Source organism: Tachypleus tridentatus, chromosome 4 (genome assembly GCF_004210375.1).
Source record: "Tachypleus tridentatus isolate NWPU-2018 chromosome 4, ASM421037v1, whole genome shotgun sequence".
In the NCBI taxonomy this organism is placed as follows: domain Eukaryota; kingdom Metazoa; phylum Arthropoda; class Merostomata; order Xiphosura; family Limulidae; genus Tachypleus; species Tachypleus tridentatus.
Genome location: NC_134828.1, coordinates 80795289 through 80916949, shown reverse-complemented (window position 1 = coordinate 80916949; position 121661 = coordinate 80795289). Strand labels below are relative to the sequence as shown.

The window sequence follows — 121661 nt, the reverse complement described above, 5'->3', positions numbered from 1 at the left end:
ATTTTGGAAACAGTTTTATTGTACAGTTTGTAAGTTTTTTATTTTTAAGTTATGAATTACATTAATCAATCATTAAGCTTACTAAATCACCAAAATATTTTGATAAAATTAGAAAGAGTCTCTAAATATATACACCATGTGTCAATATAATTTTATAATCATAAAGAAAGAAGAATTCTCTGGGTTAAGAAAAGTAAACCATTTATATACATTATGAAAAGTCAAGAACTTATAGCATAATCCAAGCTTATGTGAAAAACTTTAAAAAGTGTTATTAAGCCTGAATTAAGCTAAACGATTGCTGAATATGTTAGAGACACAATAATACAAGGATAAATTTGAAAACTATTGAATTAATAATGAGATTGCGAGTTCTTTTTGCTTCAGAAAAATTGGAAGGAGAACTTGAAGAGTTTTTATGATGTTCTTCTCTTTTCTTTATAATAATAACAATTTTCGTTACTACAGTGTGGCTAAATATTAAGAAAGACAAACGAAGAAAGTGAGCGACATTTTTCAAAATTCAAATTATTATTTTTATTCAGTAATGGGGTATTTTAATCTCGGAAAGCATTAAAAGAAATATTGGTAGGAGAGATTACTTGTTTGTTTTTAAATTGCGCGCAAAGTTACAAGAGGGATATCTGCGCTAGCAGTCCCCAATTTAGCAGTGCAAGGCAAGAGGAAAGGCAGCTAGTTATCACCACCCACCGCCAACTCTTGGGCTACTATTTTACCAACGAATAGTGGAATTGACCGTCACATTATAACGCCCACACGGTTGAAAGAGTGGGCATGTTTGGTGCGATGGGGATTCAAATCCGCAACCCTCAGATTATGAGACGAATGTCCTAACCACCTGGGCATACCGGGCAAGGAGAGATTACCTCTCAAGGAAACTAAAGACCCATTCATTGTAATTATAAAACACAAGGAGAGAAAGGATAGTGGTATTGTTATATATTGTCATCTACATTAAATCTGATAAAGTTATTTGAACACTTTCTCAAACAACTTACAAATTTGTATATAACTAACAAGGGCTTTAAGTAAATAGTAAATTAGTTTGTTGTGGCCATCATTAGGTTATTGCTATTGTAATTAATGATAGGCATATTTCGTTCATTTTTTTTTATTTATTTTTTAATGTCAGAAATATTTACTGGGAAAGAGCAAAATTAACTATTTGATTTCAATCACAACAAAAAGTAGTGTAGGTAGTGTACGTGAATTAAGTTTTTAATGTCGATTGTTTAGTTTGAATGTGAAAACAAGTTAAATACTAGAGTTATTTTACATTATGTAAAACATACTGTTTCTTTTTCTATTAGTTTAGACTGGTGGACACCTAGAATTAAAACATTTTTCACATACACACACACACACACACACACATATATATATATATGGCAGTTTATTAGCATGCTAACCTAAGCAGATATCAGTTTTTTTTTATAAGGTTACCTCGCTTACTTAATTGCTATAAGTTATTCTCCTTGCTGTCACTTAAAATTTTCTCATGGAAAAGGTGGTTGCAGAAGTATGTATTGTTTGTGTAGCTATGTGGCAAATTTCGGAAACACTGAAGATCTATCTTCTGTAGTTTTGTTGGTGTAATAACCAATGATATGAGAGACAATGTTATTGAATTTTCAATGTAATCATTGTATTTTCCAAATAGTATTCAGATGTTAATATAAAATCCTTGAAAACAGAGAACAAAACTGGTTTGTTGTTTTACGTTATCACCAGACTATATTGTATCTGTTCTAAATAAAGATTCACTTTTACTTTTTTTTACAGTGTATTTGGTATCTTTTTTTTTTTCTTCTCTCTCTGAGTCAGAAATTTAGACTCAGTTATGGATAACATTTTCTAATTATCCTCCTGTTGCGCTTACTATCTTTACTTGTAGGTAATCACCGTACACAAGAATAGCATGGTTTTATACTTTATAAAGCTCAGAAGTGTGTTTGCAGTAGTTTAGACAGTATATGACTGTTATGGAAGAGACTTAGGGATTCTGTGAATTAGTAATGGCTTTAAAGATGTCAGTGGAATACTCTTCATTGTCACTGATGGGGTAAGCATGGAATGAAAGTTTATCGACAGAAGGCCTAACTGTCAAGAATTGCACTCGATAATTTTTTAATATTGGCAGCAAGTTATTAGTATTGTCTAACTGGAATTCAAGTATAAGCAAAACTATTTTTTATAGCAAAGAACAACAATAAAAGATTTGAACAATCTAAGATTTATGAACGTTTTTTTCTTTGTTGTTGTTGTCAAGTGTTATCTTAACGTTGTATGAGTGGTGAAGATTCATTTGGCTATATTTAATATTAAACTATTATACAAACTACAGGTCGATTTGCAATAGAGTTAAGTTTTACTCCACAATCTTGAGTATTATCATTTGATTCAATATAAGAACTGGCATGGGTAAGATACCAAAATTAATTTACATAAGTTGAAACAGAGAACATTATTTTTAGATACCAAAAAATTTGTTTTTCTGAATCGTGAATTTTTTTATCGTATGCTGATCACGCTGACGTAACGTTCAGTAGTTTTGGTTCATAAGTCAGCAGTATGAATACACATGGTGTTAGAGAAATGTAACTTTTGTGATCTGAATACTTATTTCTACATACTTCTTTCTACATACTTCTTTCCTTGATACTTCCCAATGTTGAATTGTATGCGAGTTTTATTTTATAACATACTCAGTTTGATAGTTGTACTAGACTAGAACAGGTCTGAGTTTAATAAAATTCGGGCATCCGTAACTTAGAAATGATCAAAGTAAATGTTATGCTGACCAGTGAGATAGAGACAAGTCACTATCACCCTCTGACTAATATGTAGCTGATTGTAACTGAATAGAGGATTGACTGTCACAACTATAACGACTTTACAGCTTAAAATCCTAATCGATTTAATATATATATATATATATTAGGTTGTCCAGAAATAAATGTCGGAATTTTCACGATGACTCTTAGAAGCTGAATATTGAGTAACTTATCGTTGGTTGATTTAATCAAACGTTTGTCTCTTACGAGGTGTCTTAATTTTCTGTTGTTTTACTTTTACTTAGAGTAAGTCTCGGAACCCCTAAGGCAGCATGGACAAAAAGGACTTTCGTCTAATTTTTCTCTACGACTTCAAACTTGGACGAAAAGCAACTGAAATTACACGAAACATCAACCAGGCATTCGGCCATGGATCTGTTACAGAACGTATAGGTTTCGACATGGAGATGAAAGTCTTGAAGATCACGAAGGTCGTGGAACCGTGGAAGGAAGTCATCGTTAGATGAAAACACATTAAGGGAAGCAGTTGAGACAGACGCACAACAGTACGTGAGCTTGCAGAAAAGCTAGGCACAAGCAAATCAAGCATTGCCAACCACCTGAGTGCAATTGGAAAGATGAAAAAATTGAATAAGTGTTCCACATGAACTAATTGAAGATCAACAAAATTGGTGTTATGAGACCTGACAAGGATGACGCTTCAAAATTAAACGAATTTGGAATCGAGGCTCTGCCTCCTCCACCTTATTCCCCAGACCTTTCCCCTACAGCTTTTCATTTTTTCAAGCACTTTGACAACTTTTTGAACAACAAACGCTTTCAAAACCAGGCAACTGCAGAAGAAGCTTTCAGGGAATTCGTTTGTTTTCGTTTGTTTGTTTTGAATTTCACACAGCTACTGAGGGCTATCTGTCCTAGCCGTCCCGAATTTTGCAGTGTAAGACTAGAAGGAAGGCAGCTAGTCATCACCACCCACCGCCAACTCTTGGGCTACTATTTAACCAACGAATAGTGGGATTGACCGTCACATTATAACGCCCCCACGGCTGGGAGGGCAAGCATGTTTGGCGCGACGTGGGCGCGAACCCGCGGATTACGAGTCGCACGCCTTACGCGCTTGGCCATGCCGGGCCTTCAGGGAATTCATTGACCAGAGAAATTTTGAGTTCTACAACAGGGGCATAAACAGCATCGTTACACGTTGACAAAAGTGCGTTGAAGCAAATAGTGCTCAGTTTGATAAAAGCATGTTTTACAACTCTGGATTATACGATTATACTTTTCCAAACATCGCATTTCAAAAACGACATTTATTTCTGGAAAATCTAATATTAATGTAGATTAAACATTGTCATGTTCTACTGGCTTCCCTTTGTTTGATTTGCAATAAGAAATATATATATTGTAGAAAACTTTTTATTGCTTGTTTATTGATAGGTTGATTCACTAGATCAAGAAAATTTCTGATTATTTCACCATTTATGCTTAAGTTAGATTGTTTGATTTTAAAGTAGATACTCTGTTTTTTGGTTGTTTTTCTGCGCACTGTGTAGGTTAGGAGGTATTCATGCATATGAGAAATAACATCTATACAAAAAGGTAGTTCAAATTCATTTTATTTGCGAGACGAATCAGATATAATTAAATATCAATGACTTTTCCTTTTCATCTTTATATATATATTTATAAAAATGTTCGCAAATAATGTAACGGCGAAAAACAAAGAATATTAGGCGTTAAATAATAGCTAAATAAAGTATTAAATGATAAATGAAAATCTTTCAAAACGCTAGAATCAAATTATAACATAGTAAACTATGTTACTTTCTTTAGCAGGCTTTAGAATCCCCACCTCCATCAGTTGCCTGGCAGTAAGCCTGCAGGCTTAAAACTCTAAAATTTGAGGTTGATACCCATGGTGGACAGAAGACATACGAGGTCTGTTCAAAAAATACGCGGACTGTTTGAATTGCGCGGCTCCAGTGGATTCCAGGGGATTCCGCTTGGTGTCGCTAGGTTCGCACAGATCAGCTGATTACGACGCCATTTCCCGATTGCAGATATCTTTATTTGTGTATTAGCTACGCGGTTTTAAGTGAAGTGCGATTTTTTTCGTTTGGCGGATTTCAGAATGAATGACCTGAAGGAGCAACGACTTGCTGTGAAATTTTGTGTTAAACTTGGAAAATCTGCGACTGAAACTTTGCTATGCTTAACACTGCTTACGGTGATATTGCTATGAATCGTACGGCATGTTTCAAGTGGCATGAACGTTTTAGGGATGGTCGACAGTCCATTGAAGATGATGAGCGTCCTGGACGTCCTTCCACGTCAACTGACGACCTACACGTCGACAAAATCAACACCCTGGTGCAGGCAAATCGACGTCTGACTGTCAAGGAGCTTGCTGAAGAGTGTGGGATATCAGTTGGATCTTGTTACGAGATTTTGACCGAAAAATTGAAGATGCACCGCGTTGCTGCGAAATTTGTGCCTCAGAACTCGTGAGTTTTTGGCCAAACACTCGATCACTGTTCTTCCCCCCCCTACTCACCTGACCTTGCTCCTTGCGATTTTTTCTTGTTCCCCAAACTCAAAAGACACTTGAAAGGAAGAAGATTTGAGACGATTCCCGAGATTAAGGCAAATGCGACGAAGGAGCTGGAGGACATTACAAAAGAAGCGTACCAGGACTGTTTCAACAAGTGGAAACACCGTTGGGATAAATGTGTGCGTCGGGGAGGAGAGTACTTTGAAGGGGTCCCAGACCTGTAACTTCTAAATAAAGTACATTTTGTTTTATGACGTCAGTCCGCGTATTTTTTGAACAGCCCTCGTATAGTTTGTCGTGTAATTTTGCATTTAGCAACAATGAAAATAAAATTTACAATGATGTAAAGCTACCTAACTTGTAGTTAGAAAACTCTGCCATAATAAAGGCTCACATTACCTAAACTTGAATTCGTTTGTACTTTTGAAATAAGTATAACTGGAACCAAATCATCCTCGAAGTTTCGAGTTATTTCCCTGGATTTCCTAGTCAGCTCCCTGATCCATTTTCTTCTTTCCAGCAACTAACAAAGTTTTTATACTTCCGTTTAATATCACACTTTAAACTAGGAAGCTCAGAATTTGGTTAACCCCTTTACTGTGGTACAGTCTATTTTCTGTGTGAGTTTTTTTTTTTTTTTTAATATACAATTATGGTTCAATGATGCGGTTTTTACAACATTATTTCACAGTTGCTAGGCCCGGCATGGCCAAGCGGGTATAGGCGTGTGACTCGTAATCTGAGGTTCGCAGGTTCGCATCCCCGTCGCGCCAAATATGCTCGCCCTTTCAGCCGTGGGTGAGTTATAATGTGACGGTCAATCCCACTATTCGTTGGTAAAAGAGTAGCCTAAGATTTGGCGGTGGGTGGTGATGACTAGCTGCCTTCCCTCTAGTCTTACACTGGCAAATTAGGGACGGCTAGCACAGATAGCCCACGGGTAGCTTTGTGCGAAATTCAAAAACAAACAAACAATCACAGTTGCTAAAACATATTTATGACTCGTAACGTTATATTCATTCAACTTTCAAGCATCCAGTATCAAAAGCTTTGGGTTTCTCTGAAATTCATTTCTTTGATTTTTCTGCGTTAGCTTTGGTTTGGTTTTTTGGAAATTCGCACAAAGCTACTCAAGAGCTATCTGTGCTAGCCGTCACTAATTTAGGAGTGTAAGATTAGAGGGAAGGCAGCTAGTCATCACCACCCACCGCCAACTCTTGGGCTACTCTTTTACCAACGAATAGTGGGATTGATCGTCACATTATAACGCACCCACAGCTGGGAGGGCGAGCATGTTTGGCGCGACGCAGGCGCGAACCCGCGACCCTCAGGTTACGAGTCACACGCCTTACGCGCTTGGCCATGTCAGGCCTCTGCGTTAGCAAGAAGGGAACTTATTCGTGATGACGAAAAACCCACTTGCAGTAAAACTGTATTCTCAAGACGGCTGGCATGGGTATTAAAACATTAATTAATTTTTTTTTTTAATTTCGCGCAAAGCTAATCGAGGGCTTTCTGCGCTCGCCGTCCCTAATTTAGCAGTGTAAGACTAGAGGGAAGGCAGCTAGTCATCACGACCCACCGCCAACTCTTGGGCTACTCTTTTACCAACGAATAGTGGGATTGACCGTCACATTATAACGCACCCACAGCTGGGAGGGCGAGCATGTTTGGCGCGACGCAGGCGCGAACCCGCGACCCTCAGGTTACGAGTCACACGCCTTACGCGCTTGGCCATGTCAGGCCTCTGCGTTAGCAAGAAGGGAACTTATTCGTGATGACGAAAAACCCACTTGAAGTAAAACTGTATTCTCAAGACGGCTGGCATGGGTATTAAAACATTAATTAATTTTTTTTGAATTTCGCGCAAAGCTAATCGAGGGCTTTCTGCGCTCGCCGTCTCTAATTTAGCAGTGTAAGACTAGAGAGAAGGCAGCTAGTCATCACCACCCACCGCCAACTCTTGGGCTACTCTTTTACCAACGAATAGTGGGATTGATCGTCACATTATAACGCACCCACAGCTGGGAGGGCGAGCATGTTTGGCGCGACGCAGGCGCGAACCCGCGACCCTCAGGTTACGAGTCACACGCCTTACGCGCTTGGCCATGTCAGGCCTCTGCGTTAGCAAGAAGGGAACTTATTCGTGATGACGAAAAACCCACTTGCAGTAAAACTGTATTCTCAAGACGGCTGGCATGGGTATTAAAACATTAATTAATTTTTTTTTTAATTTCGCGCAAAGCTAATCGAGGGCTTTCTGCGCTCGCCGTCCCTAATTTAGCAGTGTAAGACTAGAGGGAAGGCAGCTAGTCATCACGACCCACCGCCAACTCTTGGGCTACTCTTTTACCAACGAATAGTGGGATTGACCGTCACATTATAACGCACCCACAGCTGGGAGGGCGAGCATGTTTGGCGCGACGCAGGCGCGAACCCGCGACCCTCAGGTTACGAGTCACACGCCTTACGCGCTTGGCCATGTCAGGCCTCTGCGTTAGCAAGAAGGGAACTTATTCGTGATGACGAAAAACCCACTTGAAGTAAAACTGTATTCTCAAGACGGCTGGCATGGGTATTAAAACATTAATTAATTTTTTTTGAATTTCGCGCAAAGCTAATCGAGGGCTTTCTGCGCTCGCCGTCTCTAATTTAGCAGTGTAAGACTAGAGAGAAGGCAGCTAGTCATCACCACCCACCGCCAACTCTTGGGCTACTCTTTTACAAACGAATAGTGGGATTGATCGATACATTATAACACCTCCATGGCTGAAAAGGCGAGCATGTTTGGTGCGACAGGGATTCGAGCCCGCGACCCTCAGATTACGAGTCGAACGCTTTAACCCACCTGGCCATGCCGGGCCTTAATTAAAATAAAGTACGGAATAACGTTTCGATCTTCCTAGGTCATCTTTAGGTTAAGAGAGTTTGCAAATCACTATTGCAGGGCACACATATTAGTGAAAAGAGTGTAAACAGGTACGGGATTGTAGAGGGCGTCGCTATTAGATGTCAGGCTATTAATTAAATAAAGCTGTTCCTTTATATTGATTTAATTTTGGTTTGAGTTACCGTATAAGTAGGGCTTCTTTGATTTTATATTTGTTTCCATACTTAGTATCTGGGTGTTTTCTATGGTTACGTTGTATTTATTTGATTTTGCAGTGCTCAGAAACGTGTAACGTTTTTGTTTTTTTTTGTTCTTTGAATCTAGTTTCCATTTTTCTACTTATTTCTCCAATATAGAAGTAGTTGCATTGTATTTTATAAATATTGTTGGTGTTGTGTTTCTTAACGTAGTTTTTACGCAGTATGAACTTTTGTTTCATACCTGTTTTTTGAATAAATTTGGTGTTTTTTATAATTTTTTTTTCCAAATGTGGGTTAATTTTTCGCTGGTATAGGGAATATATGGGTGTAGCAGTGTAAGGTTTTGTAGTTGGTTTTTTCTTGGAATTTGTTATTTGTTGTTTACTATTGCTGAACTGGGTGTATGTGCGTGTATAATTTTTTCAACGGTTTTTGAAGGAAATTTGTTGATGATGATGAAGTGTTGTTTTATCGGGTGAGCATAGTTTTGTGGCTGTTTATTTGGTTTCTTAATGTGTTAAGTTTTTGTTTTGTTTCATGTGCTGAGTTACAGGGAATGTATGGTGTAATATGGGTGATTTTGTTGTGGATTTCTGTTTTTGAACATAAAGTTAGTTTTGGTGGTAGTGAATTCTATAACGGTTGCTAATTGTTTGCTGGGGATGTGTATCAATGGGTTGGGGTCTTGGATATAAAGTTCTAAAGCTATCTTGCAGGCTTCGATAGTTGTAACTTCTGTGAAGAGGGAGATTACATCGAAACTGTCCATTCAGTCTTTATGATCTAGTTGATGAAAATTAGGTTTAAAGTTAAAAAAATTTGAGAAAAAAGAACCGGCTGATATTACATATTTAGAAAATGTCTTCGCTATGTATTTACCGAGATTGTAGTTGAATGATTCATAGGTCAACATTATGGGTTGTATTGAACAATCGCGTTTGTGAGGTTAGGAGGTGCCGTATAGTTGTGTTGTGCGCGAGTTGGTCTTGGTTAGGTAAGAAAAAAGGTTTTCAGAAATTGTGTTTGTTTGTTTTTAATTTGTAGTAGTAATTTGTTTAGTTAGTTTTCATGTGTTTTCGTGAGAGTTGTGTGTACTGGTTTAAATTTGTTTCTATCTATATGATATAATTCATTTTTTGAATGTATTCATTTTTGTTCATTGTAACTATAACATTGCCTTTATCTGCTTTTAGAATTTTGATGTTTTGTCTTGTTTGTAGAATTAATATCTTACCACATGAGGTTCTTTAGTTTTCTGTGAATTTATGTTTATAGTTTTGTGTGAAAGTTCTTTGAAAAACTTGGTTGTCGACAGAATTGTTATAGAAATTGTATTCTTTTTGGTTGTTGCTTTCCGTTTATATGCAAGAAGTGATAAAAATAACTAAACCTTTAATTTGTCACAGGACAGGTTTGATCATTTTCTTGGAATTTTGATTATCATCAGATAACATTTTGTTATATCAACAGAGAAATTAACGAAGTAATTAATCCAAGTTGCAGGCTTCTTTTGTCTCATAACATATGAGCAGAGACAAGTTTTTTTTTCTTCTACAGCTGGGAAGCAGATCCTTGAAAAAGGAAACAAATTATCCCAAGTGTCATTTTTCTAACAGACTCAATGAAAATATTGTTCCGTGGAGAATACTTCATGGAAGGCTTAGCAATGATAAATCAGTACTACCATATTTTGGAATACAGTGCCAAAATGTTCAACAAATGCAAGCCAGTACATATTTGCCACAAGTTTTGAACACTATGTGGAGAGGACGGTTATCAATACAAATTAAAAATTTACACCAGAAAAGTTCAAAGTGCAAAAACTAAACTGTTTGCACAAAGAGTTGTTGCCAAACTATTGGGATAGGGGAAACATTCTTCACCAAAATGTCATAAAGCACACTTTGACAACTTCTTTACAAGCACAAAATTTTTCTCAGCTGCTTTGCAGACAAAGGGTATAAACCAATTGGAACTATTTGTGAAAGTAGAACAGAAGTAGAAATAAAAGTCCTGAGTTCTAATAAGGAACTAAAGAAAGATCATAGCAGTTTTGACTTGGGATGCTGTGCAGAAATTTATGCATGTAAGTGGAGTGACAATTTCATTTTAAATATCACAAGTAATTCTTTCACACACAAACCACTTCATACTGCACAAAGACAAGCTAGAGGAGAAAGCATGTTAAAAATAAAACTGCCTAATTTAATCCTTTATAATAAGGGAACAGAAAGGGTGTATTTGGTGGACCACCTTCTAGCTACATATAGGCTACTGCAGAAGCAGGGTATGGTGTTTCTTCTACTTATGCATGTCACTCTGGATGTGCTTTGTTGGGTTCACAGGTTTAATATACTGTTATTACCCACAAAACTGACCCTCTTTGCACAATTTAAAGGGTGTTATGGGCAAAGAGTTTTCCTGTTGATAAGTATGCACCTTAGATCCATTATTTTTATAAGGTTAGTCTCTTTGACCCATCTCCCTTGAATTCAGTTCTCTAAATAATTTGCTGGTTTTGAATCCTATTCCAACTATGCTTGGGTGCATATTTTTAATCTTAATTATTATCTTCCTGTCTTGTAGCTTGTAGTTGTATATCTTTGATCTCATGTTCATTGGGTCCCACCACTATTCAGTGTGAGTACTCCAGTTTTAATTATTTTTAGGTAAGTCTGTATGATTGTAATTTCAAAATTTTGTAATTAAAATCGATTTTAAACAGGTACTTTCTTTTGAAATACTATTCCTCACAACTTTCCACAACAGAATTCTTATCTAATTTATGTCGGGGAAACAGAGATTATATGTTAGGTCACTGATGCTTGCATAATAAGTTGTGCAAGGTGGGAGATTTATGGGTAAGTGAATGAAATATTTAAAGGGTACACAAAAATTTTTAGTCTCATTGACTGAAACTCAATAAGGAAAGGCTTGTTTCAAATTGATTTTAATCCTAAAAATGTAAAATGTAGTTTGGATGTTTTGGTGGGTGGAGAGATGTTCTTATAGGTTCAAGTGACCTTTCTGTACCATGATCTTTTAATGTTTATAGTAAGTACTGATATGTGGTTTTACTTGTAATAAACATCTTTGAGTCGCTTGATGTAGTGAAGGTTTGTAAAATAAATTTAGGATTATTTATGCTTATAACTGAATGAGAAACTAGGTTATTAGTAAAAATTTACTATCAGTAGTAACATACTCATGCAGGTGTAAGTACAGCTAAATACTGTATTTCAGAGGCTAACCAAGTCCATCTGGGAGTAAACTAAGTTCTATGTCATAATCATCATCCCAACACTTAGAGTGTGAGTGTGTGGTTTCTTATAGCAAAGCCACACCTGGCTATCTGCTGATTCCACCGATGGGAATTGAAACCTCTGGTTTTGGCATTGTAAATCCATAGACCTACTGCTGTACTAGCAGGGGGGCCATTTAAAGTGAATAACTGAATGAAGAATGGTTTATTTAGAGGAGTTTCCATCTACTACTGCCAAAAGCACTTGCATTAAAATCAGAAAGCACAAAACTAGTTATGATTACACAACAGTTACAAGGTGCTACTCACAAGTATCATAACACGCATGAACTCTGAGTGAAACTATGCTCTTACAATTGGTAAACATTCTATACATAAGATAGCACATACTTTGAACACTATTATAAAACTAAAATTTTATTTAATTATTCTTTTCAGTTTTCCTCACAGTGCAGCTCGCTTGGATCACACATGATGTTTTTCTTGCCATTGTTGCTTTATTTGAATCCTCATATATTGTTATCACTTTAAGAGACTACCTTTTGTTAAAGCAATCTGTCCAAACATGTTCACTGATGCACTTTTCAGGGTGGGCCCATCTTATTATCCATTTTTTCATTTTTTGATATTTTCTGGAAGATCTAATACTTGCAATTAGAGTAGAACATGGATGGCAAGTCTATTTGTACTGCTAGTAGACACCTGTAATGGAAATTGCACATATTTGTACATTCATATGTCTAGAGGTACACATTTTCACGTGAGACCAGTCTTTGAGTGATAGTCCACAATTGTGAGTTACCTATACCAGTGGCCATTCTTATTATACAATGGAAAAGGGAAAAATTAACTCCAATCTTATGCTCACTTCTACAAGCTTATGTCTGTTACTTCAACATGACCCATACCTCAAGGAAGAAGGGATAGATGCAGAAACCGTGCTAATCAAATACAGTTTATCTGGAATGATCCTTACAGTATGTAGCCATAGTTTGAGGTAACAGTTAAAATAAATGTAGAACTGCTTACATTCTTCTTACAAGATATTAACTAAATGCAGAAATCCTGCACGATAAAAGTTTGAAAATGTTTCTGAATATATTTAACTGGTTATTTTATACTTACAGAAGGATGAGAACTGCCACATTACAGACAAGTTTCCAATCCTTGTATGGAATAATGCATACTACCCCAGCAAATAAAAAAGTGCCCCTCCCCACTTCATATTTTGTCCCAGTAAATGTATATCAGAATTAGGAATACTACTCTCAGAAGAAGCAGGAGGATGCAATCTAGAACCTATGAGTTTCCAGGGTCTTCAGGTGAACTCCAGATCCCAGTTGTAATAGCACACGTTTTCTTGATTTCCTCTGTCAATTAACCCTTGGGTTATACACTTGAATTTTTCTTTTTCAACCAATAAAGGGAAAACAGTAGCTTTATATACTGAAAATCTTTCAATATCTTCAGATTTATACATGAATATATGCACATTTTGAAAAGTATTTGGATGGAATTTATACTTTTAGCAATTCAATCCTGTTATTCACAATTTATACATTAATAAATTCTAAATAAAATAAATAGCTTAGAGGTTAACTTGTAAAGCAAAATGTTGAAACTTGTAATAAAAATAATAATACATTGGATAAATCACTAATATTTTCAATTTCAATAAAAACATTAAACATAATTATTTAATTGACTAATTTTTTAACTAATTAAAATACACCAAGCAGTTGGTCAATATATTGTTTCTTGATTTGTTAAATGGAGATAAATACTTTTATCCTAAAAATAAAACTTTTTTTCTAATAAAAAATGAAAATTGAGATAGATTAGGTAAATTTCAAACCTGTGACTAACCAGGCAGCTCTTATCCATCGAAACTACAAACCTTAAAGAATTTTCCTTTATTGGTTATCAAATTACATGAAAATAGAGGATAGCAGCATTCATTGAAAATGTGGTTGATTAGTTGGCCAAAGGTTAAATAAATGATTAGCATGAATGTGAGGTACATCTCACCCAATTTCGTTTTCTCATAAAAGTGTTGACCTCATAGGACAAACTACCATACTAAAACTTTCCATAGTTCAATCATCAAAGATACTATTTAGTGGACCTGCATGTGTAATGCTACTTTACAATTTAACTCAGTAATGTTTTGTTCGTTTTGTATTACATTTGATACAAATGCTAACTTGATGTTTGTGTGCTTGGTTTTTGTATATTCATGTAAACTACTCATTCAAGAACTATCTATGCTAGATGCCCTAAAGTTAGAATTGCCAACAACTGCCAACCCTAATCAGATAATAGGATAAGATCATTATTTTTACAATGCACACACAATCCTAAGCAAGAAATGTGTTTCAACAGCAACAGTAAGCAAACAATGAATGTTAAGATTCATAGCCGAGAGATGTGAACTATTGGGTTATGCCTGGCCCTATAAATAAAGAAAAATTTATAATAAAGCACAATCCTTTAACTTATCGTGCAAAATTAATAAGTCTACTCATTTCATTACTTCCATAATGACATAAATAACATAAAAGGCAAGCCATATATTTCCTGTGTCTACTGATTAAATACAAAAAATCAAAATACAAAATTTATTTACAGTGGAGAATAATAAGGTTAATTATACAGTATAAATCAGTAACAATGATAATAATAACTACTAAGCTATGCCAGGCCTTATTCAAGTTGTCTCACAAAACTGTTGATTAGAGGTTACAGTTGCTTGCTAACATTGGGCTCAAGTTTGTGAGATTAAATCCTGTTGAGTTACTGCTATGATGTAACTACCGTATAATACTAGTGAAAAATATATAAAAACCTAATCATTACACCTCCCCTTTTCAGTTTTGAATGTGCTCAGTTTCATGACTTCAACATTTATGTTTTTGGAGGTGAAACAAACATTAGGACTACCATTTATCAAAGATCAAGGATTAATTTCTCTGAGCTATATTTACTTACTAGATTGCACTTATATAAACAGTTGAAACCTGAATGTGTTTTATTGAATGATAACAGTGAAAAGTCTGAAAATAAACAAAAGCACCATACAGTTACAACCACTAATATATGCATGATATAAACAGAAACAGGTGATAAGTTATAACTTGTCATAAATAATATGTGAAAGTTAATTATTGAACTATTCATTTGTATGAGACAATGTCTATTAAATCAGAAATTAATTGAAATAATTTTCATAATAAATATTCTCATTCTGTTTGGTTACTATATATAAAACTAACTGTTTACTCAATGGTGTTTTTTTATTAAAAAAACAAGAAATAGGAATATTAATTTTAAATATTTTAATGTTAACAGTATAATAAATTCTTCATTGATCATGATATGAGGACTGTAATGTATTTTACTTCCATATTATATAGAGGCAATAGATCAAACTTCAATCTACACAAATTGGTAAGTATTTAGACATTAGAAAATCCATATTCCTGTTCTTTAACTATCACTTTTTTCTTAACTCATTTGTTTACCGCAGTGGTTCTTAACCTGGGTTCAATCAAACCCCAGGGGTTCAGTGAGTCAGTCTCAGGGGTTCGGCAGAGGTCCAGACACACACACACTGTGTGTGTGTCCATTCCATTCACCCCACTCGTATGATTCGTGACATCATGCTCCACTTGGCCATCATTGGCTGTGGATGATCATGTTACATCACTTGGCCAAAATATCTGTGTTGCAGGGAATTTCGTGTGCTTAGCAGTCGACTTGTGACTGTAGTAATCGCTAGTCATTTGTGATTTTTTTCCTAATCTTTCAATCCCTTCATACTAACAATGTTGAGCAAAAACAGAAAGTGGTCGGACAAATACGTACAATATAGATTCATGTGTATAACAGAACATGATGGGAGTCAGCATTCTCAATGCATGATTTGCAATGCCAAGTTGAGCAATTCTAGTCTAGCACCAGCAAAACTAAGAAAACACTCCCTAAAGCTGCATGGAGATGGGAAATACAAGAACACAATGCTTGCTGAATTCAAGGTAAAGAGAGCTAGGTTCGATGAAGAGGCTACTTTGCCTGTTCTCGGCTTTGTACCCATCGACAAACTGCTCCTCACAGCATCGCACGGTTGCATACTTGATCGCAGCAGGGTAAACCATACACCATTGGTGAAGCACTCGTAAAACCATCTGTGTTGAAGATGGCGAATATCATGCTGGGAAAAGCTGCTGAAAATAAGTTATCCCAAATTCCTCTTTCAAATGATACCAGCAGCAGCAGAATAGACAACATGAGCAATGACATCTTGGCTCAAGTAGTTGCAGGTCTGATTTCAAGCCCAGCAAAATTCAGGCTTCAACTCGACGAGACCACTGACATTTCCAATCTAAGCCAGCTTGTTGTACTCGTGCAGTATGAGAAGAACGACGAGATAAATGAAGAATTTTATTATGTAAGCCTTTACAACAACTAAGGCAGCTGATGTGAAGAAACTTGTGGATGACTTCTTCAGAGACAACAATCTTTCGTGGGATATGGTTTCTGCAATTTGTTCGCATGGAGCTCCAGTCATGCTGGGACTAAACACTGGTTTTGGTGCGCTGGTGAAAGCTGATGCACCACACATCATTGTAATGTACTGTGTTCTGCACAGGCAACAAAAACCTTGCCTTCAAAACTGACAGAGGTATTAAAAATTGTAGTGGAATGTGTAAACTTTGTGCGAAATAGTGCCCTGAAGCACTGCATCTTGAAAGATCTGTGTAAAGAAATGGGCTCTGAATTTGAGGTATTTCTGTTCATTCTAACATTTGGTGGTTATCCCGGGAAAAGGTGCTGAATCATGTTTTTGCCATGCGTATGGAATTAGCCCTGTTTTTGGGAGAGCACCAACATTGTCATGCAGATTGCTTAGAAAAATCTTGAGTTCATTCTCATTTTGGTGTACATGGCTGATATCTTCAATGCTCTCAATCATCTCAATCAACAGATGCAGGGCGGTGGAGTCAACATCATCGAAGAGGAAGAAAACCTGAAGGCTTTTCAAAAAAAGCTACCGCTATGGAAATGACGAACAGAAAATGATAACTTCACAAACTTTCCTCTGCTGGATGACTGTGTAAGTAAGATCGAAGATGTGTCTGAAATTGGAGACATTTCTGTACCCGGGGAACTGAAGCAAGCTATTGCCATGCACTTAGATGAGCTTACAAAGTCTCTTGACAGATACTTCCCCACCAGAGAGTCATATCCAGCATGGTTGAGACAGCTGTTCACGTTTAGTGTTGCGACAGCAGATGCCAATGATGAATACCTCGATGAAATTATTGAACTTCAGTAGAGCCAGGTTCAACAGCAACTTTTCAGAACAACAATACTCTCAACGTTTTAGTGTCACTTAATCATAGCGTACCCTCTTATTGCTAAGAAAGTCCTTGAGATACTCATACCGTTTGTTACAACGTATCTTTGCGAGCAATCCTTTTCGAGGATGGTAAACATAAAAACGAAGAAAAGGAACAGACTTTGTTGCGAGAATGATATGAGAGTGGCACTTGCCAAGGTGAAGCTGCACATTTCTGAACTTGTCTCTGAAAGGCAACAGCAAAAGTCATATTGATTTGCAGTAAATATTCATTGAGTTATGTTTTTGTTTTTGTGTGAAATTCATGTTTTGTTGGTTTTGTTTTTTGAACACAGTGCAGCAAATATTCATTGAGTTATGTTTTTGTTTTTGTGTGAAATTCATGTTTTGTTGGTTTTGTTTTTTGAACACTGATATTGTGTGCAACTGATGCAGGATTCATTTTGTGCACTAAAAATATCTACTCATGTTTTGAATTTGAAAAAATCATATTTTGTATTTCCAATTACCAAGGGTTCAGTGAATGTAAGTACGAAACTTCCGGGGTTCAGTACCTCCAACAAGGTTAAGAACCACTGGTTTTCAGCTTAGAAGAGAGAGTGCAAAAAATAATTTTTATTGTCTACACATATTAATTAGTCAGTTGATAACTGATAAATTTGTAAAATATCTATATTCACCTAGTTATATTATACTCTTGTATGCATTAAATTTTCTCTTTATCCAATTTGACTATGTATTGGGATATATAAAAAGAATTTGTTTATATTTAAATTTGTTATAAATACAGTCTTATCCCTATATTACACAATAGTTTAATCAGTGACTTATTGAATAAGTGAACAATCATCCAAATAAACCAAGATTTAAATTTTAAAAATTTAGCATGGCCAGGTGGTTAAGGTGCTCGACTCATACTATGAGGGTCATGGATTTGAATCCTCGTCACACCAAACTTGCTTGCCCTTTCAGCTATGGGGGCATTATAATGTGATGGTCAATCCCACTATTCGTTGGTAAAAGAGTAGCCCAAGTGTTGCCAGTGAGTGGTGATGACTAGCTGCCTTCCCTCTAGTCTTACACTGCAAAATTAGCAACAGCCAGCACATGCAATTCTCACGTAGCTTTGTGCAACATTTAAAACAAACCAAAAATTTAGGTACACTGATTTTTGAAGTCATCTACAAGGGAAAAAACTGTGATGTTTAGAAAACCTACCATAGCTTTTAAGGTTAGTATAGAAAATTTGAACTTTGGTTTAAAGTTTATTAGTAATTTTTCTTTTATTTCTTGTTGCAAATACTTAGAATGTATCATTATGAGTTTGTACATGCCATTTTTGTTACAAGTTTCATGCAAAGTAAACATGTACCATGGAGCTCAAATGTTATGTTATGGATGTTTATTATAAAATAAATCAAATTACAATTTCTTACATAAAACAACAGTCATTCTAAATGAGTACCAAACTGGCTACTTTTTGCTTATTAAATTTTTGTAAACGTTTAAATACTTGGCTTCTTTATCCTAAAATATCCTAGCATAATAAACCTTTCAAATTACCCTCATTTTAAAATTCAGTTTTTTAAATTGATAAAAAATATTTTCTACAATACAAACAACAGAAAAACAACTAAAATTTGTATTTTAAAATAAAGTTTAACAAACTTTATGGAATACAACTTTTCTTAATTCTTAACAAAATTTGGGTATTATCAAACTAAATTAAAATATTTTATACAAATAATGTTCAGTTTTTGAGAAACTGAAAGAACTTTATATTATTAAACATAACAATGTTAAATCAAAGTGTCTCAATATTGTGACAGTACTTTTCTAAAATTCAAATTTGAACTTAAACCTGTCAGAATTGTGTGTTAACTTTATAAAACAAATGTCTTGGTAATTCCACACATTATCACTGAAGTAACACTAATTATCAAAGTAAGAAATATTTTTTTTTTGTTTATGAGAAAGACATATACTTTGTGTGATAAAGTAATTCCCCTCAAAAAAACTACTGGAGTACAGAAACAACAGTGAAAGGTTATATTCATCTCTAAGTTATTATACACACAAATAAAACATTAAATACCAGTACAGACTTTCTAATAAACAAGAATTCTACTATATTTCTATATATAACAAAATAATGTATGTACAGAAGCATGCAAACGTATGGCTTTACAAGAAACATCTTCTTGAAACACAAAAAACAAAACTGACAAATTTCAAATGAGCTTCTAGCATGTTTATAATGTTCATATTCATTGAACTTAAATTTTTTTTTTGGGGGGGCATATTCACACCTTTTGAAGTTTTTCAAACAAAGTTAACAATGCTTAGCAATTTCCAAAAAAAAAAAAAAATACAGTTTCTGTATTTGACATCAAACACTGGGCTGCTTCAATGAGTTGGTACCACTAATTCACAAATATAACTTAAAATCTATGATTATTTCAAAACATTTGTCTTATCAACTTTTTATATACACTTGGGCAAAATTTTAAAACATCTGGCTCTTGGGTAAAGACCTACCTCAAAATTCCAATATAACTGACTTTAACATGCTTTATCTTAGAACAGATGAAAAAAAGAGTAAAATGAAGGTGTAAAAAATATATGTGTTATATATATATAATTAGAAAATAAAACCTCTTGTCAATACTAAATATAAAACTTAAACATGTATATATACAAAAAAACAACACAAAGTGTTAATAACCATCTCTACATTTTGTAGGTAATTTGCCCAAGGCCAGCTATTAAACTATTTGGTCAAACATGTACATACAGACACTGATAAAGCTGCTCACATTAATAAACACCATTATAATTTGAGCCCCTGGTGATAATTATTTCTCCATATGGCCCATCTTGCTCTAATTCTACAGCCTGTTGTTTCTTGAGCACCAGAAATGTGTAGAATTTCTGTGCAACCTTGACAAAAAGAAAAAAGTATCATTACTCTTATGCTTAAAAGAATTTAGATTTATGTGTATATAACTTTAAATTTGTAAACAACATTCCACTTATAAACTTCCTATCTTATAGTGATATGGAACTAATGCATGTAAGAACACAACAACAAAAGAAATCAGCTTCTACCACTATTTTATATTCACTTGCCAGTATTTCATAGTTCGTTCAAACTGCTGTCTGATCTCACAAGTAGAAAATATGTATTCAAATTATCTACTGCTGTGTGTCTATCTATCAAGAAAGTGATAAATGTTAATTTTCTTTAAGGACATGTCACCTGCTTAATTAGGTCTATTTCCTTCATACATTCATAGCTATTTGCATTGATATGTTTCAAGTGATATTTAATTTTGGGTAGGCCTATAAGCTCAGTTTGAGAGGTTAATTTATATTATAATACTAAATACTCTATAAAACAAAAGAAGTTGAAGACTGGTGATCATTTATGAAAATTATTTTTGATTATGAAAAAAAGTAATAATTTTCCCACACTGAAAATATATCTCTGACAGGTACTTTTCTCACATACACTTCTATTCTCATTCAGTGCTACCCTCTAACTGAAAAATGTTTTTCACAAGCTATTCCATTACCATATACCTCTGAGTTCACAAGGCTTAATTGATGCATACATACAGATACGACAGAAAGTGTTCGCACCCCTGCGTCCTGAGTGGTTTTGTGCTCATAACTTAAAAAAGTATCATGAGTAGGTTAATAGAAGTATCATATATTATAAATATTATAGTAACACACATCTACATAAAGTTTTATGTATATTAAACTCTTTATAAACAAATAACCAAAAATAGGAGGAGCAGAAAGTGTTCCTACAGTTCAGAACGTGTGAAAAAAACTGATATTCCCATTAAAATTTTGTTTAGTTTAGCGAATAAACTACATTATACCATTCCAGAACTAGACACTGGGTTCATAATTATTGGAATTTAGCCAGCAAAAAATGTACTTCCGGCAATTTAGTGCCGTCTCTGTCATTATCTGCTTGGTCATCATGGCGAACAGGAAACAACTGTCCAGTGATTTAGAAAACCGAATTATTGTAAAATACAAGTCTCATGTGTCACTTTCTGGTATTGCTACACAACTTAATGTGCTGAAATCTACTATTCAAAGCATAATTTCCAAATTTAAGCTACAGGATCAACTGCTAACCTCCCTCGTTCCGGATGCCCCACCAAAGAGAGAACCAAGAGGAAGGTTCTCAGAGATGTTAGTAGGAACCCTCGTTTAACACATAATGACATACAGAAACTAGTAAGGGAAAATGGGGTGAAGTAAGCACCTCTACAGTTATGAACATGTTAGCTGTCCTCGTAGAACTCCATATTTAAAGCCTGTTCATTTAGAAGCACGATTGAGGTACGTAAGAAAGCATGTAGATAAACCCTCTACCTATTGGAAGAGTATTCTTTAGTCAAACGAGACTAAAATCGAGCTTTTCGGCCACAATGATGTTCCCTATATTTTCCGTAAGAAGGGGGAAAAAATCTTCCAAAGAACACTGTCCCTACAGTTAAACATGGAGGTGGCTTGATCATGCTATGGGGTTCCTTCAGCTCTTCTGGTGTAGGCAGCCTTCACCGCGTCAACAGAATCATGAAAAAAGAAGAGTACGTTGATATATTAGACACTTATATCAAGAATGATGCTTGGAACTTGTGGCTTGGGCATCATTGGATCTTTCAGCACGACAATGACCCTAAGCACACATTTAAATATGTGCAATCCTGGTTGCAGAGGAACCATATAAGCATTTTGGAGTTGCCATTGCAGTCACCCGATTTCAACCCAATTGAACACGTTTGGCATGTGTTGAAGACCGGGGTTCATCAGTGTCATCCAAAAACTTGCAAGAGTTGGAGGCCTTCTGTAAAGAAGGATGGAAGAAAATACCAGTCGAGTACTGTCAAACGATCATGGAGGGCTATGAGGAGTAATTCACCCGAAAGGCTATACAACTGACCACTAAAGTAGATGCATGAACACTTTCTGCCCCTCCTGTGTTTAATTATTTGTTTATAAACAGTTTATTTGTCGTTCAATTTACATGAAAATGTATGTTAGTATAACATTTATAATACACTCTACTTTCATTATCCTAATTGTGATACTTTTTAAGTTATGAGGAAGAAAACTACTCACAACGCAGGGGTACGAACACTTTCTGTCGTAACTGTACAAGTTGTCATGCAACAAACCTTCTCCAATAGACATACCTGATACACCAATGTGACTCCCTCTATGTTATTCTTTCTAACTATCACTTCAAGTTTAGGCAGAAATACCTGTGGACAGTGATGAGGAAGGATAGTAAATGTAAGCAGAAGTAACCTGTTGGAAATATACTTTTAGTGTAAGAAAATTATAACTTCTGATAAGGTACCTTATTTCTGCTCACATACATGGCTAGAGGGACCAGTGCAAGAAAGCAAGCAAAATATCTGAAGGACACCCTCACAAAGAAACCCCTTCTAATAAGAGGTGGATACACTGGATACTGTATCATTTCTGTACCAGGTATTCTCTTTGCTCAGTTGTTAAAAAGTAAGACAAATCTGGGTGGACAAATCTGAGGAGTACATTCTAATGGGAGTTAAAACTGCCAGTTATTCTAACTAAAATTTTTAATGATTTCAATCTCCTTGATGAATACATTGTGGGTAAAAGAAGGGATGTGCTCAAAGGTGTACAATGGATAGGGTATGACAGACTTCACTGCATGTCAATTGCATCCAATTCAACATCCATGCAGGGGTATGACAAAGATCATAACATTGGTGAGTTAACTACAATCCAAAACTAAATTGTTAGGAACTAACATCCGTGAATGGGTTAAAAAAAAGGATCACATCATCTTCACCTCAAGTTCAGCTAACCAGAGAAATTCCCACCACTGATGGGAGAACAGGGCACATGTGATCACAGCAAAATACATAGCTATCCCACTCAAACTTAACAGACCAGACCAACTCCAGCACAGTATCATCAACTGCATAAAGACATCAAGAGTTAGCACAAAAGGAAGAAGCAGAGCAACCATCAAGTTCACCCAATGTGACCCACAACATCAAAGCAGTATATCCAAGGCAAAATTAATGAGGCACCAGGTGCTCCCTGAATACATGTGCAGATATGGTGACTGGTTTAGCTCTACATCCAAAACTCAACTGTGGGAGTAGGATTAGGGATACTACTCAAAGGGGTGAACTGCATATATACTAACACAGCACATGTGAATATATCAGGCCAATTGGTTCAGCTCTAAATCCAAAACTAAACAGATGGAAACCAACATCCATGTAGAGGTAGAATGAGGGATCCCCATTTCACTGCATGTTTGAGGGCATGATGTTGATAGGTTCAGCTCTGAATTCAAAACTTAACTGCTAGAACCAACTTTTGTGCAGGGGTAGAATGAAGGATACCTTCTGAGATGAAGTGCCTTTTTGGAGGATTTCCATCCACTACACTAGTAGAACATCATCATCATGCTCTCAGCTGAATGGATACATCATTGTTTATACTGCATATCTCACATTCAGGAGGATACCTCCATGGTCAACCACATCAGTGGCTTGTAACTGAAAAAGTATGTGAAGACTCTATTACTACACTAGAAGAAATGGGGGCAGGGATGTGGCAGAGACTTCAGAGAAATGAACCCACTGGAGACAATGCATTGGGTGATCCCAAACCCAATTTATTCAATCTATGGAATGGCAGGAATGGTTAACAATCCCTTTCTGCTTTACCCATGAAGTCCATAGGTCAGTATGGTCTGGAATGGGCTTATATAAGATAAATAGTTCACAAGGAATAATCTACAAGTAATAGTAAAGAAAAGTGTGCATTTAGTAGCAATGGAAATTATGAAAGTAAAAACGATATGGCCTTACAGTGCTAATTTGAGTACAAATCTAAGTGACTGAAGTATACCTGGACAGGCACCACTTACTATAGAATGGGATCCAGATTGAGACATGAGACAAGCCCCTGAAATATAAAATATGAGGAACAGTGGTATGAGCAGGGACAATCCATGACCGAAAGACCAACAGAAGAAAACATTTAACTTATGTTGATAAACCTCCATGGAAGAAGGTTAAACAGAAAGCACAAACAATGAACAATGTGATAAACAAGAACTGGATAAAAACCAGATGTGAAGACAAAGGCAGGATGAATCACCTGAGGCCAAGGCTGCCATATAAAGTGGTGTAGACTGGATCTAGAGCAGCTGGAGAAACCACAGTTGGGCCTGCCACTAAGGGACAATCAGAAGGACCTGACATAGAGTGAAGGATGATAAAAATTACCCTGGGAAGAAGTTAGATAGGATGATACACATAAAAGAAATTTTCTTTTCAATTCTGACTGAACACATTGACATTTAGAGCAAGTGGATGAGGCACCAGAAACCAAAATGGAGGATTATGACAAATGCATTCAGGTGTGGAGTGCCTATCTGAGTACATGAATGCTGGAAAAGCAGATGATCTAGAGACCACACCATCAGGTAAATTTTGTCTGTGTGGGATAGAAGATCCATGACAAGGTTGAAAGCATCCAGAATATGACATGCAAGTAAATTAAAACTGTGTGTGTGTGAGTCTAACAAGGAAGATTGAATTTCAATAACAAAGGAAATGAAAACGTGGAGTGCCTCCTTGGTGATTGATATACATCACAACAGGAGAACTATGGACAAGAAGCAGAAAATGATCCAAAGCTCGATGGACAGAATGAAGTTCCAGTAAGACTGTTCAGTGGCAGAATATTGATCCACCCCATCCCATTATGAAATGTCCATGAAAATATGTAAATCTGGACAAAAGTGAAACCCCTACTGAAGTGTGAGCCATGTTCAACCACCAATGTAGATCATTTACAAGGAAAAGAGGAATATTCAAGGGATCTGGTGCACAGTTCTACTGGGCCATAGAAGGGATCTCATATAAGGACAAACATATCTCCAAAAGAGACAGAACCTTGCAAGCATTAATAAAAGGAATAGTGAGGGCATTGATGATAGCCAGCTCCATCAAACAAAATGAAAAAGATGGTTGAACAAGACTAACATGAAAGTAGAACAAAACATCCAAATAGATAATATACTGGGTAAGAAGAAGGAAGGAACCCTGGTTTCAAATGATATGTTACTTCATATTATTTATAATACTTAGAAATTACATACAGCTGTTTCAAGTATATAATTTCTATGAGCATGCTGAAGTAAGATCCATTATACAATGGTAATAATTTCAAATTACCAATGGGAACTTGTGTAAAGTGAAAAGAAATTGTCAAAATAATAATATTAAAAAAATCAAGAAATAAGCAAGGTAAAATAATAAGACTGGTTTGTTTCCCTTAACTGTCACATATAAAACCCAAACCATATTGTAACTGTATAGTTCAGAAGTATGTGTCATGAAGGCTTTTGATTGTACTTACCACAAGTTCACAAATTCATATAAGGAAGTTCTATGTTAAAAGATTGAGAGAAAAAAAACATTCCTAATTTTCAAATGATATATTTTTTATTTCATTAGCTTTGAAAGCTCCTTGGATTTTACAATTTTTGATACTATTAACTTCAAACCTTCATTGTTTAAAACTTTGTGTTAGGAATAAGGAACAAACATGTTCAAAATGTAGCTTAAATACTTGTAGTGCAAAAATAAAAATTACAATGAAAGATAAAGAATAACTTAAAAGTAAAAATTTAAATTCTTCTTTGATCTGAAGCAAATGTCAATAAGATTTATATCAAAGTTATATAGTTTTACTTTGCAGAGGATGTGATTTAGAAAGCAATATCAGACAAAAGCTTTTAATACTTAACATTATCACATGTCCTTGTCAAATACAAGACTAGAAAAGTTAATAATTTTATATGCACAAATAATTGGTAATTACAGTAAGTAGTTCATTATGAAAGAATTTTTTTTGTAAGTAAGAATTTACTTCCCATTTAAAGTACAATAAGTTTAACAGTTTTACTTTGTAAATAAAATACAAACAATTTATATTTTTTTATATTTGTCATAAGATAAAAGTATTAGTCTTAATGTTTCTTTTAACACTAATTTCTTTATTCACTCCCTTTTGTGATGTTCTGAGAAGAACAGTGTATAATAGTACTTCAACCACACAGTGCACACCATCTCAATAAGTCTTATGATAAATATAGCTGATTAGAATCATGTTTCACCAGTGATCATACCATATCAGTTTTAACTTTTAATTCTGTTGACTAATCTTCTTTGTTACCCAACATTTTATACATTACTTATTATACAAACTTAAATTATTACATAAAGTTACATAGATGTTATGATGCAAAAACAGCTTTTATATTAGCTGTAATCACAAAAGTAGGTAACCAGAAGGATTCTTTTACAATAAGCAACTACTTGATTAACATATTGTTTGATGGTGAAAAAACAAACGAATACACACAGACATTCTGTGTTCCAAGATTACCCGTATATCTTATTTTACTGGATGTTAAAATTGAATAATCTACAGTTTTATATTTAAAGGCAATTTAAACTTACAGATTAGTTACACTCAAGTTAGCAACAACATTTCAATACTAATATGAATAAAACAAAATACAAATAGTTTCTCTTTAATAAACAGCATCACTGTCTTGAAACTTTGGGTCTAACATGCTTTAGTCCATAAACGAGTGTTTAAAATGTTTATTTCATTGTATATTATCTTATTTAAGACTTAAAGTATTCTGTTTAACTAAAATAGTTCAACTCCAACATTGTTAATAGGCAAATATCATGATATCAGGTTTAATTTGTTGCTTGCTAGACCTGCTGAGCCCTCAAAGTGCATTTTTTTTAGAATATAACTCGCATTATTTTTAATATTAACTGGACCCATCTTTTACTTTCACATAGATATCTTACTTTAAGAAAAGCTGTTCTAACTTAAATAGAAAAAGACTCACTTGTTTGCGCATGTTGTTTCTCACTAGGTCAGAGAATCGCATCTTTTTGCCCGCTTTTAGTCCATGTTGTATTATATGAAGCATGTGAACTGTTCTTTTATTGAGAATTCGTTCTTCAAACTGTTCATATGTTTCATCTGCTAATTGCTCCTCAGGCTATATATTTTAAAAAAGGAAAGATTATGAAAGTTATTATCTTACATTTATTTTACAGACGCTGTATCAGTTACTGTTAAATTATTCACAGACAAGACAGACAAACACAACAAAGGTTCAAATTAAAATTTAATGGTATGTAAAATAATTTTCATCAATGTCAGCAAGTCACTATAAAAAAGAACACCAGTAATAACAATAACTATCAAAAGTTACAGCTTATAAGTTGATAAAAAAAACAATGCAAAGAAAGAAAATCAAAATTTGAAGCTTATAGCTAATAAAAAATCAATACACACAATGAAGACAGAAAGTGTAAATATTTTATCAAATTGTTATTAAACATTTAAACATACACACAATATGAATTTTAACATTTATAATTACTGTGCTTGCAAAGCTTACCAAATATATGCCAGATGTGGATTGAAACTGCAGTGCATTTAAGGTGAAATGTTTATACATCAGGTTAATTTGGAATTAAAAAACATAATCACCTGAATGGTTAACCTGGAATTCCAAAATACAATAATTATTAACCTATAGTTAGATTATATATAAACTTACAGGTCCAACACTAGGTGGAGCAGCATAGTCTTCCTCTTCTTCAACCAACTGCTCTTTATGGTTTACAACTGGTGGTTGTAACAGCTCCTCTTGCTGCTGTTGTAGTGGTGTTTCTTGAACTTGCTCTATTTCAGATTCCAGTGGTTGAGGCTGTTGCTGTTGTAGAAGGGGTTCATCATGCAGTGTGGCAATTGCTGTTGCTAAAATATCAGTGGTTTGATGTCCCTCTAATACAGGAAGTGGATGCCCCTCTAAAGTATGAAGTGAATGTTCCTTGATTGGGATAAGTGGATGTTCTTCAACAGGAGGAACTGGGTTAAGAGTTTCAGCCTCCGTTTGTGGACCAAGCTGCATAACATGCCAAAATAATATTAAAACAAATAAAATGTCATAAATAAGCTATTATGCTAAGAATACATAAAATTATAATATCTCACATCTTAACTACAAAATGTAAGTACAGTTTTTCATTACATAATTTTACTGAGATGTCATTCTTAATCTTTTTAACATCAGATTAATATTTTTTTCATTTTCTATTCACAATAATAATATGTTTCTTAGTGACTTTTGTTTGTATAATGTATAGTTAATCATTATCACACAGAATGAACTTACAGACTACAACCTGTAATCTTACCATTGCTGTTTCATGTACAGGTAAAGGAGGCAACTGTTCTGATGCTAATGGTACTTCTCTAGAAATATCAAGAGGAAAGTGTGGTACAGACTGATCTATAGGAGGAATAGGTTGTGCTGGGACAGAAGTTTCTAGTTGAGGTTGTTCTATCCTAGATATTTCTTCTGGAATAACTTCCCTCCTTCTTTTGTGTGATGGCACTACATAAAGTGTATCATACATATATAGGCATGGAGTACTTTTACACGTATGAAGAATAATCCAAAAGAATAAATTAGTAGCATTAATGTGACACACTTTTCAAAACTTGTATAAATAGAGATTCCATGTATTAGGTAAAAGACAACTAAAAACACCATATACATAATGTTTAACAAATTTCAATAATAACACAAAGTAACAAATCTTGAGTACTGAACTTTATATACTTCTAAACATATCTTTACTACAATGGCAACATATCATGATATAATAAATATGCCATGTGTAATAGGATTATAATGTTCTTATACAACCAAGCTACATCTTGCAATATTTTAGTCTAAAATTCCAACAGAACATTTTTATACACAAAAAATCTTAAAAACATACTATTCAAAAAGCAAACAAACATCAAAATGAAGAGATTATTTGCATAACTGTTATTTAACAATATCATAAATAAAGTTTTCAGGCTTTTGACGTTTTTTCCCCAATGAAAACATACTTATATGCATAAACCAAGCCTCAACAAATATTCTGAGATCTAGGAACCAGTCTAAAAACTCAGGAGCCAGGTATGCCTAACCTAACTTCACAACAGTTTTTACAGGGAAATGGGGAAAACACTATTGCCTTGATTATTCGTGCATTTTTTATCGATTTTCCTCGATTATCCGTGTGTTTATCTTTTCCTTAATTTTCTTAAAACAATTGTGTTATTACAATTCTATATAATAATTTACATGGAGAAATTGTCGTTAAAAATTAATTTTGACTAGAAAATGTTCAGGTGTTACACAATATCCAGGATTTTTTGCGTGCAGGATCATGCACATGTTTAAATCGTAAGTTGGCCATTACAACCTTACCCTTGCCTCTTTTTGTTTTAGCTATTAAAACAGGTATACAAAATATTTGTAGCTTGGTTAATTTTATTTGATTAGTAATTTAAAATACAGTATATAAAAACACAGAAAATATGCATTAAGATTTCTTAAGTATTTCACTCAACATCAGTTGTCATCCACTATTTTATGCTGCACAGTGAGTGTCCTTTAATCACAGATGTTCAGGTAGTGTTGGGTATTGCCCAGTTATGCATTGTCCTCTTCCCTACAGATAAATGGTACAGTCACTCTATTTTAACAAAGGCTTTTTCCTTAGTAATTCCCAACCATAGATTTGTGCTAATTTTTGACATGTGTTGATAGAGTGCAATTATACTTTTATGTCTATAGCAGAAAAAGTGCCAAAATTTAGGAGCTATTTATGCCTATGTTAGTGTTTAAATTCAACTAAAATAGAAACAAGCAATCAAAAGAGGAGGTATTACAGGAGAAAAAGGGAAATTGGTTTCGCTTAATTCATGAAATTTAGAGAAAGCAAGTGTGACCAACTGACTGACACTTGACTTTTGTAATATTTTATGATAATATGAATAAATAAATAAATGAATTTAAAATAAGGATCTTAAATATATTGACAATTGTTTTATTTAGATTAAACAATGGGCTAATTGTCAAGATACATTAGCACCTCGATACTCCACTGTTTCTGTTATCTCAAATTTCATGCTTTCCCCGGACCAATCCAGATAATTGAGGAACTTTCACAGTAATGATTGCATGGTAACAACCACATGACATCAACAACCAATTAATAATACTGTCTGAACTAACTTTGGTCCTGTATAAGTCTAAGCACATGCACTAACTGGTCGAATTGAGAGAAAGATGAAAAACAAAATGGTGTGAGTTAGTAATGTGTTACAGAACTGCAGCACTTCATTCATGAAAAAAACATGAATATGTGCTGAATCTGCCATTAAAATCATAAAAACAAAGTCTGATTTAGGATTTAAAGAATATAAAAATAGTTACAGACTTCCAAGAGTCCAGAACTATTCTAGATTCAAGTTCTATTTAGCACAGCCACATGCACTATAAAGTACTAGGCACCACGATGAAATTTGTAATTTCCAAGGTGAGCTTGTGCCTGAGTTAAATTTTTCTTGTCTTCAAATTAAACATTTGAAAGCTGTAAAGAAAAACTGATCCAGATACTTGCACATTGGCCTTAAAGCACACAGAATAGTGCTTGGTGCACTATAAGAGAAATCCTACCTTCCTCTTCTCGGGGTTGTTCTGGTTGTCCATCTAAATCAATTTTATCTTCTTCAAGACCAAACTCTTCATTGTCAACATGCCTGCTTGTCAGATGCCTTTGGTAAAGCTGAGATTGTAATTAATAAAAGACTCATGAAATATTATACTTTTATATGGTGTTAGTAGCATATTCAGTGTTCTACTTCTAACAGCATCAGTCACATTACAAGAAAGCTTTATTTTTAGTGAAATAATTTATATTTTTGTTTTTTATTTTATTAATGTTTAAAGGAACATAAATGAAAAAGTTTTATGCATCAAAGACATTTTAAGCTTTACTAATTACTGGTATGTTTACCAGAAGTTAGTAATATGTAAAATATTGTAACTAAGGAAATCAAGAAAAATTAATAGAACTCTATTCCAAGCAAATAATATGCAATATAAAGATACCTTTGATAAGCTTCTTGAGAGAATGGGTCGGCTTGGAAGGGCAAAAAGCTTCTCAACTCCTCCACTTTCTTTCCAGTGCATGAGTCGTTTAGTTGGAGGAGCCAAATCAAGGGTAGTAACAATGTCTGTTGTGTCAGAGAGCTGGGACTTCATCTCTTCGCCAGATATGTTTTTCACTTCATCCACAACCAGTTTTCGTTTACGTTTACCTTTGGCTTTTTCTGCTCCTGAAAGGTGATAAAACAACATCATGTTTATTTTACCAATGTGGTAAGAAATAAAAGATATCAAACTACATTCATTTGTAAAAATCTTTAAGATTGCAAACAATTTGTAATGACAATTAAAATATTGGCTCTTACACTCTGATATATCTTTGGTTTATTGCCTTGAGATTTCTGAGAACAGTGAAAAATTGGAAAGCCCTGCTGGGTTGCTGATAATCAATTCAAAGAAATTCTCAATATTGAATGTAACACCCGATAATGAATTTTTTTTTTAAATCACATATCAGATGGTTTATTATACCAAGCAATATATGATGCTTTTAAACTAAAAACAGATCCAGCATTTAAAAAAAAATACCATGTTCTTAGTAAAATTAAAACATGACTACAGTAGTTAATTATAAATAATAATCAATCTTTTAAACTAAAAACTCAGTATTGACCTAAATACTTAATTTGTGACAAAGCTTTTAAATTACGAACATATACATTACAATTAAAAAATACTCAATAAAAAAGTTCTTAACTTATAATCTTACCATGTACTAGAGTAGCATCAAGTGGAGCAAGAGCAAAGGTTTCTTCTTCATTATGGATTAATGTTGTCTGGTCTTGTGGCATGACTTCAGGCTGGGGCAGGACACTTTGATCTGCTTCTGGTGGCGGAGGCATGCCTCTATCATCCCCTCCTCCAGTATCATCAGCCTGCATTGGTTGAACAGCTTCTTCTGTTGGAGGAACTGAACCGGGAGTAGAAGGAGCCGATATTCTTCCCATGGAAGGAGGACCCACATCTATTAAATACAAAAGCTCTTTTACAAAAAGTTTGTTTGCTTGTTTTTTGAATTACATGTAAAGATACACAATAGTTATCTGCACTAGCCATGCTTAATTTAGTAATGCAAGCCTAGAGGGTAGACAGCTAATCATAACCACCCACCACCAACTCTTGGGCTACTTTTTTACCACTGAATAGTGGGATTGATCATAACATTACAATGCCTCCATGGCTGAAAGGATGAGCATAGGTTGGTGTAATGAGAATTCAAACTCACAACCTCCAGATTATGAGTTGAGTGCTATAACCACCTGACCATTCTGGGCCTGTGTACAAAAAGTATAATCTAAAACTGGTATTGCTCTTATACATGTTTTCAAGTTCCCTGACTGAGTTAATAAAAGTTTTTTTTTTAAATATTAATACATGATAATCACAATAGCTTACAAACATTTAACTACTACCATCATAAAACTGATAACAATCATACTGTATTTCTGATATTATATTGGATGATCATAGCTTTATGGCATTGTAATGATGTACATATCATTCTGTTGATAGTTCTACAGAAAAATTTATTCTTATTTCACAACAAATAACCAGTGAATGTAATAACAGGTTTTAATCTAGGCTTAATCTGAATGAAATATTACCTGAAAAATACATCAATACATTTAAAACTGTTTCACATATGTAATAAAAAATTTTTTTACCTTTGAAATTAAGAGTTGTGGTTTCTAGAGGGGATTGAAATCCAGCACTCAGAATAATTATATATGTAAAAAAAATCACACCAAACAAGTTCTTAAATTAAACAAACCAAGACCCATTTGAATGATTCTTATATATTAGCCTATACAGAAATGGGCATCTGCAGGGGGACACACATTTCTTTATTTATTCATCCCAAAGTTATAATTTTCTTACAGCAAAAATGTATTTTCAATAGGCACCTATCTCCCATCACATAAATAACTATTCTTGTTCAGTGGTGCCCTCTATATGCATATTTTTATGCTTGCCATAAGCCTTTTGTTCCCCCCCTCCCATCAGGAGCAGACTGATTCCAATGCATCTGTCATGTAACTCATCATGTGTCAACCCTGCACCAATAAGGGTAAACGGTATGATATACTCTTATGTAGCATGTAACTCACTTTGTTCAATCCTGCCAAAATATTACTTTGAGTTTTGACAGGAGATGGAAACACTGGGTTTCAGAGGAAAGGTGAGAATTGTGAAAGGAGGTAAATACTTATGAGAAATAGATTTTCAATAAAGGAAAACTATAAGTTCCAACACAGTAAATTACTCCCACTAACATAAATAGATAGAATCCCACAGTGAATTGGTGAAGGGACTGGTATGAGTGAGAGAAAGAGGCATCCTTCAAAAGCTTCTGAAGGACACTTTGTTCCAGAAAATATAGAAATGGGTAAAATGAAAAAGATGTATCTGTCCTAGTTGTACAATGGCTTGGGTGTGATGAACTGTACACAGAAAGTCATATACATCCAAAATCTATGCTGCTAGGAACTAAAACAAGGTGGGGGTAGGATAAGGATCATGCTAGCATTCAGTCAACTTCAATATAAAACATGGCCACTGGGTACCAACATCCATATTGGGGTAGGAAAGAGAATCAGACTAGTGGTTAGTTAATTACAATCCCAAATCCAGTCATCTGGTGGGTTAAAAAAGAGGACTATAACATCTTCACCTCAAGTTCATGAAGCTGGAGAAAATCATGAACCCCCAGGCCCACAAACAGGGAACATATTAATATAAGAAAATGATAGATCATTCCAGGAACCAAAAATCCTGTTTCAAAAAGATGTCTCCATAAAGTAAACCATCGCCCTCAAAAGTGAAACAAACTGGAATCACCCCAATCACAGTAACATCCTTAAATTAATAAGCATTAAAAGATAGCAGAAGGGAAAGAACTGTAATAATTTGCAACTACTTCTACTAGGACTCACAACACAGATGGAGTAAACTGAGGGTGGAATATAGACATTTGTAATACATATGGGAGGCCTTATGTTCCTTGGTGCAATTCCAAATCCAACACCCAGCCACTGGGAGTCAACTTCCATGTGAAGGTAGGAAAGATCATGAATAGAGGATGGCTGCCATGGGAGAAAGAGGCAGTAATGGGCACTTACAGAACAAATAGTGCAGGTAATGTAACAAAGAAGGGCATGTATAGACATAGAAATCTATCCATTACAGGACAAGAATGAAGGTGGGAAATAGAAGGAAAGGATAAATGGCTAAATGGTGGAATTATCCTCACAAGCTGCAAAGAGTCAGGGAGGAAAAACAAACCACAGAAAAGAGCAGATACATAGAAGGATAACAAATACATGAAATAGCAATGACAAATAAACATACTACCAACATCCATGGCAAAGGAAGGAAGACGTAAGGGAAAGGTAAAAAAACAAGGAGCACTGGAGCAGTGATTTGAACGTAGACAAATTGAGGCAGTGCAGGACCACATTACAATCCCAATTCAGAACAGTAGACAATGAATCTGGATGGAAGACATCCACAGGCAAAGTATAAAAAGAGGTAAACACCTGTAATATCAGGGAAAAAAAAGTGTGGAATAGGATTGCCCCAAAAATTAGAAATCAAGTAGAGAGAAGAACTCTGATCTAAGAGTCAAGTGAAAAAATCTGCAAAATAAGGAACAGTGGGGTAATCAGGGGAAAGGTCTATATCCAGAAACCAATGATAAAAAATGTTCCATTGGCAATGAGAAACTTCCATGGAGGAAGCGCAAATGAAACAAGCCAGAAAAGAAGCTAACCATTGGGAAAAGCCAGATCTCCTCAACAATGAATAGAGAAAAACTAATGTGAAGATGAATGAAAAGAAGGCATGAATGATATACCAGTGATGAAGAAAGATGGAGTCAATAGAATAGGATGTTGGAACTGGAGAAGCCACAAAATCTACAGTGTAATAATATTCTGAGTGTTTTTGCTCATGTTGTGGATCATCTTTGCATCCAGACAAAATCTATCTGACATAGTGGTCTCTTGATTCTTCATTTTCCAATGGCTTTAACTTTAGTGAACTACTCCTTATACTAAAGCTTTGGCTAAATCTCTAAACCACAAATTTCATTTTGTTTGGTTTCTGGTTCTTTGTCTTATTGCTCTGGCTATCAATGTTTTCAGCCAAGACTGGACTAACATGTTTATCTATCCTCCCATTCTCCTTTTTCTCCAGGTGATTTTGAACAGCCTTGACAATCGGTGTTCTGTTTTTCCAACAGCTCCTTACTGGATGTTAGTTAAATTTTGTCTGGATGGGAAGCTGACCTGCAACAAGAGAAAAACAGAATATGACATGCATGGATATGAATATCGAGCATGTCAGCTCAAAAAAATATCCAATGGATGAATACAGAGAAATCAAGAGTGTGTGCTGCCTTGGTAACTGAGATAAGCAATAATTGGAGTAAAGTTTGATTGGATAATTACCAGATGATTTCTGGCAGAAAGAAGTAAATGAACCAAAGCATGACTTACAGTGAAAAGCTCCAGGATACTGACATGAGAAGACCAAAACCCCAAATCTGCCTGTTGATAAACCCAGGCAACCCATACCTGAATGGATCCATCCATAAAATGCACAAATCCTGACAAGGAGGAAGAAGTAGGACACCTGCCAATGTGTGAGTTGTGTTAATCACTTCTGCAGATTGTTGACAATGGTAGGAGAAAGGATAATAAACACTGACAAAGGATCTCTTGCAAGATTCCATTGGTTATGAACAGCCCATGAAAGAGCCCACATATGAGTTTAACCAAAGGGGATAAGGGCTGCCATAGAAGATTTCATCCCCCAAAGTCTTAAAACCTTTAAAGCTGTAATAGAACTGAAAACTTAAAAAAACAAAACAAGAAATGAGTCTAATTTATGAGAGGAATTAGACTTATGCATGTTATGAAGAAATAATTTTAGAATTAGAAGCCTGGTCTGATTTTTGTCAGTTTCTTGTGTTTTGTAAATGTGTATGTTATTTGATCAATATTTTCATATATGCAAAACATTTAGGTAATTCTGACACAGTTAGAAGTAACAGTAACTTACTAGAATCTATCAACTTTTATACGACTACTAACCCTGCTTAAACCTGCATGAAATGATTTGAGAGGATTATGTTTTGTACAAATTTTGGGAACTTCTTTAGACTATTTTATGTACTATAATTCTTAACTTAAATCTCTTTTAAACAGTAGGACTATTCAAAATACAGTACTCTGACTAAAAGGTAAAGCAAGTCTGCATGCATACTAGTAAAATAGTAAACCATGTACTACTATTTAATAACTTACTCACAACACACACTGTTCATTTTATTTTAGTATCCTCTGTTTGTTAGACACTTGAAATGTATTTAAATGTACGTAAATGAAACTATTATAATTGATATGCTTCCTATTTAACATTAAAAAAGAAACAAGAAATGGATAAAAAAAACAACTTTTAACTTACCATACATGTCATCATCATCATCAGATTCTGCAGGTCTGTTTTCTGTTTGTGGTGCAGAAGAAGGACCTTCCTGAACCTCGGAAAGATTTTCAGCATTGCTAGTATCCATGGGTACATGCCCTAGTGGGGCATCATCAAAAAGTCCAGCAGGCTCAAATAATCCTGATGCATCTCCTTCTAAAGTTAACACAACATATAATCTTAAAATCAGGAGTATCACGTGTTAGCTTCTTTATCTATCTATCTATATATAAAGCACAAAAATCTGTGTGTCTGTTACTTAACTACAGCTAGGCTGTAGGGCCAATCTCAACCAAATTTTGTGGGATGATAATTCAGAACAAGGGACATGTTAATGGGGGGTTCACTACCCCCTACAATCCATTATTGCTGTTATTGGGTATTAATAATATTTGATGTAAGGTAACATTAACTACATTCATAAATGGTGCCTCTTCCTTACATAAAAGAAACAAAAACTTTAATTTTCTATAACACAACATTCATACAGTATAAGATGATTTAGCAAATCCTAGAGCACTCTCTAAGAATAAGTATGATGTAAAATAACAGCTATCACTACTGTAATATTACACAAATTCAGTTGAAGTTTCTACTCCAATAGCTACAATAAGATATTTGAAGAGCCTTTCCTTGAAGCACACCTACTTTGTACTTTTACTTATAACTTTTGCTTGTAAAACACTTCTACAGCTAATAACTATCAATTAATTAATCATGTGAAACACTGTGGGATAATATGAAGAGGTGAGTGTTGAAAGCAGGTAACAGAAAGCTCCCCTACCACCACTACTTTGGCTGCTACTTGTTTGTACAAAGCCACCTTAATCCTCACACAGTATATACCATGTTTTAAATATGTGCAAATCGTGTTCTTAAAGATTATACAAAACGTTTAGTGAGGTAATAATGAATACTATAAAGTGTTATAGATAAATTGTAGTCAGGAGTTTTGTGTTATTTATCATAGCATTCATCCACACATTTTTTTAAAGTTCATAACACAGATAAAGGATGGGTACCTTTGTTTCACATAAGAAGCCTTGATAAGGTGAATATAAAATTCTTAGGGAACAGGCCTTTTTTTCATAACTTTATGACACACAGAAACAAATTCCAAATGTACAGCCTTTTTAAGGCTGATATATAAATACTTTTAAAGCACACTTAAGCTTTGCTTCTTTTTTATTATATAGCTCCTGTAGCATATATAGTCAACTGTATCAGACAAGTCTTTCCCAGTTGTTCTACTGCTGATATTCATATTAAGGTACAATGCAATAAATGAATCACACCTAGAAACTTCATTTTCTCTATCATCACAATCATACAAAGCTCTTTTTTACAGTTTTTCCACATCAATACTTAATGGTGCATATTCTGTTACATTAGAAAAGCTATGACCCCTAAGCCTTCTTTTGTAGAGGATATTAATGTACACTAATTGAACCCTACTGGATAAAATATTTTCTAATGGTTCTTTGAAACTATTATGTATTGTATTTCTTATTAATAAACTTTATGATAAGTAAATCCTTCTTAATAAATTACTTCTTATAGTTTCTTCAAACCTAATATATATTTTGTGAGTTATATGCTCAATGTTATAATTTAGTTGTTTGCTTGATGTAACTACAAACCAGTATGATGATGCTAGATCTAGAAAATTCATAAAAGCAGTCCTAGAATGTAGAAGCCTTCTGTATTTGGTAAAAGTGAGAATTCAATATAAATACCAGAATGGATGATTGACAAGTTGATGATCAAGGAAAGATTGAGTAAGGTTATTCAGATCACAGAATTAATTCATCTCTTGTGGTTTTATATTTGAAATTAGACTTACAAGTCAACACGGTTATAGCAAATGTTTAATGAAGAAATAAATTAATTATGTGAATTGTACTTAGCATTATTTTTACCAAATAATCTAAAAGAACTCACCCCAAAACAGAACATGTCACACAACTAATATCAGAAGTAGGATTATTTTATAAAGTAAAAACAGAAACTTGACTAAATATTGATTTCAATATAATGACAACACAGATAAGAATCAAGACTGAAACTACTGGAAAAGATGAAACAATTAGAAAAAAAAATCAAGAATAGGAAGAGGTTTGGTTTGTTTTGAATTTCACACAAAGCTACACAAGGGCTACCTGTGCTAGCCATCCATAATATAACAGTATAAGAGTACAGGGAAGGCAGCAAGTGATTACCACCAACTCTTGGACTACTCTTTTACCAACAAATAGTGGGATTGACCATCACATTGTAATGTCCCAGTGGTTGATAGGGAGAGTATGTCTGGTGTGATGGAGATTTGAACTTGAGACCCTAAGATTATGAGTTGAGTTTTAATCACCTGGACATGCCGGGCCACGAATAGGAAGAGGGAAAATCAAAAGAGTGTCAAAAACAAAAATAAAGATTGTTTTATTGTTTGTTATTAAGTAAAAAGCTACACAATGGACTATATGTGATCTGCCTATCATGGGTATTGAAACCCAGTTTCTAGCAGTGTATGTCTGCAGGCATACCACTGTGTCACTGGAGGGTAGGAAGAAAGAAACAAAAAATTAAAAGAAGAAGAAATATAAAGGAATTTTTTTTTAAAATGTAAGTATTAAAAACAAAAACAAAATCTGATAGAAAACAAACTGACAAAGCAGTTAGAGATGTATGGAGAGATAACAGCAATAATAAAAGAGAAGTACAGAAAAAGAACCATCAACAAAGGATGGTTGGTTGGTTGGTTGGGCGATTTGGTGTTTTTCGGCACAAAGCAGCTAGGCTATCTGTGCTAAACATCTGGTAAAAAGTTAAAATTAAAGTAAATTTAGTAAAATTTGTAAAAGAAAATTAAGTTAAAACAAAACACAGTTTTAAAAAACATAAATAGCATAAAACCAATGTTTACATCTAGTCTACAATGTTAAGAGAAAAACTATAGTAATACAAGTTGTAAAAGACTTTCTGTAGCATAATTGTAATTATCATAACTTGCCAGGAAGACCAACAGGTAAGTACAAAAACCACCATCAGTCACCTGAAGTTGACCTTTCCCGTCCTGGTTCAGAGTTATTTGACTTTATGGCCATTTTCATAAAATAAAGTAATAAAAGTTTTAAAAGACTTGTAGCAAAATTTTAATAATAACTTGCCAGGATGACCAATGGGTAGTTCAAACAGCAGTGTTAGTCACCTAAAGTTGGTCTTTCCAGTCCTAGTTTCGAGTTATTTTACGTTACGACCATTTTCTAATTTCAAATCAAACAAACTAGATGGACTAATATATAATATTAATATATAATAAATTAAAAAACTTAAATGGCATTAAAAAGATTAATGGCCTTTAAAAAATCTAAAAACATTATCAAGATGGACAGTGTCACCATCACCAATAACACTGTCTAATGTTATGGTCAAACCTTGGGACAGAACATGTTTAAAATGGTGCTGTCATTGAGAGTTGTAACAATGGCAAGAAAGTAAAATGTGGCTTATTGTGACCTGAGTGTTACACAGACTACACACTGGTGCATCAGTTCCAGATAAGAGAAAATGATGAGTTAAAAAACTGTGACCAATGCACAGTCCAGTCAGAACAACTTCCTCTTTATGATCCTTACAGAAGCAAGACAGACAAAGTCCAATATAGGGTTTTATTTGGAAAAGCTTGTTTCCACGTTGCTCACTCCAAGTCGACTGCCAGCTGGCATGGAGCCAAGCTTTGAATACAGGACCATAGTCCATGTATGGAATAGGCACAGTGGTAACAGTACGAGAGCATATAGATTTAGCTGTGGTGTCAGTGAGCTCGTTCCTGTGAATACCAACGTGACCCAGTATTCGGAAAATCTGGATAGAAGTAGATGTTAAAGAAAAATGGGCCAGTTGGTTTTGAATATCGGCAAGAACAGGGTGTGAACTAAAGTGAAGCGATTCCAGGGACAGTAGAGAACTAAGCGAGTCAGTATAAATAGTGCAGTTTGAGTACTGCTTAGCTTCTATGTGATCCAGGGCAAGAGAAATGGCGTACAGTTCAGCAGCGAACACAGAAGCTGTAGAGGGGATTCTTGTGCAACCATTGAACCACAACAAACCATAGCAAAGCCCACACAGACACCTGATTTTGAACCATCTGTATAAATTGGAATGGAAGGATGGTTTGAAAGATGTTCAGCAAATAGCAGACAATATTTCCAATCGGAAGTATCTGCTTTTCTCAGATAACTTAACACTCCTACGAAAAGTGGGGCCTAATAGGCCCCAGAGCAACTTGAAAGGTTATTAATATTAGGCTAATAATTTTGTATTTAAATGAAATTGCCATTTAAATCCATTAATGAATGGATTAACGAGATTCCCACTGTCCCTATCTACTATCTAGCGAAACCACAGCCAGGGGAACGGGCTTGGAGAAATCAGGACTAGAAACGTCTTTTCGTAGGAGTGTTAAAGATAGGTCACATTTGGGGACTGTAAGAAGCCATGGTGGGATGGGCTGACCAGTGGATACAGCAATGTTATCCAAGGAGAGACCCAATACATCCAACTGTGCCTGGATATGAAGGCCAAGAGGAGCAATGGCAGATCGTTTGTTCTGAAAAAGTATGGCCCACCAAGGAAGGAAAACACAACCCCAGGTGGGATGCTTTGGTGAGGAATGAAGTTTTGAAGCATATAGTAGAGACAGTTGCAAATGGCAGAGGAGCAAAGAAAATTCAAGAGACTATATGTATAAGCTCTGAACTGGGGAAGTGCAGAAAGACCCAGTGCAGAGCCGAAGTCCTTGATGATGAATGGGGTCCAGCATCTTTAAGGCCGAGGTTCTGGCAGAGCCATAGACCAGTGATCCACAGTCGAGTTTTGATCGAATAAGAGCATGATATATCTTTAAGCATAGAACATCGATCCTCTCTTCCACCACTTGGGGAACGTAAGCTGACCTTTATACCACACATCAAGCAGCTATGGGTCAAAGATAAGAGATAGCTCGTGAAAGCAATTGGATGGAAGTTTGGAGGAATCTTGGGATCCTTCCCAAATTAGAGAAAGGTAGGATAATAGCCTGACACCAGGCACCAGGAAAAACATTCTCCTGCTAGATCCAGTTAAAAACAATCAGAAGAACAGCAAGAGAAGCAAAAAATAGATAGCAGAGCATTTTATAGTGTACATCATCAGGTCCAACTGATGTACTGCCTGACCAATGAAGGGCCAGTTTCAGTTCCACCAGTGTAAAGGGACGATTACAGTCATAGAGACAATCAGCTTGGAAGGAAAGAGGTGATTGCTCTGCACGAGTCTTGATGGCTAAGAAGGTGGAGGAAGAAGCAGAAGTGCTCAATACCTGGCAAAAGCCTTCACCTAGAGTATCAGCAATGCTCCAGGTATCAGCTACTTCCTGGCCATTAGAGAGCAAGATCGAGAGGGGGTATAATTTTATTGCCCACTGACCTTTCGAATCTTTTCTCATATGACTTTGGAACTGGTGGTAAAAGATATGCTGGCTGTGAACTTAATCCAAGATTCCTTCTGGCTTTGATGTCTTACTCACTAAGAATGTGCAGGGGCCTGCTGGAAAGCAATGCAGTTCAAGAGTGTGGGATATCTACAAAAAGTACACCTGGCCTGTTTTTGGGCCTTCTGTGCCATGTAGCAGGCAGGATTTCTCCACAGACGAGGATATAGTGGAAAATGTGTCGAGGTATTAGGAATACATTAAGCAGCTGCTTGTATAATACATTCAGTTACTGCTGCCACACAGTCGACTATAGACAGCTTACAAACGAAGGCAGGATCAAGTTCTGCGAGAGCAGAGAAAAAGGACCAATTTACATGATCCAGCTTTCACCGGGGCATGCAGGTCTGGTGGCATCGACCACAGCCAGTCTCTCTCAAGATTATAGGAAAATGATCACTGCTTTGTGGATTATTGTCAACCCTCCATGAAAAATGGTAAAATAATGAAGGGGAGCAAATTGAGAGATCAATAGCAGTAAAATACTAACTAGGTGCACGAAAATAAGTAGAAGAACCAGTATTGAAAAGAGAAGGGTTGTGATCAGAGAGCAAACCCTCCTATCAGTATTAGAACTTCCCCAGATGGGAAGACGTCCATTAAAGTCCCTCAGGATTAAAAAGGGAGACAGCAACTGCTCAATGACAACATCAAGGTTTGATTGATCATATGTCTCTCCAGGTGACATGTAAATAAAACAAACAATGATGGTATGACCCAAGGAAACACAGATGGCTACGGCCTCCAAACATGTGTCGAGTGGCAAAGACAGGGTGAGCACATGCTGATCAACCAACAGTGCCACCCCTCCATCACACAGCCAAAAAGTGACTGTATTGGCAGGTTTCAGAAATGTTTCCTGTAAGGAAATTGGCAGGATGGTAGGAAGCAATCAGTGTTTTGATGTCATCCAGATCAGAATGTAAACCTCGACAGTTCCATTTATCAAGGTGACCATTTTTATTTACGTATAGGCGAATTGGGTGGAGAAACCTTCTGTTTACAACCACATCCTTTTTCCTTAGTGTCCTTATTCGAGCAAGATCTATCGACCTCCATGGATCCTGCCCTAGGTCGATTGGGCAGGTCTTTGCTGTTCAAAGGGGATTACAGTAACTGAGGACATGAATGAATAATCCTTTTGCATCTTGGGGTGGGAGAAGAAGATGTATCAGAGGAAATGCCTGTACCTGGAACTAAAGGAAGTGGATCTTGGGATTTGTTTGAATGCATGTAAGGGACAGAAATGGGTGTTGAAGTTGATTCATCAACTTTTTAATTATGGAGGTCAAAAGACTTTTCATTTGTTTTGAGAATGATTCTTTTGAAGGCACAGAAAGATCTGTCTGCACTCCCACTGTAGCTGTGAAATGAAGTGCAGCAGCATATGTCCGATATGAAGTGGTGGACAGCAACTTTTGATTCTCAGGATAAGTAACGGTATGAATTAATTTCAAATGCTACACCTCTGTTTCTTCCAGCTATTTAGGATAAGAATGAAAGTAGGATGGGTGAGAGCCATTGCAATTGATGCAATTAGGGTCCATTTCACACTTATAGGCGTCACGGTCCTTTCCACTGCAACGAGCACACGTCAAGGAACCACAATATGACATCTTTGAGTGACTGAACCACTGGCACTGGAAACATCGGAGAGTGTTTGGAATGTATGGCCATACCCTGCAATTAAGATAACCTGCCTTGATGCTGGCAGATGGATGTGGTGATGTAAATGTCAGAACAAGGATATTGGTCGGCTTCGTAATTCCATCTTTGTGAGTGGAGAAACCAGGGAGAATATCTGACTTGGGGATGTTCTTCAAATCCTTCTCAACAATAACTCCTCGTGATGAATTCAAAGTAGTATGAGGTGTAACCTCAGTAGATATATCCCCTCTTTTAATGCAAGAGGAGTTCACTGTGTTGAGATGTTGATGTTTCCACCAATATGTCACCAGATCGAAGCATCTTTACAGACTTTGGAGAGCCAGCAAGTCCCCCCTAGTCCCTTCTGAATGAAAAAGGGAGACATCTGCCCTAAAGGTTTGTCTGAAAGAGAATGTAGAATAACAAAATGAGGTACAACAGGTGTTACAGATGTTGAAGATTGCTGCTCAGAATTTTCAAGACGTGGTTGTTTACATATGGTCTTTTTTTTGACTATTTTATTTAAGTTTTTATTTGGAGGATCCATAATAAATAATGGGAAATTTTGGAGCCCACTGACCCCACCCACCATGGAGCCCTAGGAGAGGATGCACACAGGGTTTTTTGAGTATTATACCCAAACACCAACATCAGATACAATGTCTACAACACCTGTTGAAAACATCCAATACTGGTACTTGGTTGACCCTAACCCAAGTGGACTAGCTGATTGACCCAAGGGGGCCACCCCAAGGCTGCCTGTCTACAGGAATTCAAGGCCAAAGTGGTGTGTTAGGGTTGGACCTCTCAACCACCAGGATCCTTTCCTCCTCTTCATGGATCGCCACGCACAGCAAACACGTGGGTGGATGTTGAGATCCCAGAGGAGGTAAACTAAAAGAACAGAACCTTCCCTGGAAGGTCCCCTCACCACGTACAGGAATCCACACTGAGAGGCAACAAAGGATGAAAAACTGTAATGAAAAAATCAAATTAGTACAAAAAAGAGATGTTAAAAATGATTTAGTAAATGCAAAGATTAAACCAGCCACACCATTTTCTGCATCTGCCGAAAAATTCAAACCTAAAACACCATCTACTACAAAATGTAAAATAGGAAACTTAACTGGTGTACACCTATACCACTACTGCTGTGAAATCTGTTACTGTATGAGTTTGTTGGACAATTCTAGCCATGTAACTTCCAAATCAAGTTTGAGAATTTAGCTGGTCAATTCAATAACTATGTTTATTTGAGAAAACCAATGGATTATGAGGGAAAGGTACCATGGGAAATATATCAGATTCAGTTAAATATAATTTCTGGAGTAAACAAGTGGAATAGTGAACAAAAAGCTATTCATTATGTTGCACATTTAAAATGACCAGCTGAAATGAACCTAAGTAATTTTCCAGCTGAGAGGCATAAAAACTATCAAGCATTAGTAGCTACCTGATATTATAGAAGTAACAAGACTAAAATTCAGGAACAACTGAACCTGTAGAAGATTTGGAAAGGATTGCCCAGTTATTTTACTTGAATACTCTATGCAATATGATGGATTCCATTGGCACATGACCAATTTACAGATGCTATAACAGATGATGATGTAACAATTAGCCTGAAGCAAAGTAGGTTCAGAAAGAACTTACATTTATTAAAGTTGCAGATCAACAATGAAATGTAACATCTAAAAGTTACAGGATCTTAAATCAAGTAGTGATGAAATATCAACTGCCTTTATCAACAGTTTATGAAAACTCTGAGGATTAGTTAGACAGTTAGTTACAAAATAAACGATGGAAGAAAACCACAAGAAAATAGATGTTTCAAGTGTAACTTGAAAAAATATATTGCTAGGAAGTGCAGATGAAGGATTAAGAATTCCTCTAAAAGAATACAACAAAGAAGGAACTGTTAAAAGTTATGAAAAACTTGACCTATGGTGAATCGACAACTGTTAATACACCACAAACAAAATACCATAAGAATGAGTCTTTGGGCTCAATCAATTCAAAAGAACAACAAAGCCAATCATAAATAAAAACAAACAAACAGAAATTAGCTAGATTTATGAACCAAAGTTTTGTTGAGAATACTCCATGTGCCCCAAACAAGGCTGAAAAGTTCATTATTTAAAGAAACCAATCCATGGGAAGTTTTAGAGTATGTTATTAAATGTTGGTTTTAGAGCTGTTGTAGTTCAACCAGATTGGATAATAAAAAGTAAGAAACTGTCTCCACTGACAAAGGAAGAAGATGGATTGATGAGAACAACAAGTGGGCATAGAAAGTTACCATTTCTGTGGAAAACTTTACTGTGTCTCACACTGTATGGGTAACTATAACAAAGAAGAGTGAATATTGGAAACTTGCTTCATGTGTAGACATGATGCAAGGTTAGGTTAGCTTCAAATAGGAAGTCCCATTGTACTACAAGATAATTACTTCACCAAGGGTGAAGTTCTAGCATCAACATGAAAGGCAATCACTGTAACACCAAGAAATGAAATATTCATACTAGGTGTTATTCGGAATAAATAGATGACTAATGACAAGGTCATAATGGAACCAAACACTCCAGCATATCTTGAGAGATTTACAGTTGGAAAAGCTCTCATGGATCTAAGAAATAAAAATTGAGACAGATTTAGTGTCAAGTTCTCATTTTTTAATGACAGTGTTTATTTAAATGTAATATATATTTAGACACTTACATAACCTATGCTGTGGTTATACTGAATCTATATTTCAAATTTCATGTTTATTCCATAATAATTTTGAAAATTCTAGAATTTATGAATCATCAATATTTCTATGTTTGCAAACATATTTTAATTGTTATGTGGTACAGAAGATAATAAGAAAAGTAGTTTCATATTAAATGAATTAAAAAAATAATTATTCAAAGAGCCTAATATTCAATAACATTTTCATGTCAAATTATGGTATAGGGTAGACAACAGTCAACCAGAAGTGTTATCAATCATTATTAAGTTTATTCTGTTGTTACATGATAATATTAAAGAACATAAGACTTTGAATGTCTGATATACCCTTAGAAATATAAGATAAGTCAGGTATTCTACCAGTGAAGAATAAGATGCTACTCAAATATAGCTTCATAATATTATTATGTTTAGCAACGTCAGAAGCTACACTTTCAACTGAAATAACACTTATCAATCAGTTACTTTGGATACATAACCAGGAATGTTCACAAGTTTTGAATACTGGAGGCCATTGAAATTCAGAGGATTTAATTTGGGCATTTGTGCTTTCTATGAAAACATTTTATGACTCTTGCTTAATGTGAAAACATTTTAGGACTCTGGATATCACTACCTACAATCACTTGGAATTTATCTGATCATTGTGTATATTTGACAAGATACTGAAGAATTTTCGGGTCAGATAAAGGACTGAATAGTGTTTGTGAGTTTGTGAAAGTTTTATGTGTATCATCATTTATAGTAACCTTTGTTGTTTCTTGTGTCCTTGTGTGTATATTAAAATATATATGAAAAACAAAATATGACGTAGATCAAGATTGATGGCAAATGCCATAAACCTGCTACATATCACTATTTATCTAATTCTATATTCAAATCTTTAGATATCCTTATTAGTTTGAATATCATATAATTCTGTTTCTATATATTTGAAATTTTAACATGTGACAAGATGTTATACATAACTGTACATGGGAAAAACTTAAATCAACCAGTGATAACATCAAAAGTTGAGGTAATGCTGATTAGATTGTATTTCATCAAGGTAATATAGAATGTCTGAACAATCTCTACTGTACTGAAAACAGACAATTTACAGAATCCAAAAAAAGGCAGTCCAAGTCAAAGGCTGTCTACTGTGATCATCTTTGTAAGTACAACAGTGAGAGAAGGAGAAGAAAATAAAACTTATTTTGGCTGGTTCTATGCTGATTCAACACCAAATAACCTGGGAACTGACATCCAGCCAGCAAATGATCAACAATATGAGTGCAACCAACAACATACCCTCCTTGTGCTGTTGACACTCTCTATACTGTAGAGCATAACTATAACCTCGAGATTAATGGAAATATCTATCGGAAATGCATTTTGCAGTGTAGTAAAATGTTACCTTCTGACCCAATACCTTACCTCCGCTAACATAATACCAAGAATCTCACATTGAGAAAGTCAAAGAACTTGTGCAAAAGTTATCTAAACGAACACTTTTTTAGAAGTTGACCAAAAAAACTCCAAGGAGTGAAATACCCTAAGGTACAGCATCACACTCTTGGAAGACAACACCCTATCTGTCCCAGGCATACATTTTTGCCTATTATAAAGATAATGTGTTGCAAAATCAGGCAAAACATATTCCAGTACAATCAGTTATAGGATGGTGTAGTCTGGCTAGACTGCATCAGATCATAATCAGTAGATCAACGCCATTTCAAAACCAAGACACATTGGGTACTGTTGCCCAATCCACAGTATAAGGAAGAACCCATCCATCTTCATTTCACGTCCAAGAACATCATAGGAACAAGGAATCAATCCATAGGTAGTGTAGTGGCAAGTCTCAAGAGATGATCCACGACATCACTCGGAGCACCCACAAAAAAACAACAACAGGCTACTAGATATTCTTATATAGAATAGGCCCAGTAAAGGAGGACAATAGTGGGTAAACAGGAAGAGTGAGACAAAGTATCCCCTGGTGTCTGATAAAGGAAACAACAACAGAGTTTACTGTATTTATTATCTACGAGTCATCCTTATAAAAGAAAAGTCCAAAGTTTGATATATTACAAAAACGTTCTAAGAGACAAATTGGAAAAATTGATATATCATGAACTAGTGACCCAAATTAATATGAGGGTCAAGACATAGCCCCCCTCTCGTCCAGGTAGCAAATAGAAACAGAAGGAGACCTGGATGAGTTGAGAAGGAATACTTACTATAGGAGTAGTTTTATTAAGTCACCAGGTGAAGTATTTAAGCAAGGAAGAAAGAAAGAGAATGGTTAAGAACAAGGGATCCCAAGCAAAAATCCAGAGAATGTGCAGCCTACTGTACACATTACAAATAAGCATGGCCCAAGGGAATAGGGGATTCCTTGGAAGCTGAAGTCTCCAAAAGAAATAGCATATCCCATACAGTGAGAGAAGGTAAAGATTTGGCATGAAAAACCAATCACTCCATCTCCCTCCAAAGAAGGGAAGAAGGTTGGATCCCATAGACATATGATTGAAAAGAATCCCTCAAATGAATGTGAAATGAAATGGGTATAAGGTGCAACTTCTTCAAGATGAATCAACTGACTTTCATGCACTAATTCCAAAAAGAGAAGAAGAGGATGGTTGTAGGAAGCTTGTTGGAACAGAATCAAATGAGAAAAGAAGCATCTAAGATGTCCAACTGAATCATTCCAATGTCTGGGGTAAAAGAACATTGTAAGATAAGAAATTTTTCCATGGAAAAATAAGGGAATATAAGAAACTGACTGAAACATGAAAGATGTAAGGCTCAACATTCATGTTCAGATTCCCACAGAACCGCAAAAAGATGGAAAAATAAACCTGGAAAAGAATGAGAAAACCATCTAATAGCTACTGAAGTCATTAAGACCAACTCTAGCAAGAGACAAGACCCCTTGGAAGATGTACAACAATGACACCAGGAGACATTGAAGAAGAAGCAGAAAAAACAAAGGCAAATACACTCTGGTAGAAACCCTAGTACTCAACAATTAACCACAAACAGAAGGAAAAGGATCATAAACCCAACAAAGCAGGCATTACTGACCCTTAGCCTATAAAACAGTCATTGCAAAGATTGACAATGATGAAATCTACCAGTGGTGAAAGGACAGATGGGAAGAGGAATGGGAAGTTGAGAGAGAGAGAGAAGAGGAAGGAGAGGAGTGGGGAGATGGTAAACCAGTAAGGATAAGGCTAAACAATGGCATGCAGCTCCAACAAATGACACCACAGATACAAGCATACCAGTAAAATCATATAGACATACAAAAGAAACCAGAAGAAGGCATATGAGATATTAGAGAGGCAAAAGCAACTGAGTAATAAGGATATCATTCCCCAACCAACTGTAGCAAATGATTAACCAAATAAGAAGTGAAAATGCTGAGATGATCAAAATGCGACTGAAAAAAAAAAAGATAAGCCAATGAGCATTTGTCAAAAAATCCAAAGGGATATAGCAGATTACTTTGGTAAAGGGTTGTGAGTAAGACAAAAGTAGAAGAGCGTAAACCTAAGAAAAATAAACAAATGACAGAGGATCTGACTCCCAGATCTGAACAAAAAGCTTTAACAGTTTTGAAATCATGAAAAAAGGATAAGGTAGAATTAAGACAGCATTAGTATAAAATGTAGCAAAGGTAAATGGGGAGAAAATGTGGAAAAATCTATTTCGTCACAAATTAGGAACAGGTGGAGGTATGCCAGGGACAAAAGAAAGCCCAAGCTGCATGAAAGATTCTACCACCTGTCACACAAAAACCCTCATCTCTTCCAAGAGACAAAGATAAACCCAACACCAACATACTTGAGTAAGTTGGTGTAAATAAAGTTATGATATTTGAGTCAGACAAACTGATAGCTGTTGACACTTGTGATACAATGCCTTTGTAGTTACTTCCACTGAAAAACGCCTACATCTAAAAAGCTCATGAGCTAAAAAAACATGTTATTACACAAGAATGTCAAATTGAGAACTGATGATTGTGCTTTACAGTACAAAGGGTGTCAGCTGCACTAGAAGTTTGTGTCACACTCATATTGGTGGAGGGCTGTTGTGTGCTACAATGCAGCTATACAATATGTAAACACCTGATGTTAGATGGGAGCTTCAATGCTAGTGAAGAGTAAAAATTGAGCATATGGAGGGAAACACAAATCAAGGACGAATATCATGTGAGAGGAAACAAAGTACTGGATCATAGTTTTTGTTAAATATCATTAATGTAGTAGACCTACAGTAGTTTTGGAGTTTCTTTGGTTGAGTTTTATATTTGAAATCAGGCCTTCAAACAAACATGGCAGTAAGAAAATTTTCTGAATAAATAATGTAATTCATTATTGTTATGTGGATTGAACTTGAAGTTATTTTTACTGAATAATTCAAAAGAACCTCCCCAACAATTGAACATGTTACAACAATATTACATCCCTTATTAATGAACTGTATAATAATCAATTCCTTCTCAACAAGTCTTTTTCCAATATTTTTTCCATACATTGTACACATTCACATACACAGTGGTACTATAAATAAACCTATTTTAAAAGCAACTGATAATTTCTTTACCAATTCTTTCAAACGATATTCTAAGTTATTACAATAAAAAAAATGCTCTTCAGTAAACTTTCTCCATTTCTTCTTTTTTTCCCAAAACAATAATCTTAATACAGTGTTTCTGTACTTTATAAATAAAAACCTTACCAAGCAATCCTTCTCCAACTGTTCCTCCAAATCCATCGTCTTTCAGAGGAGCATCAATGGAAAAATTGGACTTAGAATTAGAAGGACCTTGCTGGCTAACTTCATGAGATTCGTGTATTGTTTCTTCAGGTTTATCTTTGTTTCTGTCTTCTCCTAATAGCAGACTAGCATGATCAAAACCTTCATCAATGTTTGTTGCATCTCGAGCCAATTCAGGATCATCGAAACCCATATCACCTGGTGAATAAGAACAAAATAATCTGGAGGTAATCATATTCTGGCTCATTAAAAATATTATTATTTCCTTTCTTTTTTTCTTTCTGTATGAAATGTTACTTCTGCAATGTTAACTTAAACAGTAAACAAAAGAGTATGACTAACTATTAATGACATTTTATTAATGACTTGAGGAAAACTCAAGTTATTGTCTTAAAAGTAATATTTTTTTTCTGAAAATAGAATGACAGAAAGAAGACTTTGGATGTACAAGTTGATGAAAATGAAAGCAAAAAAAAGGGGCTACAGGCCTGTAAATGACACTAGACTTCTGTTTTCAGGTGTTCATTCTATTAAATAAAAATATATACACTATACGTACAGAGCCACAAAATGAGTTTATGCATCTATTACTACATACCTGTAGTGAATAACTTATGCTACTAAACTATAATATGTCATATAACATATAACTTGACCCAACATATTTCTTACACACACAGAACAACCTACTAAACAAGAATTTAGTTATGCTGTTATTGGAAAATGGTCAAATGTGATAAAGTAAAGTAATGTTCATACCAAACTCACCAAATCCATCATCAGCCATGAGATTAAGAGTCCCATAATCTTCCTTAAGTGTTATGTCTTCTGCTCGGCTTTGATTTAAAGTCACTGGTGTTTCCATGCCTAAATTGCTGTAAAAAGAATAACATTATATTTATATTTAACAAATAGTTCAGAAACCTAAACACGATATATAATTTTGTATTTCAAATAAGATCCGTTTATTCAAGATGTTGGTTAGATGTAAATTAACAAATGTTTAACACACTGTTGTGTCATTTCTCAGTTTAATTACATAAGTTCTAAGATGCATAAAAAAATTACTTGATATCTGGAACTGTGTCAAAGTCATGAAAAACTTCTGGCAAAGTGATGGTAGCCACAGCTGCTTCTCTATTTTCCTCTGGTAGATCTACTATTCCTGGTCGGAAAGCCATTTTTATCTTGATGAAAGCCTCATTGCAGTCAGCTAGAAGGTATTTAGCTTTTCTCGAGTAAATTCGAACAATTCCCAACAGAAGATGGCCTGATGTTCGTAAAGCCATTTTGACCTGATGAGTTAAAAGCATAATCTTAAAGCAATGCTTGCACAAAGAAAATGTTGCCAAACCAATAAGAAGCCACAAAAAAAAAGGTAACTCATAGACAGATTTTGTCAACATTTAAACCAATAAAACATTCAAATCAGTAACTGCTAAAATAACAGCTATCAAACTACATCACATGTTAAATTAGTTGTATTAAAAACACAAAATTACATTAAACAGAACAAACTAAAAGTAGTAGAAAAGATGGGCTTTTTGGCTAGTTTCTTTCCTAATTGTAGTCTGTGGGCAGGAACTATATCACTAGGTAAAATACATCCAGAATACCTGCTTAATTTAGCTGTTAATCCAGATCTTACTTTTAAGAGATGGTTGGCATCACTACCCAGAATTGACCGATGTTTCATATGAAAATTACTGAGCTATCTTATATCTCCAATGAAACATGCAATCTTGAGATGGTGCCATATCTACTAGCAACCAGTGGTGCCACTGTTGAAGTTCAATGAGATCGTATTAACACTTTCAAGGCAAGAACTTCCCCTAAGTTAAATAAAATTGTCTTAGCAGAATAAAATATTAAAAGACCCAATACGAGATAAATGAGTTATATTAATGATATATTTTTCTTTTTTGTACAGCGTATTCTGATTCAATTTTATAGTTTTAGAAAAATATTAATATTCTAAAATTTCCTCGTGGCACCTAAAGGCTTCGCGGAGCATAGTTTGAAAAAAACATGGTCCAGAGTGAACATTGAAACACACACATGTATCACCACAGTGGTCTTGCTGAAAACCTCATCTCAACATTGGACACTTTTGAATTTAGTGTTTTTCATTACTTCTAATTTTATGCAGATTTAAAAAAGTAAGTATACCCTATCAGTTAACACAGTCCATCAGGTAGGTTTTGGAAAAAGAAATGGAAGTATATTACAAACAGATAAGGAAAGAAAAATGATACCTTTACTCATCAAAAATGATGAGTAAACTGGACAATGGCAAATGGAGGGAAATGAAGCTGGCAGATGGCAGAAATAATGGAAATGAGGAATAGGGCATAATCCTTATTCCACTTCGAAGGATCTTGTCCAAGAGTCTTCAAAATTATGAGGTCAGAGATGAGTTAAGTGGAAGGTTTGATGTGGTGAAATGTTATATAGCCTGGGAGTATTTTCATCCATGGAAGAATAAATGATATCTGGATGAGCTGATGAATCCATAAGGTAAGTGTAAAGGAAGAGATATCCCTGGAAAAAGAGGGTTCTAATGGGAAAAATAAATGACTGCTAGAACCCAAAATACAGCAATATGTACCAAGTAACAACGATCACTGGAAATGGACACAAAAGGTGATCAGGGTTAGTACAATTTGCAGAGGGCAAAGATAAATCTAAGAAATATTGGAGACAATATATTATCTCCAAACCACCTAAGTCTTATGAAAAAACAAGTGGTCAAGGAATATCTGTGGAACAAAGTATGGGAGGCATTCAATACATAAAGATCACATCTGCATAGAGCACAAGCAAGAATACAAAGAAATAGATCTTAAGAGAAAAACTGCATAAGGAGCAAATGGCCAAGGGTTCAAATGGGGTCTATATAGAGCATGCAGAACCATAATATGGTTGTAGTCAGGGAAAGAGAAGGATGAGGGTTCAATGAATGAGAAAAGACTAGAACAAAGTGAAAGAACATGAAAAGCAAAAATGGAGCCATAGCAAAAACTGCAAAAGGTAGTTATGAGATTGTCTGGTATGTTGTGATGTTAAAAACAAACAAGCCTTGCTCAAACAACTGGGTAAAGAAGGACAAGCAACAGTAAGGTATGGAACAATAGAATGCTCTGGTGGTAGAGAGTAGCAGTTAAGCCAGCAGCAAACAACATGCTGCTTTTACTTACAGAAAGAAAGATAAGAAAGGCAACAAGAATAGTATAATATAAGGGCTACAAATTCAGAAATCTAACCAGCAAGCAAGGGATTGAACAAATCCTATGTGTGAAGATAAAGGAACAACACTCCAAGGTGAAAAAGCATTTGGAGCAAAAATAACCAAAATGATGGCAGAGGTAACTGTGTTCTGGATGCCAATCAATGAGAAGAGGAAACCAAAATTAAGTCAGCCAAAAAGATGCTACCAACAGGATCTGACAAGGAGTTTTGTAAATCACAACCAAGACAGGTGAGAGAACACAAAGAAAAGGGTAAACATACAAAAATAGGTTATACCAGTTCTGGTTAAGAGCACCCACAGTCAAAGCTGATGAGTGAGGTACTGGGAACCAGAATATGGGGAGTTTGATAGTAAGAGTAGTGATAAAGGTATTTATCACTGATGTACTCATCTGTGAAAAAATTAAGTGAAAAACCTGAGAATGTAGTGACCATCCCAAAGGATAAATTCTATCCAGTAAAGAGAGCTGAACTGCCACCAAATTGACAGTTACTGGAACATGACATGTTGTCAGATGAACATAATGAGAGACTAAAACAAAAAGTCCAACATACAACTGCAATATCCCTGGAGCGAGTTCTACCTTGATAATTATTAGAATGGATCATAACCAAATGATCTACAGAATAAGATAGGAAATAGTAACATGCCCAAAAGGTGGCAATACAGAACATTAACAGGGAAGGTATAATCCACAGAAGACCAAATCCATGAGGCTGTGGAGTTGTTCAGAGGTGTGGCCCAACCCATAAGAGATGTGTTAGTGAAGAGCAAGAAATATGGATTGGGAGGGGGGTAATGGGATGCTGGCCATAGTACTGGCAAGATCCAGCCACCAAAACAGGTCCTTAAAAACAGAAGGTTGCAGCATCACACTAGAGTACAAAAAACCATGAGAAATATTCCACTGGGTGCACAAATTCAACTGAATATGCTTCATATGAGCCAAGCCTAGAGGAGCAAGATGTTCCAAGGATGCAAGAGTCCCAAAAATAGAATCTCATGCAGAAGTATAGAATAACAGAGAATTGACAAAGGACCCAAGGTGGACAAGTATTGAATCAGAATCAGAAATGACTTGGCAAATTAAACCAGTCAATCCAGATGAGCTGTCTCTTGAAGGAAAAGTGATGTGGCTGAAAATGAGAGCTCCTGAAAGGGGCAAGGAAGATGTAGTCATTTATATAACAATTGAAAGGAAGTTGTGACTGTATATATAACAGGCAAATACTCCTACATCTCTGTTGAAGGAAGGTATTACCAAAGGAGAAAGCTCAAAGATGGTATACTAAATCCCAGTGAACAAAACTAAGGAAATGATGTGCAGACAAGGCAATCAAACAGGAAAAGAGGACACATGAGAAACAGATAAGAAGAGAAGAGAAAAACTTGAGTCAAAACTTGAATAACCTATCAGTTGGCTGTAAATGTCTATGTACAGAAAAGAAGTACCCCTACACAGCCTGAGCTGACTGGATATGAAAAGAGGGAGTTATTGATAGAACATAAGAAAACTTACACAATAAATCATTGTACATTTTTAAATGTTGAATGTTGTTACTTATTTCATGAACTTGTACTTGGAGGAGGTGAAAAGTCCAAATAAACCTCAATATGAAAGTCATGTAGGAAGAATCAAAAGACATGGGAGATAGAGAAAGTAACAAATAAACCTGAGAAAGTCAAATCCACAAATACGTTTAGAAAAGGAACACTGTCCTCAACATACATTTATTACTTAGAAAGTTTGTAAATGCCACATGTAATAGGCATGTTATAAAAACACAATAGTCTGACCTCCCTTCAGATAGCACTTTAGCACTTGGGTTACTTGACTGTAATAAAATGAATTATAATATTTAACAAGTATCAGTGTATGCTACATTTTAAACATCATGCGACATTTTAAACCAATAATACAGGAATATACTATATTGAATTAAACAAAATATGTTATTCAGTAAAACTATATTTAATAACCATACAGAAAAATACAACAGTATCCCATTCAAATATAGCCATGAGGCAAATTTGTTCAACACTAAAAATTTTTTACATAGTATTAGCATATTATTAATGTATAAAAAAGGTGGTTTTGCATGAGCATATTATAATTTACTTCTTTAACTATTTACCAACTTACCTTAGGCTGCAAAATACCTTCAACACTGCTCTCTATATTAGTTTCGAAAACATGGGCTTTGGTTAACTTTTTGTCCCAATGAGCAGCCAACCAGATACGGGCTAAAGGGCCCTTTTTTGCCAATACAAAGTGTGCATAAAACATTTTTTTATGAAGTAGCTGCTATACTAAGCCAACGCTGAAAGAAAATAAAAAAACAATATGCTTGTTTATTAAATGACTCATGTTTTCTTAAAACAATAAAATAGTCATTGATACACAAAGCTTAAAATTGTAATAATTTGTATACATTCTTTAAAAAATTAAATTATACAATTAGTGCATACCTACAAAATTATAATAAAGTTAAATGTTACATTAATAGGTTGATACTGCTGTTCATAATACTTCAAAAATATGTTTATACCTTCTTAACTTATCAATAATTCCCTTTTTCATTTAAAATAATTGTGAAAAAAATATTTTAGATGAAGAAGAATGTTAAATCAGAACAATATAAACAAAGAACTATTATAATGCCTTTAACAAATAAGACATCATAAAAAAGTAGTTTTTAATTCTGTATTTACAATATGAACCAATTTCAAAGTGCATTGGTATGATGCTATGTGTTAAAAGTTCAGGACATTTTGCTGGTGCATGAAGTAACTAAATAAAATATTGATAATATTTTCATAACATTAACAGCACAGATATTTTGTGAAGTAACATTTTGTGTGCCTGAAGTTAATACATTTTTTATGATACTTGTTGCTGATCTTTTAAAATTATGGCTTTAACAAAACTGCACTCAAAACATTTTTCCACATAAGGTTCAGGAAGCAAGTGAAAAGGAATACTTGAAAGTAGATATTCCTGAGTTTACAAACAGGATGGAATTTAAAATAATTTACACCACATAATTCTATCTTGTTAATAGACTTTGTAGGTATGCCTTCTTATGGAAAGAATAACAATTTTCAAATAAACCCCAAAGGTGTATGAAACTATGGTTTCATAATGATTGTTTGTTGCTACATTATTTGAGTATAAATTAAAAACAAAACAAAAAGAAATATAGAAATTTGCAAGCCTTTCAGTTATGCTTAAATTATGCATATGTACAACAGAATGTATAAAACAACCTAATAAAAGTAAACACAACAGTAGTGTCTGAATACAAATGATTATACAAACTTAGGTATACAGAAGTTTGAATAATGTAAGAAAAAAACCATGGTAACAGTCATTTTACCTATTAATGTTTCATTTTATTCACAAAAGTGCAGCTAATAATGCCGTCCCAATCAAAAAGTGGAGCTTTTATGTTAATGTAAGAATATAAAAGTAAGCAATATGACTGAAGGTAATTCAGACCATCAGGGTTGCGACTTTAGACCAAAAATGACCAAATCAAAGTATATGTACTCTTACTTATCACAATATAGAACCAAGAAAGAACAGATAAATTTAATATACTAACAGCACACACTAAATCAACAGGCAAGTTACTGCACAAAGAAATAAATCTTTGTCAAAGAACAAGGCTAGATTAGAATTTCAAAAAACTTATTCTCAACACTCATTAATATTCATGTTTGCAATAATAATTTTTCCATTCCAATATTCACAGTGAAATTATTGAGGCTTCTATAAACTGTAACCATTTTTCTTTAAATACCTAATTTTTGTACGATGGGAAAACAAGTCAGTTTTTATTTCTCAAATATCTTAGAATCCATTATCAGTCTTTTAACCCATCTTTGTATTCTTTCCATATTGCCATAATCATTCCTATAATATGGAAAACTACAAAGAAAACATGAAGTTGCTGAAGATACTATTACATTAATTTAAAAAAATATTCACATTTCATTCTAATTTTTAATCCTATGATTTTAGCATTTTTAATTTGAAATAAAAATTAAAAAATGAAACACTTAAAGTAAGAATATTTTGTTTGATATATTGAAAATCATGTAAACAATTTAGCATAACTAAAAATACACAATTTCTTACATAAGCAGTTTATAAAAGCTGTAAACCATTGAGTTGAAAAATATCAAACATATATATAGTGGCAAATACTTCCCTACATTGAAAAATAAATGTGACAACCTACCAAATAGATGAACTGTCTTACTTATTCAGTATTCTTTTCTTTGTAATACATGGCATGTTTTACATGAATGTCACAGAATGTATATTGTTGTGCAAGTTGTAAAACAGTCCCACACAAATGAAAGAGTTCTAAATTATGAGTGGATATTTCTTAGAACTTTTAAGTGTGTGCTTTAGTAAAAATTTAAGCACATGTATAGCTAATTTTGCACATTACTATAATGGCATATTGGATGCCAAGTGCATTTGAATTATAAGTTGTTTTTTTTAATATTAATAAAGGATTCAAAACCAAAAAATTGTATCAATTACTTGCTACACTACATTCATGGTATCTGGTTTGCTAAAGATATCTACAATAAAGAAGTCTGCATTATGTTTTATATATGTATTATTAACTAATATTAATTTCAGGCCAGAATATGTTCTCTGCTTAGAGCAATAATAATAAATTAATATGGTAAAATAACACAGATATTTAAATATACTTTTCTCATTTTCTTACTTACAAAGATTATAATATACTGTTTCATCAACTGGGTGCCCTTATTCTTAACACTTTTGGTCATAATGACTTACTAAATCAAGGTATTATCAACTATCTATTAGATTGTTTCTGAAAGGTGACTGACACATTTTTAGTAGATCACATAAGTTTTATCATTTATTGACTATACTGATTTAATGATATTTTGCTTGTTGAAGATATCAGAACAATAGTTGCATTCCATCCTTTTTTTATTAATAATGATTTACCAAATTATATCATTGCTCATGTTTTACTTTTTAAAATTAAATACTGGTTTCCTTTTTTATTATTGATTCATCACAGGTAAATAACTGATAAATAAAAAATATAATTTTTTTCTCCTTCCTTCAAAATGTGATCTTCAAAAAATGTATTTACTGATTCAAAGTTTTGCAGGGGCATTTTTTTTTATTTTCCTTCCCTCTCTTCCCAGTACTTACTCAAGTTTTTCTGGATATGAACAACATTATACTATAATATCAAGCAAAATGATATAAGATCACTTGACCCACTGATGTGCTTAATGGAAAAAAAGCTCTACTAAAGCTACAGAAGTAGGTGGAAGTAACTGTTTAAAACAAACTTTAATCCCTAACCACTGATGAAAGTCAAGAGAGAAATGTTCCTGAATGGTTTTCAGTAGGATATTCTCTAAATATACTGAAAGATTTATTTATAAACTGTTTGAGAAAACAAGAGTTAGCCCTGGATTTAAGCATCTCATAAGCCAGTGTGGGTAGTATAGAGTAAGTAGTGGGAACTAAGGGAAATCCTCTGTTTGTATTTTGAAGCTAATGGCAAATCTGAGAAATTATTAATCTCAGACAAAGAGCTACCTTGAACTTACAATAAATATATCAGTTGGAGATTATTCCATAAAATCAGGTGCAAATAACAGAGTAAAAGGATAAAATTATGACACATATTCCAAAGCATGTACGATGTAGAAAAGAAACCTAATAATACAAGCACTTTTGAAAAGTGTTCTATCCTTCTAAAAGTTATTCTTAACTTGATGATAACCTAAGGAGCTCAAAACGATGTTACATATGCTTTAAATAAAAGTCATCTCTACGATATATAAATATTTACTTTAAGTGGGTTTCTTTACATCATGAATTATGTCATCCTGTAAGAAAAATGAAATTATTTTAACTGTACTGGAACATATCTTTTACTAATCTTGTGTAAATTCTCCCCCCCCTCTTGTCATAAAAGTATAACACAAAGAAATTAGTCCTTTATCCTATCAATTTATGGATAACCTTGTAAACTTCAATACATTCTTAACCTAAATCTTCCATCTCTAGGAATATTAGTCCTCCTTTGAACTATTTATAATAAATCAATATTCTTGCTTAAATGTGGCTGTTCACATGTTACATGTCACTAATACTACTTAGTCTTAAGCAAACAGATATTTCAGAATTTTGGAGGACTATTCTAATACAAGAGGGTGTGGGAAAAGTTTGTTAGAAGTGAGCTGAAAGCTCATGAGTGGGGCGATGTTTCAGTTATTGAAAAATGTGGCATGTGTTTGAATTGAAGTTCTTAAATGAAAAGAAATGCTTACAAGCTTTTTCTGTAGACTCTCTAATTAAAATGTTGGTAACTCCAGATAAATTATGCTGCCAATAGGAAGAGGGTTATCATTATGGGAACTGAAGAGGGTTAGTCTGTCACTATTGATGAAGTTGATGTATTTATGCACCTTAAGTTATTGTTTTCTAACTCAGCATGTGAAATATGAAAAATAATAAGTAACATTATTTAGACCTTGTAAGGATATAATTAGAAGTTTGGTTGTTCAAGAACACTAGAAACTATAACATCACTGCCTTTAATGTTTTTATTAAACCATTTGTAGAGTTAATAAGAGTCATGTCTGAGATTTTAGAAAATTTATATTCAGAGATCACAAAATATTTTAAGAAAGAAATATTAAATAGCTAATCTGAATACAAACATTAAAAAAATTTATAATGTTTTTGATAGTATCATCAAGCAATTTGACAAATAATGTATCTTTATCATTGCAACTAAAATCCTTTATGAAATGAATAAACAAAATTACACTTGCATATGAAAGATACAGATAATAAAAACATCTTTCAAAAGAGGAAAAATACAGCTATAATGTATGTCTATGATTACTTTATTCCCTACCGTACATGACTATCAGATAGAATATACATGTGATAAACATAAAACATCTTTCTGGGCAACCTATACACACATAATTGACTTCATGATGAAGTCACCCACTTTTTCTGCCACAATAAGCCACATTATTAGCTAAGTTTACCATATGATCATATTATCATACTAAACTTTACATCTGACATGCCAAAAACAACAGACTATTATATATCTCTAACATTTAACCAGCTAACAACTTACAAACTTTTTTTTCTTGTGATTTAAGTTTTATAAGTGTCTGGACAATACAAAATTTCGTGGATGTTATTCTAACATATCTTTTATTTCCATCCCATTGCTTATTGTGTCTAACATAACTGTAAAACAGAGCTCTTAGTGACCAGTATTATCCACTCATGCCAGTATCAAATAATAAACTTAAATACTGCTAATTATACAGGCCACTTCTAACATTCTGAGGACTAATGTGCCATAGAGCATATAAACCAGTAATAATAGTGTTCCTATACATAATACAGCATTTACAATACACAAAAGGCAGTTAGTTTCAATATTAGAAGAGTTTATCTAAAAAGTGAAAATGTTTCCTGTCTAATTATTGTAAGCATAATTTTCTTTTTTTCAAATCAAAGATTTGATTTAGTATAAATACTAAACATTGTTATTTATTAATGTACAAGCCATTCTTATAGAAAGGAGTGTGTGTGTTCTACTTTTAAGAGATTCTCAACCCACACAAAATAGCACATTTTGGAAAAATTCAAAACCAGTAAAATATTGCACAACATATTCTAAAATTTTACACACCTGTTTTAAATGATAATTCTACAGTAGTGGGTCAGCTGATGGTTAGAATCAATTACAAATTGAGAAGAGTTTGATAATTGATAATGTAAAGCCTGGAATTAATGAACAGAATCCTGTAGTGTCAGTTTTTGAAAGTTTGTTATAAAATGAACCAATTTAGTTTTCATGTATTTGATACTTTTAAAACTATGTTTATAATTATATGATAAGTTTTAATTCATATAGAGGATTTTGGTTTAAACCATTATTAATAATTATTTTAAGGGTTTCCCCATAAACAGAAATTAATTAATTCACGGAAGGTTTTGTTTCAGTGGTTGAATTATATTGTTAGAAATGAAATATAAAAAAAAATTAAAAATTGATCATAAACTACAAGCATTAGAAAACCAGTCTTGTTTTCTGGTAAAATTATTTGCCAGATGGTTTGCTGAAAGATATAGTGAGTGTTTTTATTATAAATATGCTTAAAATATTTTTATACAGAAAATACAAATTAAAGTCTGCTCAAATTTTACAGTTGGATGCTATTTCTTGGCACATTTAGAGGTAATCTCAGTTCGACAATACAGAAAACGTTTCCTTTACTTCCAACATTACAATATAGAAGATTAGAACTATAAATAGTTATATCACCTACATGTTAACTGTTGATTCTTTATATATTTTAGGTTTTAAAAAATGTTATTGTTAATTTCAAATGTCAACTAATAAAATAAACATTTAACTTTGAGTAATTTTTATTGTTGAATAAGATTATAAGCTATATTTAATCAACGTTAAACAAACATGTTAAAAACATTCCACACCAAAAATTTAACTTTAAACTAGCGTACTATTTAGTTTCCAATGCCCACAGGTTAAAAATCTATTCTACTATGTTTTCAGGTAAACTTTTGGTATTTCCCAATATTCCATAAAATTTAAAAAGTTCGTGTTTACTATTACTAGTGTTAGTTTTACACATTGATACATTGACAAACAGTCTGAGTACAGCTTATCCATATGAATATTACTTTATTTTCAGTCAAGTACAAAAGACGAGGACAATGATCTTAAGCGACATAACTACAAATATTTGTTATAACTTATACAAGTGAAGAATTGTCAAACTTTCGATCCGATATGAACAGCCATTTGCTCTGTCTGAATAACTCAGTACCGATAATACAATACAACCCACGTAACTTTAACGTTAAACTTACGGTAGAACTCTAATAGCAGCCGACTCAGGCATTGTAGTATCGCCTTCAGACCATAGATGTCATGAGAAGCACTATCCTACTTGTAAGTTGTAGTTTGCACTAGTCGACATTTTCCAAACACTTAATTTCAGGCATCTTGCCGCACCTACCTTTACTTTTTAGATAGTTTGTGTTCAGATCCACTAACGGTATAATCCGTAAGCTTTTATCACAGCTTAATATGAGCTTAATGGAAAAATTAGCTTTCAAATAATCAGATACGACATTTTCCGTCAATTTTTCAAATCCAAAATGGCGTCTGGAACAATTTCCCGCTCAAAGTCAAATTTGAAAAGAGGAATAGAACGACAGTTGTTAAGGTGTATGACAAAATAGTTCAAGTTAGACACACTAGTTTTCTCACAAAAACAAAAGTTTGAAAAACAAATCGTAAGTCAGAAGTACCCTATTTTTATTATTCGGCATAGTTGTTAGAAAACATTGTAATATTTTCCTGTTTTTTATTAACTTTCAAGCATGTATGACGCTTTCGGGCTTTAATCATTGATACGTGGAGCAATTTAAGGGAGCGTTTCTAAACACCTTGTTGGTAGGTGCATATATATGTATCCCATGGAGAGGAACGGCTATGCAATACTTTTAACTCTTACAGAAACATTATTGTGTGGTTACATTATGTGGTCATGGTTAGTTTTCGTTGTATCGTTATGAATTGACGCAACATTATTACAAATTACACGTGTGAAGTTTAACTCTAAAAATGCGCCCTTGCCAATATCAGGTGTTACCTAAAGCATACACAAAGACAAGCTGGGACTAGTTATTTCTCATACCGTTTCTGAAGATGATAAGACCTACGTTCTGATGTGTTATTACTAAAGTATTGATCTTGCGTAATAACAAATTGATTTTTTCAAATTTTGAACATTTTCATAGAAATATCGGTTACTGTTTCTGTCAATTCTCCGAGCAACCGTAAATTCTAATCGTAAAAGTAAGTTGTATTTATAACTAAACTTATTAAGTCTAAAGCCGACACTTACTTGTACTGGTTCTGATAATCAGTAACACTTAAACTAGTTCAAATGTGGCTACTTAAATTTGCTACCCATTTTGATTTTGTGTATTCTGATTATGAGACTCTCAAAACAACACTAAATCATGACAAGCTCAACTGAACAATTAAAATTTCGACAATGCCTTTGATGGTGACATCTCTGAGCGACAGTGACATGGATGACGAGGATGATCAGATAAATGTTCCAAAGTGTGAAATTCAACATTTGTTGTAAAGCAGCAGCTGTTATTGTTAATAGTTTTGGTTCAAAGTATACATTTTAATTAAGGATATTCAAGAATTGCCTATTAGGTCCTTGAGTAGTAGCATAAGTAGTATTTTCAAAAAATGAGAGGTTAAACTTAGGTTCAGACACCGAAACTGAAAAAGAAAATTTTAGAAAAAACAAGCAAAATATTAAAATGGCAGATACTTCAACATCAAGTTTTGATGGAACAACAGAAACTCACAGAAACACATATTCAGGTGAGGAAGTTTTGTAAGTTTATTGAATAATTTGTTTTATTGTTTAAGAAAGATGTCGGGTAGTTCTTCATTTTTGTGCAAAGAATACATTTCTCAACTTTAACTGGAAAACCATGCAACTTAGAGTTTTAAGTTTATCACGTAATTGATACATATTCAACTTTCTGATAGAAAAGTCAAGTTTATAAAGTCTCGCGTGTTGGGTTTGCTTTATGATCCACAAAAATCATCCTTTGTGTAAGTATCAAACATTTCTGACCACATGAAGGAAGCTGTCTCTAGTGGTCTGCAGAATACAGATAAGGAATTTCTTATCTAGATTATCTAAACACGTGTGGAAAATTAACAGAAGTAATTGAACATAAGAAAAGGAAATGTAACACACAACCCTTTGTTTTGAAAAAGGTCACCACTTTGTTAGAAAATATAATTTCTGTTGTAATTTCAATGAAGTATAATACAGCTCTTTCATTCACACACCTATTCAGTAAAAATTAAAAACAAACTAACTATACAAATCACATGAGCAAGGTATTTCACAAGTTTGTAATTAGCTTAGAAAAGTTCTGATGAGTAAATCTGCATCTAGGCTAAAGCTTCCAAAACCTTATTATACCATTCACATTTCTCTTTTAAAACTTTCTTATTCTACCATTCAGACAGACAGACCATAAGAAGACTATTTTACCCCCTCCTGTCTATACACACACAAATGAACACCTAACTCAATTTCCCACTTATTTTTTTATGATCTATAGCATTAGTTAAGAGTACACCAGGTGTAAATTGTTTTCATTACTTTAGGTTCCAATAAATATTTTACATGGGATGAAGTTTTGAGAGCTTAACTATATGTAACTGCAAGTTAAACTTTTATTATTTTCTAATATTCCATAAGGTTTAAAACCTTTTGTATTCACTATTTTCCTCAAGTAATATAGTTCACTTAATAAACAACAGTCTGAGCATTTTACTGTTACTATTCAATTCAATTTACTTAGAATAATGAGCATGGGAGGTTTTAAAAAGTTAGAAATGAAATCTCAAAAATAACAGGTGATGGTCGTAAGCTATAAGCATTAGAAAAACAAATGAGTTTTGCTTTCTAGTAAAATTATTTGTCATATAGTTTTCTTTATGGATATCATTGTTTATACTGGTGGTTCCCAACCAGGGATGCTCGCATCCTAGGGGTGCGAGATAGCATTCCAGGGGTTGAGAGATAACATTTGTTTTGACCACCTTCACCTTTATTCTTAAATAAATAATTACTGTGAGGGATGCAAGAACATATTAAAATTTTTTAGGGGTGCAGGGCATAAATGGGAACCACTGGTTTATGCTGATCAGAGTAATGGTATGAACTGGGTGTTCTTCGAGCACCTAACTCAATTTCTCACTCTGACAGTTTTTCATCTGAGGACCAGGTAGTTCTTATTGCAAATTTTTGCAGACTGCTTCATTCAATATTGACCTTTTTGAAGTAATTTTAAATTACATTGTAAAACAATATACTTTAGTAGTTTTAAACTTTTTTTTTTAATTGTCTGGTGGGCTGGAGGTAAAAAAAATATAGTTGAGCTCTTAAAACTTCTCGATCCATGTGGAATATTATTATTAGAACTTAAAGTACAAGAAACATTTTACAGCTGGTGAAGTTGTAAGTAATGCACAAGAAATGTATTTATATAGAAGTGTATCTAGTGGGATTTCTCTTTGATATAAAAATATAAATAACTAACCTATATAAAAGTGTGTGTGTCACGTCATCCTTGATTTCTTGAAATAGAAGTCATAAAAGTAAAAATGTATTTATTCAGATAGCACTGTCTGATTACTGTCTGCTCATTATGAATTTAGTGACTGGGGACTGTGAGGGTGTGTGTATGTGCTGTGAAATCTTTTAAGTATAGTGAGTATTGGTATAAAAAGTGTAAACTAAAAATGTAGTGTGGTATCACCTAGCTTAGAACCAAGTCAATAAAATTTATTAAGTAAAAATATTGATTCAATTTTAAATTCAAATAGTTTTTGTTATATGGAGCACTTGGAGGATTATAAAAGACCAAGAGAACTGTTTTTTTAGTACATTAAAGGTAAGCATAATAATTTGAGTGATATTGAAGGAAGGATTATTATAGATTATGAGATGGTTGAATTTTTTGTTCAATTTGTGAATGTATAAAAGATGTAAATTAATTTAATTTCACAAGTTCTTAAAGAAAAATTATAGAATTTATAAAATGAATAGATTCTTGGGATAGGTAAGATTCATCTAAGGATATTAAAGAAGTTTAAAGATTGGATAACTGTTACCTTTTGCAAAAGTTGTTTTGAATCTGAGTAGTGGGCTGGTGCTAGGAAGCTGGAAGCTCAGTAATGTTTCACCTATTTTTCAATCATTTTCCACTTAATTAGTTTTCTGTGGTAGTAGAAGATCTGAAGAGATTATAGTTTTATTGTTTTGCAGTTGCACACAAGAAAGATCGTGTTTTGCATATCTTTTAATCTTATTTAAGGATGTCATTGTTCATAATGATGAGGGTAATGGTGTAAATTGGGTGTACTGGGATTTTAGGAAGGCCTTTAACAAAGTGCCAAATAAAGTACTAAGAAAGATAATTTTGTCTGTGGGTGTGGAGAAAAAATTAGTTCAATGGATGAAGGGCTGGTAGAGGTGAAAAAAGCAGAGTTGTAGTAAATGTAGTTTAGTTAAACAGAATTGAATTTGAAAGTGGGCTCTCTCTTGGCTATGTGTGTAAGACCCCTACTCTTTTTTTAATACAGTAAGACTTCCACTTAGTGCCATCCCACTTAAAGTAAATTCATTATAGAGCTCTTGCTTCCTTAAAAGATTATTTTTTGTCAGAAGATAGAAAAAAATATTTTGAAAATCCACAACTCTCTGAACACTACTTTTTCATGCTAATGGTAGCAGTGAACCAAATGATTTTTATTTAATAAAATAATGCAACACAGAACATGCAAAAAGCAATAACCATGACAATTTTTCATCTATTTCTAGCAATGGAAGATGAATCATTAAAACATCAGTAACCTACACAGTATTGTTCCCATGGAGGGAAAATTTTTTTAGAAAGTGGTCTGCAAATCAGAAAACAATGTAATATGTAATTTGATAAACAAAACCCTTGCCTCTCTAATGGTTATAACTAATATAGTCATAAGAGTAAGAGAGAATTACATGAATTAATACATCCTGAAAGAAAGGATGAGATAGATAGGTGTAGCAGGAGAGTGTAGATGGCTCTGTCACTATACCAGATTGAAGGACAATAAAAATTTGATTTTTCCATGATGATAATATTGCAAATAATTTATGTGAAATTTACCGGAACCTAAATAAAGCACTTATACATCATTCACAGGTAAGAAACAATACTTTCAGTTATATCTTTCCATATATGTAATGTTAAATTGGCCTTCTTTAGAGCTAATCCATTTAGAGCTCTGTTATCAGGAACCCTTCCTGAGTGCTGAATGGGGTATTTCAGTATATTTCAACTATACTGATAAGGAAAAGGCCAAATATTGGTTAGCTTTGCTGATGATATTTAAGTTTGGGGTGTAGTTAACTGTGAGAAGGATACTATTGTTTTACAAAGAAATTTGGACTATTTCACAAATTGGACAAATAAATGGCAAGTAGCATTTTATTTTGTTAAGTTAAAAGTAATTCATGTGGGCTACTTCAATATAAACCAAAATACTGTCTTGATGGAAATCAATTGAATAGTGTTATGGAAGAAAAGAATTTTGGTGTTTTGGTTGATTTCTGTCTTAAACTTTAATGACTTTAATATGATATTTTGGGGGTTCCTTGGACATACATTATTTCTTCATTTTTAGTTTGTGTAAGTTATATTTTTCAAGAGGATATCTTTCTCTTAATAGAACATCTTGATCTCTTATGAGATTTGCATATATTTGTCTTGAAAATAACTACTACTTTAAAAACTACACGCTTAATGTGGACTGCACTGGTGCATGATGGCATTATTATGCAATGATAACCTTTCACCAGTAAGAGGGCCAACCGACATTTGTGCATAGTGAAACTCCACTGAGAATTTGTGCTTGAAAATAACTTCATTCTTTTTCTTGTCCTTATCTAAAATGGATGTGTTTTTAAAATTATTAATCAATTACGTGAGATTTGCAATAGTTTACAAAATTTAAATGCCATTCAAGTTTAACTCTTAAGTGATGGTAACTTTTACTTCATCGTATAATAGTGGTGATTTTCCTTACGTGGAACCTGTGTCTATTGTGACTACTAGGAGCTCATTTTATGTGGAAGACATAACATCCATTGTACAGTGTGTTGTGATTGTTTTCATGCACATTAGTCTCTTCTTCCCAACCATTCAGCCAGTGTTTCTTCTCCCCAGTTTAAATATGATCAGGATGATGACAGTTTTGGTTGGCTACTTTTCCCAAGGTTTGTTGTACCTTGGAAGGAAAATCCTTACCTTTTTTAATCTCTTCCTTGACATGTGTTTGTAGTTATAGTTTTTGTTTGTCGGTTGTTCCTTTGCTTTTTGTGAATGAATTCAATACTCAAGACTACTTTCTCCTCTGTCCTTCACCTAACACTATGGTCCATATAGACCTTAACGTTTATTTTCTTTCTAGTACCCAATTTTCGTGCTTTTCTTACCACGAGGTTTTTCGAAGCAGTTCATTCTTTTTTTTTCACCACATTGACCCATATTTTTTACTCTATTCTCTTTATGTGGTCCTCTGCCATTGGTCAGGATGATCTCGTACCTAATGTATTTCTCCCTCATGCTTATACTAGTGATCTTTGTATGGCCGTTTCTTTATCCTGAAGTCTTCAGGAGTGTTTTTGACTCACTTGCAGCTTGGAATTAGTCTTCATTGTTTACTGTGGTTTCTCATATTTTTTAACTTTTCTGGTCTGTTCCATAGGCCTGCTGAATCCATATCTTCTTTTCTCATTCTAGCTTTCTGATCTTCTACCTTCCAATGTCAGAGCCATCTTTTGTCTTATATAGGACTACCCCATTCGGCCTGGCTCTGTGGGAGCCAATATATTTCACTTTGCCAGTCTCTGGTCTCCATTTTCATCCAACAGATATGTTCTTCAGGTTCTTGCTTACAGACTACCTCTCCATTTTTTTTCACTTCCTTTTTTATGTTTCCCTTTATTTTTAGTGTTTTGAGGATGTAGTTTTAGATCTGTTGGCCAAGAATGCCATATAGAGTGTATTTGCTATTTTATTCCACCACCTGGTTATTACTTTTTTCTTCTTGTAATCCTTAAGAAGACTGGAGACTGGTATTCAGTTATCAACCTGTCTTCTGTCCACTGGTCTTTTATCAATTTTTGGTTTTGAAGGAGTTTTTGTTTTTCTCCAGTGGTTCTATTTGAATATCTACACTGTTTATGATCAAGATCGATATTTTGGACATTCTTTTACACATTTTAGTCACTTTGTCATTTGGATGCTTTCTTTGTTTCATCCACCAGGATTGGATTTTTCCATCTCCATTTTCTTCCTTCAATAATTTATCTGTTCCTTATCTCATTAATCAAGTCTTGAGGAATTTATCTACTGTTTTCATGGATTGGGCTCAGGTTCCATTATTACATTTATGATTAGCATCTCCTTGCTTCTTCTTTTTCACACATTCTTTTGTGGGAGGCTGCTTAGTTGGATTGGTTTGTCAAGTGTTCCAGGTATTTTGTCATGCTTGCCTTATATTTGGTACATCTGGTTGTGTTCTCGTGGTGTATTTAGGTAGAGGGGGCTCAGCCACAGGGCCCATGGTCTTAATAAGGGCCCATCATTAATTTTGTTTTATGTAAAATTACGTGGGATATAGGGATCATAAAAATTATTAGCCTCTAGGCCCACACATACTTAACTCTGCAACTGTTGTGTTCTTCAACTTCCATATCATTTGGGCTTGGCATTTATTAATTATATAACAATTGATATCTTAACATATCCTTAAGAACTGTCTTTTGTAGCCATTGGTTTTCATTATATCTTGTACCATTGCAAAAGTGTTTTGTGATGCCTAAGCTTTACACATGCATTAAAAATCTCAAGAGTTTGCTTTAGTGATTTCTGTTTCATCTTCTATCAGGTGTGTTGATCAAACGACCAGAGAGAAAGAAGCATCGTGAGCATATTGAACAATTAAATTCAGCGATCCAAGCAAAGAAAAGACACTTGGTATCCTTTCTGATTTTTTATCTGTGTTATAATTTGCATTTCTTTCTAAAACAAGTCTGTTAATGTGTAACTCATAAAATTACATTCCTTTTAATGATATTGTTAAAGTCCTTCCACAATTTCCGTCAGTGTCACTGTTGTTGTCATGATTAGGTTTAGCTGGTTAACATTAATGTTTGTAGTAATTTTTATCTGTTACTGAGTACAAGCCCTTCACAAGATCTTATCTCAGCAAAAGCTTCAAAATCAGTTTGACCCACATAAATTTGAGAGCCAGATGAAATCATTACAATCACAGCAAGAAGAAAGAGACAGTCAAAGAAGAAGAATTATAGAGGAAATACAGCTGTTGAATAAAGAACTCACCCAAAAGGTGAGACAGTCTATAGCTTTTAATTGAATTATAAGAGAAAATATAGACATTAAACTTGTATCTTACTTAGAAAATATAAAAGTTAATATATAACGCATTATCTTATATATAAAACTAGAGAAGAGAAATGGCATTTAATGAAGTAAAAATTGTTTGAAATTTCTCATACAAAGTAGTTTGTGGATTCAACAGAAGAACTTACCAAACTTTCACTTCATCCTAGTCATGGTAAACAGATATTAGGTTAAAAAAGTCACTGCTATACATTTTGCTGCTATAAAGGACTAAAGTGATTGTTATTAATTTTTAACAGAAACGTACGTTTTAGCCAACTGTTAACTATTATTACTGTCAATGAAAATTTTCTTCACATTAACTTAATCTGTTTTTTTTTCTTTCTTTTTACTTTGGATCTGTTTGATGACCTTTAGTTGTTTGTGAATGTTTCAAATCTTACTGTTTAGCATTGTGCTTGAAAGATAACTCACTTTGCAGCATGAGGGTGGGTAAAAGGACATGTGCGACCTAGATAACTAGTAGATGAATATTTGCTTAAAATTCTTATCAGTGCTAGAAGTGTAGGTACCAGTTTGGCCGCCAATTTTTTTTATTTCATTCCTTTAAGTCTCACGCTCAATCCCTTTTTGGCCACACCTTTTTTTCACACCTAAGGTGTTTTGGATTAGATATCACGACTTTGTCAGAACAGAGCAACAAACCACAGCAAGTAAGAAAGTGACACTCGATAGTAACCAACATTAACTTTTGGATCGCAACTTTATTATTTGAAACAGACCCGTACTTGTCAGGAACAGCCAGATTCATTAAAATATATGGTGGTAGTTTTCCTCCCAAAAATGGTGTTAATAACTTCCTTTATGCTAATACCATGGAAACTAGATTAATAGTTTCTTGTTATAACCCGCATACATTGCATACAGCCGTATCAGACTTCATTATTTACGTTAATATTACGTGGTGTTAACCGCTCTTTAATTAGGAGAGATCCATAAAATTAGCAAATCTGTACTTAAAAGTTACGTATGAGTGATAACATATCTGTATGATTCTTTTTTTCTTGGGTTAGAGACTGCTAATATAGTTTGCTTGGCCTGACCAGTACTTATGTATTTTTATATGATTTTGCCTTATGATTTTGTTGCTCTAAAGCAACCGATTTTAATCCGAATGGCAAAAAATAAACACCTTTAATCTTAGGTGAAGCTGTAGTAAAAAATTCAGACCAGTAGCTCACGTGATTTTTTGCGTATACATGTGTAAATAGTTTGGTCAAATTTGAGTTTTTTTGTTGAATAACTTTCACACGTGGCTTATATTTAGACCAAATTTGACACGTAATTGTAGGTTGTAAAGATATGTCAGTTTACCAGATTTTAAAGTAGAATCCGTGAAAGTTAATTGTGCTTGTCTATCAAATAATTTTCGTGTTTCCTATACAAAGAGAAAATAAGAAGAAATTCAATCAAAATTGGAGGTTTTATATATCATATTTCGTTATGCGTGACCTTGAAATTTGATATAGGAAGTAAGGGTTCAGTAGAGCACATCCACTGAAAATATACGATAGTGTGAGTTAACACAGTCCGAGTTACAGAAGGCGTAAAAATTGCTGTTAATAACACATTTTGTCTGGCAGTCCGTTTTGGCCGCACGACACACTACCGTAATGAACTAGATGTTACACAAAAACATTGTAGTCTTGCTTAAGTTTAACATAAGTGATACATAAGAAATTATCTTTTTGATTAAATATACTTTGACATCAATTTAATTTTCTTCAAAGTACACAGTTTAAGTCTGAACTCATTTTTGAGTGTTTCTTTGTAAACTGAGACATAATAGAAGTTTCCTAGTAGTTCCGTATGTTTATTTGACTTCTACCTTTGACTGGTGTGGAAAAAATAATAAGGCTTATTCCCGTGATAAAAACTGATAACGTGTGAAAATTGTAAGCGTTTCTGTTAGATATTATTCCCTTATTTTGTAAATTAAGATTAGTGATAATTTGCACTATATATATCATGTAAAGCTTCTAATCTGGCAGGATATCTTTTAATGGCCTTTTCGTTAACGTTTGTGCTACGAAAGTTATGCTGCATAAATGTTGCAAAAAGTCCAAGGAAGCCCAGAGAAGTGTCCACAAGAGTAATCTGTGTATTGTGAAACGTACACATCCATACCACACGGTAATCCAGTGGTTTGGTTGTTAACTATTAAATTGTGAACTCGTTAATAGACCGTTAACTATTAGTTCTACCTGTAGAAATTAATCACTTTTTATACGAAACACTTAAGAAACCAGATTGATTGTAATATTGACTTTATTTTTATATATAGTTGTATGTTTGTGTGTACATGAGTTATATGCTGTTCGAACACGGGTATTAGGGCGCTCAACTAGCAACCTGAGAGTTGTTGGTTCGAAGCCCCGCTCCACTAAACTTGCTCGTCTTTTCGTTCGGCCGTGCGGGCGTTATAAATGTTCGATCAAATCTTCTGTTCGTTGGTAAAACAGCAACGCAAGAGTTTAGCGGTACGTATAAATGACTAGCTAGCTGCTTTTCCCTTAGTCTTTCTCTGCTACCTTATGGATGGCTAGCGCAGATAGTTATGTAGCGTTGCGCGAAATTGAAAACTATTCGAACCTGTAACAAATGAAAGTCACGAACTCGCCAGCAAGCTGGTGCCTACATACTTTCGAAAGTCGTGTTTAAGACGCCGATGATTGTCTTTATGTGATCCTAGGGTTGTGATCGATTTAAAATTCACCACTAGTTTGAAGAAGTTCTATTCAAGAGGTATCCTATCCTCTTCCCCAGCCCCTCTCTCTAGTCCATCATGAAGCAGCGTTTACTATGAGTTGATTCCCGAATGAGGGGTGTTGACTTCAAGATCTTGATTCTATAACTATTAGCTCCTCAACTACTGATGTAGGGGTATCGACAGTAGCAGAAAATACTAGTCATATGGTGTCTTATGGCTAATTTGGGGATCACTGGCAACATTTAATATTAAACCTCAAGAACAAGTCTTAAAATATTTCGTATTTCCAAAAGTCTTCAGTTTGTTACACACCCTAACCTGAGTTGTGTCTGATAACTATTCATTTGGACTCTCCATTATTGAAATTTCTGGATCCATCATGTTGTTTGTGCATGTTATTGTATGTTCTTCTGTGAGACCGTTGTAGCAACTCATATATGCATAGTTCATGTTTTTACGTGTTATGTGCATGTGGCATGTTATAGTTTGTGTACACATTTATATTCTGGTTAACAACATCTTGTTACATAGTTTCAGTTCGGTGTTATGAGATAATATTTCGGCTCTCTTTTATATCCAATAAAAATATATTTTAACTCGCATTAACATGCATCAAGTGTCAGAAAAAAAGTCCGCTTACATTTTGTCATCATACTTCATAATAATCATTGCTAACCAGAAGCGCGAGCTCACAGCTGCCAATTTTGATGTCAAAAAGTGGTTTGTACCTCTTCCCCCAACTTCGAAGTGTCGGTTTTCGAGTTGGTCGAGTCGTTCGTACGTGTGTGACTGGTGTTGCCTGATCGGTGTGGGTTCGTAAGCCTGACAGTTTTTGTGAAAGGGCAATACCCTGTAGTTCTGTATAAGGTAAAACGGTGTCACGTGACTTCAGTTTGAGAACGTCAGATTTTTTTTGCTGTGTTTGCATATTAGAGGAGTCGTGTAACTTGGTTTTAGCCACAGCCAACATGGCGAGTTAGTTGCACAGTGTTTCGACGAGTGCGGAACATAAAAACACTTCAACGAATTTTACATAATGTGTTCGATATTATGTCTTTGTAATTCGAAACAGCTTTGGATTAAAAGCAGGATTAACTCGATCTTTTCATGTTTTGACAGCGCCACAACCAGTCACGTGGCTGAAATCAAGAAAATTTGTAAACCACTTAAGGTTCCAGACGTTTCGGACACCCTGTACTGATATAAAATCACTGTTGCACACAGTAATTCATGCTAGTGTATCAAAACGAAACCGAAAAGCAGCTTTCAGTATAAAATACAATTCACAACAACATGGTGTGTTAAATGTATGTTGTTACTCGCACAATATCGTATATGTTTACAGACACACAAAGGGAATACAGACACATCGCCACTACTAACTAACGTATTTAGTGAAGTTTCATGGCTGCTCTGAACCCTTCCATTCTCCATATACACAGAGATTTTACCCCCCCCCCATATGACAGTGTAGTATATTCTCAAATAGTGGTCTCAAAATTTAATTGACAAAATTTCATCAACATCGAATTTTATAATTAACATTTCTTTGAAAAACTGCAGAAGATGAGTATTTTCTCCAGTTTCTTATAAGACGTTTTTTTGTTTTTGATACGGTCCTTTGAAGTTTGTTCTGTCACGTGCACCATGGTTAATTAACTAGTTTCTTAACATTTTGCCTGCAAAATATATTTTATGTGGTTGCTTTACGTGCCTGACAAGATACATAAAATCATAATTACGAGCGATGTTGATATGCGAGTAAATTAGTGCTACATTATGACGGCCTTGTTTGTGCCAAGTATTTTAACATTACACCTATACGTGATACATTTCCATATGAATAATAAGCATAGTTTGTTTCACAATGTTGGTCGTGAAGTTTATATATTATATGTATATATAACTCGCGCATGCATTCAGGGGTAGAAAGACGTATTGGAGTAAATACGTTCGTATTATTCTTTTAGAATTTGTTAGACCTAACAACAATTAAAAACGAAGAAAAAAGACGGTTCTCCTGCTGCCGTCATACAGGAGTTTTGAAATAAAGTTAGCAAAGAATCGATAAATGTGAACTAGTGAGCATGCTTTACGGTTAACGGATGATATTTCACAAATGTTTTTACTGCTCGAGTTGGAGGGAAGATTATAAATAGATATGCCATTTAAAGTAACAGTTCTTATGTGATTATAATAGTGAATTTTTGTCTTAGTTGCGTTTTATTAATAAAATGATACTCACGTGTAGTTATGCTTTTTGTAACGTAAAGGTTTCTCGCAGGGACAGTAGTAAGTCTACGGATTTACAATGCTAAAATCAGGGGCTCGATTCTCCTCGGTAGACAGCTTATAGCCTTATGTGGCTTTGCTACAAGAAAACACACATAACGTTAATAGACGGTTGTAAGTAAATACTTACTAAATTTTTAGAATAATTTATTTTTAGCGGAGTCATTCATTTTATGTTTTCTGTTTCTTTCAAAATTAAATCCGTACAGTTACTTTAATAAGGGTGTGTGTGTTTTCTTACAGCAAAGCCACATCGGGCTATCTGCTGAGCCCACCGAGGGAAATCGAACCCCTGATTTTAGCGTTGTAAATCCGAAGACATACTGCTGTACTAGCGGGGGGCATACTTTAATAAACTTGTTCAGTAACGCTTATACACATGGGAACGTTTTAAGTTAAAATGTTAATAATTGTAAAAATATTGTCTTTTTCTTTTTTAATGTGGATATTAATATAGTTTTGTAGTTCATAAACCCCTAGGGTTTCGTGAACATTTTAGAGAGTTCGAGTTTCTTAGTTATGTGGAACAAACAGAAAGAGTCCTGTGTTCGGTTTAATTAATTAAAAGTTATATTATCTCTTAAAATTTTGTAGCATATATTCGTACTTATATTTCTGTCGCTTTTATACACTGTAAGATTAGCTTCGCTAATAGACGTGCTAGTGAGATTGAAGGGGTTTATAAGAGAGCACAAGGTTGAGAGAGACTGATTCTGTACCTTACATTCTCTAAGCAATAATAAACACCTGTAAGTCGAAAGACGTGGGTTTTGTAACAAAAGATCTGAACAATAGGAAACCACTTGTAAGATTCTTTGAGGCTTACCCGCAACCCCAAGAAAAATAAAAGTAGATATTAAACCTACTCTTATAGCAAGTATGAAGAGATTCAAATAAAATAGGAATGATGTAATTTAATAGTTAGTACCGGCCTATAAGTTAACCATATATTTATGGTGGTACTGGAGATACACTGCTACTTGCATACTTTCAGGTTTCGTATCCTCAGTTATTATTAATAATTGGACAGCATGCTTGTACGTGATGGAATGAACCCACTTGTGATGTAGTCACCAGAAGAGATTGTTTAATATTGTTGCCGTATTTTCAGTTTAATTTCAAATTGAGAAAGTCGTTGCTTAACACTCCTACGAAAATTGGGGCCTAATTAGGCCCCACTTTTCGTAGGAGTGTTGAATATAGTGAAGTAGTAGTTATAGGCAGTGTTTGAAATATTTCGTGTTACGATAAAGCCTACATTATAACTTGTAGCATGTTCTATATATGAACACATAAGAAAGCAATACGGGAAGTAATATGCATTTCGAGTATGGGAACGACGTTCCCTCTGCACATGAAGTGAGGGGTCGGTGCTCCTTCGATATTTCGCATGACAATTGAAAACCATTGTGACCTGGTGCAAATACTGGAGGCTAATTTATAAACTATTGTGTTATGAAGGACCTTCTCAAAGCCTGGTTTGCAGCCCTTTGGGTTGAGATGAATAACAAATTAATAATATTTATTAAAGCGAGAGTTTTGTGGGTGGTGAGTGTTTTAATATACTTTCTCAGTGTTGGTAGTATTGGCATTGCATATATTTGCTTGATATAGTACATAGATTCATGTTGCATATTAAAGAACCCGATGACTGTTGCAGTAACAAGTATTTTGCTGTTAACCTCTTTAAGTATCTCCAATTGCACTATTTCGCAGATTTTTTTCATAATCTTTTGTTTACAGTACTGTTTGTGTTTTTAATTGTCAGTCCAGGTACTGTTTGAAAGGATAATTATTCTTGAAGTGGTAAGTTAATGTTGTAGTAACTTTAACATTGAAAGTATTCATTATATTTGTGTACGGTAAAGCCATAATACAACTGACGTTTTACTACAATGTCTTGAAGTGTTAGGCTGTATTTGTGCGAACTTTAACATTGTTTGTCGTATAGTGTGTATCTGGGATGCTTTTTATACCATTGACACATAAATGTATGCTTAAAACTTTCGAACGAAAGAGGTAAACGAAATAATGGGCATACATTTTTTGTTTGTGAAATTGCTGTCGATTTATTTTATCGTGAAACACTTTTCTCAATTTTTTATTTATTGTCGGTCGATTTGGTAGTTCAATGTTTAAAAAGAATCCGTTACGTGAAATTCAACTATGCCACTGCCTCGTTCAAATTTTGTGTTGACGCTTCCGTATTTTAAAAACGTGATAGTTCAATGTTTAAAAAGAATCCGTTACGTGAAATTCAACTATGCCACTGCCTTGTTCAAATTTTGTGTTGACGCCTCCGCACTTCAAAAACGTGATAGTTCAATGTTTAAAAAGAATCCATTACGTGAAGTTCAACAATGCCACTGCCTCGTTCAAATTTTGTATTAACGTATTTTAAAAACGTGATATTTTGCGGCGTACATTCTTCTGGCTCTTGACCACAGCACCGAATATTTTCGAATACGAAGTAAAAGAAATGTGAATTGTACTCTCGCACAAAATGACATAATTAATAATAAACTAAGTGTGTTTACTGTTACTTATTTATTGCACTATAGTGTTGTTTGTTTGTCTAAGAACAGTGGACATTTGTAATACGTCAGAGGTATTAAGAACCATCCGTGTTATTTTAAATTAACATCATTTTCTACAGTTACTAAACTTGTCAGTGTGATATTATTTTTGTGATATTAAAGGAAACAAATTTTTTGTCCTTCCTTTCTTGTAGGGCGACAAACTACTTTTAAACTTTTATTAGCAAGTGTTACATTATCATTCATTATTTAATATAAAGGAAATCGACAAGGCTAATCTCTAGCGTAAAAGTTTGGTTAATAGGAACAATTTAAAGACTTTTCTGTTGTTAAATATGCTAAAGTTGCCACAAGGCCATTCTGTTAAAATGATACTAATTTATTTGCAATACTTATAGATAGGGCGCAGCATGGCCAGGTGGTTAAGTCACTCGACTTGTAATCCGAGGGTCGCGGGTTCGAAGCCCGCTCGCACCAAACATGCTCGCTTTTTCAGCCTTGGGGTCGTTACAATGTAACGGTCAATCTCACTACTTGTTCGTAAAATAGTAGCCCAAGAGTTGGCGGTGGGTGGTGATGCCTAGGTGCTTTCCTTTTAGTCTTACACTGCAAAATTAGGGACGGCTAGTGCAGATAGTCCTCGAGTAGCTTTGCGCGAAATCCAAAACAAACTGATAGATAGTGTTATGTAAAGGTTGAATATACTTTGCTTATAAGACGTTAATTTGCCCTGAATCTATGATTTGTATATGTTAATTGGTCAGAAATCAGTTTCACTTATACAAAGTAAATAACTGAACGCTCGGAAAACAAGAGCATAATTTAACAATTAAATAAAAGTTAACCGTAAATAACTTGTAATATTACAAGTAATGACAGACACGAAATTTTAGGCTTTGGATGAAAAAGTTAAATAATTATAATACTTCCTTAAACTATACATAAAACCTTTTTGTTTGGTCTTCGCCCTTTTCAGTGGCGTAAATCTTGGTTGTATATCTGATTTGTTTTACGTGATTTGCAGTTTGAACTTGTGAACTGTATTTTTCACGTGTTTAGAGTTAGTGGAAATATGAGTTAACTTTACTAGCATGTTCCGCCAACGTATGGAATGTGGCAGTAGCATCTCCTCCACGTGGTAGCGTGTGTCGACATTAAGTGAAAACAATATTGAAATATCGTTACGTCATACATACGCGTAATTGTCAGACTCTATCCCCCTGCAACACTAGCTAACTGAAAAATGATTTTACACATAGAATTTAGCGCCATCCAGTGGCTCAGTATCGTGTAATCTTAAGATACTGGAATCTTAATAACTTCTGTGGTGTGTTTTAAGCGAATAGCGCCATCAGGTGTGTCATAACGAAAATACAGTGTGAACTAGTGTGAGATAGTGTACATATTAAGTCATATCTAATTAAGGAAACTGCACCATCCCGTATCATTGTGCGTGCACGTGTATATGAAACATCATTGGTATTATTACCAACAGTTAGGATGCTATATGATTTTGTGTATAGTTGTATCTACTAAGTCAAAACATATTAATGAAAAAACCTTTTTTTTCGAATCGTATATAATTTTAAGCTCATTTGACTTAAAATTGTAACACTTTTCTGTAGGTTTATGGTATTCAGTAAGTATAAGTAAATGTTGTCTTCTTATAATATATTACTTTATTATCTTAAAAAACATTTATTTTCAAAATTTTAAGTTAACTGGATAAATGTGTTTTAACAAGAATTTCTTTACTGGTGGATCTGTACAGAGGCAGTCATTGAGTCAAACTCAAGGAACTCTCAAGTATAAACAGGAGGATAAGATTGATGAAGCTATAAAGTAAGTTAACTAGGATAAGGAACTGGAGTGATGATTTGGTTTTTTATTTATATTCAGTGTATCACCAATAATTAGTATGGGAATTAATAAATTCTCTAAATTCTAAACTGTAATATTTAATTGGTGATAATGTACAATGTGTGTATTTTTCTTTTTCCTGTTGAGATCAACATTATACACTTAGTTGATACATGTAACAAAAAAAAACCTTGATGAGTTTTAAATATAAATATCAACACTGATCAGCTGAACAAATGATTATGTAAAGATGTGAAGAAAATACAAAGAAACTCCAGTAAATTCAACTTGGAAAACAGAGGTGTAAGTTTTGATTATATGTTTGTGTATGTAAATTATTAGTCTGATTTGTTCACTACTGGCATGCTATTACAATGAGCTAAGTTTGATTACTTGCAGGCCTAACTTCTAATGTGCATATATTCTTTGAATAAAAACTGGGTTTTTATGTGTGTATGAACAGTAATTTGGTTCCGTGAGACTCAAGTGTATGTGATTTTTCCAAATAAATAATCCAATAAAAAGTGTTTTAAAACAATACTTGTTTATGTGACTGCATTGTTGTTTCTACGTACAAAAGACATTGTTTTAGTGAAGACAAGTATTACAAATGTTTCTTTTGCAATATGTATTATTTACAGACGTCTAGAGTATCAGTTACAGAGAAACAACTATACTGCTAACCAAGAAAGAAAAATTGTTCAGGAAATTGATTCCTTAAAGCGTTCCAAAAAAAACTTGAAGTAAGTTTTAAAATTCTCATCTCAATAAATAACATAAGACTTTTCATGCAAATCAACAAAATAATTGTTCTGGTAATTATGGCTTTGAAAACAAAATTTATTAAGTTTGGTCAGTGGTTATTATGAAGGTAATTTTGCCTTATAAGAAATATTTTTATATGATATTACAGTAGGTGTCAATGCAGATATGAGCAACATGTTTAGCACTTATATATTTTGTTCAGAGCAAATTTCTGAACATTTGACAGTATGGTGCTGCTGTGATGGACATATTGCATGATAGTAATTAGGTTATTCCTTCCACAAACAAAAATTCATATACAGAAAGGTGGTTAAGTGATGGCGAGTAAAAAAACAAATTGTTTGAAGAAGAAACTCTTGATATTTATCCATGGAAATGAGGAAAACCTACAGAGTATTTAGGACAACAACAAAACATACTTTTACAAAATGAAAATATGCTTACAAAAGAGAACCTTTCAACCTAAACTGAGATTGTTATGGAGTTGAGCTGGGTAATTCTTGTGAAAAAGCTTTAAGATAATAAGTAAAAATCTGAAATTGCTGAAGACTTGGAAGCTTTTAGTTTAAACCTTGAAATTAAAGACACTTGTAATAAGGAAAATGGCCCAAAGCAACTAGAATAGCAAAACTCCTTTAATCTACATACCTACGAGGTTCTCGGGTGCAACTTCAATGGACTTTTGTATTATGTTTAAATTTGTCTTGAGAGCACTCATGATGTGCAGTGGAAGATCTCTGGAAAGTTTGTCAAGATGTGTAATATAAGATTAACCTTGTTGTCCATTGTGTAAAGTATATGCAAAGGGACAGCAAAGTCAATCATAAATTGTGTTATCAAGTAATATTATTTAATTGGACTATCAAATTGACCATGCTTAACAAAAGAAATAGTCCTAGGGGCAACATGAGACCTGAAAACTTGATCTCATGAAGTGAGGTTCTATCATTTACCTATGTTAAATTACATTGATATACTCACAGTGCCATGCAATATGAATATTAAGATATATATTGTAAGTAAACAATTTTTTTATGTGTAGTGAAAAATAGTTGTTTAAACAATATTTTATATTTTGTTAGAGCTAAAGTAAAATATCATAGCATTTTAAGTTGTTAAAATTAGTATTAGTACCAAAATTACTTGTTTATGTTTTATTTTTGGTTAGATTGTATTATTACAGTGTTATTTATTAAAATAAGGATTTAATTCTCATATAAAGAAGACGATGGTTTTGTGGGTAGACAAAATGCATATTTTAACAAAATAATTATTTTGTTACAGCTGAAGTAAAATATTATAAGATGTTAAAATTTAATTGTGTGTGCACCAAAATTATTTGTTGATGTTTTTAACTTCGTGTAGTGTGATGGAAGCACAAGGTGTTTGAAGCTTGTACAGAAAATATAGAATTTAAATACTTTATGTCAGCATACTGCTGTTTATAGATGAATAAATTCAGGTTTTAGGTTTAGTAAAATAATATTTAAAAAGATTAGTAAGTTTGATACATTACTATTAATTACAGACTATATTTGGCCCAAAAAACTGAAGTGGAAGACGTGAGAAGCAAGCTTCAATTGAAAAGAAACTGGAAAGACGTAAGTAAACTAATATTAATGTGCAGAGATGTGTTATTTTAGGTTAGTTTATGTGATTGTGTAAGGATTAAATTTCACCATTTTAAAAAGCTTTCTATCCTTGTATTTAAGCTCTTCATTGATTACCAAGTGATTTTAACGTGTAGTGTTTACAAAACTTAATTCTATTGGAAATTCACAAAACAGTTTGTAATGTTACAATTAAGTATGGATTACGGTACAAGAAGCAATACAAAATAACTTGCAGTGATGCCTATGTAATTTGCTTGGAAAGTTAAAAATAACTATTAGACATGGCTAAATACAAAATTTAGTTGTATACTTGAACATTTACAAGGGCAACAGTAAATTAATTGTTTTGTGAAAGATATTTTCAATACATATTATTACTTTAAGGGTTGATTGTTATTGCAGTAGTACTTACAGTATTTAATATTATTATGGAAACACTCAAATGACAGTGTTTAGTGTGTAGGGATGGACAAAGAAGAAAGTGGCCACTGCATTCAATCTATAACTATGATGCTTACAAATAGCTGCAAAAGTTGAGTTATTATCTTATTTGAGCACCTAATTTATGTTATTGAGTGTTAACACAGGGTGTACAATAGTAATATTAGTCTGTTCTTTTGCCACATGTATTTATGTGGGGAAATAATAAAAAGAAAAATAAACAGTAAGTTGAGTTTATAAGCATATATAATTTCCATGTTTTTTAAGTAACACTTTTATTTGCAGTTGCTAGATGGCAGCCGAAATTGCTTTATGGTATCAAGAAAATCAAGTATTTATGTAACTGACAGATTAATGTACATATTATTGATATCTGTTTAAAAAAACAAAAAAACAAACAAACAACTTCTTAGTTATCAAAACAATACATTATATAGAAGTCTTACTTCCAATTTTCAGTGAGGCTGAACCTGGCTACTGTATGTGCATGCATTTTGTCATACTTTTTGATGTTTTCTCTCTTAATTGGCATTACCCTAACAACATGTGGTGGAGTTGATTGTAAGCACGTGCAGTGAGTTGGGGTGAAGTTAGAAGATTACTGTAAATATCCTCTTAACTTTGATCCATTGCTCTGGGTTACTTTTACTGTCCTGGAGGAACTGTTTCAGTTTCACTGGACTAGTGTAATCCAAAATGAGAGAAACTGAGAAATCTGATATGATATTAACAATATATATATATAACACTGAATTATAAAAATAAACCACTTCAATCAAATTCTTTAAAAGCAGAGGGGGAAAAGTGATAAATGTTGCAAAAATGAAGTACAGTGTAGGGATGACAATGTCAACAAGTTCAGAAGCAAAAATCACTACATTTTACCTACAACTAAATGTTGAATTCTTGTCAGATTTATAAGTTCAGGTTTAAATAAAAGCATTTGAATTTAATAATGCTATACAGTCTTACAGTGGCTAATCACCATAATCTTATAAGGTTGACCAAGTTTTTAATGGCTATTTATGTAGGTATTTTTGTTTGTGTGTATTCATCCCTACCTTGCCCCTCAGTGTGGATTTCTGTATGTGGTGAGGGGACCTCCCAGGGAAGGTTCTGTTCTTTCAGTTTACCTCTTCTGGGATCTAAACATCCACCCACGTGTTTGCTGTGCGTGGTGACCCGTGAATGACATTGTAGTGCATCCCCTTCTAGGGCTCCATGGTGGGTAGGGTCAGTGGGTACCAAAATTTTCCTTTTTTCCTATGGATCCTCCTACAAAAAATTTAAATAAAATAGTGAAAAAACAGTCAAGAGGTAAACGACCATGTCTTGAAGACACTGAGCAGCAATCTTCAACATCTGTAACACATGTACCTTATTTTCTTATATTACATTCTCTTTCAGAAAAACCTTTAGGGCAAATGTCCCCCTTTTTTATTCAGAAGGGACAAGAGGGTCTTGCTGGCTCTCCAAAGTCAGTAAAGAAACTTCGATCTGGAGACACATTGGTTGAAACATCCACATTCCAACACAGTGAACTCCTCTTGAATTCAAAGGCAATTGGGTGTGTACCTATTGAGGTTACCCCTCATGCTACCTTGAATTCATCACGAGGAGTTATTGTTGAGAGGGATTTGAAGAACATCACCAAGTCAGAGATTCTCGCTGGTCTCTCCACTCAAGGAGTTTCTGCAGTGAGGTGCATCTCCACTCGCAAAGATGGAGTTGCACTGCTGACAAATATCCTTGTTTTGACATTTACATCACCACGTGCACCTGCCACCATAAAGGCAGGTTATCTAATTTGCAGGGTACGGCTGTACATTCCAAACCCTCTCCGATGTTTCCAATGTCAGAAGTTCGGCCACTCAAAGACATCATGTCGTGGTTCCCTGACATGTGCTTGTTGTGGTGGCAAGAACCACGATGCCTATGAGTGTGACACGAACCCACATTGTGTCAACTGCAATGGTTTTCACCATTCCTACTTTCGTCCTTGCCCAAAATGGGTGGAGGAAAAAGAGTTTGCAGTGTTTGAAAAGGACTCATAATATCAGTTATCCTGAGGCTCGGAAATTGCTGTCTACCACTCCATCTCAGACATATGCTGCTGCACTTTGTTCCACAACTACAGTGGGAGTGCAGACAGATCTCTCTGTGCCTCCAAGAGAATCGTTTTCAAAACAAATGAAAAGCCTTTTGACCTCCATGGTTAAAAAGGTTGATGAATCGACTTCCACACCCATCTCTGTTCCTCCCATACATTCCAACAAACCTCAAGATCCACATCCTTCAGTTTCAAGTACAGGCATTTCTTCTGATACATCTTTTTCTCCCACCCCAAAATGCAAAACAATCATTCGTTCGCGTCCTCAGTCACTGGATTCCCCTTCCAACAACAAAGACCTGCCCAATCGACCCAGGGCAGGATCCATGGAGGTCGATAGACCTTGGAGACCGTAGCCATCTGTGTTTCCTTGGGTTATACCATCACTGTTTGTTCTCTCTACCTGTCCCCTGGAGAGACATATGATCAATCAGACCTTGATGCTCTGATTGAACAGTTGCCGTCTCCCTTTCTAATCCTGGGGGACTTTAATGGACATCATCCCCTCTGGAGAAGTTCTGTTATTGATAGGAGGGGTCGCTCTGTAGAGCATATGCTCTCTGATCATAATTTTTCTCTTATCAATACTGGTTCTTCCACTTATTTTGATGCACCTAGTCAGTCCTTTACCGCTATTGATCTCTTGGTTTGCTCCCCTTCATTATTCTCCCATTTTTCATGGAGGGTTGACAATAACCCAGAAGGCAGTGATCATTTTCCTGTACTTTTGAGAGAGACTGGCTGTGGTGGATGCCACCCTGCATGCCCCAATGGAAGCTGGATCAGGCAGACTGGTCCACTTTCACTGCTCTCTCAGAATTTGATCCTGCCATAGTGAATCAGCCATCAATAGACGACTGTGTGGCAGCGGTAACTGACTGTATTATACAAGCAGCTGCTCAGTGTATTCCTAAAACCTCGACATGTTTTCCACGATATCCTCGTCTGTGGTGGAATCATCAAACTTGGAAGAACAACCCGCTTGACTTTGACATGTGAGATCAAAACGTACCCTGTAACTTCTCTAATATCTCGTAGAAAACTCAGATCAATATTTTCATCCTAGACAGATACACACACAACAAATCAAAAAATAAACCGATTATATGTGCAGAGATAAAGATTTTAATTAATTAAAAAACAGAGACAGTTGTGTTAGTGTTCAAAGGTACGGTTGTGTGGCATGACGATTGTCTAGGACTACGTTCGTTAAAGCGTTTTCACGTTGTATCATAATAATGACCCAAAATTTTGGATCGAAAAGTTTTGATAATTAAAAACAGAATTTTCGTAATATAATAGATACTGTTATTGTATCCATGATTTAATTAATTGGTGGGTTCTTCACCAAACATTAAATATATATACTTGTGATACAAATATTACACAGAGAATAAAACCTAATTTCTTCTGTTTAATACGATAAGTCAATCAGGAAGATGAATCGTTTAAAATTCCTTGTTTTATCATTCAGAGTGGATCTCTGCAAAATAACAAAGCCACTAGAAGAGAGATTACTCTCCCAATGCATGCCCATAGACCACAAGATTATTACGCATGAGGTAATTAAGGTTTAGCCTGGTTGAACATAAAATGAATCAGGTTTGCACACTGGGTCATGACATGTGGTAAATTTTTGTTTGACTTCAGGTCCATGAGTGAGACATAGCATACCTCCACGTGAAATTTAAAACCAACCTCAATTCAGGGGTATAATAACTTATGAACATTTAATATTTTGCAGACCATCTATATATCACATAATGTATTAAAATAAAACGTGGGGAAGGTCTGCTCAAAAACGGACCTGGGATACTTTCTGTAGATATCGCTTTCCAACGGGCTCATGCACATGCTAGGTGGGTAAGAAGTCAAAGCCAGAAGGAATCTTGGATTAAGTTCACAACTAGCATATCTTCTGCCACCAGTTCCAAGGTCATATGGGACAGGATTCAAAAGGTCAGTGGGCACTACAATTCTGTCCCCCTCTCGATCTTACTCTTTGATGGCCAAGAAGTAGCTGATGTCTGGAGCATCACCAATACTCCAGGTGAAAGCTTTTTCCGGGTATCTAGCACATCTGCTTGTTCCTCCACCTTCTTGGCCATCAAGACTCGGGCAGAGCATTCACTTCTTTCCTTTCGAACTGACTGTCTCTTTGACTATATTTGTCCCTTTACACTGGTGGAACTGAAAATGGCCCTTCATCAGTCTGGCAGTACAGCTGTTGGACCTGATGATGTACACTTTGACATGCTGTGCTATCTCTCTTCTGCTTCTCTTGATATTCATCTAATTGTTTTTAACTGGATCTGGCAGGAGAATGTTTTTCCTGATGCCTGGTGCCAGGCTATTATCTTACTTTTCTCTAAACCTGGGAAAGATCCCAAGATTCCTTCAAACTACCATCCATTTGCTTTGATGAGCTGTCTCTGTAAGACCTTAGAGAGGATGGTTAATGCTCGTCTTGTTTGGTTCCTGGAATCAAACAACCTCCTCTCACCCACCCAGTGTGGGTTTTGACGACAACACCACAGACCACCTAATTCGACTTGAAACATCAATCAGAGAAGCCTTTCTCAAATGCCAACATCTTGTATCAATATTCTTTGATATTGAGAAGGCTTATGACACAACATGGAGATATGGCATTTTGTGAGACCTCCATATATGTGGGTTATGTGGTCCTTTACCCATGTTTATTAAAATTTTTTTAATGGACAGGAGATTCCAAGTTCGTGTGGGTTCAACACTTTCCTGTTCTTTTGTGCAGGAACTTGGGATCCCTCAGGGCTGTGTTTTGAGTGTCACACTTTTCAGTATAAAGATAAATGCCATCACTGAACAACTCCCTCTCACTGTTGCGAATGGGCTCTATGTCAACGGCTTTCACATCTCGTGTCAGTTGTCGAACATGAGATATATTAAGCTGCAACTACAAACTGCCGTCAATCGTGTACTGAAGTGGACTACGGTGAATGGCTTTAATTTTTCTCTCTATAAAACCGTTTGCATGCACTTTTGCTGTCAACGGGGTATTCACCCTGATCCTGAACTTCCGTATTGGTGAAGTTTTGCTGCTAGTGGTTCCTGAGATCAAGTTCTTGAGGCTTATCTTTGACCATAAGCTGACCTTTATACCACACTTAAAGCAGCTATGGGTCAAATGCACAAGAGCACTGAATATCCTCCGTGTCCTCTCTACTGTCAGTTGGGGAGTGGATCGATGTTCTATGTTAAAGATATACCGTCCTATTATTCGATCACAACTCGACTATGGATCAATGGTCTATGGCTCTGCCAGACCCTTGGTTTTAAAGATGCTGGACCCCATTCATCATCAAGGACTTCGACTCTGCACTGGGGCTTTCCACACCTCCCCAGTTCATAGCTTATATGTAGAATCTCATAAACCTTCTCTGCACCTTTGTGTTTGCAACTGTCTCTACTGTATTCTTCGAAACTTCGTTCCTTACAAAAGCATCCCACCTGGGGATGTGTTTTCCTTCTTCAGAGGGCCATACTTTTTCAGAACAGACGATCTGCCATTGCACCTTTTGGCCTTCGCATCCAGGCACAATTGGATGAATTGGGTCTGTCCTTGGATAACATTGCAGAATCCACTGATCAGCCCATCCCACCATGGTTTATTACAGCTCCCAAATGTGACCTTTCTTTAAGTCATCTGTAAAAGGCGGATACTCCCGATTGGAAGTACCGTCTTTTATTTACTGAACATCTTTCAAACAATCATTCCATTTCAATTTGTATGGATGGTTCCAAATCAGGTAATTCTGTGGGCTCTGCCATGGTTTGTTGCGGTTCGGTGGTTGTGCAGAATCCCACTTACAGCTTCTGTGTTTACTGTTGAACTGTACGCCATATCTCTTGCTCTGGATCATATTGAAGCTTAGTAGTACTCTAACTGCACTATTTATATTGACTCGCTTAGTTCTCTACTGTCCCTGGAATCTCTTTACGTTGGCTCACACCCTGTTCTCGCTGATATTCAAAACTGACTGGCCCATTTCTCATTAACATCTTCTTCCATCCAGTTTTTCTGGATACTAGGCCATGTTGGTATTTGCGGGAACAAGCTTGCAGACACGGCAGTTAAATCTATCTGCTCTGGCACTATCACCACTGTGCTTGTTCCTTACATGGACTATGGTCCTGTACTCAAGGCTTGGCTCAGTGCCAGCTGGCAGTCCAGTTGGAGTGAGCAATGCGACAACAAGCTTTTTCAAATAAAACCCTATATTGGGCTTTGGCCATCTAGCTTCCGTAAGGTTTGGAAGGAGGAAGTTGTTCTAACTAGACTATGCATTGGTCACAGTTTTTTAACTCATCGTTTTCTTTTATCTCAAACTGTTGTACCAGTGTGTAGTTTGTGTAATGCTCAAATCACTGTAAGCCACATTTTACTTTCTTGCCATCATTATGACTCTCAACGACGGCACTATTTTAAACATGTTCTGTCCCAGGGTTTGTCCGTAACAATGGACAGTGTTATTGGTGATGGTGACACTGTCCACCATGATAAAGTTTTTAGTTTTTTAATGGCCATTAATCTTTTTTAATCTCATTTAAGTGTTGGATATTTATTCATTACACCTTTTTATTTGTGGTTTCCTTTTCAGAATCTCAATCTCTCTAGTTCAATTTGAAATTGGAAAATGGCCAGAACATTAAATAACTCGACACCAGGACTGGAAAGGTCAACTTCAGGTGACTAATGCTGCTGTTTGAACTATCCGTTTGAACTACCTGTTAGTCATCTTGGCGAGTTGTTATTACAATTTTGCTGCATGTCTTTTCACACTTTTATGACTTTACCTTTTGGTACTGGCCATAATGACACATAATCTGGAATCAGGACTGGAAAGACCAACTTCAGGTGACTGACAGTGGTTCTTGTACTTACTTGTTAGTCTTCCTGGTGGGTTATGATCATTACCATTCTGCTTCAGGAAGTCCTTCATAACTTTGTAGACTGGATGTCAACATTGGTTTTATGCCATTTTCTGTTTTTAATTGCTGTTTTGTTTTTACCTTCGTTTCCTTTTACAAATTTTATTACATTTACTTTCCATTTACTTTTACCTTTTCACCGGACATTTGGCTAATTATTATTACAATTTTGCTATATGTCTTTTAACACTCCTACGAAAAGTGTGGCGTAATAGGCCCCAGAGCAACTTGAAAGGTTATTAATATTAGGCTAATAATTTTGTATTTAAATGAAATTGCCATTTAAATCCATTAATGAATGGATTAACGAGATTCCCACTGTCCCTATCTACTATCTAGCGAAACCACAGCCAGGGGAACGGGCTTGGAGAAATCAGGACTAGAAACGTCTTTTCGTAGGAGTATTAAAACTTTTATTATTTTACCTTTTGTTAATGGCTGTTATGACACATAACCCAGAACCAGGACTGGAAAGGCCAACTTCAGGTAACTGACAGTGGTTCTTGTACTTACCTGTTAGTTTTCCTGGCAGGTTATGATCATTACTATTTTGCTAGAGAAAGTCCTTTACAACTTCTCTTACTCAGCTTTCTCTCTCAACATTGTAGACTAGGTGTCAACATTGGTTTTATGCTTTTTCTGTTTTTCAATGATGTTTTGTTTTACCTTCATTTCCTTTTATATATTTTACTACATTTCATTTATTTTTACCTTTTTACCAGCCTTTTTCTGTTTTTCAATGATGTTTTGTTTTACCTTCATTTCCTTTTATATATTTTACTACATTTCATTTATTTTTACCTTTTTACCAGCCGTTTGGTGCAGTTAGTCTTTGTGCCATAAAACACTAAATCAATCAATCAATCATCCCTACCTTGTTTTTGTATTTTTTGTAGAAAATGTTTATTACATGTTTATGTGTATATTAATCTCTATATATATATATATATATATACACACACACACACACGCATACGGGACTCAGACATTAAGTAATTGTAACTGAGTAGCCAATTTATCATTAGAACAAACCCTTCTCTTAGAAAATACAAAAATAAAGAGGAATAAGTTTTACAGTGCATTTATATTATGCTTTTAACAGGTCAAAATTCTCTATTTTTATGATGATGTGAGTTGGTAATTGTACAAGTTAAAAGGGCTGGACAAAATGTCCTGTATAACTCCATATATATAATTCATCTAAATCGTTGGTTGTTATGTGACCTCATCATTTTCCATATAAGTTAATACAACCATAAGAATATTCGTATTGTGAGTTTGTGCAAGTTATGGTTGTTCCCTCAGCCTACTTTTACATCCAGTATCATTTTATCATGTCTTCTGTATGATTACAGCTGCTGACTTGCAGGAAGACGAATCACTATGGAAGGTCATGCTTTTCTCTTTATAACATCAAAGGGCAACACAGAAGTGTTGGTTCTAGGCAACCATTATTATTCAAATATTTGTGAAGTTTTTATTTACATTTCCTTTGATTAACTGTATCTATTTGAAGAAAACTCATTTTAAAAACTACCCACCCTGTTAGAAAAATAAAGCTGAAGATAACTCCTACCATGCCAAAATTTATACTGTGTTTTATCATTTTTTATGCCACCCTCATTCTCCTTGTCTTGCAGTCCTTCATGATTGGATCCTGAGTGTTCTTCTCCATGTCCTTACCCATCTTTGAACCTTTAGTTTCTTGTTCCTTTTTCACATTTCAGTTTAACCCTCTTTCTTACTTTTCATCTGTGGGCATAGAAGATCTGAAAGGTATGCCATTAATGCTTCACAGTAAGTAAAATCATATACCATTGTACAGAATGGGTGCTGTCTCCCACAGATGTGCCTGTATACTTTTCATGATATAGGGTTTCAAACTTCACGAGATCTCTGAAGGTAGTTCACTTAGGTTACTTTTGCACCAGTCCTTCCACCATTTCTCTGTGGGATTCTTGCTAATATGGAGAAAGGGTAAGATATTGTATCAGGAGTTAATACTTTACAACACTGAAAATGCATTTCTTATAGATGCTTACCTCATCTTACACTTCCCTCCTTCTTTGGTCATCATTAGGTTCACAAAGAAAGAAAGAGGTAACTGACCGATAGCTGACCACATGTTTGAAGGGGGTTGTGTAACTGAGTATAGGAATGTAGAGGGCATGCTTAGATGTTTGGTTATATTTATTAATATAGGTATAAAGGTGTTCCTTTGTATTGGTTTATTTTGGGCTTCAGTTGTTGTATAAGTAAGGCTTCTTTAATTTTGCCTTTGCTTATTTTGTGTTTTTATTTAGTATTTGGGTGTTTTTTTATGGTTATGTTGTGTTTATGTGATTTGCAGTGTTCAAAAACATGTGAAGGTGACTTTTTGTGTTCTTTGAATCTGTTTTCCATTTTTCTACTTGTTTCTTCAATATAGAAGTCGTGGCAGTTATGACATTGTATTTTATAAATAATGTTGGTGTGGTGTTTGTCAGTGTAGTTTTTACATAGTATTGACCTTAGTTTTGTGCCTGGTTTTCCTATTCTCCCTACTTCCAATATATCTCTTCTTATCTGATCTGATGTGAGGATCGAAATATCAGTAAAAAGGAAGTCATCAGTGCTAGGAGGATGTGTTGCACTCCTATTTGTAACATGCACAAGGAAGGAAATAGGAGGTTATGTGGGAGTCTTAAGGCTACTAGCAAGCAAAAAACATGCATATAGAAAGTAGTACACGATCGGGAAAAGCTAATATGTGAGAGGAGGTAAATATCTATTGGAAATAGGTAATCGTTATTGCAAAATGTTAACTTCTATATAGATCATACTGAAACAAAAAATTCACCTCAATCATTTTCATGGAGTAATCTTCAACAGCCAAAATTTTGACTACTACATGCACATGATGTAGCATTACAGCCTTTAGAGACATGGGTATGCTCATCACACTACTGCTGAGAATAGTATGGCATTGCTTGTTTTTTTATAAGCATTATGCTGGTGTTGCACTGTCTTGAGTAACTAGATTTCAGTCACTCTCTGTGTAAACTATAAACATGTGTCTATATTCTATTACGTTTGTATTATCATACAGTAGAGGGGCTTCAATCCCATAATATTTGCATTTTATAACCATTTTATTTATTGTTACAATAATTATTTTTAATTAGAGCTGAACAATAAAATTGGTTACCTATTAACAACCATTGCATCAGCTAGTTGTAATTTAATCCGCTGATCAAAATTATGATAAATCATTCAAAACTGAGATTATTAATTGAAAGAAAAATAATAATAAATTATGGTTTTGATCATTCCAACTACCAACATAATTGACATATTTCCATCAAACTTGCATACCCTGTTTTTGTAATGGGAAAGCTGCTAAGGCTACTTTCCTCTGTTACTAATATAAAGATCATCAAATGTTTTAGGAGTAGGTAGCTTCACTTCTAATAAACCTGGAGTTCTTCAAGTTACAATCTCACTGAGTTATTGATATTTATGTAGTAGTACAACAATAACATCTATATAATTGATACTTGAAACTTTTGGTACTTAGTAAAATGATGCTTTATGGATAACATACTTTTATTTTGTTTTATAACATGTTTAATGAAATAACTTAGTTTTGTGGTTACTGTACTGTCATGTTGTTTTTAGCATCTTTCTGATGAAATAAGTGAATTCAGGAGAAAACAAGACAGTCATCAGAGGGAATATAAGATGGCTGAAGCAGAGATGGAAGAAGTCTGTAAAGGTGAGAATCAAATTTATATGAGTTATAATATAGTTAAATAATAATCCAGCCTCACAATAATTGCATCGGGCTTTAAATTTCATGTGAGGTTTTATTCAAATTTGTTTACTGTCATTGTAAATGCATAAAGTTGTTTTTACCATATCAGTAATTATATAATAATTGTTCAAGTTTAACATTTATTAATTTTGAGCTTGCTAGTTTGTGAATATATGAAGTTTAACTGTGATTAGTCTTAACATTGTTTAATTTTGTATAAAAAATGATCAAACTTAACAGTAAGTAATCTTGTATACATAAAGATGTATAACTGAGCAATGATAAATCCCATATAAATCAAAATGTCTCAAGAACTGTTTGATCAGAATCTGATAAATACATTTCAGAGCTTTCAGAACTTGAGCAAGAAAAATCTGATATGGAAAGAGAGTTTGATCAGGTTATGAAAGAATTTTATAAACAAAAAGAACAGATACGAGAGGCAAAGGCTTGGAAACTGGAACAGGAGAAGCAAGCAACTGTAAATAGTAAACAACAGTAAGCATGTTGTACTTATTAAATAATTGTATTTATTTATTACAGTGTTATTAGTAACAATTTATAATAGGATTTAATATTAAGTTTTTGTTTTCATTTTTTACAGTATAATACAGAAAATATTTTGTTACTGTTTTAAATATATGTACATTTTATTTTAACCTTAAGTGGTGTTTAACTGCCCTGTATGCAGCTTCATAATATACAGTAATAAATAATGTTATATGTTGTAGTAGAACTGTCTTACATGTATAAGTGTAATTATTAATATTCAACATATTTAAGTGCTTATTTTGTAATTGTTTTCAGATTTATTTTCAAATATTGTGTGAACAATATTAAGGAATTGTATACTTATTTTTATTATCAGAAATGAAGTAATAGTGGACCAGTACTTTAAGGAACGACAGCTGTGCATGTTTCTTTTAGCTTATCTTCAGCAGCTGATGGGTTCTAAATTGTCGTTGAAAGCCAACTTAAAAACCTCTTCACATCCAGCAGTACTTTACAAACCTCAAAGTGATCACACAGGTATGCTAATTTTTACCACAGCATTTTGTTTTTTGGACTTCATTAATGACGTTTGTGTTGGATAGGTATGTAAAATGTCATTGTGCAAGAATGATAAGTATGTTTGTGGATAAACTATTATTAAGTTGTTTGCTTTTCTAGTTTTTAAAGATTTATTCCTTTCATAAAATGTACACAATGTTTGCTGTTAACAAAGGAAAATAAAATTTATTAGAAATATGTAAGCAAATGGTTCAGCTACCAAAGTATAAATTAAAAGTACAGTTTTAGATATTTTTAACAACATTGTTGTGAGATGTACGTATCTATTTTTTTTCTGTAGCATGTGTTTCAAAATATTTTCCGAGTAGTGTTATTCAAACACGTAGATAATAATTACTGTACTTAATGTTAGCTTACAATGCCAGATCTTATGCACTGTTTCTATTCAGTGCTGAGTATAAACCAGAGTTTAAAAATTATGTTGTACATATGATAATATTAAACTTTGGGTTGTGTGTAAGTAAGGTTTAGTAGTTTTTACAACTTTTAAAAAGGTAGTTATAAGTGAATTAAAACACTTTAACAAAACCAGTAGTTACCAACATGAATTTTTGATTTACAAGTTATGAAACCAACAATTATTATGAAACTAACTGGTTCAGTCTGTTGAAAGTTATTTTCAGTTGATTAAGCCACAATAAAGCACTTTTTTTTTGTAATGTTTTTGTTAATTATTAGGTTGTCCAGAAATAAATGTCAGAATTTTCGTGATGACACTTAGAAACCAAATATTGAATAACTGATCATTGGTTTGTTGGTTTAATCCAATGTTTGTTGCTTACAAGGTGTCTTAACTGTCTGTTGTTTTAACTCTGAATAAGTTTCACAACTCCAAAGGCAGCATGTACAAGAAGGACTTATGTCCGATTTTCCTCCTAAGACTTCAAACTTGAACAAAAAGCTACGAAAGCTACCTGGAACATCAACGAAGCATTCGGCCGTGGATCTGTTACTGAATGTACAGTTCAGCATTGGTTCCAAAGGTTTTCGACACAGAGATGAAAGTCTTGAAGACCACAAAGGTCGTGAAAGGAAGCCATCCTTAGATGAAAACACATTAAGGGAAGCAGTTGAGACAGATGTACAACAGTACATGAGCTTGCAGAAAAGCTAGGCACAAGCAAATCAAGCATTACTAACCACTGAGTGCAGTTGAAAAGATGAAAAAATTGGATAAGTGGGTTCCACATGAGCTGACTGAAGATCAACAAAATTGGCATTGTAAGACCTGTCAGGATGACACTCCAAAAATTGAATGAATTAGGAATTGAGGTTCTGCCTCATCCACCTTATTTTCCAGACCTTTTCCCTACAGATTTTCATTTTTTCAAACACTTTGTCTACTTTTTTGGACAATAATTGCTTTCAAAACCAGGCAGCCACAGAAGAAACTTTCAGGGAGTTCATTAACCATAGAAACTGTGATTTCTAAAGCATGTTACATGTTGGCAAAAGTGTGTTGGAGCAAATAGTGCGTACTTTTATAAAAGCATGTTTTGCAACACTGGTTTATACTTATCCAAACTTTGCAGTTCAAAAATGACATTTATTTCTGGACAACCTAATATCAGTAGTGATGTAATGTAATTATCACATCAAAGGAAATTAAATTTCCTTGATAAGTATAATAAGATAATTTCCAGGCTGCATGTGAAATTTATTGTAGAACGTCAGAGCTGTGCTTATGGAAGTGATATATTTTATTAAATAAATGTACTAAATTTATATCAAACAGTGAAATCCAATATATTTTGTTCACAAATATCAAATATTCAATTTCTAGCACACATCACTTATGGATAGTGACATGTTGAAGTTAATAAATAAAATGAAAGTAGGCAAAAGGTCAGACATTATGAGCATCTTTGTGTTGGTTGTAAATTAGACAATCACCATCTTGATTACAACAGATTACTAACATATAATGTGCATTGAGTTAATGTACATTATTGCTCTTTGCTTTTGAACAGGAATGGAAGGAACAGGAAAAACTCTTTCCGGTTACAAAAAAGAACTGGAAGTAAATGTTGAATGTTTTGTTGTGAAGTGCAAGCCTTCAACTAGGAAACAGAAAAAGATATTTTCTAAGGTAGAAATTAGTGTCTCACTGGATGACTTTTTAAGCCTGTACAGTTCTATAATATTCTGAAGGAGTGTCATACAAGGACTCGAAGGGCACTTATTAAGAATAGTCTTCTGCTAGGAAATTATAACTGAAAAAGAAATTAAAGCTTTCATTAAACTTCAAAAATTGAAGAGTGGTTTGAAATTTATAATTTTAGTAATATTAAGAATTAAAAAAAAGTGAAACTAAGACCAAGCAGGACCTAATATTAGAACCTTAATAATGAAGCAGGTGCCTTAGTAGAGATTATTGCTTCCCAGTAGTTTACAATTCTTAGTCCTAGATTGATTGTGTGTAGTTGTTAGCTATCAGGACAGATTTTTTTTTTAAGTTAAAGAATGATTTACATTCAGTATATTTATCATCATACAAAAGTGCATTAAAAGCATGAAATTATTTTGATCTAAATTTATGGCCAGGCTATAACTTAACATAAAGATTAACAGTTGAAAGAAATAAGCATCACCTGTATCTGTTGCTATGCTATGCTCTCATTACTGTTACTTTACATTTGTTATTATTACTTTGCATTTCTGTTTTTTGATTATCTCTACCACTAAATGCAGTAGAGCAGGAAAGACAATTCTTGAATGAAATAGAGGCTGTAGGTAAAAGACAAGAAGATAATGAAACTCTAAATGGCTATGAATCTAATAGAATACATAGTAAGCAATGGTCAACACTACAACAGCACATTGAGGAAGGGATGGTTGAGTAGCAACATAGATATTTTAAAAGGTCCATTATCTTTTAATTTTGTTAGTAAACACAACACATATAAGTCACTTATATTTTTTGTAATGGTGGCTGTGCCTCTGCAGTGTATTATTATTTCAGTATTGGTAAAGCAAGTCTTTAGTCAGATTTAATTTGAAAAACTGAATACATTATGTATATAACAGTAAATGACACCAGTGTTGTATAACACAATTTTTATAGCAGTTGATGACAAGTATTAGCAAATAATTTAAAAATTTCAAAGGTGGCTTCTTAATGTATTGTGATAATCAAATATATAATTGTGTTGAAGCTTTAGTATTATTAATAAAACTATTAAAGATACTTTAGTATTTGTCTGGCCATTCTAGAAAATTTTGTGCATCTTTAATAATAAAGGATTTGATCATTCATAAGTATCATTTTGATATTTTATTTTAAATTGATAAAACAATATTTGTGCTTCTTAGAAATATGAAAATACTTCTGTGATGAAGGGGTTATTGTGAATAGATTCATAATGGAAAGAAAGCTTTAATCTCTATTATAAAGAAATGTAACATTTAACCATGCTAATATTTCTACTTTTATCATCAGATGAATAATCATGTCTGAATATCATATTACTACATTTTCATTAATCAACAGATACTGTAAATGCTGCTTATTATGATTCTTATATCATTTAGTGGAAATTACTAAAACATTTGTTTTAATCATAAACATTTATATCAGGAAAGTTGCTTTTAACATGGATAAATATATTTATTATCTGTGCATTATTTTCTTAATGATTAATTTTTGTAGTTTTTTTATATTCATGCATTATTATTATTTTATGATTATAAATTTAAAGCAAGCTTATAATAGTTTTATTTAACAAATTCAGTAAGTTATGTATAAGCTTTTGCATATTGAAAATTATTTTGATAATAATCACTGATAGCTCAATAAAGCTAATAATTATATTTTGTACTTTCCAACAAAAAAAAATTACCTATTTAATTTTTTGATCAAAGTGCATTAATTTTTGTTTTACAGAAATTGATTACCCATCCATGTGAGGTTTTTGACCAGTTCTTCACCTTAGGCCTTCCCACTCCTCATACTTTATCAGAAGTCCCCTCTGTCATTGACAAAGTTAAAGAGAAATTGGTGAGTTTGAATATTTTATCATCTTGAGTAAGTGCAAGTTATTGTATATGTGCTACTTTGCTCTGTAGTCATTGGCCATGTAAATGATATGGAGAAACTTTTTTCTTCCAACTGAAGAAGGTAGGAGGTCAGCAAAGTACTCGGTAAATTTGTTAATCATCTGAATCATTAACTGAAACAAATAAAATGTTTATAGAAAGGTAATTTCAAGGGGTTTATGTATATGCATGTTTACTAACTTTATTATGAAGAAAATAGATGCTCAATGGGATAAGGTTATATTCTTGATATAATTATTTGTAGAATATTGAACTTAATGAGAACATTATAAAACTTTATATATTTTGATAATAATGATTTTTTGCACCCTTTCTTAAAATGTTTCTTTTTTTATGTTTTTAGAAATTCTTTGAAGATCATCGATGTAGTCCAGTTCCTGAAAACAGTAATGCTAGTAGAACTATTGCACAACTTCCAAGCACTTTGGAATACTCCTCCATTAGCTCAGTCACTGTCAGTCAGTATTGTAGCTCACCTGTGGAAAATAAGTCTATGAATGAGCTGTCACTCACCTTTCGAGACACCAGAAAGAATTGTGGTGATATTTGTACAGATAGCTTTCAATATTTACACATCACAGAAACCAGTACACAAAGTCACATTCAAATAGATGCTCTTAGTGATGAGAATAGCCTTTCCTGTTCTGCTTCATTTAGAGATACAGATGATCAACAACAGCACAGCAAAATAACAGAAGATGGACAACAACATTACAAAGCTGCATATGAGGAAGAGTGTGCTAGAATTGTGGATAATGGTTTGCAATGTAATGAACTTGTGAATGAAGGGCAAGAATTTAATAGAGTTTTAGACCATGGTCAACAATGTAATGAAGCTGTGGATAAAGAGCAAGAATGTAATGTAGTAGTAGACCATAGTCAACAATGTAATGAAGCTGTAGGTAAAGAGCAAGAATGTAATGTAGCAGTAGAACATGGTCAACAGTGTAATGAAACTGTAGATAAAGAGCAAGAATGTAATGTAGCAGTAGAACATGGTCAACAGTGTAATGAAACTGTAAATGTAGAGCAACAGGGTAATGGAATAGTTATCAGTGGAGTACTATATGATGGTCAGTGTTGCAATGAACTTGTAGATAAAAGAAGAGAAATTAATGGAGTGTTGGTGGTGGCCAACAGTGAACCCATACTTGATGAATGTGATCATTACAGGATTGTGGATAACATATAAATAAGGCTAGAGATGACTGATGACAGCACACTAGAACTTTAGGTCATGGAAAATGATGTAATAGCTCAGGAGATGAAAAATAAGTATAATGAATCAGTAAGTGTGAAGTACATTACAAAAACCCATTAAATTTAAAAACAAATTGCAAATATTACGAGGTGGAATATTTGAATCAGTACAGACTTATCTGACAAAGTTTAACCAATTCAGAGTTGTTTTTCTATTGTTCCCGACTTCATATTGAATATCTTTTACCTTTTTATACATTTATGTTTGTGTTCTATGATTATTTATTTATTCTGCAGTTCTGTAAATTTTTGTTATCTTTCAAAAAGTGTCTATAGTTCCTCTTTTATATGTCACTGCATAATCACGGTAGTCCATGTGATGTGTCTTTTTGATGATATGGACTTTTTGAACTTTACTTTTGTCAAAAGTTTCTGTAGTTTATCTGTATATGAGATAATGCATATGCTTTAGTAAGGCTTTGGAAATGGTTACTCTGCAACATTAAAAATATGTACATTTTCCAAAGCTACTGAACCAGTGCCTACTAACAGTATTAAAAAAAATTGTTGTTACTGTTAAATGACTTAGTATGAAGATGATGCACATATATTTTAATGTGAATAGGTAAGAAATAACAGTATAATTGATATTTGTTCAGTGTAAATCCAGAGTTGACAAAATGTGGTTAACTAATAACTTTGTTCTTGTGGGGTAATGAAACACAGCTGACTGGAGAACAGATATTGCCTTGTTGAGCTGATGAACTCTTGTATTGTGTAAAGTACCTCATGCAATAGTGTAAAGTATTACACTACCTATTTGAAATCAATACACAATAACAGTAGTAGAGTTAGTAACATGAATCATCTGTAACATCCAACATTTGTTTCACACTTGTAATAATATTGCAAAAGAAATAACTTTATGATAAGTGGTTTATTAAATGAATGTGGAACTATACGTATGAAAACGTTTGGCGGGTAGCAAAATGAAAACTTCTGAAGCATATCAGGTTTTACACAGAAAACAAAATCTAGAATATTTAATATTCACCTGCCATTAAGACATTAATTCAAGATGTGCTTAAGGTTGGTTTATTTGGCTATTTTTCGAGTTTGATATAAGCTACCTTTTTGTAAGGTAGTGTTTGTCAGGCCAAGGGTAAATTCGATCTTTATTTACTAGAGACACTTGATTATTTTGTCATGATTTTTAGGGTATATTAAAAATCAGTATTAAATATGTTTTGCTTGTTATATATAGATTATTGTATATATATATGTGTGTGTGTGTGTGATATAGAGCATACTTTACAAACTTGCACAAACATGAAATAAGACATGCTTTGTCAAACTATTTCAAGTAATTTGTCCTTCACTTAAATATTAATAATCAGTAATTTCAAAATAATACATTATTCAGTTGAGTATTGTCACTAATTGTGATGAAATTTATGTGTTTAACTCTCAGTATTTTTTTTTAATATAACGATTTTATCTGGCTTTGGTTTTATACAAAGTTTTTATTCTGGTCTGCTTGTATCATTCTTGCAGAATTTACTATGTGATTCTACAAAAAATATTTTGGTAATAAAAACAAGTTTACTTAATTGAAATTTGATTTTTACTAATGATTTTTGTTATTTGATTTTGACTTGATTGCTTATGAAAGGTTCTTGAATGTTATTGTTATTTGTTGCCCTATTTTTGAACTACTGGTATTAATTTTGACTAATATTTATCTCTTAGGTACAACTAAAGAATGTTGTGTTCTGAAACAAATATTTGTTATTCAGTGATGTCGAGAAAACCCACTTATAGAGAAAAATATATATGTAAAAACGGCTCGTTTGGGTTGAGAAAATAATTTATGTAAAAAACAAGCCGTTTTTACATATATAAATATTTGTTATTGTTTTGTATTTAGGTGATACATGAGAAAAAGTTAACTTGTGTTAATGATTTGAATGTACTTTTAAACACGGTTTTCATTTAGGCATTTCTGTTTCCCCTCATCCATTTAATGCTGCCAAGCTAGATAGCTGTCAGCTGTTAAGAGTACACTGTGATCAAATGATCAGGACCATATCTTGAAATCAGTTTATAAAATATTACTTCTTACTTGTGAGGTAATGTAAAGCTTTAGAGATTCTAATTTATGCAACATATTTTCAGTGTTGTAATATATATATGTACATAATTGTTTAATTCAAGTAAGTGTATTGTCATTTAGATGAAGTAATTATATTGTATCTAGAAAATAAACGTATATTGTGCTTGTTAAGTAAAATTTGAAATAGAAACATGCACAGTTTTGGCCTTAAGTTAATCTGTAAAATAGTTTATGCTCAGGAAAGTGGAATTAACATAAAATTACACTTAGAAAAAACTGCTCATGATGTAAGAAAAAAACGTTTACATCTAAACGTTTAAAACTCTTACAAATATTTTTTTACACGATGTTTTAGAGATTATAAGTAGTTTGGAAACTAAATGTTCATTTTAGATCAAGTTTATAGTTGTTAAACTGAAGCTGATTACTGGGTCTGTGATACCCAGAGAGCTATTCTTTATTGGCTTGTATCTTACAGCAGATGTTTGATAGGTTAACTCGAGGCCACTGCAGATCTGTGCCAGTTGACTGATACTGCTATTGTATTTGGTGCTTCTGTAGTGACGTGTTAATTTTGTTTTCAAATCAAATTTGATTGAATTGTGGCTTCATTGTGAATTTAATTTCTGTTTAAATTATCAGTTATTATTTGTAAACTTTACTTACATGGAATGATATTCAGCTTAAATCTTATTTAAAGTTTCTTTTTATGGGGCCAAAGTTTATTGGGAAATTCAAGTCATGCATAAGTCGTTTATGAAGTAACCTGGTGATTTAATTTATAAATTATTTTCCAATAAAAATAAATTATTATATGTGAAATATTTTATTTAAGGTTTGACATGTAAAAAAAGTAAAAGATACATCAATAATTTAGTTTTTAATAAATGCTCGAAACAATAAGTACCAGTTTCTTCATTGGTATTTTTCATTCATAGCATTGTTGTCATTAGATGATGCGGCATGTTAAGGAATTTGATAACAGTGTTGTTGGTTTAAGCTTTGTTTCCAAATTTTTTATTTTGTCAGTGGAACTTCAGGTAAGTTATTCGTTGTAGGTCTGAGAACTTTAGAGCCTGACATGGCCACGTGAATAAGGTGCTAGACTCATAATCTGATGGTCGCGGGTTCGAATCCCCGTCGCACCAAACATGCTCGCCCTTTCAGCCGTGGAGGCGTTATAATATAACGGTCAATCTCACTATTCGTTGTTAAAGAATAGCCTAAGAGTTGGCGGTGGGTGGTGATGACTAGCTTCCTTCTCTCTAGTCTTACACTGCTGAATTAGGGACAACCAGCGCAGATAACCCTCGTGTAACTTTTCTCGAAATTCAAAACAGAATTTTTTAATGGACTGCTACTGTCTTGTTGAATGTTTGTTTAAGTACATAAGCCGAAACGTCGCCCAAGTTTCATTCAATGAACAGTTCCAGTAATCAAATTTACTGCTTTTAATATTTCTATCTCTATTTAATATACGTGATGAAAGGAATTTATTTAAACAAATTTTTTCACGTAAATGAATATAATTATAAAAAGGGAAAATCTACAAAAATGAAAGATTAATGAATTTATAATCCCCGAAATTCACCATTGAGTCATTGAGCAATGGGGAATATACTATTATTTTAAATATATTTTAGTTTTGTTAACATAATAGGTTTTAAATATTTTTGTGTGTGCTTCTGCAATGCATTGTTACCTCAGTTTACTAAAGCAAAGTTATGTACAAAAGCTTAAAACACGTAAAATAACAAGAGAGCATAAATGTGTATTACATGATTCTTAGGCTTACGTTTTAAAACAGAAAGTTTCAGGATTTGCAGTTAGAACTGATAATGACGTAATGGTTGTCGTTTGATATTGAACGAATTGGTAAAATATTCTTGAGAAATTGATGTAATGATATTTAATATATATTTTTATATAAGAATAAACTTTTTGTACTATTATCCCGGATGAAGCAGTAAATGGTGAAAAGTTGGCAGTTTATTTGGAACTTTATTAACGATAAAAAGCTATAACTAGAGGACAGCACTTCCAAATCAAACTATTCTATTTTATATCTTATTTTTTTTACTAGTATTATTATCAACAGGGTAGAAAATATGTTGTAATAGCAAGCTCTTAGTTCGTAGTAAATTTTATTAAGATAAATATTAGTACGATAAAAGTTAACGAAAACAATGTTTCTTAAAGTTAAGCAAATAGTCGTTTAGCGAGTAAATGTAAAAAAACAATAAAAACAGGCTAGCGATGTTTTAGGAATGTTTTCTTTGATTATTCCTTGCTAGGTGTTTTATTTATATACGTGCCAAATTATTTATAGTAGTTGTCTGTGACTTGTTAGCGATAAATCTCAACAACAAACAAACAGCACGCAGTCCACTTGTTTTAAAATAATGACTATTAAAACAAGTCAAATGCATATGGAAAAATTCGTTACTTTTTTGGTGATCACAAGTGTATCCAAAGCATTAAATAATTGTGTATTTTTATCAAAGTCCACACGGGCTGGTTCAGTGACTGTAGAACACAATTTGACAAGACGAATTACTCTTCCTGCTCTGTAATTACAATGCAGTCTCTGACAGTCTCCTTTGAGAGAAAGATATTACTTCTAAACACTTTTTATGGCTAAATTCACAGTCACAGTCCAGATCTAACAAACTCGAACTTCAATTTGTTTGCGTAGTTATAGACTAACAGAGGTATACACATACACACTACGAGATATTACGATGTAATAATACTTGATTGAAACAATGATAAAAACTTAGTTTTTGTTACATGATGCAATAATACAACAATCGTCAATACACTTATGATTTGAACATAGTTCCATAAACAACCATGCGATAAACTGTTGCTTCCAGAAACAACCAATTTTTAACATTCGAGCTACTAGGTGACGTGTTTTTAAATATTTGTGAAATACATAATAAACTATGTTTGATGTTATTTTTTGAATATTGGTAGATTGTTTATTTTTATTTAAGGATTATAACATTGAACTACTCGAGGTTTTATATAACACAGCCTTAACTGGAACCGAAGGAAACTGAATATTATATTTAATCAGTAATGCGTAACATACGCACGCTACATTAAAATATAATTTGCAGAAATAATTATATGCATATAAAATTGAACCATGACTAAAGTTGAAGAACAATATTCATTGGTTACTATAGTTACTTGTCGGAATGATCTAAATCCCCATTCAGTGTTGAACCAAAGAGGGAAGATTTCTTAATTCCAACCCAAAAGAGCATCAGTATGTGATAAAAATACACGAGATAGGTGAACTACTACGGTTGTGTTTCTTGTACATTGTGACAAATCCATGCATACATTTGGAAATACAATAAGAAGTCTATTTCAACATTTAAGTTCATTCTAATTATCACACGAAGCAATTATACGATTGCATTTTTGCACGCACTGGAGTGAACATGTCAAGTGTGTGAGAAAGAAGCTAATGTATTTAAGGATATGTCTCTATCACTGGATGATTTTGTCATCCTTCTTTACTTTTAGCTTTCTTCCTGTTTGCTTTATTACTTAAATTCACGTCACTGAGACATGATGTTTATCCTCAGAACACACAAAAATAAATATCCAGAGTAGGTATCGTGAATCAATTTGGTGTATGAGCTGGTTTGATGAGACGTGGTTGATAATCTAATTCTTCAAATCAGTTAGATTTCTAAATCGGGGTCCCCAGTGGCTCAGCGGTATGTCTGCGGACTTACAACGCTAAAAACCGGGTTTCGATACCCGTGGGGGCAGAGCACATATAGCCCATTGTGTAGCTTTGTGCTTAATTCAAAACAACAATTCTTAATCGGTATGCATTTTTTTCAAACAATATTATGTATAGTCCATGCTTTAACTGATTTGTTATTTAATTACCTATTAAACAATTCTAACATTTGTTTGATAAAAGTACGGGTGTTCAGGTGAAAAAAAAATCAGATTGATTTGTAAATAAATTTTTCAGGACGAAGTGAGAAAGAAATTTTTTTTCAACTAGATCCTTCCAGCCAGCTTAATCAAACTTTAGCTGTTCAATTTTCGTTAAAACTTTGTACATTTCATAAACATTTTAATTCAGAAATACATATATATTTAAAATTCTTTAGTTTTATCTCAAATCCTCTTCATTATAGGCCGTGAGTAAACTGAAGTTGCAAACAAGTGATGTTGGCTGATTGATATCCTCATTCTCAATTCGTATACGTTATACTTTTTTGTGACCCCCCCAGGTGGCACGGCAGTATGTCTTCGGCTCACAATGCTAGAAACCGGGTTTCGATACCTGTGCTGAGAAGAGCACAGATAGCCCATTGGGTATTTTTGTGCTTAATACCAAACAAACAAACAAATCCTTTTTGTGATTTAAAAGTTGTGTCATTTTGCATCCATTAAGAACTATGAACCTTATTCACATTAGCCTTTGTTTTAAAACTATTTAAAACAATTGAGAAATATAATCTTTAATTTTTAGGCTTAAAGTTGTTACTTGTATAAATCAGAGTTCATCATTAAGTCAACTGGGACACTTTAGTGCGATTTACAGCAATATAAATTGGAAAAATACCATGTAGTCTACCAACAGTAACTTTTCCTAAGTTTTTATGATCTGATGCACCATCAAACAGCAACTAATGTTCTCTAGATTTTAATGCGCTTAGGAACTCGATGCTTGATGTGCAAAGACAGAACTCTAGGGTTAAATACAATTACAAATATGAGTAACAAATGTATGGTTCACGGTTTTGCTTTCAAACCTGTGAAGAAAGCAGCAGTCAAACAGTGGTAATATCACGAGAAATAACGTGCTACATGCAGTAAGACATTGGATAGCGTCCTATATGACAAACTTCTGTTAAATTATTTCTGGTGGACACATCTCTCTATAGCTTGGAGAGTTTATGAAGACGGAGAAACTCAAGAACATGGAGAGGGCCTCAAAGACAGACGATAGGACCAGTAAAGAATAAATACAAGGCTGTCAGGTTTTATGTGTGTGTATAGGCCGAATTGTTTACAGTAGGTACCTGTGACTTGTTGGCGATACATTTTAACGATAAACAAACAGCATACAATTCACTTCTTTCTATAGAATTTACCAAAACAAATCAAACTTAAATAGAGCGCATCACAAAATTATTCACTCCACCGCCAAGTTTTCAGATTTTGTTGCCGTCATGAAACTTTCAAATGGGACTTAATGTTTAGAATATACACAAACTGAAAAAGATAAAAACGCTGTTATATTGTACGTAAGTTAGATTTTCAAATAAAATTAGAATATTCCAAGTTGCGTAAGTATTCAATCCCTTCACCACGGCAGCAACCCTAAAACATTTCAAGTGCAGAATATTGGTTTGAAAGGTTGCGAAATTAGTGTAACGGTCTCTGTATGTTATCAGAGTTTAACTTGATTTCAGAGTAGATGCATTTGTCCAAGCCACAACTCGCATAGTGATACGATAAACCAACTATAAAGACAAGGGAACTTTCCAAACATTTCGGTAATAAAATGATAGAGAAACATGGATCAGGAGAAGGGTGCAAGAAAATTTGAAAGTCGCTGATTAAACGTTGGCTTTAATCAAAGGATGTTATCGATTTTCAGTCAGCCGGTTTAACCTACAGTTCGCGTTTTGTGTAACTGAGGAGATCACAGATAAATTTGCAGCAGAATGCTGTCCAAGATACGTTTTGTAACCATCGAGTTGAGTAAAGTTAACTTTTGTTGACTTAACGAGTCGTTTGGCTATAAAGGTTATGTTAACTATCAAATTAAGTTTATTCTAAAAATCTCTATAAGTTTCAGTTATTATTATTATTATAAGACAGACTTTCCATTAAACATCTGTGAGAGCTAAGTAGCAAGGTATAAGTAGTCAAATTAGTGGCAGTCCACTTCGTGTTTTACTTACACACTAAATATACCAGTTTCTTTCAATCAGAAAGAAGACAGGTACTTGGCCGAACTCAGTGCCATAAGTGGTTACTCTTAACCAAATAGCAGGATTCACTCCATCTTATAGTGTATCTATAGCTCAATGTTGGATGTATTGGTTGGCACCACGTCTCAAATCCGACACCCTCGTATTTTCAATTGTCTGTTGCCTTTGTCGTTATGGTTACTTGTGATAACTATTACTGAGATTACTTCATTGTCTGAAATTTTATCAACATACTGAAAGCTTTTCATCAATTTTCCCTTGTTAGATTTACACTATTGTTCAATTTTAATTATAGAATTATTCAGTCATTCTTCTTACAAGCGATACTTTATCGCAGGTTTGTTTAAGTAACTATTAAAAAACCACACGTTGTGTTGTTCTAGAGTTGTGATTTGCGCGATATCACAAGAACCTTCTTACTTTTCTCATTGTTTTGATCGAGTATTATCTAACCTATATAAAAGCTATGCCACACTTAATTTCTCGATTTAAGAGGAGTCATAAAAATCAAAATACGTTTATCCAGATAGAACTGTTCGATTACAGTGACGGGGGTGGGAAGAGACAGTAAGGTGGTACCGTGAAATCTTATAAATATAATGAATGCTGGTATAATAATCCTAAAATAAAGACGTGGTGTGGAATCATAAAATTTAGCATGTAAGTAAAAATATCGATTCAATTTTAAACTAAAAAGTACTTCTGAATTAAACTGTTTTTTGTTATATTATCAAAGTTTTTAATAAAGGCAAACCTCCTTATTTAACGGATACTCTAAAGTAAGAAATCAATAAATATTTTATACCTTTATCGTCTGTACATTTCATTTTATACTTTCAGTACATAAACTAACAATAATATTAGGCTTCACTTTTGTTGCTGAGTTACATGACAAAAAAGCCACCGTTGGAACGTAATGTTATCTAAACGCACTGTCTTTGCTATATATTAGAAGCTATTAGTGTACCTGATTTTTACTAATAATTATTCTATAAATACACCACGAATTCATTTTATGATTGGTTCACAAAGGAATTTACCCACCTTTGACTACCTCGACTGTTCTTTTCTGTCTTTTATGGTCGAGCTTGATTTCGCAAAATTTATTTATTTCAGTTGGCTGTGAAAAATGATGTTAGGGTATACAATGGGATGGAGTTGTAGTACTTTTCCCGTCATTTTTGACAGGCTGTGTACATAGCTAGGTCATAATAATATCTCGTCGTGAGTAGTAAGTTCTATGTCTCGGTTGGGGTATAAACATGTGTACAAAATGCAGTTTGAGTTAATTATGTAGAAAGTAAGACAAAGATAGTTAATTAGATAGATAGATTGTGTGTTTGTAAAAGTAGCTGTAAAAACATGGTGGCTTTTTTAAAGTGAAGTTATCACAGATTGCATTAAAACAAATTAGTAGAGAATAATATGTCTTGTCAGTTGTGTTCTAATGTAACTGAACAAGTCTGTGTGGACCTTTATGAAAAGAGACGATTATTTAAAGTTCTGGATATAGCTGTGGTGATTAATAGTGCAAGAAACATTTGTACGGTGCTTCGCAAAAGTATTCACTCCTACCAGTAATGTAAACAATGTTTAATGAACTTTTTATTCAAACCTCTAATGATCAAACTTAACAATGTTATGTGTAAGGGAGGTTCAATGTCAACAAAACGTGCAAAGAAAATATATAAATTGAATTTTGCTGATTTCATAAGTATTCAGCCCCCCTAAGTCAGCACTTGGTAGAAGAACCTTTGGCAGCAATTACTGATGTGAGTCTTTTTGGATAAGTCTTTACCAGCTTCGCACATTGGGATGGCTTAATTTTTTCCATTCTTCCTGACAAAATAGCTTCAATTCTAACAAGCTTGTTGGAGATTGTTGATAATCTGCAATCTTCAAATCTTACCATAAATGTTTGACTGGAAGTAAGTGAGGACTTTGACTGGGCCACCCAAGAACATTCACTTTCTTATTTTCAAACCACTCAGATGTGGCTTTGGCCATTTGCTTCGGGCCATTGTCCTGCTGAAATGTGAATTTTCGACCCAGTTTTAGATTATTAGCTGACTAAAGCAGGTTTTCCTCTAGGATTCGTCTGCATTTTGTACCACCTATCTACCCCTCAATCTAGAAAGGTTTTCCAGTTCCTTCTGATGAGAAGCATCCCATAACGTAATGTTGCCGCTATCATGTTTGACAGTTGTGATGGCATTGAGTGGGTGACGAGCTGTGTCGGGTTTATGTCAGACGCAACGTTTTGATTTTGAATTTAGACAAAATAGCTCAATTTCCGTCTTGTCTAACCACAAAACCTTCTGTCACATTTTTGCAGTATATTTACATTTTTTGTCGTAAACTCCATTCGAGATTTCAAATCATTTTTTAAGTAATGACTTCTTGCCACTTGTCCATGCAGGTCAGCTTTGTATTGAGACTAGAATATTGTCGATGTATGAACACTGATTTCCATCTCAGATATGGAACGTTGCAGATTTTTCAGAGTCACTGTGGGTTTCACAGTGGCGTTTCTAACCAGTTTCCAGTTTGCCCAGTTACTTAGTCTGGAAGGGCAAACTGCTCTGGATAGTGAATGAGTGGTATGAAGTACATTCCACTTCTTAATGATAGACTTCACCGTACTCAAAGGAATAATCGGCACATGGAATATAATTTACAATAGTCAGTCATTTGTTTATTTAGTCAGGGACGTTCACCGAATGAATCAGTTTATACGAATAATTCTAACCAATGATCATGAAACGAGTATACATTGTGCGCCCAATATAGCCATAAAACTGACAGAAAAGAAGTTATAGGACCAAATGAAAGCAAAACATCAAACATGTAAAATAATTAAAAATAAAATATTCAGAGATTCTGCAGTAAGAACATTAGGCTTGAGGTTTAAAAAAAAAAAACATAATGAGGATATGGAAATTTGTCTTGCACGTTTATGTTAATACATTTCTTAAACCCTTAAACAGTGAGTCACTTACAGACATTTACCTGAAGCTATCATGAAAGCTGGGAAGGTCTTGAAGTCTTTTCCTTCTGAACTTGAAAATTTGGCAAAAGTATAGCAAAAAATTAAATATAGTTTGACTTGAGTAATGCTATATATGTTTTTATATATGAGTTACAAGTCAGTTATCTGCAGAAGCAAATATTTGTTTTATACATATATATATATGTAATTAAATGTATAATAATTTTGAAAACAATGTAAAACTTGTAAACGAAGAAAGACGAAGTAATGCGGGTAAAATTGTTTGTTTGTTTTAGAGCAAAGCCACGTTGGGCTAAATGGTAAATCGAATCCCGGATTTTGACATTGTGAGTCCATAGCCTTATCAACAACCCACCGACGGATCGTATGATAAAGTAAAAGATGGTCTAAATCTCGCAAATTTTACTTCAAGTTGTCAGTATGGGTTTATACTGAAAACTAAGCTTTTTTGTGAACAGATAATACCAAAATAGTGGTTGTTTAACCAAAAACACAAACTGTTCTATTACACATAGATTTATAGGCTGTTCTTGTGCAACGTCAATTTCAAATATATTACGAGCTTGAATCAACAAACAGTCTTAACTTAGAGGTGATATCAGTCTACACTGTAGATTAAATCGACAGCATTTCTGATCTTACAACTATTTTCTTTTTTTTGTATAACTTATATGTGAAGCAAACTTGGAGAAAGAACAAACTACACACATTGAGTAGAACAACAATGTATTTGTAAGTCCTATGGTTTGATTTGTTTTGAATTTCGCACAATTTCGCAGCTAGTGGTCACCACCCATCGCCAACTCTTGGCTACTCTTTTACCAACGAATAGTGGGATTGACCGTCACAATATAACGCCCCCACGGTTGAAAGAGCGAGTATGTTTTGGTGTGACGGGGATTTGAACCTACGACCCTCAGATTACGAGTCGAGTGCCTAAACCACCTGGCCATGCCGGGCCGTAAGTCCAGTGTTTTTTTTAGTTATTTTACTAAACAAGTTACAATTATGTTATTAAAATTTTTGCATAAGTATTTGAATTTACTATTTACAATAATTACAGAGAGGATCAAAGTTCATTAGCACTTGGTATGTTTTTTGTATCGTTTGGATTGGATTAATTTTCTGCACTGATCATTGTTAGGAAAACAAACTTCTAAAAATATAGGTTTTTAATAAATTAGGCACTGTTTCTTATAACAACATTTGTATTTTACGATGTCTCAAAATTTGTGATTTTTAAGTGAAGATCAAAATATAAGATATATGAATATATTTGACGTATTATACGTTCAAGCTCAGTTACCGCGTAAATAGTGTTAAAATCAGTCAACTTCGAGAATCAGCCATCAATAACATCTTTTTTTTTTTTTTTTTCAGAAATCGTGGTTTTCGTAGACATAATGTAATTGCAGGCTTTAGTTTATAAAAGAAAAGATATATATATATATATATATATATTTGACTTAATTTATTTTTTATGGATCATACAGGTGCAGTGTATTTCTCTGCACGTTTGATCAGTATAACAGAAAAAGTAACTGGTTGAATCTTTATGGTAAAAAAAATCTATAACGCGTGGCTATGGCTCGATAGTGAAGTCTTAAAGTTTAACTTGTATAGTTGTTATCATCAATTTTCATAAATAATTCATTTCATTTTCTTTAGCTATAACTGAGTACAGTAGCATTTGTTTGTTTGGGAATTTCGCACAAAGCTACTCGAGGGCTATCTGTGCTAGCCGTCCCTAATTTAGCAGTGTAAGACTAGAGGGAAGGCAGCTAGTCATCACCACCCACCGCCAACTCTTGGGCTACTCTTTTACCAACGAATAGTGGGATTGACCGTCACATTATACACCCCCACGGCTGGGGTATAGTAGCAACCTTCGATTTGTGTGTCAGTAAATAAAATGTATGATGTGCATGTACACTTCAAAAGAACAGTAGGTTAATACAATGAACAAAACGTTCATTGACTTGAAAAATAATGTTTAATAATATGTAGCACTGAACAATATTAATTTATTCTTACATAGACTTATTTAAGTATTGCCTGAGGTTTTAAAACACTAATTAAAACTTAAAATTGGTTTTGGTCTCAACGTGGGCGTGTTTTAAGCATATAGAAAAGTATATATAAAGATATAAGCATGGTTTGGTTTATGAATTTCGCGCAAAGCTACACGAGGGCTATCTGCGATAGCCGTTTCTAATTTAGCAGTGTAAGACGATAGAGGGAAGGCAGCTAGTCATGGTCACCCACCGCTAACTCTTGAGCTACTCTTTTACCAACGAATTGTGGGATTGACCATAACATTATAACGCCTCCACGGTTGAAAGAGCGAGCATGTTTAGTGCGACGGGGATTCGAACCTACGACCCTCAGATTACGAGTCAAGCGCTGTAATCACCTGGCCATGCCGGGCCGACATAAGCATGCAACCAGTGTTTATTATTTTATAATGTTTAAGTTAGTGTAGAAATTTTATTTTTGAACAATATATTTACTTCAGTGTCCTCGCACTAAAAAACATTAAAGGGTAAACATTTAGTACGACCTACAAAATTATGCCTGAATATAATAGCACATGTTATGCTGATAGTTGTATGCATGTTCATATGTTCTGAATGTACAAATGTTTCAGCACATTTTGCATGTGCTACACGCCATGGAAATACAGAGTATTAAAATTAAATGAGTGCTATAAAACATTGGCATCTTATTTTGGTACATTCAAGGTCGTACTGAATACATTAATAACTACAAGATTTGTACTACAGAGTATGTTGTAGAAGGCCAATCATACTACACAGCAGGGGCATAGCCAGAAATGGCCATTTTAGGAGGGGGTTTAGTTTGAGTGCTTGATGCAGGCGCGAAGCCATGCTAGGCGGGTCCGGGGGTATGCCTCCCCGGGAAATTTCAGAATGGCACACTGAGGTGTTTGTCTTATTTTTTTTAATCATAAATAAATATATAGGCCTATATATATAATATATAACTTAAAGTTATCAGGCCTAGCAAAGTAGGCCTACACTCCTGTCATCAACATACAAAATATAGAGTGACTCAGGAGAGTGAAAAATATATGTATAGTGTCTATAATCTGTATTCAAATATCATGAACAGTGTGTATGTTCAGATTCCCTGGATTTCAAGAATTAACTTCACAAATAAACAGTGGGTGGAACCGTGGCAGGCTGGCAGCACCATAGCACTAACCTAGTACCATTGGCGCCATCTATAGTCAATCATTCACTATTGATGGCGCCAATGGTACTGTGAATGTGACGTTGACAAACAGAGGTTGCGATGAACAATCAAGCATGGACTATGTCAAGCCTGAAAAAGCGAAAGACACTGCATGAGTTCTTTAAACCCATTCATGAGGCTGAACCTGATCAATCTGCTGTAGCCAATCAGGTTGAATCAGAATTGTCAACTGAATTGTCAGGGTCATCACTGTGGCCTTCTACTAGTGCTGCCACTACCACCTCAGGTCCAGTCTGGGACATTGGAAATCACATTTCTGATGATGTCAGCATTGGTAAACAAGTAAGTCGACTCCTCATTTTATTAATTTTGTATTAAAAATCATGCAAACACTCTAATGAGTTTTATACTGAATATTCATTGCTGCTGGTGATTGTAGGCCTATAGCCACAGGATGTTAGGTCTGTTCTGTGAAGTACAGCTCTAAGCCTTTCTCTTCGAGGTTATTGTACTCTCATAACAAACTTTCCTATGTGCAAAATAACTTAATTAGAACTATGTCTTTCTGTCTCTTTTAGATAAAGGCTGAAACCAAAAAATGCCTCCTTGAAAATGCCTAGAAGCCAGGTAGTGATTGTTTTCCCCCAGTGTGGTCCAAGAAAACTGCGTTTTCAGTATCACTGGCTTTCACAGTGGAGATGGCTACTCTACAGTCAACATGCAAAGGGTGCTTTCTTCAAGTACTCCTATCTTTTTGCTCTTGATGGTGCTGGTGTTGGAAGCCAGAAAATGGGACAACTAGTGAAATTTCCATACACAAACTGGAAGATTGTTTGTTTGTTTTTTGGGTTTCGCATAATGCTACTCGAGGGCTATCTGTGCTAGCCGTTTCTAATTTAGCAGTGTAAGACTGGAGGGAAGGCAGATAGTCATCACCACCCACCGCCAACTCTTGGGCTACTCTTTTACCAACGAATAGTGAGATTGACCGTCACATTATAATGCCCCACGGCTAAAAGGCGAGCATGTTTGGCGCGACAGGAATGCGAACCCGCGACCCTCAGATTACGAGTCGCACGCCTTAACACGCTTGTCCATGCCGGGCCCCAAACTGGAAGAAGGCTGTTGAAGACTTCAAGGCACATGAATGAAACAGTACCACTAAGACAGCAAAGAAAAAGCTAACAATTTCCTACAGGTCGTAAACACAAGTTCATCTGTTCACTTGCAGCTTGATGCAACTTACAAGCAAAACATTGAACAGAACCGGCAATATTTAATGCCTCTTATTGATACTGTATTGCTGTGTGGGAGACAGAGTTTAGCTTTGAGGGGAAAATATTATTCTGGTCCAATGTTTGTTGGTGAAACTGATGAGGAGCCCATCAATAATGATGGAAATTTTCGTGCAATTTTGCGCTACAGGGCAAAGGGTGATGTCAAGCTTTCAGCAAGTATTAAGAGTACAAAGAGGAATGCTACGTATCTGAGTTCTCAAATTCAAAATGAAATCATCAATGCTTGTAATACTCATGTTCTTGATGCTTTGATCAACAGGGTTAATGCTGCAAAGTGTTTCTCAATATTAGCTGATGAAACAACAGATATTTCAGGCATTGAACGGTTTTTGCTGTATGTTAGATATTTGCATGCCAATGACAACTCTGTTGCACTGAGAGAAAAGAATTTTGCAATTTATACTTATTTATGATGTGACAGGTAGAAACGTGGCTGATGTTATTATAACCAATCTGACAAAATATGATATTGACATGTCTTACCTGCGAGGACAAGGGTACGATGGTGCTGTCTCTATGAGTGGGAAATTCAATGGTGTCCAGAGACAAATAACTGATAAATTCCCACTTGCACCCTATGTACAGTGCAGTGCCAATTCCTTAAACGTGACAATTTCTGATGTTTGTAAAGAAGTTCCTGTGCGAAATTGCATGGGAGTAATTTCTAGCATTGAAAACTTTCTCAGTACACTCAAACGAAAGCACGTTTTGGCTCTTTCGGTGGAGAATTAATCACCTGAATCGAAAAAAAAGTTTGAAAGGTCTCTGCTTCACCCAGTGAGTTGAGAGGCATGACTCAGTCATTGTCTTTCTAGAATTAATCCATGCAGTTGCAGATGCCCTTGAGACCATATCAGGTTGGTAAGACAGAGATTCTGCCACGCAAGCCAATCAATTGTTGTGTTCTATAACACAGCCAGAATTCATTATCACTCTACTTACCATTGCAAAATTGTTTTCCTTTATTTTACCTCTGTGCAACTTACTGCAGCAACAGAACATTGATTTAGGTGCTGCGATGCATCACGCAGAAATAGTAGAAGATTTAATCCGTTCACTCAGAAATAATACTGTGAATGAATTTAACAACATTTTCTGTGAGGCTCAAACTCTGTGTAGTGAACTTCAAATTGACATCATAATGCCAAGGCAGGCTAAAAGACAGATGTACCGTGCTAACTCACAAACCACTAGCCCTGAGGAGTACTTTTGTATTGTTGTATTTGTACCATTTGTTGATCAATCACTTTCTTTCACAAATATGTGACCATCTGTCCAGTCACAAAACTATCTTTACAAACTTTGTGTCTACTACCATCAGGGTTTACCACAAAACGGTCAGAACCTACAGCGCAACAATGTGACCAAATTAAAGAGTTGGTCAATATATACAAGGCTGACATTGACAGCACTTCACTAGCTGCAGCAGGTGAACTTAGGGTTTGGTACAAATCACTTGCGAACAACAGACCAAAAAATGTCATAGATGCATATGCAATGTGCAATGCAGAAATGTTCCCAATCATTTCTAGACTGTTGAAAGTATTTGCCACGCTGACTGTGGCAACGAGCTTAGTCGAGCGTTCGCTTTCAATTCTCAGGAGACTCAAAACGTATTTGAGAAATACCACCACTGAAATTCGATTGAATGGCCTGGCCTCATTATACATTCACCGTAATATTAAAGTTGAACCAAACTGTGTTGTAGATGTCCTGGCAAGAACAAACAGGCGTTTGAGCCTTTCATAGCTATTCAATTGTATTTCTCTAGTTTTGACAAAACTTGCTGTATTAAAAGAGTGTTCAATCATAAATCTGCATTTGACCATTTGTTTTGTGTGAAATTATCTGCCATGCAATCACGGATCTTTATGAAACTTCACAGTAACCACTGTTTGCATAAATGGTCATTAGGAGCGGTCAGTTTAGCGTGTATACACCTAATAAGGACAGCAAAACAGAGACTGGAGTGAGTACCTGGGACCATATGGTGAGGAATAGATTGAGAGAAAATCTATTTTAGCTCTACAGTCTTCTGCGCAACATGGTAGTTTTTGAAAATGGTGGCAGCAACACCACAAGTGGTAAGAATTTCTGTAAGTATACCAATTTACAACGGATCGGTGTCTAGAGAACAATAGATTAATGATAAGTTCTTTAAAATTTATTGTTTTAATGAATGTTCAGTAACGAGTGTAAAAACACCAGTATGTATAGACGTAATGATGTATGATTTATGAGAGATTTCTTCATGGTAGCTGGAGATTCACTCAGGTAACGCTTTGTCATGATGAGAGGCAGTGCCCAATGTCATGTCTCCAGTAGAACAATTTACCGATTATTTTAAATACAGAAACCCAGAGTAGTATTAGGTTCACCAGTAATAAGTCCCAAAGAACACCTTTCGACTCTCTTTAGACGATGTGTGCATCATTGCTACAGTTACGACAGAATGTGTTCGTACCCCTGCGTCGTGAGTAGTTTTTTCTCAAGTATTGTATATTATAAATATTATACTAACACACACCTACATAAATTTTTATGTAAATTGAAAGACAAATAAACTGTTTATAAGCAAATAACCAAACATAGGGGCAGAAAGTGTTCATGCGTCTAGCCTTTCAGGTGAATTACTTGGCGCAATCTCTCCTCATAGCTCCCCATGATCGTTTGACAGTACTCGACTGGTATTTTCTTCCATTCTTCTTTACAGAAGGCCTTCAACTCTTGCAAGTTTTTCGGATGACACTGATGAACCCTGGTCTTCAACTCATGCCAAACGTTTTCAATTGGGTTGAGATCGGGTGACTGCGATGGCCACTCCAGAACGCTTATATGGTTCCTCTGCAACCAGGATTGCACATATTTTGATGTGTGCTTAGGGTCATTGTCGTGCTGGAAGATCCAACGACGCCCAAGCCGCAAGTTCCGAGCATCATTCTTGATATAAGTGTCTAATATACTTTTCTTTTTTTCATGATTCCGTTGACGCGGTGAAGTCTGCCTACACCAGAAGAGCTGAAGGAACCCCATAGCATGATCGAGCTACCTCCGTGTTTAACTGTAGGGACGGTGTTCTTTGGAAGATTTCGTTTCCCCTTCCTACGGAAAATGTAGCGAACATCATTGTGGCCAAAAAGCTCAAGTTTAGTCTCGTCTGACCAAAGAATACTCTTCCAATAGATAAAGGGTTTATCTACATGCTTTCTTGCATACCTCAATCGTGCTTCTAAATGAACAGGCTTTAAATATGGAGTTCTACGAGGACGGCATGCTTTGAACCCAGAAGAGCGTAACATGTTCGTAACTGTAGAGGTGCTTACTTCAATCCCAGTTTCCCCTATCAGTTTCTGTATGTCATTACGTGTTAAACGAGGGTTCCTACTAACTTCTCTGAGAACCTTCCTTTTGGTTCTCTCTGGAATTTTGGTGGGGCGTCCGGAAAGAGGGAGGTTAACAGTTGATTCTGTAAACTTAAACTTGGCAATTATGCTTTGAACAGTAGAGTTCGGCACATTAAGTTGTGTAGAAATACCGGAAAGAGCCACACAAGACTTGTATTTTACAATAATTCGGTTTTTTAAACCACTGGACAGTTGTTTCCTGTTCACCATGATGACCAAGCAGATAATGACGGAGACGACGCTAAATTGCCGGAAGTACATTTTTTCCTGGCTAAATTCTAATAATTATGAACCAAGTGTCTAGTTCTGGAATCGTATAATATAGTTTATTCGCCAAAATAATATCAGTTTTTTCACACGTTCTGATCTCTACGAATACTTTCTGATCCTTCTATTTTTGGTTATTTGTTTATAAACAGTTTATTTGTCGTTTAATTTCCCTCTAGTCTTACACTGCTAAATTAGAGACGGCTAACACAGATAGCTCTCGTGTAGCTTTGTGCGAAATTAAAAAAACAAACAAACAAACTGTTGAACATACGATCTACTCTTTGGATCAAATATTTCAAACTTGGACTCATTCGTCCATAACACCCTTTTCCAATCATCAACATTCCAGATTTTATACCTCTTAATAAATTTCAGTCTTTTGAGAATATTTGGAGATTAAAGTAAAGGATTTTACCTGCTAAACATACAAATATTCCATTCTCGTTGAGTGTTCTTGATACTGTAGATCTGGACACTTTTCTGTCATTTGGTACATGGTCGTTTATCTCATGCTTGAGATCAGTGTCAGTCTTCCTTCTGTACAGAAGGCTATATAAATGAAGATATTAACATCAGTATTGTTGAGTTTAGGTACTTTGTCTTTTCCTATTTTTAAATTTACCTGAGTCGGTATCAGGGTCTCAAGATCTAGGGTGTACTTGATCGCATTTCAAATTTGCAGCAATTTATCGGAGAGTCCAACCAACATCAAGTAAAGCTTTTATGCGAACTCTCTGCGCTACTGATAGTTCTCTACACTTTTTGGGCCGTGGAATGACAACAAAACTTCGTTATCGGTGCTCACAGGAGTAAAGCTAAATGATAATTAACTACGCTTTTTGGGCCGTGGAATGACAACAAAATTTCGCTATCGGTGTTCACTGGAGTAAAGCTAAATGATAATTCTCTATGCTTTTTGGGCCGCGGAATGACAACAAAATTTCGTTATCGGTGCTCACTGGAGTAAAGCTAAATGATAATTCTCTACGCTTTTTGGGCCGTAGGATGACAACAAAATTTCGTTATCGGTGCTCACTGGAGTAAAGCTAAATGATAATTCTCTACGCTTTTTGGGCTGTGGAATGACAACAAAATTTCGTTGTTGGTGCTCACTGGAGTAAAGCTAAATGATAATTCTCAACGCTTTTGGGGCC

At 34.3% G+C, this 121661-nt stretch overlaps 2 protein-coding genes and 1 long non-coding RNA gene across 12 annotated transcripts; 2 read left to right on the top strand and 1 right to left on the bottom strand.

Moving 5' to 3' along the window:
• The first annotated feature begins 8472 nt into the window (after positions 1 to 8472).
• Positions 8473 to 18520, top strand: LOC143249536 (uncharacterized). 5 transcript variants are annotated; one of them, XR_013027827.1, is made up of 3 exons: positions 8552 to 8932; positions 12466 to 12716; positions 12847 to 13161. It is a non-coding gene; the product is annotated as an uncharacterized LOC143249536 (long non-coding RNA). The 5 variants fall into 5 exon arrangements; XR_013027828.1 differs by lacking the exon at positions 8552 to 8932 and adding an exon at positions 8939 to 9451 and having other exon boundaries at positions 12466 to 12696; XR_013027826.1 differs by lacking the exon at positions 8552 to 8932 and adding an exon at positions 8939 to 9451.
• LOC143249534 (double-strand-break repair protein rad21 homolog) lies at positions 18466 to 63893 on the bottom strand. 4 transcript variants are annotated; one of them, XM_076499553.1, is made up of 13 exons: positions 63580 to 63893; positions 56779 to 56956; positions 52454 to 52680; positions 52145 to 52260; positions 51347 to 51583; positions 36694 to 36870; positions 31937 to 32191; positions 31171 to 31397; positions 30736 to 30844; positions 28412 to 28611; positions 27772 to 28119; positions 27049 to 27204; positions 18466 to 20018 (listed from the first exon to the last, which is right to left on the bottom strand). In XM_076499553.1, the coding sequence occupies exons 2-13, from the start codon at positions 56920 to 56922 to the stop codon at positions 19896 to 19898; spliced, it is 2319 nt and encodes a 772-aa protein (XP_076355668.1). In that variant the 5' UTR covers positions 56923 to 56956; positions 63580 to 63893; the 3' UTR covers positions 18466 to 19895. The 4 variants fall into 4 exon arrangements, with proteins under 4 accessions (XP_076355668.1, XP_076355670.1, XP_076355671.1 ...); XM_076499555.1 differs by having other exon boundaries at positions 36694 to 36867; XM_076499556.1 differs by having other exon boundaries at positions 52154 to 52260.
• LOC143249535 (uncharacterized) lies at positions 63887 to 102828 on the top strand. 3 transcript variants are annotated; one of them, XM_076499558.1, is made up of 12 exons: positions 63887 to 65122; positions 71261 to 71349; positions 71582 to 71722; positions 81107 to 81177; positions 81837 to 81938; positions 83489 to 83561; positions 94753 to 94849; positions 95236 to 95386; positions 95757 to 95917; positions 97930 to 98048; positions 99843 to 99956; positions 100359 to 102828. In XM_076499558.1, exons 1-12 carry the CDS (start codon positions 65059 to 65061, stop codon positions 101205 to 101207), a joined length of 2031 nt encoding a protein of 676 aa, XP_076355673.1. In that variant the 5' UTR covers positions 63887 to 65058; the 3' UTR covers positions 101208 to 102828. The 3 variants fall into 3 exon arrangements, with proteins under 3 accessions (XP_076355673.1, XP_076355672.1, XP_076355674.1); XM_076499557.1 differs by having other exon boundaries at positions 81080 to 81177; XM_076499559.1 differs by lacking the exons at positions 71261 to 71349; positions 71582 to 71722.
• The last annotated feature ends 18833 nt before the right edge of the window (positions 102829 to 121661 follow it).

Coding starts and splice junctions, on each gene's coding strand:
- LOC143249534 (XM_076499553.1), bottom strand. CDS start 56,922: ATGTTTTATGCACACTTTGTATTGGCAAAAAAGGGCCCTTTAGCCCGT. Junction 30,845..31,170: donor TCTCAAGAAGCTTATCAAAG/GTATCTTTATAT, acceptor TTACAATCTCAG/CTTTACCAAAGGCATCTGAC. Junction 20,019..27,048: donor GAAACAACATGCGCAAACAA/GTGAGTCTTTTT, acceptor CTTTTTGTCAAG/GTTGCACAGAAATTCTACAC.
- LOC143249535 (XM_076499557.1), top strand. CDS start 65,059: ATGGCAGATACTTCAACATCAAGTTTTGATGGAACAACAGAAACTCAC. Junction 71,723..81,079: donor ATAAAGAACTCACCCAAAAG/GTGAGACAGTCT, acceptor TGTTTTAACAAG/AATTTCTTTACTGGTGGATC. Junction 81,939..83,488: donor CGTTCCAAAAAAAACTTGAA/GTAAGTTTTAAA, acceptor TATTAATTACAG/ACTATATTTGGCCCAAAAAA.